This window comes from Mixophyes fleayi, chromosome 1, assembly GCF_038048845.1.
Source record: "Mixophyes fleayi isolate aMixFle1 chromosome 1, aMixFle1.hap1, whole genome shotgun sequence".
NCBI classification, from domain to species: domain Eukaryota; kingdom Metazoa; phylum Chordata; class Amphibia; order Anura; family Limnodynastidae; genus Mixophyes; species Mixophyes fleayi.
The window spans coordinates 318,130,152-318,274,330 of NC_134402.1; the positions used below are offsets into that span (position 1 = coordinate 318,130,152).

General features: G+C 42.0%; 1 protein-coding gene across 1 annotated transcript; it reads left to right on the forward strand.

The window, feature by feature from the left end:
- Positions 1 to 15,244: 15,244 nt before the first annotated feature.
- Positions 15,245 to 59,598, forward strand: LOC142153286 (olfactory receptor 10A7-like). The gene is made up of 2 exons (XM_075210776.1): positions 15,245 to 15,331; positions 58,630 to 59,598. Exons 1-2 carry the CDS (start codon positions 15,245 to 15,247, stop codon positions 59,596 to 59,598), a joined length of 1,056 nt encoding a protein of 351 aa, XP_075066877.1.
- Positions 59,599 to 144,179: the final 84,581 nt, after the last annotated feature.

Below are 144,179 nucleotides of genomic sequence, written 5' to 3' on the forward strand. Positions count from 1 at the left end.
CCCACTTTTATGTTTAAGCCCTGCCTCTTTTGCAGGTAGTGCTCTGGATGTCCTGCCTAAATAGGGAGAGTTGTGAGGTATGCTGCTCCACTTCTGCTAGACCTCCTCTTGAACCCATATTTGGCAGGTTCATTTTAATAGCACATCATCACATCACTGCTGTTATAAAATTTGTTAATAATTTAAATATACGTTTAATATAACATTTAGAAGTATATTGAAATTAGAGATGTGCAGTTGCGGTAGTATTTCACGTGAATAGAGTTTTGCAGCGGAACATACCGTTTCACCGAGGTGTGACACGCCATCGATATACTCTTTCAGTTTCACTTTTGCTTTGCCATTCAGCACCATATTTGTAAATTCTGTATTTCGAAGAATTTATAGTATACTATAGTATACTGAAGCTAGAACAACCACAGTGTCAACTTATTTTGTTTTTCATGTGGTTTGAATTCCAAGCAGCACAAACATGATAGCGACACTTATGACGGAATTCCACCTAATAGATGTGCAAAATTCCTTAGCCAAATGAGGAAAGAAACAAAAATTTCACAGAACGGATTTAACATTTTCCTTCTCTGTAGTTGATAGCTATTATGTGTGAATAAAATTTTGTACAAGAAACAAATGTGTTTTTTTTCTGTTTAATTGGGGCATATTTAAGAAATAGTGATAGTGCACTGTCGGGCACTTACCGTGAAATCCAGGTCCCAGAGTGTGTCCCGCATATTTAAGAAGGGTGCATCGCAGCAGATATAGTGGATATCTGCTGCTTTGCATTCCTTTTCATTTTTGGGTACAGTCACCATTCTACAGTATGGTGACTGCTCCAAACTGCAATCTAACAGGTTTCGAAAAAAAGTTTTTTTCAGTAACTTGTCTTGATAATGGCTGGCGTACATTATCATAATTGATGGATTTCAGTGCTGTCAGCTCTGCCTCGAAGAGCAGAGCTGGACAGCGCATGTGTGGAGGGATCACATGATCCCTCCCTGTCACTCACCGCTCTCCACCGCAACTATAGTTGCAGAAACAGCGGGGATATTTGTGCGCATGTGCAGTTCGAAGAACTGTAAAGAAAAATTAAGAGGACCTGGAGGAGATCCGTGGACATCGAATTCCGAAGAGGCGGGGTAAGTGTGATTTTTTTTCATCACAGAAACAGCAGTTTATCGGAACTGCTGTTTCTGTGCTGGGTTGTACATAAATTTGAGAAATGGTTCAATCCTTATCATTGCGATAAGGATTGAAAACTATTTTTCACTTTATGTGAATATTGATAAATGTGCCCCATTGTATGAGCAGTTGCTCTTTTATTTATTCATTTTACTATTGTGTTGACTACTTGGGGGTATATTTACTAAACTGTGGGTTTGAAAAGTGATTCTAGTTATCATTTATTTAGTACAGTCTACAAAATGACAGCTAGAATCTGATTGGTTGCTATAGGCAATCTCTCCACTTTCTCAAACCCGCAGTTTAGTAAATATACCCCTTAGTCTCATAGGCTTGTGATGTTTCACTATACTGCAAATAATCTTTACTTGTGCCAAATGTGGCAGCAATGGCATTAAATATTTGTGATGTTGTACAATGAATATTGTTTTAGCCCATAAAATGGGTGCTTCCACAATGTGTGTTTATATGCCTACTGACAAACACAGAGATGTAGATATAGAGAGGGAGCATTAAAGTAATTAAAAAGGCCATATTGGTGATTTTCCGTTTTTCTTATATATCATTTTTTTCTCAAAGTGAGAAAAATAGCTCCATCGCCAGTATATCTTCTAAGTAGCACTATTGCCATCTACTGTCCGCAGGCTGCAATTACAAGTTGTTGACAACAGGTGGAAACAGTTTTTAAGCCAAAACATATACGTGTCTTCCAGTGGAAGGTGATCTCCCTTATTAACTAAGTAAGAGGTGGTGAAGTGAGCTTGCAAACTAGGTGTTAACTGGGTAAGTTTACTAGATAGCACCTTAAAAAGCTGTGTGTACAATGAAAGAGTTATTAGCTGTGCATATATCATTCCCTGAATGTTTTAGAAAAAAACATTTTAAAGGTCAAGTCTGTCTCCTAGAGCTGAACCTATTTTTTGTGCTTTTCAAATCCTCCACCTTTGGGTCCCAGGCCATTAATTAGCAGTTAATAGGCATTCGCTTGCTAGCTATTTGGCAAGAAAAACAAAAGCCCAAAGAGTCAAAATGGTGGGGGCGTTGTGGGATCCTGAGCGTTCCCCAGCTCAGAAATTAGAGCTCTCTTGGCGAGGATAACTCTGTAAACAGTTTAATCTAAAAATGTGACATGGAGTGAAGGGGGGGCAGGAGCCAGAAGGCTAAACATAATTAATTGTAGCCTCTGTTTCTATTACAATATAGAACAGGGCAGTGGTTTGGTGTGTGAACACTTTTAAGATCTTATGTAAAATTTTTAAACTTTGTGTTAGATCTTTTAACTCTTCACTTTCTGTCTGTGAACATTTAACCACTCACCAATCAGCTGCAGTAGATTTACTGTGGACCTGTGGCTCTATATCTCAGAGGCTACCACCTTTCTCGGACCTGGGCTGTTATTGATAGCTGAACGGTCTGGTGGAAGGGCAGGAGCCGACCTCCAGAGCAAACACGGTGTATTCAATGCTAAATTGGCGGTACAATGGTGGGTAAGTTGGGTTCCCTGTGTGGTGGGGGCCCACATGGCTGTAGAGGGGAGGACCATACATCCCTACCACTAAATCTACTAGTTCCGGTGTTACCTGTAAGCAGTTATTAGGTTCCAATAGTACCAGATCTAATGATGGTAATGTACATGACAGAAATGTCAGGTGTTTGCATGGGCTCAAACAAAAGTAAGCCCAAAAAAACCTTTACAAGTAAGTTTTTAAAAAAATATGCACAAATAGTAACGTTTTCAGGAAAAATAAGACTTTTATAGAATCATGTCCAGCCTTGGTCCTGGTCTCTATAACTACATCAGACCTTGCGTAAAGTACTGTTATTTGGTGTTAGTACAGTACGGGATACTAGGCGATTACATTTTGGTACAAGTATTTGGCTATGCACTAATTGGGTGAAAATAAGTATAGGAAGAATCATGAAAAACATTATTTCCCACATATTATTTGCCATTATAAAGCCTATAAAATAAAGAAATATTTATTCTACTTGTGTAGACTGAGAAGTGCAAACGTTTTTCCCAATGAAACTGGCAGATCACCAATACGTAAAAATGAGTTTGGTCATGAAGAGCTAAAAGCCCTACAATTATGAAAGGGTTAGAGAACTTCTCGTTGTATTGGATGTATACATTACACTTTTTTTTACATTCAAGTGTGCAGTTACAGTACAGATCACCAAGCCCTTTCTTGGTTCTTTATGTTTATTATAATCAAAGTAAATCACAGAAATTGAAATAAATCTTTATAGCCTTGTGGTTTAATAAAATTACTTGTAAGTATTTTTAACTAACTCATGTGTGGCTAAGTTTGCCTTTCCATTTGGCTGTGTAGAAGAAACTAGAGCTGTGTGAAGAACCCATTGCACATACTTTTGGGCTACATATGGAAATTATAAAAGTTGTGACGGCACATTCATTTTAATAAGTTTGCCACTTTTAAAACACAAAACCTGGGCATGACTAATTGTTGTAAGTCTCCATTTAATGAGGTTGATGTTCTCAAACCCTGTAAATTCTAACATGACATTGGGCAAGGTTGTGCGTGGGTATGTGCCCTGTCATATCCTGTTCCTGATAATCAGTTGAGGAAGTAATCTATTCACTCTAATCCACTCCGAAATTGTACCCGTCATTACTCTGCCCTCTATTACATTGTCCCTCTCATTATTGTGCCCCTCATTACATTGTCCCCTTCATTACTGTGCCCCTCATGACATTGTCCTTTTGATTGCTGTGCCCCTCATGACACTGTCCCCCCCATTATATTGTCTCGCTCATTACTGTGCCCATTACATTGTTCCCCTCATTACTGTGTCCCTCATTACATTGTCCCCTTCATTCTGTGCCCCTCATGACATAGTCCCCCTCATTGCTCTGTCCTCATGACATTGTTCCCCTCATTACATTGTCCCCCTACCTACTGTGCCCCTCATTACATTGTCCCCCTCATTACTGTGCCCCACATTACATTGTCCCTTCATTACTGTGCCTCTCATTACTTTGATCCCATTATTACTGTGTCCCTCATTACATTGTCTGTATAGGCTGCCTGCATCGCATTTTCACTGTACCACCAGGTGGCCCAAAATGAGCAGGCCGAGCCCGTCCCTGACCTGGATGAGGTCATACCAAGACTGACCAAAATGGTACAAGATGTCTTCTAAAATCTCTTTTTAGTCTTTAATTTTTAAGTTCACATTGTCTAATCTCCCTCCAACCAAAATTATTTTTTTATCAGTCTTTTTTTTAATTAAACATTTCATTTCATTACATTTTACAGCGCTTAGTTTCATTAATGATTTATAAAGTAATAGTGATCAATTAGATGCAGAACAGCCACTAGAATATCTTCTCATCAAAAGACAAAATATTATGTATCCTATATTATTATTTTATTATTTTTATTGTTTACTTAAAAGGTGCTGCAAAAGGTCCACAATGCTGTACATAGAGAATACAGTAAAACCGTACAAGGCAAAACAGGACACTACAATAAAAGCAAAAACATTGCACTACAAAATAGGCAAAACAATAGAATACACAGCATATTAATAGTTAAACCAGAAAATAAAGTGCTTGACAAGGAAAAGTCCCTTACTGTGACTAGAGGTGGGAGAGCAAGTTAACTTAAATTGAACCTGTACCCAGGAGTGTGGGATCAGCAATGAGGAGCAGCAATCAGAATCAGAGCCTCTAGTAGAGGATAGAAGGGGAGACACAGGTGAGCTGGTGGCTATAATCTTAATGCAGTATGTGTCACGAGCCACGGCGGCCGCGGGCACCGCCGCGACTCAGTTCCTGCTTTCTCTGACGTCCAGGCTGTCGCTATGGCAACCAGGACGTCACTTCCGGAAATCCGGCCCGACAGTTGCCAGGGCAACGGCTGGACGCCGGGAGCTTTACCCAGGCGCTCTGGGCGCAATAAAACAGCTGGGCACATGCGCAGGCTAGCGCAACCTATTGGAAATTAATCAGGCAGGGGCTGTGACTTGTTTCAGAGCTAGGCTCTGATTGGCTAGCAGGGGTATTTAGGGCAGTGAGGACTGAGCCTCACTACCGGTTATAGCGTTCTGTCCTCAGTTCTGCTACCTGCTTGTGCTTCCTGTTTGGTTACCATTACCGTTGATTGACTACCCGTTTTGACCTCTGCTTGTTCCTGGACCTTTGAACCCTCGCTTCTGACCCTGACCATTTGCCTGAACTTTGGATTTTGCTCCTTTCGCTTGTGCACCTGACCTTTCGCCTGTCCCTGGATTTCGTACCTTTGCTAGTGTCCCTTTGACCTTGGATCTCCTCCTCACTTCGGCCTGCCTACCACTCACTCCTGGGTTCTCCTTTAAGTCAGTACACGTTGCTCGACCCTCGGTCGGTCCGCAGCCAAATCTGTCCCCACCACTAGGGGCTCCAGCGAATACCGGGCCTTCAGAGTAGTTCCCGAGTTTCACTGTACTGGCTTGGGAGTTCCTAACATTATAACCGGCCAAAAACAGAAATTCCGGAGACCAACTTTAATGGAGGAAAGCGGAATCAAATCGTCTCCATTTCAAGTGCTGGCTGGCCATGTTGACACCGTGTATAAAATGATCCAGGGATTGGCCCAGCGTTTGTCAGCGCAAGAAGAGACTTCCAGAGACCTGCAAGCTGCCTCTGGCGTACCTCCAGAGCCGAAGTTGAATTTGCCTGATCGATTCTCAGGAAGCAGATCTGTTTTCCGCAACTTCAAGGAGAGTTGCAAGTTATACTTTCGCCTGAGGCCACGCTCCTCTGGTTCCGAACAGCAACAAGTAGGGATTGTTATCTCTCTACTCCAGGGCGATCCTCAGTCTTGGGCCTTCTCCCTTACACCAACTAGTCCAGCCTAACAAACCGTGGATGCCTTCTTCCAGGCCTTGGGGTTGCTATACGATGACCCAGACAGAGTGGCCTCAGCTGAGTCTCCCCTCCGGGCATTAAGGCAAGGACGTCGTTCCGCTGAGTAATATTGTGTGGAATTTCGGCGTTGGTCTACTGATTGTGCCTGGAATGATCCGGCACTGCGGAGTCAATTGCGTTTGGGCCTTACCGAGCAAATTAAGGAATCTCTTGTTCAGTATCCTGTACCCGCCTCACTTGAGGATTTGATGCAGCTTGTCATTAAAATTGACCGTCGAATTAGAGAACGGAAAACTGAACGTGAGTCATCAATACCTTCTGGTTCATCACCCAGTTCCGATTTTTCTTTGCTGGATACCCCTGAACCCATGCGACTGTGTATTTATCGCCTGCCTCCAGAGGAATGCTCCAGAAGATGCTCACTAGGCCTTTGCTTGTATTGTGGCCAATCAGGCCACCAAGTACGTTCCTGTCCCAGCAAGGCGGGAAAACGCCTAGACTCAAGTGCTGGAGAAGTGGTGCATTTAGGTCTCCAAATAACCTCTTCGGAAAACTCTCTGTTAGTCCCTGCACGCTTAGCCTTCAGACATAGTTCCACTGACTTGTCGGCCTTCCTTGATAGCGGTGCAGCAGGTAACTTTCTGGACATTCTCTTGGCTCAAACCCTTGTAATTCCTGAAGTCAAACTGGATTCGAGCATTACCGCCTGTGGCTTGGATGGTAATCCCCTGGTTGGGGGCCGAATACTCGCCAAGACCCCATTGGTTCGATTATCCGTAGGCGCTCTTCATACTGAAGAACTCACATTCTTCCTGATCACCTGTCCCTCCGCTCCATTGATTCTGGGGTATCCATGGCTGCAAAGTCATAATCCCCTTATTGATTGGAAAAGAGGAGAGATCATCCGTTGGAGTCCAGAGTGCTCTACTTCATGTTTGACCCTGCCTCTCAGAACCCTGCAGCCTAGTCCAGAATTGTTTTCTACACCTTACCAGGACTTCAGTGACGTCTTCTGTAAACAGAGGGCTGATTCTCTCCCGCCTCATCGGGACTACGACTGTGCTATCAATCTTGTGCCGGGATCTAAATTGCCCAAAGGGCGTCTGTATTCCTTGTCTGCCCCGGAAACTCAAGCTATGGAACAGTACGTAGAGGAGAATCTAAGCAAAGGATTTATCCGTGCCTCTAAATCCCCGGTAGGTGCCGGCTGTTTCTTCGTGGCTAAAAAAGATGGCAGTCTGAGACCCTGCATCGACTACCATGGTCTGAACGAAATCACAGTCAAAAACACTTACCCGCTGCCTTTGATTTCCGTCTTGTTTGATCAGCTCAAGTCTGCCACCATTTTCTCTAAGATTGACTTACGGGGTGCTTATAATCTCATCCGCATCAGACAGGGAGATGAATGGAAGACCGCCTTTAATACCCTCTCTGGGCATTATGAATATCTGGTGATGCCATTTGGATTGTGTAACGCTCCGGCAGTCTTCCAGGATTTAATCAATGACATCTTGCGAGAATTCCTGGGTAAGACCGTGGTGGTTTATTTAGATGATATTTTAATTTATTCGCAGTCCCTGCCTCAGCACCACCAACAGGTTCGGGAAGTTCTGGAGAAGTTACGTCAACACCACCTCTACGCAAAATTGGAGAAGTGCGAGTTCGAAGTCTCCAGGGTGGCCTTCTTAGGCTATATCATTTCTTCATCTGGCTTCTCCATGGACCCCAGTAAAGTCCAAGCAATCCAAGACTGGGTTCTTCCTACTAACCTCAAGGCAATCCAAAGGTTCCTTGGCTTCGCCAACTATTACCGGAGGTTTATACGCTCCTTTTCCTCTTTGGTGGCTCCTATTACCGCCCTCACCCGGAAGGGCGCCGACCCAACTAATTGGTCTTCGGAGGCGTTGGCGAGCTTTTCTGCCCTTAAAGTCGCTTTCACATCTGCACCCATTCTTAGGCATCCAGATCCTGAACTTCCATTCATTGTGGAAGTAGATGCCTCAGATGTAGGAGGAGGCGCCATTCTCTCTCAAAGAGATCCTCAAAGCAAAAAATTGCACCCATGTGCATATCTGTCTAAGAAATTCTCATCTGCTGAAATTAACTATGATGTGGGGAATCGAGAGTTATTGGCCATCAAGTGGGCCCTCGAAGAATGGCGGCATTGGTTAGAAGGAGCATCTCACATTATTACCATCTTCACTGACCATAAAAACCTTCAGTATATTCAGACCGCCAAAACTCTAAATCCTCGACAGGCCCGCTGGGCTTTGTTTTTCACCCGATTCAACTTCCTTATCACTTACCGTCCAGGATCAAAAAATACTAAGGCTGATTCTCTGTCTCTGAGTTTTATGGCATCCCATCCTCAGGCCCCTGACCCGCAACCAATAATTCCCTTGACCTCCATTCATGTCGGTCTAACTCAGGATCTTGGGGCCACACTCCGCCACTTTCAGAAAATTGGTCCAGCTCAGACACCTGCTGATAAATTGTTTGTCCCGGTTCATCTGAGGAAGTCGGCCCTCATTGAATGCCACGACAACCGCTCAGCAGGTCATCCCGGTATCCAGAGGACCATAGAAATACTTTCCCGCTGGCTTTGGTGGCCCACCTTGTCTTTTGATGAGGAAAACTATGTTCGGGCCTGCCCAGAATGTGCCAGGAACAAATCTTCCAGAATCCGTCCTCCAGGTCAACTTCTGCCCTTGCCAAATCCAAACAGGCCATGGACCCATATTTCCATGGACTCTGTTGTCGACCTCCCTTTGTCCTCGGGTCATAACACCATTTGGGTAGTTGTTAATCGATTCAGCAAGATGGCACATTTTATACCCTTGCTCAAATTGCCGGATGCCAGAAGTTTGGCCACTTTATTTATTACTCATATCTTCCGTCTCCATGGCCTTCCAGAAGACATAGTCTCGGACCGAGGGTCCCAGTTCATTGCACAATTTTGGAGGTCTTTCTGCAATTGACTCGAAATCAAAGTTAGTTTGTCCTCAGCCTACCACCCTCAGTCAAATGGTCAGACGGAAAGAACCAATCAATCTTTAGAGCAATTTCTGCGCATATACATTTCCAAGTTTCACGATAATTGGTCCTCCCTCTTATCCTGGGCAGAGTTTGCTTATAACAATGCTTGCCACTCTGCAACACATACCTCCCCGTTCTTCTGCAACTTTGGGTTCCACCCGAAAGCGAATTCTCTCTCCTCTGCTGTTACCATTGGTGATCCTGGAACACTTCCTTTCACTGCCAGATTGAAGTCAATTTGGAAGAAGGTACATTCCGCTCTGTGTCAAGCCTCTCTTAGGTCTAAAACCTTCGCTGATCGCCATCGTTGTCCATGTGTATTAAAAGCAGGAGATCGTGTATGGTTGTCCACACGGAACATCAAATTAAGACAACCCTGCAAGAAACTTGGTCCTCGATTCATCGGGCCATTTTTGATTGAGAAGAAAGTAAACCCAGTGGCATTCCGACTTAAACTACCACCATCTTTAAAAATTCCCTGTACTTTCCATTGTTCTCTTCTGAAAAAAGCCGTTCCTCCCAGCAAACACAGTCAATCTTCCTCTAAAAGTCCTCGGCCTCTGCTTATTAATGGAGACCGCGAGTTCATCACTGAAAAAATTCTGGACTCAAGGAAGGTTCAAGGGCAGGTCCAGTTTCTAGTCCATTGGAAGGGTTACGGCCCAGAAGAGCAAACTTGGATACCCCAGAAGCGTCTCCACGCTGAGAAACTACTTAAAGAATTTTTTAGGAGGTTTCCCACTAAGCCTGGATGTCGGGGTTCCTTGACCCCTCCTCAAGGGGGGGGTACTGTCACGAGCCGCGGCGGCCGCGGGCACCTCAGTTCCTGCTTCCTCTGACGTCCCGGCTGTCGATATGGCAACCGGGACGTCACTTCCGGAAATCCGGCCCGACCGTTGCCAGGGCAACGGCTGGATGCCGGGAGCTTTACCCAGGCGCTCTGGGCGCAATAAAACAGCTGGGCACATGCGCAGTCTAGCGCAACCTATTGGAAATTAATCAGGCAGGGGCTGTGACTTGTTTCAGAGCTAGGCTCTGATTGGCTAGCAGGGGTATTTAGGGCAGTGAGGACTGAGCCTCACTGCCGGTTATAGCGTTCTGTCCTCAGTTCTGCTACCTGCTTGTGCTCCCTGTTTGGTTACCATTACCGTTGATTGACTACCCGTTTTGACCTTTGCTTGTTCCTGGACCTTTGAACCCTCGCTTCTGACCCTGACCATTTGCCTGAACTTCAGATTTTGCTCCTTTCGCTTGTGCACCTGACCTTTCGCCTGTCCCTGGATTTCGTACCTTTGCTAGTGTCCCTTTGACCTTGGATCTCCTCCTCACTTCGGCCTGCCTACCACTCACTCCTGGGTTCTCCTTTAAGTCAGTACACGTTGCTCGACCCTCGGTCGGTCCGCAGCCAAATCTGTCCCCACCACTAGGGGCTCCAGCGAATACCGGGCCTTCAGAGTAGTTCCCGAGTTTCACTGTACTGGCTTGGGAGTTCCTAACAGTATGGTGTTCACCATGAAAAAGCCTTTTTGTGCACATATACATTATGCCTATCCAAAAGGTTTCTAGAAATATGCTATTCACTATTCACTTGATGAGTCATTCTCCAGATCATGAGATAGTGACAATTTATGGTTAATTGCCAAGGTATTTCATCATGGTGAATGTATAGTGCATATACTGCTGGAAGAGAGCTATTGAGCTAAATAAAAATGCAGTCCCACCATGGTTTCCTTTATGTATAGGAAATTATGTGCTTTGAAATATGAAATGAGTCACTCATACAACTCAATAATGGGGTCTCTTCCCTTGGACACAACAGAGCATCATGTTGGCCCCAACCCAACGACATGGCATGTTGGTCCTTTTTCATAGATGTTGGATCTCATAAATCCATTAATCAGGGGTCTACTAGCACAGAAGAATGGAGTTCTACGGTTGCATCCCTTGCCTCTAAAGTATGGTAAAGGCAGGGGAGTGGAGGGTGGATGTTGGAAATTTATTTTTTAAAGCACTTTATATAAAATTAAATTGTATTTTAATGCTACTTTAATACCATCCTATAATGACTTTAGTATAATTATTTGATTGACAGTCAGTCCCCTGCTATAATAAATCTGTTGAGCAATAATTTATCACCTTTGTTTAATGTCAGCAACAGGAATTTATGTGGTGTCTGGCATGGAGAGAGAGATCACCAACTTTTCAACACTTATTAGATATCTCCCACTGTTTCTTAAAGAGGATTATACATATTAATGAGTTAAGTCCATCAGTTATATTAACTAGCTTAAACATGCAACCACTCTATTCATAACATCGGAAGAAGAAAATAATTATCAAGGGTGTGTTATAGTGAAATCTGTCTTTGTTATTTGACCAGCTGGAAACATTCAGTGAGTGGAAAGGATTGCATATTAAAGGTTATTTGTGCTTTTTTTTTACCTTGATTATAACATAAATATAAAACATTTTTTTCTATTATTATTTACTAAATGGTTTACAAGTCATAATAATAGGGATATCCTGAGTGGAAAGACAATCCTTCTTCTGTACCCACTTACAGCACTTGACATTCCATGTTTCCCATACCTCTGGATTATTTTCTAGATTCCATAAAACATAATTCTATGCAGAACTCATAAGTTTTATGGGATTTAAAGTCCCCTGAGAAACAGGCAATAGCTGGTAGAGAGACCAATCTAATTTCTCTTTTCCTTTGAGAATAAAGTGTGCTAGCCACACATTTCTCATCACGTCTTATTGCCATAGGAATAAAATGCCTTTGCAATCTGTCTTCCTATTATTTTCATTAGACTGATAAACCACACGTGAATTTCATGACCATTTTCTAGCATTTGTGGGCACAGGGCTGTAGAAAAACCAAAACAAAAGCACTCTAAAGTCCATTACCTAAATTACATAGAGACAAAGTTGGCTCCATTGTTAAGAGCTTGGTAACACAGTAGTGTCAACTTCCTATGAATAAATAATTATATTGGTGTTTTAACAGCAAAAGAGATAATGTATGTTCAGTGCAATACCTACAAATTATCTAGCTCTTTAACTAACATTTTAAAGGGCCACATACTTTCACGCCACTTTATTGCTCTTCATAACTCATCTACCCACTGAAGTTTGTTGTATGCCTAATCAGACTTATAACACACATATACATACATTTTAAAATAGATATGTAGTATGTAGTATAGGTATACATAGTCATCATTAAATCTATCCGTTGCTTATCTATTACTGTATTGATATGCCCTTTTAGTTAGTTGTTGACTAAAACTAACCAGAAATTCTTCACTAGAAGCAAGATCATAATTTCAAGATAATATTTCTAATTTTGGCTTCCACTGGTTGGGATTGCTTGTTGTAGGATAACCTGCAGATCGCTATTACTCTCACGTCTTTAACGATTAAAGATAGATAACTAATTTCATTAATATCTCGTTTTAGAATTTCTGCAGTTAAAACATATAAATCACATTTTTCTATGTTGAATCTCATCTCAGAGAGGTATAAAACAGGTAGGGGGTAAATAAGAGCATGCTGACTGAGTCTTTGGAACTTCACAAGGTGTGAAAAGAAAAATTGCTGGCACTGGGAGTTGGTTTTAGCAAATGACTTTCAGTGTAGTCAATGAATCACTGCAATATGGATGGAATAATGCAGAATTCAAACACTTGCAGATTAGTTAAAGACTTTAGAGACAGGGTACAGGATTTAGAGCAGGAACACTTCCAGGTTAGTTCAGACTTGAGAGACAGATAAGCAACAGAGGATTCAGGAATCAAAGTAGAGTAATAGAGCCAGCCAGCAAGACCAGAATAACAGGAATTGCTCAATAACTGTGGCAAGTCAGCAGTGATTAGATATCAGATATAGATCTTGTTGGAGAAGACCAGAATTTTTAACTCATTCCTATGAAGCAACCACTGGGTGCGCTTGCCCATATGTAACAGGGTTCCACCAGTGGAAATCTTGAATGCTATGAATGGCAACAATAGAGAGCAAAGTAATATTGAGAGTCTGCTACAGTTCAATTAATCTCCTAAATTTAAAAGGAAAAACCTTATTGTTCATTCATTAAAATTCCTTATACAAATAAGGAGACAGCAAAATATTAAAATAACTTATAGTGCTCAGTGTAAAGTGATATTACAATTAGTGAAATTAAAATCCGCTGGGTGCCGATTTAGAATGATTGTTATAATAATGGTCCTAATCAAAATATGTTTATGAGGTAAAGAGAGTATGCCTGCCTTATTGTTTCCTGTTTGATTAATGAGTTTCCCTTATTCTTAGAGAAATTATAGGTATATTTTAGTAAGACTTCTTTATATATTTTTTTATTTATGTAAGTCAAGTGATTATGTATATTCTTTTGTTCACTTGTATTACTTTGTATTTAGAAGGATAAGATCTCTTGTTTGCGCAAATATATTGTATTGCAAACAGTTACAATTGTGAAAGTGTTGTCAGTTCTGTTGCAACGAACAGTGAGGTAGTGATCCTGTATAATATTCACACAGCTTCACTATGTTTTTGTAGATAATATTGTTTGAAAAAGCACCACTACAACTATTCTCATGTGGGTTTCAAATATATGTAATTGCTTAAAGAAAATCTCCTATCTGATCTGTTTGTTGCAAAGCTGTCAGGGCTATTAAAGTATGGATATTTATTCTATCCCTGTATTCTATCTAATGCCTTGCACCACTGGACCGCATTCTAAGGCTGCTATCCTCTCATTTATTAACTTCATATTATAAATATTTTATAAAGGACATCACCGCTCTGTGAAAGTGCCAGGTTGGTTCAGACTTCAGAGGTAGATACCTAACAGGTGATCCAGGAATCATAGTAGAGAGAGGGAGCCAGCAATAAGACCAGAATAAAAGGAATTGCTCAATAACTGTGACAAAATAGCAGAGATTAGCTATAGATCCTGTTGGAGAAGACCTGAATTTTTAGCTCTTTCCTATCATCACCCCTATGAGCAACCCATATGTAGAAGGGTTCTGCCAATGGAAATATTGAATGCTATGAAGGGCATAAACTTGATGAATTGCTCCCTCCTCTAGAGCATTGCACAAACTAAAAGGCTTGACTTTATATTTGAAGTGTCAATACTGTAATTGTTACTAAAACCATTCATCTCCTTCATGTGGACTAACGTGTACACTCCTTGTAAATTTAGTATATCAAGCTGCTACACCAAGTTAATTTAGTAATTCAGGAATAAGAGACAGTGGAGAGGGATCAGGTTAAGTTCATGAAATCCAAACAAGGCCATAAAAAAGACATCCTACTACAAAAATGATACATGCCCCAGCATGTCATGAAGAGTGAATGAACCCTTTTTCTCAATATACTCCTTAATGACTTCTAACTCCAGTGCTGATAAGAAATAATCTGCAAAATAAATTAGAGAGCCCACCAAAAGGTAAATTGAACAATCATAAAGCCATTGTGGTGTCAATGAGTCAGCCAACTTTTTGTCAAGGCTGATATAGAGCTGGCAACAATGAACATGTCTTGTTGAGGCTCACTTTGCTAAAGGAAAACAAACCAATAATTGATTTAGGATAAAACTGATGAAATGAGCAGGAAATTCGAAAAGGAATCAGACCTATTGGTTAAGAGGTATCTGGGTTATGGAAGGTCAGTTATGGAAATCCCAAGACAACTGGGAAATGAAGAGTTGAAATGTTATCAAATGTGATTTGATCAGTGCTTTTATTAATAATAATGGAAATAGTTGACTGCATTATCACCAGAGATAAACCATGATTTTGACCTGAACTGGTTGCATCTTTGGTTCTACTGGAATATGATGCATGCTGTATGTCGCGAATCACCCTACGAGTTAATATGATGAATGCTGTTGTTGATGAGAGCTTCACCTTCAGGTACTCGGTCGTCCCCAGGACTTAATCTCACGTAGTGATAATTTAACTCAGGTTGGTGGGCACCACAGAGGACTTGGCATGATGTAAGATGTAAGAGACTTTGGGAGGCTGAGCAGAGATCTCTATGGCAACAGGGGTGCAGGATGTACCTGGACCAGATAAAGACAGATATAGCAAGTTGAATACTATGTAGTATAAATCTCCACCAGTATAACAGTTTGGCAGTGTAGAGTAGAGGATGGAGCTGGAGAGCAACACAGTTCAAGGAAAGGAGCAGGAGCAAGAACAAGCTGTAAATCTGGAAGGTGAAACACAGCTGACACAGGTAAGTCCGATAAGGCGGATAGCAGGCACCATGATTCTGCGGTGGTCACACCGAAGAAAGGCAGAGTCAAACAACAGGCAAAGGCCCGGTCCAGGCAGCAATATACGTTTTCAGGGTCACAAGCGAAAGGGCTTTCCAGGCAGCAATCAGGGGTGATCAGGTCACAGTTGGAGGTCAAAACCAAGTATTAGAAGCAGAATTTTCTAACGAACAGGAGCACGGAGAAACAAGCGTGTGAACATTATAACCGACAAAGGTTCAGTGAACATGACAGGTATTTAGCCAATCAGGGCAGATGTCAGATTAAGCTGCAGGTGAGTGAAGTTCATGTGATCATGCCCAGACTAACACTGCAGCACCCGAACAAAAACAGCAATAACCTTCTGACAAGAGGTTAAGGAACCCCTTAACCTAGACTTATCTGGAAAATTTCTGATGAGACTTTCCTTAAGTTATTGGCATGCAAGTCCATGGCAGGTATCCAAGATCTTTCTTTAGAGTCATACCCTTCCAGTGGACCAAGTAGTGGAGTTGGCATTCTACCCATCTGGAACCAAGAATTTTCGCGACCACATACTCTGTGTGACCATCTGTGCTGAAACGGGGTGCTACTGGACTGAGAACTTTGTATTCATCAACCATTTCTCACAGTTTAATGTACTTTTTAATCCTTGGCCCAGTCTAAGTATATACACCAGAGCATCGGTGTATTATGTGTATTATTATTTCATGTTATTAGGTACATTTTGCCTTGCTATTACCTGCAATATTGTATGTAGTATAAATATAAAGAATATTGCCATACTGTGTGGTAATAAACAAAATCAGTAAGTTAGCTTGTGTTAGCTAATGTTATTACCATTTGTCTCAAATGTCTATTGTATGAGGTGCAGCTGAGATTTGGTTTGTAATCAGAACAATGTCTGAGTTAACTAGCTGGCAGCCCATGTTAATTAGCTAGGTCAACAAGTAATCTGAGAGGTAATGAGGTTAGAACTTCTAAATGATATGCAATGTGCCTCCACAGCAATATATTGGGTGAAATAGCATTGGGAAATGTATCAATATGTATCAATATAAATGTTATTGTATCAAAATGTATCACAGATTCAGCTGGCGTAATACAATGCTGATACAATGTGTCAAAGGTCCTGTTGTTTCATGTAAGCGTGCAGTGTCATTCCCTGGTGTAATATTGTAACCCCATGTGTAGTGTATCCAGCCAAAACAGCTAATTGAGTCAAGCTATTCTATTGTCTAATCAAGATAACAGGGACAGTATGTCTAGCAGCTAAAGTGTTGACTGGGAGACCCCTTCTGTAAAGGGGAGGTTTGAGACATTTGACCCTACATCCTGTGTATACAGAAAATAATATAGGGCGAGGAGAATGCCAGGGGAGCTATTCTAGTTTTGAGCATCCTGGTGTAGGAGACATCAGTGAAAAGGTCTTTGGGCCAGGCATTGTGGTGCCGCTGGAGGAAACCCTACCAGGACAGGGGAGGTGTGTGCCAGTATCGCAGGCTGGGGGACACCCTGTTTTGCTAATCGGTAGTGGTGATATTGCGGGAGGATAAGACCCTGAAAGAGACAGAGATTATTACTTTGGAGTGCTGACTGCAGGAGGCTGCTGGAGGATACATGCTACCATTTACCCTGTAACTTGTGAGCGTATTGTGGTGTGCTGTCGTAATAAAGTCTTATTTTGGATATATCCTGGTCTACTCGAGTGAGTTGAATCCCACAGAGGGTAACTTCCATCCCAGCTAAGGGTGGTATCCTCACACCATCCACTACCACTGGAGCAGGTTTACCTGGTTGTTTCCTGGGAAATCTCCGGGATGTATGAGGTTCAATAGGGATGCATGGTATGTACGGGGTATCCTCAATGAGTTGGGCAGCTCCAATTGAAAAACCACTGGATTAATTTTTTTGATGATTTTAAAAGAGCCAATGTATCTGGGTTCGAACTTAAAAGAAGGCTAACAGAGTTTGATGGTCTTAATGGAGAGCCATTCCTCTGTCTCTTTCCTTGAACTTATAAGGATGTCTAAAGTAATCCTTAAATTACTTGGTTTGAGACGCAGCTTGCTTCAATGAGTTTATTTTTTTCCATATTCTTTTCAGAGAACGAGCAATGTGTCCAATCTCTGGGTGGGTGGGTGTTATGATGTCAGAAAATGAAACATACTTGGGATATCTTCCATAAATGCAGAACAATGGAGCATAACCAGAGGAAGAGTGTGGTGAATTATTGTAGGCTAATTCTGCACATGGCAGGTATTCTACCCACTTGTCATGTAATTCCGATATGTAGCATCTTAAATACTGTTCCAAAGACGGGTTTACCTCTTCTGTCTGTCCGTTTGAGGGTGATAAGCTGATGAAAAGCTCAGTTGAATATCAAGCAGGGCACAAAATGTTCTCCAAAACTGGGCCACAAAACTGGGTTCATCTGTCTGAGACAATATTAAAAGGTATGCCATGTAATCTGAAGACGTGCTGAATCAACAGTGGAGCCAAAGACATAGCAGAGAGTAGCTTGTAGTAATGGAATAAAGTGAGCCATCTTAGTAAAGTGATTGACTATCACCCAAATACAATTACACCCTTTTAGACAAAGGCAAATCAGGGATAAAATCCATTGAAATGTGGGACACTGGGCATTAGTGACTGGGCACTGTCCCATGGGGGAATCTCTGGGTATTTTCATACTGGAACAAATTTTACAGGATTCTAGGAACCCAAAAAGGGATGACCTGCCCTGGAAATATATATGTGTTTATGTACGTATATAACAAAGTACTGAGTAATTGCTTGATGAGCAGCTATATGGGATCTCTGGTTAACCTGCAGATATTGGGTCATGTGACCGACAGTTGTTTCCTTAATACTGGGGCAAAAAAAGGGAACAGCAATGTAAATAAATATTTTCCAAGTACCAGCATGATGACTCGGAGATGAAGTGGAGTAAGAGATTAAATACAGGTAGCAAGACACAGACAGCCTGCTGACTAAGGTGTTTAAGACAGAGAAACTGCTGCACTGGGAACCTGTTAAAGCTAGTGGCTGCCAGTGGAGTCAAAGAAAAACATAGATGGTATAATACAAAAGGTAAACACTTGCAGATTAGTCAAAGACTTCAGATACGGGGATCAATAGATGTCATTACCAGACCAGGATTCAGAAGTCAGAGCAGGAACATCTCCTCAAGCCAATGTTTCTTTATTTACAATTTGGGGGTAAATGTGTGTATGAAAGTGGAGATGTTACCTATAGCAACTAATCAGATTCTTTGTAGAATGTGCTTAAAAATGCTAGCTAGAATCTGAATTTTTCAAACCTGCTGAAAAACTCAGCTTGATACATTTACCCCTTGGTGTCTTACAGTATTTGAAACCCTATCAAAACATTTAGCAAAATCCAAACTAATTTATTAATTTCCTCATAGATATTCCATTATCTATCTGGCATTTGTTATCAAAAGTAGTGTTACACAGATTATCACAGTGATCTAGTGATCACCTTTTGACAAGCAAGGTACAGAATAATACACCACAGTTAGATATCAAACATCTGTTTTCCAAAGTAAAAAATATGCCTTGCCAGTATTTTAGCCCTTCTGTTTCTACAATTTATATATAGCCTATATGTAAAATATGATTTATTGAATAACCTATACACATATACTGTATATGCATGTCAGGTTTTTACATGCCTTTACAGCTGCTGACTGGTACTAAGTGTTAGTTTATTACTCATCCTGTTGGACCTCTCTGCTGCCTTTTACACTGTTGATCACCTTTTTCTCCTTCACTACATTCGCCTTCACAACATTCACTTCCTATCTACTGCACAGCTCCTTTAGTGTTTCTACCTCTGGAACATCCTCCCTTCTACTCGCACTACGTGTTGGGGTCCAACAAGGCTCTGTTCTTGGCCTTTTACTTTTCTCACTGTACACCTCTTCTCTTGGAGCACCAATTCACTCATTCGGCCTCCAGTACCACCTTTACGCTGAAGACACCCGAATCTATATATCTTTCCCTGACCTCTCCCCTTCTGTACTATCTGGTGTAACCAACTTTATCCACATGGATGTTCCAACACTACGTAGATCAAAACATGTCTAGAACTTTTCATCTTCCCTCCTCCCAGAATCACCATCACCCCTTAAATCTCCTTCACCATTAACAAACACACCATTTTCTCAGTCTTCCAAGCCCGCTGCCTTGGTGTCACATCTTGCTGTATTCCTCACATCCAGACTCCCTCTCAGTCCTGTCGACTCCACCTTAGAAACATTGATAAAATATGCTATCAAAACTCTTATGCATTCGCTCATCTCCCACCTTGACTACTCTAACCTCCTGCTATCTGGCATTCCTGACACTTATGTATCCCCACTTCAATCCATCCTAAATTGTGCTTCAAGACTGATCTTCCTCTCTCAATTCCACATCTGCTGCACCACTTTGCAAATCCCTATACGGGTTCCTTGTGTCCTTCAGAATCCAATTTAACCGATTTACCCTTACTTACAAAGCCCTCAATAACACCACCTATTCATACATATCAAATTGCCTAGTTTGTTCCCCGTAATGCCAGCACTGATTCTTGGCTACCATAACTACATATATGGGCTTCGTCAACACTGTTCACTATGAGTACACATAGGGTTTAAAGGGGTGGGGTATAGGTCACCGATGACGATAACACCGTCATCGGCGTGTTGTCGGTGTTATCGTCATCGGCTAAGCGATTACCACCGGTTTAAAGATGTACCATTTGTTAATTTAGCAGTTGAGAAGGATGTAGCTCATTGTTTTTTTGTGTATGTATATTGCACTTTTACAATAAAAAAGTAATCCAATGAACACCTACTCAACAGACAGAAATGTTTCTTTCACAACTTGAATAGTGTATTAACAGTATATGCCAATTATTTGAACCAGACCTGCTGTAAGTAAAAAACATTTTTTTAATGAAATTATTGGTGATATGACAACATTATAAGACACATTATGATAACGGGATCTGACTTCTAATGATTTTACAGGTTTTTATATTGTGTGTATGTACATTATATGTTAATTAATAATGTGACTTATTTTGAACAATTTATTTTAATGAAACTGTAAATAAAGTGAACCACAGCCATCCTTCTAATTTCTTTAGCGGTCCAGGAGTAACAATTGCTTGAAATATCAATGAATTCCAGAAATTAAACACAAACATTCTGTCCATTGTTATTTTACAATATGGAATCGCGCTCTCCACCCAAGGTTTGTGAGAGCTGCACCTGCTAAGGGTATCCCTCCCTTTAATAATATATTGATAGATTACAATGCTGGGCGCTCATCAGATATTTAACCTAGTAATCTGGATACCTAATATTCAACTAAATATACTTCAATTGGTTGTATAAAAGATAGACATTTATTATAATACAATAAAAGGTATGAAACATCAATGGAAAATAGTTCCACTTCAATATGATGAGGTGTAGACAGCAAGATACATATACCAAACTTAATACATGAAAAGATGGCAAGTGAATGGCAGTTTATGTCCCAAGAATTGTATGAAAAATCCTCAATAGATAAATAAATGGTGTAATCTAGACAAATAAACACATGTTACCAAAATAATTACATGAAAAAAATGACAGATACATCGCAATTAATGTCTTCAAGGGTTACATGGGAAATTCAATCTCATCAGTAAATGATCTCTAGTAGTGATCAACATATAAACGCAGGTCTAGTCACACAAAATGATGGCGCATGCTGTTTTAAATGTGTTCCATATACATAAAATATATATAAAAACAGTGTGTAAATAACAGTCCTCAGAAGGTTGTAAGCTAGTGAGTTCAGTATCCGTCGCACTTGGCATCAACAGTAACAATAAAATAAAATAAATAATGAAATGAATCAGCCCACTAGTTGTAAAGTTCTGTACACTTGTTCCAGTAAAACGGAGTATAACTCCGTGTCCTTTTTTCATGTAATTATTTTGGTAACGTGTTTATTTGTGGCTCGGGGTGTCACAGGCACTAGGAGTTTTACCCAGAATTCACCAGGTGTAGCTTTACTCACCAGAGGTGCGGAGTCTAACACAGTGGCTGGTCTTCTCCAGGAACTCCCGCAAGGAAGTATGGTTTTAGCGGCTGCCACTGTGCAGGTTGCGGCCCTCTGGGGAGTGTGGTGAATATGCGGAACTATACAAACTGGATGGAAGAAAGAATGTCAATGATATATATGCATAGTCTCTGAGCAGTGGAAACAATGGTAGCATGGCAGAATAATGAGTAGTGATAAAAGAAGAAGAGAGTTCCAAAGTGCTTAGCACGCAGGTAGCATACAGCAGGCAAATACTTGACAACTGGAAAAAGTCTATGCAAACAGTCAATCAACAATGTAATAGGAGAGTCAGCGACTCGCAGCTATACTCCCGAGAAACTATAGACTTTAGTCCCAAAAATAGGTAACATGCAAAGTAGTAGAGTAAGCTGCTCCTGACAGATGTTACCGCTTGCATGAAGTAAAGACTTGTCCAGAGATAAGTAGAGTACAAGGTAGCCTGAATCGGTCTGCGGCTGGCAGGTATTACCACTGATGTGGAGAGAAGAACTTGTCCAGGTGCAGATAAGATACAATGTAGCATGGAGCGGTCTGCAGCTGGCAGGTATTACCACTGATGTGGAGAGAAGACTTGTCCAGGTGCAGGTAAAATACAATGTAACATGGAGCGGTCTGTGGCTGGCAGGTATTACCACTGATGTGGAGAGAAGACTTGTCCAGGTGCAGATACGATACAAGGTAGTATGGAGCAGTCTGCGGCTGGCAGGTATTACCACTGATGTGTAGAGAAGACTTGTCCAAGCTCAGGTACGATACAAGTTAGCATGGAGCGGTCTGCGGCTGGCAGGTATTACCACTGATGTGGAGAGAAGAACTTGTCCAGGTGCAGGTAGCGTCCACAGCAAACAGATAGCACAAGCAGGAACAGGAAACTCCTCGGTGTCTCAATGGAATGAGGACCAAGAACAGGCAAAGGTAATAGGGCAACAGGTGCCTTAAATAGTGACAGGTGATTAATTATCCAATGAGACTAGGAACAAGGTTTTAACCGTCCGTGTGTCTTGCACATGCGCAATCCTTTGGTCAAGATGGCGGACGGCTGCGGCTAAAGACAGGTGCCGGCAAGAGAGAGAGAGGCCCATGTCCAAAACTAGAGGCACTCATAGTCCGGTGAGTGATAGTACCCCCCCTTTTAAAGGTGGGCACAGAACACTTGGAACCGGGTTTGCCCGGATATTTGGTATAAAACTTTTTCAGAAGTGCTGGAGTATTGAGATCATCCTCACGGATCCAAGAGCGCTCCTCTGGACCAAAGCCTTTCCAATGCACCAAAAAACGAAGAACTCCTCTAGAAATTTTAGAATCAAGTATATGAGTAATCTCAAACTCCTCCTCTTGTTGAATTTGGACTGGACGAGGTGCTGAAGAAGGAACAGAAAATCGGTTGATGATGAGAGGCTTGAGTAATGAAGCGTGGAAAGAGTTGGAGATATGAAGGTTCTTAGGCAATAACAGTTTGAAACAAACAGGATTTATCACCTGAGTGATTTTATATGGACCAATAAAATGTGGAGCAAACTTCATAGGGCTCCTTGGAACAATTTCAAGAGGCAGTGGACAAATGATAACTGTCATCGTAGAGGGTGTCTCCTAAATGTTGGTGACAAGGTGTGGCTATCCACCCAAAATATTAGACTCAAACAGCCATGTAAGAAGCTTGGACCCAGGTTCATCGGACCATTCACAATCATTAAAAAATTAACCCTGTGGCATTTAGACTTCAATTGCCTCCATCTCTTAAAATTCCCATTACCTTCCACTGCTCTCTTTTAAAACCTGCTGTCACCTCTAGTAAGTTTAAACGGCACAGGTCACACAAACCAAGGCCAGTCTTTGTTAATGGAGACCGTGAATTTATTGTGGAAAAAATGCTCGACTCCCGGAGAATTCAAGGACAAATTCAGTTTCTTGTACATTGGAAGGGCTATGGCCCGGAAGAACGATCTTAGGTTCTGGATTCTTTAGAAAATTTCCTGTAAACCTGGATGTCGGGGTTCCTCGACCCCTCCTCAAGGGGGGGTACTGTCACGAGCCGCGGCTCCACTGCCGCCGCGGCTCGCTCCTGTCAGCCTTTGGCGTCCCGGCCACCACTATGACGACCGGGGCATCACTTCTGCCCACTCATCCCGGCTGTCACCAGGGCAACTGTGGGGAGCTTCTTTCTTTCACCGCCGCGGCCGGATAAATCTGACAGCTGGGCGCGTGCGCAATCAGGGCCATTCATTAACAGACTCCTGTTTTGCAGGAGTCTGTTTTGCAGGAGTCTGTTTTAAAGGCCTGATTTGCACACGTGTGAGGGCTCTGTTTGGCTTGGCTGATCTGCATATAAAAAGCAGGGAGGGCTTAGCCTCCCTGTTGGTTATAGTTTGCAGCTTCTGTTACCTGACCAGCTCCTGTTCTCTGTATATTGATTATCGGACTCCCGTATTTGACCCTTGGCTTCGTTCTGGACTTTTATTTTCTGTCTGTTCCCCCTGACCTCTGCTACGCTTCCGGACTCTCCTTGTTTGCTGCCAGCCCTGACATCTTACCTGTCCCTAACCACGGTATCTGCCTCGGACCTAAAACCTCAGCCTGTTTCCTGACTATGCACCTTTCATCTCCCGCTACTCGGCACTATGGTACATTTCATAAACTAGTACTACTCTTAGTATAAGATCTGGGGACATCCGAGCACCTGTGCGCGCGTCTAGCTGTACAGGAAAGGCGGCTGTTATAGGTGTTAGACCTCTCCACCTTGTTCTACATGTTTATGATCATACTGATAGCCATAACAGGGATCAAAACATCAACATTTTTGGTCCATGGCCAGGAAATTCCGCAGACCTTAATCCCATTGAGAACTTGTGGTCAATGCTCAAGAGGTGGGTGGACAAACAAAAACCCACAAATTTTGATAAATTCCAAGCTTGATTAGGCAAGAATGGGTGACCATCAGTCAGTATGTGGCCCAGAAGTTGATTGACAGCATACCAGTGAGAATTGCAGATGTCTTCAAAAAGAAGGGTCAACACTGCAAATATTGACTCTTTGCATAAACTTAATGTAATTATCAAAAATAAAAGCCTTTGACACTTATGAAATGCTTGTAATTTTATTTCAGTATACCATCGCAACATCTGACAAAAAGGTCTAAAAACTTTGAAGCAGCAAACTTTGTGAAAACCAATACTTTAGTCATTCTCAAAACTTTTGGCCATGGCTGTAGATAGCTACGTATAGATAGGTAGATTGGTGGATTAAAGGTAACGGTGACAGATTAGCAAGACCCCTATCAATAGTTTCTAATGTCCTTCCAAGAAACTATATAGGTTGAATATATCACTTATTTGGCTATAGTCTATGGGGTATATTTACTAAATTGCGGGTTTAAAAAAGTGGAGATGTTGCCTATAGCAACTAATCAGATTCTAGCTGTCATTTTGTAGAATGTACTAAATAAATGATAACTAAAATCTGATTAGCTGCTATAGGCAACATCTCCACTTTTTCAAACCCGCAGTTTAGTAAATATACCCCTATGAGTGAACGATATTAGATATGAGGGTTAGGTGTCTGTGTAACTCAGTCTTTTATGTGTGACATCTGACTCTATATCATGCAAATGCACACTTATTTGCTAACTGATACTGAAAAATTTTATTTACTACAGAGACTAGTCTGCTGACTTGATTGATGTCTTCTGTTCTCACATGCTATTCACTAAGGTCAAGAGACTGCCTCTCTTACCATGGACTCACTTGAAAGGCCCACCTCAACAGGTACTCACAAGGTTCTCCTGGAACCTCTCAGTGTTCTGGCTGGACCCTTTTCGGATCTCCAGCTGCTGTCTGGCTCCATGTAGAACACTTCCGGTGTTCAGAACAGGGTTGGCTCCACTGTGTAATGAGCCGCAGTGGTGCCCCAAGCCTAGTTCTAGTTCTGCCGGAAAAGCGGCTGCTAAATGTGAAGACCTCTTTAGCTCGGTTTTAAAAGTCTATTAGTCATGTTCCCAACACCCTGCTTTTGGTCTATCCTGTGTCCCCAATCTAGCCTCCCTTCCTGCTCCCAGAAGTCCCTGTCTTTCTGGCTGCCTCTAGACTGGGACAGGTACACTTTTCTCTCTGATGCCTGTCTGTCCTCATGGCTCTAATGTTGACCGGGCTAGTGAGAACATTTTCATTGATCTCTCTGAGCTCTCTGCTCACCCTTCTGCATACTTCCTCTCCCTGGTCGCAGGTGCTGCCAGGTGGTGTAGTCTGGTATGCCTTCATTGTGGCACCAAAACCTGCAGTCCCCACAGAGGCAGGGGTTACATATAGATAAAATTGTCCTGCTCCTCCAGGTAAGTTGTCACTTTCTACATTAATACAGTGCATAGGTGACACAGGTTGAAGATGAAACCAGCCATATTGGAGGGTAATGTATAAGCATCGTCTGTAGCTTCCCATGTACCCCCTTCTTGCTCTGAGTGTAGGTGATAAGTAGTTTAGTTTTTTTTTTCCTTTTGTTTTATGGTACTTTTTAGACAACAAAACAGTATCTTTACATATGTATGTCTGAGACTTCAGATTCTGACACTGTAATTATAGGGCAGCCTTCTTCCAAAATTTCAAAATTTCTCAATTTGGAAATGTGAGGTTGGTTGGCACATATTTTGGCTTTGCGCACTCCTGAATTCATGAAGGTTTTAAAATAAGTTGTTAGAGGATTTTGGTTGCAACAATTTCGGATGTCCGGTTTCCGCACCACCATTTCCTCCATCATGTCCTCACGATTTCTCAAACTTAATATAGCCAAAACTGAACTTATTGTCTTCCCTCCATCTAGATTCTCCTCCCCATGACCTCTGTTAACAATACCACTCAGCTGTTCCCCAACTCTGCTGCCTAGGTGTCATTTTCGACTCCTCCCTCTCTTTCGCCCCCCACATTCAATCTCTTTCCCAATGCTTTTGCTGCCAGCTATGTAACATCGCTTGCATCTAGCCCTTCCTCTCCTAGGATGCCTCCAAATCTCTTATCCACTCACTGATCATTTCTCATCTTGATTATTTCAATGTTCTGCTTACTGGCCTCTTGCACTCCTATCTTGCTCCTCTTCGATCTATTCTCTGTATAACTGTAAGGATTTATCTCAATATTGTGTATCCCATATGATAATGGCATAATGGCATTGAGCCCATAATAGCGTGTGTGGAAAGAAAATGCAAACATGAGGATTGCCACGTTCGCCCGTGCTGAGCTGTGGGTACTAAATGCTGCTATGGACAACTAATATTGACCCACAGCTCAGTACATTACCAATGAGGACAAGTTGAGGGAATACATGGATGTCCTGTGGCCTGTGGACATCCCATCCCTCCTTTCTCTCTCCATGGTTTTGTGAGTTCTACTAGCTACTGTTAGTAGGAGATGAAATTTTTGGATTGTGAACTCATAGCTTTTTATTTGAAACCAGGCTTTATGTAAGCCACTTTAGAGGGCATTCAAGTACTGTTACCAATGACTGTTTTTTACTCCTCTTTAGACCTTTAAAATCATGTCTGATGAGGAACAGCCAGGCCCAAGTCAGGTCTCTGTCTCCTTCACTTCAGTCTTGACGCAAACAAAGTTAAATTTCAACAGAGGTGGAGGTGTTGGTTCAGCTGGTGGTGGAGAAGCTGCACTCTAACACACGGCAGCTCTTTGCCCCAGCCGAAGGCCAGCTATTGGAGAAAATAAACCCACAGGTCAATATTGTGGCTCCAATTCGTTGCACTATGACTGAGGTAAAAAAACGGTAATGTATTCAGTGTGGATAACTTATTTATATATGGTGCTCTGCATCCCTAAACACGGTTATGTTAGTTTTCAAATTACTGAACATCATTACAAATTCTAAAAATAAGCTCTGTCTTTCTTAACTTAAAAAAACTGCATATTCTTATTATCCACCTTGGGAAAAACTTGTAAAAATAAGCTTTAGCGCTAGCTAGCTAGCTGTGAATTTTCTTTCACCCCTAGGGCAAAGCCATTGATATTATTTATATATACACATCTACTGTATATCTCCACAAGTATTCTCAAATTGTTGTGGATTGTAGACATTGTAGCATTCTTATCTTTGAACATATTACACAGGTGGCAAGATTTTAAACAACGCCTAAAAGAAAAGTTGAGGGACCACCGCCTGTTGCCTGTCTTGTCTTTTAGCCGTTGCTTAAAATCTTGCCACCTGTGTAATATGTTCAAAGATACATACATATTTTTGAGATTTTAACAATTCAAGTCTGTTTTTTTTTTATCATGGTACACATTATTATTATATAAATGTATGGATACACATTTAAAAAAAATCATTCAAGTAGTATTTTTTTCCATAATTACCATTAATTAGGATATTGTTAATGTTTGCTGAACAAAAAATATATTTTTACAGTTGCTTCTAACTGCAGACACATGTTAGAGCATGCATACAAGACTGTCATCACTGCTGATCAGGACTAGTCCTATATCTGGTGCAAGAGATGTGGCAGAAAAACAAGTAAATTTGAGATGCCCAGAGATGGTTAAATCCAGTACATGCAAGCAATCTAGAGAGATATGGGAGAAGGAACAGTGTAGTGATGATTAGGTATAATGAGACCCAATAAGGTCTTTATTTATATGCATACCAGATATAGATAAAAGTCAAGCACATCTGTATAATTAATCCCAAATCCTGGTGGAATCAGGTCTAAAACATTGCAACTCCAGGGAATACCGAAAATAGAAACACAAGTAACCAGAAAATAGTGTAGTACTTCTTGTACACATAGTGAAAAACACTCAAATAAAGTACATGTGCGTACCAGATATATTTCAATAAGGTACGAGGCTTAGCTGTATCAATCCATAGCGCTGTATCACTCTAGGGTCACACTGTATATCTCATACTTGCCAACTCTCCCTGAATGTCAGGGAGACTCCCTGAAATAGGGGTGATCTCCCTCACTCAGCATCGGACTGGCCTGCCGGGGAACTGGGCGATCCACCGGTAGGCCCCGATGCTGGTTAGCCACGCCCCCGCACGGGTCCGTTGTTCAGGTGACAGCCAGGTCAGGTGACACTGACAGCACTACACTGTCATTGAAGTGCAGAGAGCCCAGACGCGACTGCGGCTCACTGCACATGCGCCGTACAGACAATCATTGATCACATGACTCATCTTGGAAGAAGACCCGCCCACGTTGGAGACGTACTGCCGCCCAGAGGAGCTACACGAAGGGGGGAGCAAAAGCAGCACGGTGGCCCAGTTTGATCATAAGGCACAGCATGGTGATTAAGGGGCACAGTAGTGTGTGTGACGGCACAGCGGGCTTGTGGCAATGTGATGTGTGTGTGGTAGGTGGTGGCTAAGTATCAATTGTGAGTCCTATTGATTTAACGCGGGGGCTGGTTGAAATTTTCTAAATGTGCCCATTATTTTTTCCAAATAGTGCACCCAACATTCCAGGATCCAGACAAGCCTCAACTAAAGAAACCAGAAGCCAGAGGTGGTGAAAATGACAAGAACAGGTAGGACAGTCTGTCAAATGTTCTGAGTGTAGTGCAGGCTTGGCTAACCTGTGGCACTCCAGGTATTGTGAAACTACAAGTCCCAGCATACCCTTCCAGCAATAAGCTGTATATATTGGCTAGGGCTTGTAGTTTCACAACACCTGGAGTACCACAGGTTAGCCAAGCCTGGTCTAGTGGACAATCCCGATTTTTGGTGACTGTTCTGCCCAATCTAAGGGGCAGGTCAAGACTGTGTATTCTTTATACACACACTGCATTCTTTATATACTACACTATGGTGCTAGCTGTCCTTCGTGGGCTGACCACTCCCCCTCTAATGTCTGGTCTCACCTCTATGATGGCTGGCCACACCCCCTCTGGTAGGCCCCTAGCGTTGCAGTCCCCCGGTGGGCCCTTTATGCCCCAGTCCGACACTGAGAGAGAGTGTATGCATGTAAGAGAGAGACTGTGTGTGCACTTGAGAGAGAGACTGCATGCATGTGACAGAGAGAGAGGGTGAGTGCACATGACAGTGTGCATGCATGTGAGAGAGAGAGTGTGCACAATATGGAGGACAGAGTGAACAAGATGGAGAACAGACCACATGGAGGAGGACAAACACAACATAAAACAAGATAAAAGAGGACTGCATGGAGGACAAAAACAACATTAAACAAGATAGAGGACAGACTGAATTAAGGACAAATACAACATAAAACAAGATGGAGGGCAGAGTGCATGAAGGACAAACCACCTGCTTGAAGGACAAAAACAGCATAAAACAAGATGGAGGACAGACCGCATGGAGGAAGACAAAGACAACACAAAACAAGATGGAGGACAGACTGCATAGAGGACAAAGACAGCATAAAACAAGATGGAGGACAGAGTCAAAGATGGAAGAAAAGAAAGTAGGTTAGAAGACATGATAGCTAAGTTATAGGTTTTAGCAGGGTTTGGTTCAGAGTATATTGTAGGAGGAAGTATATTGCATTATTATAGTAAAGTTATTGCATAGTATATTGTACATTATAGTAACATTAATGCACAATGTAATATAATTAGAAAGTATAAAGCATCTGTGACTGGATCACTTATAAATAACTTATGGTATAAATTTATTTAAAGGAAATAGCGCAGGGTGCTTATTTATATAATTGCAAATGTACTTATTTTTGATATTGTGGGTATGTTGGTAAAAGAGATATCTTTATTTCTGAGACCAGGGTAAGAAATTAGTTTGTTTTATCTTTGCTAGAGGACATACATGATTTCTGAAGTATATATCTGATACAATAAACCTTTGTGGAGGAAGTATTTTGTGTATTGTGATGTGAGGAAATGACTTGGGAATGTGTATTTTGCGACTGTCTGAAGAAAGGATCTATGTTAATCTCATGTTAATTAGACCTTTTGATGTGTGAGGGTCTAGCACCTGAAGGCACAGAAAGGTTTAATTAGACTGCTGTTAAATTCCCTGTGTCCCAAATAAGATGCAGGAAATCACGGCAAGTTTTAGGATATCAGAAATAAGTGTAAATATTGTTAGCTTTGCATTGCATGTAAATCCATGTTTGGGTAAACAAATTGCATCCTGATTCTAAAAATAGCTCAGACCTCAGTGGGCTGGCTTACCCTTAGAGGTTGTGTTCAAATCTGTATAAAAAGCACTGTTTTTTAATGAAAATTGTTCTTTATGTTCCATCTGACTTGCTCCCCTGTACCTTCAACCAGGGTGAGCAAATAAGCATCACTTGCTTCAAAGACCTGCTTGGAAACTTCCCTATCCCTGTGACCTACATATTAGACCCAAAATCGAATGTGTTCCCGGCTGTTTCTGAGGTTTGGACCCAGCATCCAGTACCACCGCTCTTCCCGCTACCCAGCAGCTCTGGCCAGTGCGATAGGCCAGGGGGATCCATACACAGCAACCATGATCCATAGGAAGGAGTACCAGACCAGGTACACCAGTAACGGGGCACACTTGCAGCATCAGTTACCCAGAAGAAACCCGGTTCTGAATGACAGTAAAGGAATCCAGTAGTGGCAGCATTTGTAAGCCCCTCCTGAGAGGGTGCATTTGGGATAACGAAAGGGAACGGTGGCAAGTAAGCCCAACCGCTTCCCAGCAACAGCAGACAGGGTGGCATAGGTTATCCATCCTGTCACAGTATACTTTATAAAGTATCCTTTATAAAGACAAAGTATCCTTCCCCTCTTCAATTGCACCACATAATTTGGATCAATTGTTCTTTTCTACTCTCTCATTACCTACACTAACTAATACACATTCATTCACATCTCTCAATCAGGCACCTACACAATTTACTGTCTCACCTATTTATTGTCACCATACTTCTCTCCAAACTCCACTTCTTTCTCCATCATCCTATTCCTCTAGTCCCCTAGTGTTGCAGTGCCCCGGTGGGCCCTTCATGCCCCAGTCCAACACTGCCCTCACTCCCTGAAGAGTCTGCCATTCTCCCTGATGCTGAGCCAGTAAAAGACGTGGTTGACTTCGCCATCTATGGCAGGATGACACCATTCAGAAATTTTTGCCCCCCGCAATGGATAAGTGGCAGGGTGTGGAGCTTAATGACGCAAATATTGTATCATCTTAGCCAAAATGATGCAATTCATCAAGCCCCGGCCCTGCATGCCCATCTCCCCCGGGATCTCCCTGAAGCCAACGAGGAAAAGTTGGCACGTATGGTATATCTCCAAAGGAAAAAATAAGCAACCTTATGGTGTTGTGTTTTATACACAAATTTAATATAACAAAGATTAAAAATCAACACACTCAGAAACATAATTTTTAGAAGGGCTTATATGTAATCCTGGCAATCCTGAGTGGATGCCTTAGTCATTATGGCTGGCCAGAAAGCAGGGTTCTTTCTTTTCCTTAATTCTGGAAGCACAGAGCTGGTAATTCCAGAGTTGATCTCACATGTAAATAAATTTAATTCCTTCAGCTCAATGTCCTCAAAGCGTTTTGTCTTCTATAGAAGACTTCTTCAGGAGAATATGTCTGCTGACACTAGGTAGGAAGTGTCTCAGCTGTCTTAAAAGAAGTGGGGACTTAATATTTTACTTTTTAACAAAGCTGCAGTGGAAAGTCAGGTTAACTGTAAACAACATAATTTGCCTCCATGATTTAGATGTAAACAATTTAATTGTGGGGTTTAGCAGTGCTTTAAGTAATATCTGGGATGTATGTACAATGCACCAGGCCCTTTAACTAAAATGCCATCAACTGGTCCTTACTATTCTTCAATTAATAATACCATTGCCTCTTTTGCCATAATTTAAGTAAAATTATGAAGAAGAGAGGCATTATATCCTCTAATAGCCATAAAGCATTGGTAGGTCCTTTTCACTACATTTTTTGTAGCCCCCAGATCAGTACAGAGTGTGACAGGCCTCATTCCAGACCACAGTCCTACATCTTTTACTATATGGTTTTGTTCATTTTCTTGCCCATTAGCTCATTTAATTATGCTGTTGGCTGCATGATATCTACATTTGATGGAGTGTGGGCGCAAAACATGCCAGGAATGTCTTTAAGCTGTCTCATGGGGTGATAATTTTCAATCACCTTACCACAATGACTTTAAGAATATAATCTCCTGGACTGAGTGCACTCCAAGAACATGTTCACATACATGCAGATGGGTTTTTAAAGCTAACATGCTTTTTAATTAGTTTTGGAAAATATTTATGATGCACTTTTAATGCAATCACGATACAGGAGTTTTTACCTTTTTAATATATCTTTATCCAATAATTAACTACAGGACACTACATTTCCTGTGCACTTAGCCAGTGTTGCTGCCGAGTACCAGTGCAACAAATGACATATATGGCAAAGCAAAAGATACTTTAATTTATTTTCAGAAGTCTGCAGTGTTAGACTATGCACATTTTTTAAGTCATGTTTAAACGATAGTAGAAATGCATGTAACTGAATTGCATTTATGCATGTGATTAATATGCGTTCAGAAGTACGTACAAGCTGCATTTTTTTAAACATGCATATGACAAAACAGGACGTTGTTATTTTGTTCAAGCCAAATGCAGCTTCTTAAAAGCATCTAATTGCACTTACAGTGTGCTGTCATTGAGATGAATGTAAGTTTTCAACTGTTTAGACATGTGTCTGATGTGAAATGGGCTGAAATGGAACAAGAGGCATTAAAAAAACTGATGTGCAACACAGGTTAAATGCATGTAAAAATGCTAATATGTATGGTATAATTTAGTGCGACATGCGGCCCAGCACGCCTGTAAATGTGGCCCAGAAGGAGTTTTGGTTGTGGCAAGGGGGCAGCGCTCTTAATGGAAAAAAAAAATTCTGCAAAAGAAAAAGAAAAGAATCTACTTACCTTGCGGTCACGTCAGCTCGTACTCCAGCTCCCTCCCTTGTTTCCTCATCCATGTGGCGCTCGCAGTGAATGTTGGGCGTGATGTCATCACGCCCAACATCCATTGCGGAGCGTAGCACAGAGGAGACACCCGCGCAAGAAGAACAATCAGCAGCACAGAATTGGAGAAAAGAAGAGAAGAGGACAGGAGAACAAGCCGATTAAAAGTTAAGTTAAGGGGGATTTTTTTTATTATTTCAAGGGATGCTGACAAGTGAATAAAAGTCACCTGGTCCTGGAGCATCATGGACCTTATCTCCCTGCTACATACTTCTACTTGTATTACTAATGGGGCATTATATATTATTCTCTTTGGCCCATTATAAGTTGTTATCCCTTAACTAACATAGTGGTGTAATTATCAAAACAGGTCACAATTTGGGGTCACAGTGGTGTATATGTCAGGTACCGCAGCCTGGTCAGGGCACCCTGATATACAATGCCTGGCTTAAATGATATTGCATCGAAACAATACAAAAAGTGATTATAGTATAATAACTAGAGGTTGGTTTTTTGGAGGATCAGCTATCGTTATTGTTAGTGTATCTTATGTGCGGCCCAAACCAACTCGTCGTTTGCCAATGTGGCCCAGGGAAGCTAAAAAGTTGGACACCCCTGATTTAGTGCAATGATCTTAATTTTCTCAGCCATTTGCATGCACTTAACTTACAAATCATCATCATCATCAACATTTATTTATATAGTGGCAGCAAATTTTGTAGCACTATACAATTGGGGACAAACACAGTAATAAACAAAACAAGAGGCAAGAGACAAAGGGGTTAGAGGGACCTGCTCGCAAGCTTACAATCTATAGGTCAATGGGAGTCAGATACATGAGATTAAATCTACATATTGCATATTGGTCCAGCCAGATTGCAAAGGTAAAACGTGATTTGTATGCTATGTGATCCCAGTCACATAGCAATTTTGGTCTAGGATCAGAGGGTTGTTGTCTTGTTTGAATTGTGTAAAGGGTGGTAATAGTGTAACCTAGTGAGGTTTAGAGGGTGGTTAAGGAATATTATAAATTTGCCTGCAGAGGTGGGTTTTCAGAGAACGCTTGAAGGTTTATACACCGGAGGAAAGTCTTATTGTGCGAGGGAGTGAATTCCAAAGAGTGGGTGCAGCTCCAAAAAAGTCCTGTAACCATGAATGGGAGGATGTAATCAGAGTGGATGAGAGATACAAATCTTTTGCAGAACGGAGTTATCAAGTTGGGAGACATTTTGAGACAAGTCAGGAGATGTATGTTGGTACAGTTTTCTTGATGGCCTTGTATGTTAGTAGAAGAATTTTATATTGGACTCTGTAAAAAACAGGCAATCAATGTAGAGACTGTAGAGAGTGGCTCAGCAGAGGAAGAACAATTTGCAGAAAAATAGATTGTGCAAAATAGATCATAGGAGTTGGAGTATATTTAGGGGAAAACCAGTAAGGAGGGAATTGTAATAATTAATGTGGGAGATGATGAGTGCATGAATTAAGGTTTTTGCAGTATCTTGTGTAAGATATATTTCCTATTCTGGAGATGTGTTTAGGTGTATGTAACATGAATCAGATATAGAGAGATTGAGTTTGAGTTGGCGACAGGTTATCCAAGATGAAATGGCAGTAGGACAGTCAGTAACGCTGGACAACACAGATGGCGAGAGATCAGGAGAGGATAGATAAATTTGGGTATCTTCCGCATAGAGATGATACTGAAATCCAAAGGAGCTTATTAGTTGTCCAAGATAAATGATATAGATAGAGAACAGCAGAGGACCTAGTACTGAGCCTTGTGGGACTCCTACTGATAAAGGAAGTGGAACAGAGGTTGAGCCATAAAAATGAACACTGAGAGAGCAATTAGTAAGGTAGGATAAGAACCAGCATAGGACAGTGTCTTGTAAACCTAGGGATTGTAGCGTTTTTGTGAAAAGAAAGTGGTCAACAGTGTCGAATGCAGCAGAGAGATCCAGGAGAATTAGAAGAGAAAAAGGGCCTTATGTTTTAGGAGTAATCAAACCATTGACAACCTTAGTCAACACAGTCTCTGTGAACTGTTGAGAGCAAAAGTCTGACTGAAGGTCCAATAGGTTGTTTACGGAAAAGAAGCGTGTGAGGCAATTGTGGGAAAGTCTCTTTAGAAGCTTGGAGAAGTATGGGAGCTAAGAGATGGGATGGTAATTTTAGAGAGAGTTTGGGTGAGAATTTAGTTTTTCAGTAAGAAAAGGAGTAATCACTGCGTGCTTGTATAATGATGTGAAGATACCAGTAGAGAGAGAGAGAGACATTACAGATTTTAGTTTGAGGTGGAATGAGCAAAGGAGACAGAGATCCACCAATTTCTGAGGGTAGATCATCAAGAGGACAGGAGGTAGCGTAGGAAGATAAGAAGAGAGTAATTACTTCATCTTCATTTGTGAGATCAAATGAAGAGAGGGTGTCAGAGGATGCTGGGAAGGAATTAAGCTGATTGCTTATTGAGGAAGATGATACCATTTCTAGTCTGATCTTATCAATCTTGTCCTTGAAGTAGGAAGCAAGATCCCGGGCACTGACAGTAGTCGGAGGGTTTGGGATGGGAGGGTTGACAAGAGATTTAAAAGTGTTAAACAGGCATTTGGGGTTTGAAGCCTGAGCATATATGAGAGATTGGTAATATGTTTGTTTTGCAGTGTCCTGAGCTTTTTTTGATAGGAGTGGTAGATAGCAGTATATGTGAAGAAATGATTAGAGGCGTGAGATTTACGCCAGTGATGTTCTGCTTTACGGGATACTTTTTGAAGATTTAATGTTACTTTAGTGTTCCACGGTTGACGTGAAGTATGAATATTCGCTGGAGCCACTTGATCAAGGGCTATTGCTAGGGTATGTGAAAATGAGGTACTGCCATATCACAGGAGAAGAATGTAGAGAAGGTGTTGGAGTTAAGATTTCTGCGGGTATGAGGAGGCTTTGTAGAGTTTGACAGCAGAGAGGTTAAAGTACTGAGAGTGAGCATGTAGCTAATAAGGTGATGATCCGAGAAGGGGAACAGCATGTTAAGGAAATCAGAAACTGAGCATAGTTTAGAGAAAATATGATCAAGGCAAATGCATCCTAAATGCATAGTTCTGACACTAGTTTACACAGTGTCAAATGTTTCAGGGAAATGAAGATCCAAACACGAAATTGCAGTCTCTAATCCCTCCCCTGCCAAACTACATGTTTGTAGTATGCATATATGAGATTTAATAGTTGGATGAATGGATGTGTATACATTATGTAAGTGCGAAGGTCTTGGTAGCCATCTCACCTTTTCTTTTGTGATATACTTTTCAGAACACTGTTTCCTTTTCCTGTCTTCAGCACTACACAAAACATGTAAAATCAGTGACCAGTGCTGGATAGCGGGATATATATTTATGATGACAAACCCTACCCTATGATCTCAATCTCAAAATGACTTATCTGTTTATTGAAGGATGTATGATAATGTTTGCCACTGCCATTTTTTTTATAATACTTTTTATTGAGGTAGAAGGTGCAATACAACTTAGTAAAGACAAACGGTAAAATTCAAAATTACATCATAATACCATGATCATCAGTGCCTTTAAAGATAATAAACAATAGAAAACTGTAGAGTGGCTCTCAATCAAACAAACCAAATAGAGTAACAACTGTGCAAGGAGACATGTGGGGGTCCCATCCTAAGGACTGATCTCACTCACTCATCGACAATAACACATTTGGGGGATTACATTTATATACCTAAAGCTCATACCATGTCGAATGGTTGAAGCTCTTCCAGTGTTGTGTTGTAAGAGATTCAGGAATGACTTCAATGAAACTCTCCCAGGTAGCAAAGAACTATTTATCCTAGATTCCCTCTGTAATGCAGTTTCAATTGAGTCCATACCAAATACTTGGTAAAGCTTCTCTCTAAATAGTGAGAAGGGAGGAAGCATGTTCTGGGCCCAGACCTGGACAATGCTCTATCTAGCGGCAGCCAAAATTGCAAACAATATTTTTTTACATTCCTGCCGCACCTTGCAATCTTTAGGGAGAATCCCAAAGATTACTCACTCTGGAGATAGCGGCACAAAATTCCCCAGATGTACATTAGGGAATTTCCAGACCTGGGTCCAAAATGTTTTAATGAGGGGACAATCCCATAGACAATGTGTTAAGTTCGCTTGGGGGGAACCACATGTCAGATAAAGATGAGTAGTAGTAAGACCAATCTGAAATCTTCAAGAGGGAGATAGATAAGTCCTATGACAGATATCTAAAAACATCTCTGCAATAGTAATTTGATCATGTCTGCCAATGCCTGTAAGAGGGTATCATTTATTAAGTTTGAAAAATGTTCCGTCCATTGGGGACAAACTGGTCTTGGATTTTTTATAACCAAATTGGGGGCACAAAAGGGAGTAATGATACAAAATTACTTTTTGCTTTGATATCGATAACATAGCGTCAATTAGGTGAGCCCAATCATGCTGGGAAAATTTTCACAACACTGTACTAATGTAATGTTGGCACTATAAGAAAGCCAGGTAAAAGGTCTAAGCACTGTGTGGGTGTCTGATACTTGAGCATGAGTCATAGGTCACCTAGCAGATCTTTCTGTGTTCTGATCGTAGTAATACCCTCCGGCTCCCATGCTGTGAAGGGATGGGAAGCCATGCAGTCCTGAAAGTTTGGGTTCCCAAGCAAGGGGAGGTAGACAGAGACATAGGGGTTAAGATGAAATGTATGGCAAAATTTGCATATAGGCAGAAGAATAGAGTTATGGTGGACATGATCAGAAATTTCTTGATCATAGAGGTGCAAAAACGCAATCAGATTGTGATCAGGGAGAAAGCATTTATCATGCTCAGGTTTAGTTATTGTCTTAGTTACATTATGGTCATATAATAATAGATGAATATTTTTTGGGAAATGTATGCCCACATACGGGATTGTCTATTTAGCTCATGTGATGTCACATCCTGCGCCCTTGATGGCTGTGCGGAACATTCTCATAGATATTGTGATGTTGATTTTTAAAAATTAACCAAAAAAACGGAAACAGAGCCAAAGTCAGCAATTTTACTCATGAGGGGCTGGAGAGAAATTTCCAGATTGGAAATATATATCAAAACATTATCAGCAAAGCCGTCACATTGATCTCCCTATTTCCAACCTTTATGCCCTGGAGTAAACTCTACTGCTGCAGAACTCTGAGCATAGGGTCTAAGACCTGATTGAAGAGTAAAGGAGAATGAGGACAACCTTGTTGCGTTCCTCTAGTCATTTACAACCTTGCCCTCCTTATACCATTGACCAAGGAAGGGGGTGAAGTGTAAAAATATGTGATTAAAGCATAAAAATCATTGCCAAATGGGCTATGTAGGATGACCACATGAATGTATGGCAATGCAACTGAGTCAAAGACTTTCTGAGCATCCAAACTGAGAAGAATGTTGAATGTGGATTGTGAGGTAGATGCCACAAATTCTGAGATTGCAGATCTTATAGCTTTGACTGAATGGTGGCCCAGAAACAAACCCTAATTAATGTTCTATGAGTAGAGAAGGAAGAATAGTCTGTAATCTGCTGGCCAATATCTTTGCCATTAGCTTAAAGTCCAAGTTAAGAAGAGTGATGGGGTGATAGGAACTCTCCAGCTGAGGATCCTTACCCGGTTTGTAAATAATAACTGTATGTGTATTATTGAAAGAAGAGTAAGTCAGACACTACCTGTGTAACTTGTGGAACAATTTTAATAATGTGGGGACTAAATCCACATGCAAGCCCTTGCCCGGGGCTTTATAGAATGTCAGATTTGCTATTGCCAAATGTATTTCTTGGGTAATGAAACCCCCCACCAACATCTCCCCCTGATCCAGTGTCAACAGAAGCAAATCTGATCTGCGTTTCTCAAAAGCCTAGACATTAGTGGGGCGTCAGGTGGGGGGCCCCTGTATAGTGTTGAATAATAAGTCTGAAAGACAACAACAATTTTCTCCTAATCAGTAATAGGCATAGGAGACTGCTGATTTAAGGGCCACTATGTGACCTCTTCATTTCAGCGCTTTGGCCATATTGGGCAGGAGTTTGTCAGCTCTATTTCCCCGTCGGAAGAATTTGTTCTTAGCAAATTCGAAGTGTCAGTTGATATTTTGAGAAGGGCCTTATATTTTTATCTTGTGCATTTATTGTGACTAGCCAGATATGCAATTATGTGGCCCCTCATGACTGCTTTCAAAGCTTCCAAGAACAATATGATGTCATCCCAGTGATATTATCATCAAGGTATTCTGCCCACTTGTGTTTGATATAAATTGACAAAACTGGTCAAAGTTATACAGATGCAAAAACCGCCAATGACAGGTTTTCCGGCCTGCTTGAGGTAGATGAACTGAGATCGATATCATGGCATGCCCCAAATTAATATATCTGCTATGGCCGCATCCTGGAACAATGGCATTAATGAATATAATCTATCCTCAAGAAGGACTCATGAACGTTAGAATAAAATGAGTACAATTTATCTAGAGTTTATTAAGCGCCATGGGTCGACCATCATGAATTGTGCATTGAGTTTGAATATATGCCCAAATTCGACAGGACACGTCTTAGATTGGTCCTGGGACCTGTCCATTATTAGGTCTGCAACAGTTAAAATCACCCCCAATTATTAAATTGGGGATTTCATTTTGCAATAGTGTCTGGGAAATAGATTAAAAAAATTCCTGTTGTGCAGAATTAGAAGCATAAATGTTATCATAATTTGGTATCATTAATCTGTATATAAACTAATAAATATCGACCATCAGTGTCAAAAATCTTGTTCAAAACTGTGTGTTGAAGCTGCTCAGCAACCACTATAGTGACCCCCCTGGACTTAGCACCAAAAGGAACCGAGACACAGTCCCCTATCGAACTAGCATGTAATTTAAGGTTGTCCGTGTTTCTGCAGTGAATTTCATGCAAAAACGCTATATCTACGTTGGTCATTTAAGATGCGTGATAACTTTCTTTCTCATTTGATGGGAGAATTGAGATCCTCAACATTCCAAGAAGCAAGTGTGTAACATGGTGTGTGAGCAGGAGTGAGGGGAATAGAGCATGATAACTGCATGGGTAACCTACTCCCTCAGACAGACGAGTGAATCGCCGGAAGAGGAGAGAGACGTTACTTCCACTAATGACCAGCGGTTCCAAAGAAGGGTTCAAGGTAAGACTCACATGCCTCCTTAGTTGCTGCACAAGAACATAAGTAAATAACAACAAATAACAAATATACACAGTAAACGTATTGAAACATTCCTACCTCAAAATATTTTCTAAAATTTTCCATCCTAATCTAATAACAAGTGGTCCCTAGAGTAAATAACAGAGATCACTAAACAGATAAACATAAACATAGTTTCTATATCCTGAAGAAATGAGATATAGCTTCTGGTAAACAATTCAATTGTTGCATTGTGAAGCAAAGCACAAGACCACAGCATCCCACAGATCAAGTACCACCCAAAAAGATGATGTTATCTTATGTACAGAGGTGATGAGCTGAAAGAGAGCTGGCTGATGGGAAAACGAATGGTGGAGTGAGTGTTTGGAGGTGATGTTTGGCTTCAACTGGGTTATCAAAAATATACCGTCCTACCATTCTCAATTAGCCTAAGTTTTGCTGGAAACAAGTGTCTGTTGTTGCCCGCCAAATATTTACAAACCTGCCTGAACTCTTAAAGCTTCTGTGTGAGCTTGGCCAAGTAATCCTGAAATATCAGAATCCCGTTGTCATCTATCACCAATTGCTAAAGGCGTCTATAGGCTATTAAGATTTATACCTTGACTCTGAAATCCATAATTCAAGCTATTACAGGGTGTAGTCTTGTAATGCTCAGCCGGTGCTGTACCCCTATGGGGCAGAAACTCACTCAAACCTCTGAACTCTTGTATCAGGTGAGTAGACAACTCACCCCACCTAGGTAGCTAACAAAACAATATAGTATAGATCCACAGCAGTGTCTAGTAGGAGCAGTAGTAAGGGTGAAAACGTGGATAGACAGCGGTGCTACACAAAGTATCTCACAGGGCAATAGGAAGAAAGACAGAGGGGATGGAGCAATTCAGATGAAGTGAGATCTCTCAGGGCCAATATCACTACAGAGATGAGGCAGCTCTTCAAGGCAGCCGATGATGAATTGAACACCACCAGGAAGTCTTACTGTCACGCACCAGGCTCACAGGTCCTGTTACTTACCCCTTCGTAACTTTCTAAGCTGTCCCTGTGCTGGCCTGTGATCTCTTTGCAGGATGTTGCCCAATCTGTCTCCACTCTAGAGATCCCATTGCCATCTTGGATCTAGTCATCTGATCCATCTCAAACAGAGTGCGGCTTCATCCCATCTGACAACAGTCTCCAATCAACTAACAATAGTTAGTATAAAAGGACTTCCTCGAGTCCTTACCTGTTGCCAGTGCAACAATGATTCTCCAGACGCCAACCTGGATCCCCCGCAGTCTGCAGTCTTCTCTCTTATTCCTGCTCAGACAGTGCAGTCTGCATACCGGTCCCAGTCCGGTCCAGCAATCCAGTTCCAGTCAAGTCCAGCAATCTAGTTCCAGTTCGGCCCAGCAATCCAGTTCATTATTACGGTTTCAGACCGATCCAGAATTTCAGCTCCAGTCTGGTCCAGCATTCTGGTTCCTGCCTGTTCTCCTCTGCTAGTCTTCACCATCTATACCAGTCCTTTCACTTACTGGCATAGGAACATAATCAGGCCACCCAGCTTTGTGTATGTAGTCAAGCTTAGCTCCAGAGACACAACCCAATCTGGGTACAGAGAGAACCTCAGGCGTGACAGTTTGCACTGGTCTAATGGATCCCGCTGGTGATCTGCCCCAAGGAGTGGGCTCAATGCAAAGCCTGGTGGATCAGTTCATGAGCAAGGATTCCGAACAGAGACAAATCATGCAGTTCCTTCAAGAATTGTCCTCTCATCTGGATAGCATTCAAACTGCTTCCAGTGTTTCAGGTGACTCTTCTGAACCTGCATAAGCTCTACCTGTTCAAGTTCCAGCCACGGCTCCTCATCTTCATCTGCCTCCTCCTGCCAAGTTTAATGGAGATCCATAACTGTGCAGAGGGTTTCTGAATCAGTGTGAGAACCATTTTGAGCAACAGTCCAGTAATTTCCTTACAGAGAAAGCAAAAGTTGCTTACATTATCTCCCTCCTATCAGGACATGCATGAGCTTTGGCATCTCCTTTATGGGAAAGAGCAGATCCCCTGCTTTCCTTATGTTCTGGATTCATAGCAGCCTTCCGTCGGATCTTCTATGAGCCAGGCAGAACTACATTAGTATCCTTAGATATTTTATGCCTTCATCGAGGTTCTCGTCCCGTGAGCCAATACCTGGTACAGTTCCAAATATTAGCTTTTTCATTTGAAGTGGAATGATGCGGCCTTGATCGCAACCTTCTGGAGTGGCTTGTCCAATAAAATTAAGGACAAATTATCCATTTGTGATCTGCCTTGTACATTTGATGAATTAATTTTCCTGCGTACCAAAGCTGAGTTATGCTTTCGCAAACGTACCCTGGAGAGATAAAGAGGTGAAAGGGTTAAGCCGCATTACCGCTTGTGGCCTTGGCAGCCCTCACCGCTGAGCGATGAGCCTATGCAGGTGAATCGTTCTCACTTAACCCAGGAGGAACGTTAAAGACGCCGACTGGCAAATTTATGCCTTCACTGTGCAGCTCCAGGACACATACAATTCACATCAATATGTGGGAGGGAGTAAAGCTAAGAGTAAGGTGTTCACGGCCAAGTAAAAATATTCCTACATCGGAGTTACCGTTACTCTTGATGGCTCACCTACTTGATATTCCTCTGAGGCAGAATCAGCACAAGATGAAGGAACCATGTGTTCACCCAAAGATGTCAGGGTGGCAATGCATGTCATGTTGGGCCCGAAGGTAGGGCTAGACTCTGGGGAATAAGAGAAACCTTCAAAAAAGCTGAACAATACACAGTTGTGTTCCCGATCCATATCTCAGTTCAGGCGTGAGCTCTAGTATTCAAAGCACAGTTAAAACTCATAATTATTCAATCTATCAATACGTTAAGAACTAGTGACCTCATTAAGGCATGATGCACCGCACAACAATGCAGCCTATCAAGGAACCAGTGAGATCACTAAGCAGTGGCACAACAGTACATTACTGGACCCCAAGCAAAATTTGGGTAAGGGGCCAGTAATACCTTTCTCACCTTCCAGTCCGCCATCTCTGCTCTCAGTAGAGCAGAGAGGGTCCTCTTCTGAACAAACGCAATCTGATGCATGCGCCCAAAGCTAGATTATCCATTAGGCAAACTAGTGTTAGGATAATTAACACTGGGCTTCAGACAATACCACTTTCCTGAGATGGATACCTGCTTTTGGAAAAGTTGAAGACTTTCCCCAAGGTTTTGGGTTAATCCGGCATAAATTGAAGTAGAAGGAATGATAGGAAGAGGTTCAGAAGGAGAGGAGACAAAACTCCAGGAAAGCGCATCGGCCTTAACATTTTTAGAGCCTGGTCTATAGGAAATGACAACCTGAAGCTAGTAAAAAATAAAGCCCAACGAGCCTGTCTGGAATTCAGACGTATAGCAGACTCACTGAACAATACATTTTTGTGATCTGTAATGACAGAAACAGTGTGCTCTGCCCCTTCTAGCCAGTGTCACCATTCTTCAAATGCCTATTTTTCACGGTTGTTCACGTTATAGTTAGCCTCGGCAGAAGAGACTTTCTGCAAGAAATAGGCATATGGATGCAGTTTATGGTAACACGGGTCTTTCTGAGACAATATGGGACCCGTACCTACATCAGAGGCATCTACCTCCACCACAAAAGTTAGATCCGAATTAGGGTGTCTCAGGATAGGAGCGGAAATTAATGCAGCTTTCAGAGTCTGGAAGGAGTTGATAGCATCGAAACTCCAATTAATGGTATCGGCTCACTTGTGGGTTAAAGCAGTTATTGGTGCTACCAAGTCTGTAAAATTATGAATACATAATAATTTGTAAAGCCCAGGAATCTTTGTATGGCCTTAAGATTGGTTGGCCGTACCCAATCCAATATTGCCTGAACCTTACTAGGATCGATGGAGAACCCAGAGGAGGAAATCACATATCCTAGTTAAAGACACCTTTTGGACTTGGTGTTCTCTGAGTTTTAAGAGTACTTGCTTGACATGGAGATGATGCTGCTCGATGGACTTGTAATAGATTAGGATACCATCCAGGTATACCACAACAAAATGACCCAGAAATTCACGGAGGACATCATTTATAAGGTTTTGGAAAACCACAGGAGCAATACATAGGCCAAATGGCATTACTAAATACTCATAATGGCCTGAGTGGGTGTTAAATGCGGTCTTCCATTCGTCAACTTCTCGGATGCATACAAGGTTATATGCCTTGCGCAGATCAATCTTAGTAAATACAGTGGCAACCCGGTGCTGATCAAAGAGCACAGATATGAGTGGAAGCGGATAGGTGTTCTTTTTGGTGATATTATTTAAGCTGCGAAAGTCTATGCAGGGCCGTAGTGTTCCGTTCTTCTTGGACACAGAAAAGAATCCGGCTCCTAGGGGGGACTTAGAGGTTCTGATAAAACACTTCTGGAGATTCTAATTTACATAATCTTCCATGTCCTGGGTTTCAAGTATTGAGAGCGAATATAACCTTCCTTTGGGTAGTTTGGAGCCAGGCACAATCGTAGTCGCGATGAGAAGGCAATGTATCAGCAGCTTTTTTGGAAAAAACATCCCAGAACTCATGATATGGCAGAGGTTGGATCAGCTGGATGGGTAGAGACAAACAAGATGAGGAACAAGCAGAAGCCCACTGAACAATCTCTCCTTTGCTCCAATCAATGACTGGATTATGAAGTTGGAGCCAGGGGTGCCCCAGTATTAAAGGAACAGAAGGACACTTGATTAAGTAGAAAGACAAATTCTCAGAATGCAGGGCCCCGACAGTGAGTTGCAAAGGAGGCATTTGAGAGCAAATCTTGCCACCAGGTAATGGACCACCATCAACCAAGTCCACATACACTAATGACTGGATCAATCTTCATGTGAGTAATTCCCAAAGAGCTGACCAAATCGAGTTTCAAAAAGTTCCCAGCGGCCCCAATGTCCAAGAAGGCAGAGACCTAGTTTGAATTTGTACCTAGGGAAAAAGATGCTGGAACCAAAAGATCTTTTTTGGAAGATATGATCTGCAGACCTAGATGAACATCTTCCACATCCTTTAGGTCTGCCCTTTTCCCGGCTTTTTAGGTCAGGAACGGAGAAGATGGCCCTTTTACCGCAATATAAACAGACCCAAGGTAAGTCTCCTTGTACTTTCCTCTGGAGAAAGATGGTAAGCCCCTAACTGGGCTGGGATCGGATTAGTCTCACTGTCGACCATCAGGCCAGTTCCTCCAATATATTGGCCTGTTATAATGTTTGGATCACAGCTATTGATAAGCCTTTAGAACCAGACTAGTAGAGGTATTCACTTTTAGCAGCCACCTTTCCCTTAGAACTATACACGCTCACGGGTATTTGGATGCCCCCAGGACTTATCTCTATGGTAGTAGAGGCTTATCAGAATAACCGTGGATCCAAGTGGAGAAACCGGAAGGCTGGAGGTGGGAAAACCCGGGATAGGCCAAGGTCACGGGTCCGTAGCAAGCAGGAACATCAGAGTAAAGGCCAAAGATCGGGCAGGAAGCAGATCCAATACACAAGCAAAGGTCTGGGTCACAAGCAAAATGGCCAATATTCAGGCAGAAGGTCAGGGCTACAGGCAAAAAGGTAAGGTCCAAAAGTTCAGCCAGGGTCACAACAGAAGATAAATTAGAAAGTGTCAGTAGACAGAGCAGGTGAGCAGGCAGGCACAGGTAGAAAAAGCTATAACTGACAGGGAGGCTAAGCCCTTCCTGCCTTAAATACATGAAAGGGCCAATCACAGAGAAGGGAACCCAGCAGGAGGAAATCAACCCCAGCAGAGATATAATTGATTTAATGAACTTTCGCAAGCAACCGGCTGCCCCTCCTGCTGGGACCTGGCGATTCAGGAGCTGAGCGTCCCAACCGTTGCCCTGGTAATGGCCGGGCGGTCCCGGAAGTCACGTCCCGGTCATCATGGAAATGGCCGGGACGCAAATAGATGGGCACAGTGAGTCGCGGCGGCTAGAGGCACCGCTGTGGCTCGTAACACCCAGTAGGCACTGAGGGGCACAAATTACCCTAACCCAGTGGTTCCCAAACTTTTGCAGTTCGCGGCACCCTTAGAGTCTCCAAATTTTTTCAAGACACCCCTCCAAAATAATTAATGAGCAGTCCTGCTTTAGAAGTAGTTGGGTCAAAAAATTGTAATAAGTATTTAGGTCACGACAGAAATACTTATTTAGTTGTATGCAAAAATGCCCCTCTGCATCCAGACACACTGCCCCCTCTGCAACCAGGCACACTGCCCCCTCTGCAACCAGGCACACTGCCCCCTCTGAACCAGGCACACTGCCCCCTCTCACGTTTCCACCTCTGCCCTCTGTCACGCTGTCCCCTCCTCTGCCCTCTGTCCCCCTCCTCTGCCCTCTGACCCCCTCCTCTGCTCTCTGTCCCCCTCCTCTGCTCTCTGTCCCCCTCCTCTGCTCTCTGCCCTCCTCCTCTGCCCTCTGTCCCCCTCCTGTGCCCTCTGTCCCCCTCCTGTGCCCTCAGTCCCTCTCCTGTGCCCTCCTCCTCTGCCATCTGTCCCCTCCTCTGTCCCCCTCCTCTGCCACCTGTCCCCCTCTTCTGCTCACTGTCCCCCTCCTCTGCCCTCTGTCCCCCTCCTCTGCTCACTGTCCTCCTCCTCTGTCATCTGTCCCCCTCCTCTGCTCACTGTCCTCCTCCTCTGCCATCTGTCCCCCTCCTCTGCTCACTGTCCTCCTCCTCTGCTCACTGTCCCCCTCCTCTGCCATCTGTCCCCCTCCTCTGCCATCTGTCCCCCTCCTCTGCTCACTGTCCTCCTCCTCTGTTCACTGTCCTCCTCCTCTGCCCTCTGTCCCCCTCCTCTGCCCTCTGTCCACCTCCTCTGCCATCTGTCCCCCTCCTCTGCTCTCTGTCCCCCTCCTCTGCTCACTGTCCTCCTCCTCTGCTCTCTGTCCCCCTCCTCTGCCACGATTTCTCTCACTCTGCCCCGCGCCAGCCATTAAAAAAAAAGAAGGAACACAGAAACTTACCAATCCGTCGGGCGCCGGGACCCAGCAGCCTCCTCTCTCCCGCAGCAGCTGTCACTGACGTCGATATTCAGTGACAATAAATGGATCTCACACATCTCTCTCCATTTATACCCCAGGGACCCTTATACCGGCTCTACCATTTTCCAAGTGCTTCTGTCACAATAGGTTAGGGCGGCTGAATATCGACGTCAGTGACAGCTGCTGTGGGAGAGAGGAGGCTGCTGGGTCCCGGCGCCCAACGGATTGGTAAGTTTCTGTGTTCCTTCTTTTTTTTATGTCTGGCCCGCGGCACCCCAGTGACAGCGCCGCGGCACCCCTGGGAGCCGCGGCGCACACTTTGGGAACCGCCGCCCTAACCTATTATGACAGAAGCACTTGGAAAATGACAAATGGCAGGTATATCTGTCCCAGTCTGTCTTATAGGCTTTTAAGTCCCAGGGAGATTGTCTGTGTGTGGGGAAAAGCTTCCCTAAGTGTGTGTTCAGCTGTAGGTAGAGCCGGTATAAGGGTCCCTGGGGTATAAATGGAGAGAGATGTGTGAGATCCATTTATAAGGCCCAATTCAGGTTTTCCAACCAGCTAGTAAGTGCTAGTAATCAAGAATTGCACCTGCAAGGTGCTGATAAAAAGCTGCTAGGCACTTTTCTCTCTCAAACCTGTGGAGGAAGTTGAATGCTTCCTGGGAGACACTGCAAATGGTAACCAATTAGCTCTATAGTTTGTATGTGTGTGGGACACAAGGTCTTTCACAGGTGAGAGATTGTTCCTGTGTGTTTAGTTAGTACAGGACAGACAAGGTGTTTATTTTGACGTTTTCTTTATTTTTCTGCTTAATAAAACTGGCTGAGTCCAGTTCTACCAAAACCTTGCACTTGTGATTTCTCTGCTGCAGTACATTGCCATCTACTCCTGTTTCCCTAACCCAGTTACACTATTTTTATGTTGTTTTATTGACAAATGGAGGGGTTGGTGAGGGCTTTGAGGACTGGCTCATTCTGATCAGATAGTCCATCAGCATTTCTGTGTTGGCTGCCCTTTTTGTGAAAGATGGGAAAATTATACATTGCGGAGATAAACTCCATCACAAAAGCCGTCCATTGTGTCCGGTGGTCTGTTTGTGCCTGTTGAGGGGATTATAGTCAGTTACAACTAAGAACTCTTAGCCATACAAATAGGACTGCAACTTTTTGAGTGCTCAAAATAAGGCTAAGCACTCTTACTTGATGGTGAAGTAGGAAATTTCTCTAGCCATCAGTTTCTGGGACAAATACACTACTGAATCTTCTTACCCATTTTTCCCGACCTGAGTCAACACAGCTCCCAATCCGCAGCCCAATGCGTCAGTTTGCACAATGAATCACCATCGGAAGTCAGGGGCAGCTATGGTGTTATGTTTTCTCTGCTCGCATGATTTCTACCCAGCAGCTGAATGGCCAGGACCTATATAATTACACTAATTGCCATTATTGCTTTGCTGGTGTTAGGGTTACCTAGGCTACTTCCTGTATCTTTAATTTTATATAGATTAGTATATCTTGTGCTGCTGGATTTCCTGTGCTTGACCTTGACTTTGTTTACTGGACCTTGCTGTTGGATCTCTGTCTGCCCTTGAACTTTCTGCCTGTTTATTCACTTTGTGTACCTCTCCTGATCTCTGATCTGGCTTGCAAATTAACCATCCTTTTTTGCGTCCTGTTTGTCTTGTTTTGTCTGCGTTTTGCTTCATATCTGTAATTATTCCTGACTCACTCAGGACTGTTAACAACTATACACTAGTGAGATCGAGTTCAGGGGACATCCGAGTGCCATTTAACAGTGTGGTTCCTGAAAAGATAGCTGCTATTGGTGAAAAACATCTGGCGCCATACATTATGTATAGGGGTTATCAGTCGCTAATTGTGCGGTTCATAACATAGGGGATAATACATCCTTGAGCTGGCAAAATGCCTACTCACACTTATCTGTCCACATTATCGCATGTATTTTGTTTGTGGTCAAATCTGCCAATGGTTTGCAATGGTACCATAATGGGGCACAAACTTGTGATAGTACGCGCAGTGCTAAGAATAGCTTGCACCTGTTTTCTGGTTGGAGCATTGCGCCATGACAAAATGGCATCTACCTTGGCCGGTTCTGGCTGCACCTTGCCTCCACCCATCCTATGCACCCAGGTACTATACCTCTGCCATCCTCACTTGGCATTTATCAGGTATTATGGTCAGTCTTGTGTCTTTGATGTGACAAAGCACCTGTGCAAGATGCACTAAATGTTGCACTGAACATAGTGATGTCATCTAAACATGCTTGTGCAAATTTCTGACACCCAGCTAACAGGTAAGGGGCATTCTTCACTCTGAAGGGCTTTACTTCGAATTCAAATTGCCCAAATGGTGTAATGAACGCAGATCGCTACTGTGCCTCTTTGGTAAGGGAAATTTGCCTGTTTCCTTTGTAAAGATCCAAAGCGGTCATATAGTGAGCAGCTCCCAGACTATCTCATTCAATCACCTATAGTCTACGCAAAAGCACGTGGTACCATCCTTTTTCGATGCGTTTCTAACACTACCCTCATCTGTGTCATCTGTCACTTCTGCACTGTTCCCCTAGAAGTACAGTCTCCATCATTACATTTTTCTGGGCCGTTGCCCTCAAGTCAAGGATATTATCAGTTTAGGGGGCATCTACAGGAGGACAGCATATGGCCAAAGCCCCTAGCTTGTGAGTGACATAGGCATTTAACCAGTTGACATGGTAGTTCCTAGTGCGGTTACTTGCAGCATCTAAAGCCACAATATAATCCACCTCCCCCTGTTTCTGTATTATTCTGATTGGGCCAGCCCACGTGGCTTGTAATTTATTCTTCCAGGCAGCTAACATCACCATTGCCTGTTGCCCTATAATTAATTCTTGGAGTCTTGCAAGCTGTTGCTGGCACGTATGCACTACCTCCAAGTTAGTTTTGGTGAGGATCATGAGTCTCTTGAGCCTATCCCTAAACTTGGCTACATACTCAAGTATCGGCTATTGGGGCTCCTGAAATGTTCCTTCTCAGCTATCCCAGATTAAATCTAGGGATCCCCATACCCTGCAACCATTTAGCAACTTGAATGGGGAACAAGAAATTAAAGCAGGAACTAGGAGTGCATTTTTGGAAGATATTATCTGCAAGCCTATATGAACCTCTTCCTCATTCTCTAGGCCTGCTCTTTTCCCGGCTTGTTAGCACAAGAGTGGACAATATGGTACTTGTTGCCACAGTAGAGACAAAGGCCCGAGGTACATTTCCTTGATCTTTCTTCCAGAGAGAGACGGTATGCTCCTAGCTTCATGGGTTCCACAGGTTCCATAGGAGGAGGAAAAGAAACCGAAGGTGTAAAAATTAAGGTGCTTCCTTCTCAGCTTTCCTCTCTTTGATACGTCTATCAATTTTGATAGCGTGTTGAATAAGCCCTTCCAGAGAAGAGGGAGAAGCGTATTGAACTAGAGCACCCTTGATTTTGTCAGATAACCTTATGTAATGTTGAGTCATTCCACTCGCTCTCAGTGGACTAGCGCCAGAACTTGACAAAATCTTCCTCAGCGGAGAGTTGGTTGTGCTTCAGCGATCTCAGGTGTGACTCGACAAAAGCCACCCGATCCGGGTCGTAGTACAAAAGACCCAACACATTAAAGAACGTATCCACTGAACTTATAGTGGGGCTGTCAGGAGGCAAACCGAAGACCCAGGTCTAAGGGTCTCCCTGGAGCAGTGAAATTACTATTCCAACTCTCTGTTGCTTGGAACCAGAAGAGCGGGTCCGCAGGTGAAAGTACAGTTTGCAGCTTTCCTTAAAATTCCGCAATACATTTAGATTCCCAGAGAAGCAGTCTGGGTGGATTAATTTGGGCTCCACAGACAGCGCCAGAGCGGTCTATGAGGACTTAGCTTCCTCCTCTTTAAGAGACAGCCGGTGGGACAGTTCCTGAACTAATTGAGACAAGGTCTGGATCTGGCCTGCCAAGACCTGGGCAGGATCGGGAGTAATCTGGCTGGGGTCCATGTAAAAGGAGTCTTCCAGTATATCCTCTTTAATGTTTGGTTATGATGTTAGGACCACGGCTATTTGATAAGCTTTTAGAGCCATGCTAATAGAGGTCTTCAACCTTAACAGCTGCCTTTTCTGTAGAACTGGACTTGTTTGGAGGTACTCGGATGACCTCAGGACAGGCCAAGGTCGTGGGTCAGCAGGAAGCTGGGTAACCAGAAAATAGGCCAAAGGTCAGGGCAGGTTGCAGACAGGGGTAATCCAATAAACAGGCAGAAGTCAGGGGCAATCAGCATACAAGCAGGGTCAAAGTCAAGCCAAAGGTCTCAACAGGAATCACATCGGAAGCAGAGTATCTACAAGATAATGTAGCAGGTCAGAACTAGTGCAGTACACAGACACTGTAACTGGCAGGGAGGCTAAGTCCTCCCTGCCTTACATACAATATCAGGGGTTAGGTCCTTGATGCAGAATTATTGGCCCCCTAGGAGGTGATTAATTAATTAAACCTATTTGCACACATGCCAAACTGACACAGATCCTGGGAAGTGACGCTGATTGTAAAAGTATCCCAGCCATTGCCAGGGTGACGTTCGGGACGGAGTTCTCTAAAGTAATGTCCCGGTTGTTGCCATAACAAACAGAACACAGGAGAAAGCGACCCAATATGAGCCCTGGCTCATAACAGCGGGATTGAACTGGTCCACTTAGCCGCTGGCTTGTGACACCTGGGGTCGATTCTCCCATCTCCGCATGCCATTTTCCCTTTGTCCATAGAATGCCTCTCTTTTTGGTCACCATCAATGCTGATTAACAATATACTTATAAGCACAATCCGTGGTTAGCTCAGGGGTTAAGGGTTTCGAATCCATCACCCATTCCCTTTTTACGAAGCCAATTTTAAGAGTAGTTGCTCTTATATAAATAAGTCCTACAGTTTTTCCATGGAGGAAATCTGTTTCCCTCCAGCCATCGGGTAAATGCTAACTGCAACTGGCTATTAATTTCCATATGAGAGCTGTTTCCCTTAATGCTCAGAGCCCGGAACTTCAACATATAGTTCTGGTGTTCCACATTATCATCATCTGCTTGTTGCAAGCCACAGCTCCCTTTCATGGCAACAGCCGGGGTATCACTTCTGGTTTGTCCGTTCTGGCCATCACCAGGGTGACAGCCGGGACACTTTCTTAGTCAGTGGCGCGCCCCGGCATCTATGGTAACGGGGCGCCTATGCAATTTAACATGCATTAATTAAGAAGACTCCTGGGGCTAATTATTACACATGGAATGCCTAATGGTCAGGTTCAGAATTTAAGGCAGGAAGGGCTTAGCCTCCCTGCCAGTTATAGCGTCCTGTGCTCTGTATGTGTTGCTGACCTGCTCTGTGACTATCCTGGTTATTCCTGTGGATACTCTGCTAACCTGCTGATGTGGTTCTCTGCCTGTTTCCAGACTTTGCTTGTGTTGCTGATTGCCCTGACCTTTGGCTTGTACCTTGGACCTCCCTGCTCTATGCCAGCCCTGACCTTTTGGACCCCTCACCCCAGTCTGCCTCTGACTATCTGCTTCTATCTTGGCTACCGCATCCTATTCCCTAACTGCGGTATTGCATAAAAGCTTCCACCTATGCATCCAAGTACCTATGACCAGGGCCATCTTAACAAAATCATGGCCCACCGGGCAAAGCAGTGCACCGGGGCCCCTATATATATATATATATATATATATATATATATATATATATACATATATATAATACAAAATACCCTTAACTTACCTTTCAGTTGCCTTCTTTTCTTCGTCGTTGTCGCTGTGGCTGTCCTGCGCTGCTCCGTGCTGTGCTCACAGTGAATGTCAGGTCATCATGCCCGACACTCACTGAGAGCACAGCACGGAAGAGGGGACCAGGGAGGGAGCCGGATCACCAACTGACCTGAACGGTCAGGTGACCGCAAAAGGTAAGTGTTTTTATTTTAGGTTTTTTTTCTTTACAGGAGTCCCTGCCTCGGGCTCCCTTGTCCGAATGGGCCCCCGGGCACCTGCCCATCGTGCCCAGTCAGAAAGACGGCCCTGCCTATGACCACATAAAGTTCTATGGGAAAGGCAGCTGCTATAGGCAAAGACCTCTGTCTCTTTTTCTGCAAGCTTATATCAATAGCCGCGAGCCATAACAGCGCTACTTAAACTGCAACTGAAGACCTGCAAATAAAACCGCTTTTTCAGCCGTATCTGCAACTATGTCCTAGTCTGAACCTTCTTGCAATTGCTCAAATAAACCCTTACTGTACAGTGCCCATATTATAACACCTCTTCCTTTCCTTATCACGCCTTTTCAGGTGTAATGAGTCCCAAGCACCAAAAAGTGGCAGCTCTAAATGTGCACAGTTGTGTACGTTCACTTTCTGAGGATGCGCAGTGCAAAAAACCGCAAATATGCTCCGCGCAAACGGGAGTATGTCTCACTCTGAAAAGGCTCTTAATGGTTAATCCAGATAAAGTCAGAAAGTTTCAGCAAGCAGATGAGTGTTACAAAATGTTTAATGAGATATCATGGGAAATCAGTCATCCCAGAGGAACAGAGGAGTACATGGAGGGGGAATTTTACTCTTTTTAAACTGCAATCCCTTTGTTCACACACTTTGGGTGGCATATCACCACCCACCAAGACCTGTGTCTGAGATGAATAATTTCTGTAGTTTACACTGAAACAAGAAAGGAACAACCACGTAAGGAGCATGAAGATTTTTTTACTTTAAATGACAGTTCTTTCACTTTACTTTAAATTCACATGTGTTATATTTTTATATTTTAGAGGCGATAAAGTTGACATTTTAAAAACCAGTCAAGAAAGTGAAAATTGAAAAAAATATTATGATCACTTTTTTTTAGAATAGGTGTGATCATGTTTATTATTAAATAATGTATTATAATTATTCAGCATACTTTTCAGTGTTAACAAAGTTCCCACATTTTTAATGAAAGTTGCCAGATATTATTTGTATAAAGGAATGTGTTTATTTTAATTTACCAGTACAAGAAAAAAGCAATGTCGAATGAGTCCCAACCTCTCTTTTCCTCCAGAATGTTGTAATAACTTAATCTCAGGCTTGTGATCTCTATCTCTGGATTATTCTTGCATTTACACATCATTCGCTGATTTATTCAGAATTAATTTCACATTGTTTATTTTTAATAATTATTATTTTTTCTTTTATTATTGTTTTTCACAATAAAAAGCACACAATAAAGTGCATGTTAACATTTTTTCAGACTTCATTACCTAGACAGAAGAGCCTTTGTCTTCCCATCCATATAAACAGCAGACAGGACATTAAAGGGTAAGGAAGGTGAGTATAGAGGACGCCATAGAATTAATGTACAATAATAATAGCAATAATAGTAATGAAACAACCGTATGTCAACCTTTGATTTTTTTGTGTCATTTATTTTCTCTTTCTAAACTATACTTATTCAGACTCTTGTAATTTGTTTTACAGTTTAAGAATCATTTTATTATTATTCAGAGATCATTTACTACAGAACTTTAAGACCACACAGCTTTATTTAAGAATGGAAAGTTTTCAAAATCTGGAGAGAAAATGCCATAAAAAATAAAAGATAAAAATAGGAACTCAAGCTTTGCACCTTTAATATAAATGAAAGCACATACTCCAGCAGTTTTCCAGCAGAATTGTATTATTAGTATTTGATTATATAGCATATTCCATAGCGCTTTACAATTGGATCTGTACAATGATTGATTTATTGAATAGTCTGCTTGTATCAATACCCCTGTCTTTGTTTTGTTAAGTACAATTTAGACTGTCATTCTCATATAAAACCACAGCAGTGGGCCTAATTCATTAAGGAAAGGAAAGCAAAAAAAATTTAGTAACTTTGAACCTTGGCAAAACCATGTTGCATTGGAGGAAGTGCTAAATTTAAAATGTGGTGACAGATTTATAGTTGGGGAAGGGCATGTCCTAGATCAACCTTAAATTTCAGTGTAAAAATAAAGCTATCAAGTATTGTGTGCTACATGAAAAACCAGCCAGTATTTAACTTATGTGCAAAATAATAAACTAATATGCACCCACTCCGCCACTTGCATTGTAACATTGTTTTGTCCCGGAGAAAACGCACTCCGTCTTTAAGAAAAAAAGTATTTATCTAATCATCTAATCAATAATTGAAAATAAATTTTGTAGTCTCAACTGCAATGACAGGTGCAATCATTTTATTTCAATTGCTAAAATGCTTGTTGAATTTATCTCATACAATACAAAGGTGCATATAGACAAAACAAATACATTAACAAACAAAATAAGCACTTATGGAACAAAGGGGTGGTATATAGGCAGTTTATTGTGTATGACTATCTTCAAACATTTAAAGTTTGTGGTGACAGTTCCCCTGTTTCACACCTGTGTGTATTGCTGGATGAATTAGGTAAGATTTAAATGCAAACTAAAGACATTATGTACATTGCTCCTATGTCATAGACAACACAATAATAGTGACACTCATTGCTAAAAGTCAACAGGTGCCCGTTACCGGAGGATACCTTTAGCACATTCCAAATAGTATAAAAGGTCTTTGATCACAGACTGGATTGCATAAAAAAATCAATATTTCCTATGGCCTTAGAATAAAGTACCAGTTCTGGTCTAAAGAAAATAGCAGTTCTGGTCTAAAACTTTTTTAATACTGACATTTTATTATATTATTTACATCATTGACACCAAAATCCAGTTCTTACTGTACGTGTTATTAACAGGACAAGCTTAACAGTTATTAAACAACTGTAATTAGTGAAACAGTTTTCATGTACCTGTTACATTTGTTGTATAAAATGTTTCTGTTTTGGGTATCAGTGGCTATCAAGCCTGTATTCTTTCTATCTAACAGGTAAGAAATATTCTGGCAATTTTCACAGTTACATAATTGTTCCACGCTTTCTCTCCTAGTGAGTGGTTATCTACTAGCAGAGCAAAACTAACATTTTCTAAATAATATGTAGACTATCAAAGCATTTGATGCAAATTTTCAGGTTATTTTGGATTTGGAATTTGGTAATCTTGAGAATCTAAACGATACCATTTCTCTTATATTATGGGGTTTTTTATCAAAGGGTGTGAAGCCCTAAGGTAATACGAAAATGGGTGTTTCCCCAGCAAATGGGCTTCACTCAATACATCAAGGGGTTACTGCTGCAAAACTTGTTCAATACCTCAGAATGACAATAGGAGAAGAATATGCATGCAAAAATGCATTATTATTTAAATAAAGCATTGTTTTCAATGATCAATACTTTGTAACTAGTTTTAATTTTTTTTTTTAAAATATAATATATTGGCAACTATATATTTTTAAGTGGAACTGAAAGCCCAGACCTGAGAATGCACAGGTCTGCTATCCAGCTCACACATGTGTATATATCCCCAGAGACTTGCCTGGCAAAGCACTCAGTTAACCCTTACTGTTGTTCACCAGTAACACTCAGCGAGATTTTATCACTGAAAATTAACGCAAGGTATCGCTGGCGATTATTTTCACCACTGTCCTCCTATTGCTATTGCCATCTCAGAACAAGAAAAAACTTCTCTATTATATAAATACTTTTTCTTTTTTTTAATTAATTTTATGGAAAAAAAAATAATATATATTTTTTTTATTATAACTCGGCTACCCTGGCGAAAATGTATTGATAAATAGCGACAAAGAAGATTTTCTATCGCTGTGAAATGCGATGATAGATAATCTTCTATATCGCTATCTTATAATACATAGACCCCTATGTCTTGGATGTAATTCCTAGTATAGTAAATTTTCTATGAAACGATCAATTCTTTAAATTTACTTTAAACGTATAAATACAGATTCAGTGGTACCTAGCAAATGACTGAACTCCTTTCCCTCCATGTGTTTGTACAATAACAGATCGGTAAGTGGAGAAGTCAGCCTGATGCACGGACAGAATTTCATTGTACACAGTGTCCCTAGGCCTGCTCATGTGTTATGTAACCATATTTTCCTGCTGTTATAATTAGAATATGATCTGTTAAAATATGATTTGTACATCCTGTTTCCTCTCTTTATTTATAGTACATTGGGAGAGATAGAAAATTCAGTGCATAATTAATTAACTTTTGTTGTGTATTGAAAGGGTTAATGGAACCATAAACAGTTTTATAGGCAGAGGTGAAATTAGTGCAGTTAAAGTATAAGGATATAAAAAAATAAAAAAATAAAGTGTTATAATTGCAAGTATTTTATTTATCTAGTACTGAGTTAAGGTGACACAGGGGTGGTAGTTCTAAAATGAAGAATGTATCCAAGTCTTATTATAATCATGCATAATGAAACCATTACATAATGATTATCTGTATGCCTTGTATGAAAAATATGTTTTTATTTTCTGGAGCCCCATTGCAGATAAGTGAATTTGTGCATCATAACTTGGCATTTTGTGTTAAGTGTGTTGCAATTCGCATGCACAGAACTTGAGACAAATATTTTTACTTGCACTTGGCGAAGAAGGTCAAAGATGTTATGTGCAAGTTCAGCACATTAACAATGTGTAGATGCATGTTAACCACTCCCCTTTGGCTCAAATGTATCTTTAGATACGCCTTTTAGAAAGTTTATATTTTGCACAGCCATAAGCTGGGTGCACGTCTATGAGTTGATGATTGCCATATCTTTGCTCCAGTTACATCTATGCACTCTACATTAGGTTGCACTTATCTTTAGATACTCAAAATACAGATATAAAAATAACTGCAAGTGTGCAGGTGTTTTTCTGCTCACACACAAAAGGCGTGTGCAACTCTAAAGGAGGCCCTTGTCAGAATGATGATCACATAATTTATTTTATTTAATGGTATTACTTTCTTGATACATGGTTTTTATAGTAGCCAAATATAATAACTAAAGTCACAAATAATACTTTATTTATCTCTATTGTGTGTCTAGATGGTATTCCCAAATGACAAGACCTCAGCAAATCAGTCAAATATCCAAGAGTTCATCCTATTAGGGTTCACCAACTTCAATGTGAAGATTCAGCTATTTCTCTTCCCCCTTTTTCTGTTTATCTACATCTTCACTTTACTGGGCAACCTCACAATCATCACTGTGGCCACACTGGATTCTCTTCTTCAAAACCCAATGTATTATTTTCTCCGTAACCTCTCCTTTCTTGAAATGTGCTACATTACGGTCACCATCCCCAAACTTCTGCAAACCTTTGTGTCCAAGAGGAAGACAATCTCCTTCTATGGTTGTTGTGTGCAGATGTATTGCTTCTTCACCCTTGGTGTAACTGAGTGTTTCCTTCTGTCTGTCATGGCATATGACCGTTTTGTGGCCATATGCAATCCTTTGAGATACTTTTCAGTTATGAGTAAAACTACATGCCTAAAAATGGCCATACTCTCATGGGTCTTTGGCAACCTCATATCCCTTGGCCAGACTGTTTCTATATTTTCCCTTCCTTATTGTGGTCCCAACCTCATCAACCATTTTTTCTGTGACATACCCCCATTGTTGAAGCTGGCTTGCACTGATGTTTCTGCTAATGAGATTGCTGTGTCAGTCACTGGCTTCCTAGTTTTACCATTACCTTTTGCTTTAGTGCTCTATTCTTACGGACGTATTATTGCTGCTATACTGCACATTAGGACCAATGCAGGCCGTAAAAAGGTCTTCTCCACCTGTGCCTCGCACTTTGTCTCTGTTACCTTGTTCTTTGGGACAGGAGCTTTCACTTATGTACGAGTTAAGACCAGTGATACTCCAGATAATGACAAACTGTTGTCTCTTCTCTATAGTGTGGTTACCCCTCTACTGAATCCTCTTATATACAGTTTAAGGAATAAGGAAGTGAAAGGAGGGCTCAAAAAACTCATGCATCAGAAGGTTGAGATCAAGGAAGCAAAATAATCTACAGAAGCTCATACATGAGATTTGGACCAGTGAGATAGTATTTATTAAAATAATTTATGCCTAGTATTTCAATTGGCTTATAGGTCATTTCAGGAATGCATTAAATCAACATAAAATTTAAATATTCTATCTACTCCTCACAATTTTGCAATGAATTTGAATCAGTTCAGACAAAGTAAACCTCAGTGACTTCTCAGTGCATGGGAATAAATGATGGATTGGTTGATACAGTCCAAAAAATGGTCATACAATAGCCCAAGTTTATTTATGCCAATGGCTAAAAAAAGATTAAGGAAAAATTGTTACAATTGTCTTTTTCTTTGGTTCACTATCAGGTGTTGGAAATATATAAGAACATGCTTCGTTATGCTGTGAAATATACGTACATTAAACATTGCTTTTATTAAATTATGTGTTGGCATGGTTTGAAATTACCCTTTTTTTCCAAAAATTGTGATGCTTGTGAATTTTGGTCTGTGACTAGTATTTAGATGCAAAAGATAGGTCTCCACCAGGTAATTCAGAATTTGCAACATAACTTAGCTTTAATTATCAGCAACTGTACAGCAAAATAACATAAAAAGCAAACTAGCACCACATAGCTTGCCACCATCACACTTTATATATACATTTTCAATGTGAGCTGTGCTTTGCGCTCTGTGCTTTAAGTAGTTAAGATGGAGGAATAAATAAAGAAGAAGGGAATCATTATTTATTGTGTATGAACAACTATGAAATACATTGTCACCTAGTCCCTGTAAAAATGATCACACACACACTGTGATACTACATCTGTTATTGGGAAATTGGCCAGATATCATAGCCTGTGTGCCCCCAAAAGATTGGAATGTCAAATATAATCCTATAAAAATTGCCAGAAAATGTGGTCGCTGTGGTCAGCCTGTGTGTATTGTTAGATTCCAACCTTAATAATCCCCTGTAGAGAAGCCAAAAATAATCCAGCTGCTCAACCTGATAGACTAATGCCCGTATTTTATGTGATTTGGCCACCTATTAGTGTGGCCAAAATGAATGATGAACCTGTTGCTTGACTCTTGGATTGATGAACTGTATCAGACTGGGTGTGTCCACCTTAAGGTGTATCCTAATGTGGACTCTTGTCAGTCTCTAACGTCAAAGAACACCAAACATAAGGATATATTTTCAAGTTGTTTACACATGTAGTCACACCATTTACATATTATATGGTAATTCTACAGTCAGCTCAGCCTATCACCAAAGGAGACAAAAGAAACGTGTGCAGTCAGCTAATAAGCATGCATGAAAAAGTAATAACTTAATCGGCTCTCTGCTACCACTTTTACAATTACTACTTGTGAGTTTCTATCCCCATTACAGCCACAAAGAGCATATAGCACTGTTCAAACATTTTCAACATCTGAATTACTGGCCATGGAACATGTTCTTAAAATAGCGACATGCAAGCTTACCCGACTACTTCACTAATTTTATATACATGAATCTGCCTGAAAAATTCTGAAATGGATGGACTCTGCCTCTGTTGTTGTATGTTCCTGAGTGGCCTGGCCAATTGGTATGGTTTGTCCAAAGGGTCAACTGCAAAGGTATAGTTTATCCATATATTTCCAAAGCATCAATGTTTGGTGAACCCAATTTTTTTAATGTTATCTTTTTTTTGGGAGGGGGAAGTGGAGTCTTGAGAACATTTAGAGATAAAAATGCACACTTTCTTATGTAGAGTTGGACACATCTTGTGATGTGAACAGTTCAAAAAGTAGTACTTACTCAAGGCATACAAGGGTGCAGGGCAGACCATCTAGGCAAACTGGTGCAAAACCAACATGTTTTGTGGTGCACACCCAGTGCACTTCACAAATGAGGTGAAAGCTAACACATATGTAAAAACACCAAAACCTTTATCACAAAATATTACAACACTCAAATCACTCAGCTGTTTTTCCAATGCTTGCACAATGTTTGTTTGTCCACTACCATTCAGTCTTCTTAATTATATATTTGCATATACACACACACACACACACACACACATTACAGGGGTTGTATACTCCACTTGCATTGTGTGTCATTTGTTGGCTTCTTTGACTCTCACACAATCAGGTGTCACCCTACACATCAGTGAATCACCCCCCTACCACCCACCCACACAAACACACACACAGACTTTAAAATGTTCCTAATAGGCTGCTGAGCTGAGTCTCACCCCCCTGGCTAACAATTGCCAGCCAGCCCCTGGTATAAAACATCTTTGTCGCAGAGTTCAGTATTTTTGGTATTAGCACTTGTCAAGAGCACAGTAGATACTATAAAATCCTTCATGCTCATCTTTGAACAAATAACAGTTCTTTAACAGTAAGGAATGATTTTTAACTTTAACCTATGTTGCTTGTACATGTTTCAGCAATGTTATATTGCTTTAATAAAGCTATTTATGTGGCTGAAATTAACCCATTATATTTTAAAAATGTAATAATTAGGCACAAATTATGCTATAGTTTTTCTAGGAGAACAAAAATAATAGAAAAAAAAGTCTGTGTGTACCAAGCATCAGCATTTTAAGTCAAACTTCCTTGTGTTTCCTTACAAGCCACAGTTGTGTGGGTGCACAAGTCCAGGTAGGGCACAGATGTGTGGGTCCACAAAATAGGGGCATTCACCGGGGTGTGGGTCCACACAGTGTCGGACTGGGGCATGAAGGGCCCACCGGGGGACTGCAACACTAGGGGCCCACCAGAGGGGGTGTGGTCAGCCATCATAGAGGCGGGACCAGACACTAGATGGGGAGTGGTCAGCCCAGGAAGGACAGCTAGCACCTTAGTGTAGTATATAAAGCATACAGTGTGTGTATAAAGAATACACAGTCTTGACCTGCCCCTTAGATTGGGCAGAACAGTCACCAAAAATCAGGATTGCCCCACTAGACCAGGCTTGGCTAACCTGTGGCACTCCAGGTGTTGTGAAACTACAAGTCCCAGCATGCTTTGCCAATATATAGCATCTTATTACTGGAAGGGTATGCTGGGACTTGTATTTTCACAACACCTGGAGTACCACAGGTTAGCCAAGCCTGCACTAGACTCAGAACATTTGAAAGACTTTCCTACCTGTTGTTGTCACTTTTACCACCTGTGGCTGCTGGTTACTTTAGTTGCGGCTTGTCTGGATCCTGGAATGTTGAGGGCCCTATTTGGAAAAAATAATGGGTACATTTAGAAACGCCAACCATCCCTGCCATTAAATCAACAGCACCCACATTTAATAATTAGGCCTCTCTCCAGCCTCAACCTTAAAGTAATAGTGCTCACATTTGATAAATAAATCTATTTCCCTCCAACCAACCCCAACATTAAATTAATAGTATTCCCATTTAATAAATAAACCTATTACCCTCCTACAAACAGCCTCAGCAATAAATTAATAGCATTTACGTTTAATACATCCATTTCCCACGACCATTCCTAGCATTAAATAATTAATATTCACATTTAATAGATAGCCCTCCTCCCCACATTCAGCCCCACATTCAATTATAGACCCAAACCACCTCAGCATTAAAGGTCCCATCAACCCCTCCCTATAGTGTTCTCTGTGCAGCCCCTCTCACTATAGTTTAGCATAGGCAGCTCCCCCTCACTATAGTTTAGCATAGATAGGCAGCCCCCTATGCCACATAGTAGTGCCCCCAAAACAATGTTATGCCACACAGTAGTGCCCCAAATGTTATGCCACGCAAGTGTCCCCAATTCACACACACACACACACACACACACACACGCTATATATATATATATATAGTCAGACATACAAGAGTATACTGCATACAATTGTTACTGCCTGAATGTATAACCAATAAAAAGACTTGTGGAAACCAAGGGTGTTTACCTGCGTAAGTGGAGTCAGACACTTCTTGCATTACAGCCAACTCAGAATAGTAGCAATTACACCAGACATACATCAGGTGTATATGTATGTTAGGCATACCTACCCCATTTATTTACTGTAGCTGCCCCATTATCCATTAACACTTGTAAACATATTTTCTCCCTTTTGTACTGTATTAATACATTGCTCAGTATGATTTGTATACTGCAATTACACCAATACACTCTTTACCCCATTGTATAGTAATAAACAAGTGGTTAAAGGGTATACTTACTGATATGTTGATTGGTGCAGGGCAGGCTCTCTGCTCCTTCTCCCTTCTTCAGCAGCGGCGGGAACATCAGCTGACAGGGGGAGGGGGCGGGTCACATGATCGCAGCTGCGATCGCAATTGAAAGATGACTGGCTGTCAGTGACAGCCAGTCATCTTTCAATTGCAATCGCAGCGGGGACGCCGGAGAGGACCCTCGTAAGGACAACGGGCCTCCAGGTAAGCTCCACCCATGGGTAAAAGGGGGTGTGGCTGTAAGGTAGCCGGGCCTACCGGTGATTTCACCGGTAGCCCGCTGGGCCAGTCCAACGCTGGGTCCACATATCAGGGAAGTTCATAGATGTGTGGGTCCACAAGTCACCGATGGGCTTAGGTGTGTAGGAGTACACATCAGGGGCATGGCCGTATTTACCCGAGGTCTAACTGGGCTTTTGTCCCAGGTATTATTATTGACCTTAATTATATAGCGCCACCATATTACACAGCACTTTGTAGAGAATGTTTTTTCTTTATCATATACATCAGCCTCTGCTCTACAATGCAAACATACTAACCCTGCCAGTATGTTTTTGGACTGTGGCAGGAAACTAGAGCACCTGCAGGAAATCCACACAAATTTGAACGTACAAACTTCACACAGATAGTGACATGGTCGGAAGAGAACCCATGAACTCAGACCTGTGAGGATGCAAAGCTACCCACTGTGCCATCCAGGTATTGATCAAAACTAGTACCGTTCCCCCATGTTTAACCCAGCCCTCAAAAGACTTTTTTCATTTACTGCTGAATCATATATTCAAGTAGGTGCCTCGTTTAGTTACATGAAATAGTTTCCACTAATGCTATTAATGTCTGTCTACTGACTCCCTTGTTAGTCCTGTCATGTCTTTTGCTGCACTCTGTGTGTCCCCATAGCATTACTTACACTTATATGTGCTACTTATATGTATAACCTCATCTATTTGTTACTTGCGTTACGGCGCTACAGAATCTGTGGTGCCTTATATATAAATAAATAAAAAATAATAATATAGTTGCAATAGGAGTCTGAATTCTAGGAAAGTAAGTATTTACTTTACTATTCATTCATTTTTTTGTCAACATTTTTAATGTACAACTGAATCAGCATTTGACATTAGGTTCTTTGCTTTCGTCTGAGGTTGGTATCAGATGCTCCATTTAGTCTTGTTTACTGTAAGTAAATGCAAGAAATGCAAGTGGGTATTGAGTGCAAGTGAGTACTCTTCATTGATACCCTCTTCCAATATACAGGCACTGCGCTGAGACGAGAGACAGTATAAGGGGTATAGGCTGACCCACCGTTGTCCCACTCATAGCACTCAAAGAAAACTCGGAGACAATTGTTTTGGCAAAAAATATTCCGGTCACAGCTTTATTAAACATTCCTGTATCCGGCAGACAAGCGGCGTGCAAGGCTATTAAAATTTTACCAAATATTCTAGTTCCATCTAGAATAAATAGGGCGTGTTCTGCCTACCCTGTAGGCACTGCAACAACGTCCTCCGGAGACCAGCCCTCCAATATTGGAATATTGGAAAACCTGGCACGCCACCCGTATTGGCCCAACCGTTGAAGCTGGAGCCAGACGTGCGGCCGTCTACCCTGGGTGATACTACCCGGCCCTGCTGGTTCCCACCTTTTTAAGCCTTGCTCACCGCTTCTCCGCCCCTCCAACTGTGACAAAATGGCTTGAAAGATAGTTCTCTCTACTATGCATAACATAAAAAACAGCAACTGTCAACACTTATCAAAATGATTATGCTTATAGACCACAACATAGATAAACTTCCTATTTTCATTTTCTATTTTTCTTATTTTATTATTATTATTATTTTTCTTCCTTTTTGTTTTTTTTTCTTTTTCCTTTTTTTTCTTTTTTTTTTATCCATTATCTATTTCCTTTTTTGACCATATACAAACTGTATGGGTTGGGTGGGTGGGAGACTGAAAAACGATTGTACCCACTTCCTCCCCCTTCCCCTCTTAATACCCTCGCTCTGTCCCACCTGCCACCACCTTTCCCTGAGTGGCTACCTGCACCACTCAGGTGTGAAATGCAGGACGGACTTTCCTGTCCGCCCCCCTTCCCCCTTACCATCATGCTCCTCACGTGGGCCACCTGGCATCCATCCCCTCTTATCCCTCTTCGGCGCCATTGCTGTGATTCCCTTTTCAGCAACACCTGATTCTAGAGTGACACAAAGGGGTATTACATATGCTGTCACATAGGTTGTCTTATGCTGGGAAGTTAGGACATCATGTTGTCATGGAATAGCGGGGTGAAGCAAAGGTCAGCTCCTGCAGTGAATCAGACCTGGGAGGAGAGACAGGAAGAAAGGAGCAAAAAGGCAGTCAGATGTGCAGCAGCAACAGGGGAAGGAGAGAGGTTTGAGAGGAGAGTTTGCTGGAAAGACAGATGTGCAAGCAAACATAAAGACATCATAGCTATCAGAAGAGATGCTGGGTCTAGCGTTGCAGAGGAAAGTATTGTAAACAGAGCCCTACAGTATATGTAGTATATGTATATGTAGTATATGTAGTATACTGATGAAGGCTGTCATTAATTGGGTTCCGGTGATTCTGTTAGCTGTATATATACCCCCACCGTAAAATGGTGAGGTGTTAAGGAAATGTGGAGAATTCATGGCATTGTTCCCAGATGTTCCAGCCATTTGTATAGGGGATTTTAATAATGTGATAAATGGAGAGGTGGACAGATGGCGAGAGAAAAATGCTGTAGTTGGCAACTCTAAGTCGGCTTTTTCTGCTCTGGTTGAGGAAATGGGGTTAGTAGATGTATGGCGTTTGAGGCACTCAGAAGATGTCCAATTCTCCTGCTTTTCTACATCACATAATGCATTTTCAAGAATTGATCTGGCTCTGCTGTCACACTCTCTGGTACCGCTGGTGAGGAGCGTGGAATATAGGGCTAGGGGAATCTCTGACCACTCGCCCCTCTGCCTATCTATTGATTTTGCAATTGATAGAGGCCAGTCCTTTTGGAAATTAAATCCCTTCTGGCTCTCCTTGATGGGTACAGGAGCAACCTTGGTGACACAGTGGGAAGGCTTCTTTGAAGATAATCTGGTAACAGCAAGGCCACCTATAGTTTGGGACGCTTTTAAGGCTTTCCTAAGGGGGACATTAATTGCTGGCATAGCTGAAATTAAAAAGTCGTCCAGACAAAAAGAACAGATATTAGAGAAAAAGTGTAAATCCTTAGAAGCACAATACATTGCGGACAAAACTGAGGTTGCAAGGGATACATGGCAGTTGGCCCAGAGAGAGTGGGTAGAGTATGTATTTGAGAAATCCAAACGTAAATTTCTGTTTTCTAAGCATGTACGATATGCAGAGGACGATAGAAATGGTAGCTTCCTGGCTTATCTGACAAGGGCAGAGAGGGCAGATGCAGCAGTACCGGTTATCTGTGATGACAGTGGGGTTAAGAAGTATCTGATGCCTGATATTGTTGAGGTATTTCATAAATATTACACAAATACATATAAGTCACAGGTCAGATATGACATGGATACGTTACAGCAGTATTTGAATGGTATCTCCCTTCCTGTCCTCTCCGACGATAGCAGGGAGTTTTTGGACTCACCCTTTACTCTTGAAGAGATTGATATAGCTATTATGTCATTCCCTAATGGTAAAGCCCCTGGAGTAGATGGAATCCCAATTGAATAATATAAAAAACACCGGCCCTTTTTTGCGTCTAGGTTGTTGGATACATTTAGCTAGCTGGGTGAGATTGGCGCTCTTTCCCCTTCAATGGCAGAGGCAATAGTGGTGGTGCTGCCTAAGTCAGGGAAAGATTTGTTGTACCCTGAGTCCTACCGCCCGATTTCACTTTTGTCAAATGATGTTAAGATTCTAGCAAAATTATTGGCTTTGAGGTTAAGTAGAGTGGTGCTGGAATTAATTCATCCGGATCAGACGGGATTTATGCCGGGCAAGTCCACGTCTATCAATCTTAGAAGGCTGTATACTCTCCTGCAGGTGCGGTCACCCTCTTCTGAGAGCGAAGTTGTGGTGTCCTTGGACGCGGCCAAGGCGTTCGACTCGGTGGAGTGGCCATACCTGTGGGAGGTATTGTCCCGATTTGGAGTGGGCCCGGAATTTATAAAATGGGTTGAACTTTTGTATTCACATCCAGTGGCGCGGGTCTGTGTCAATGGGCATCTTTCTCAACAATTTCAATTAGAGCGGGGTACTAGACAGGGATGCCCGTTGTCTCCGGCCCTGTTTGCATTAGCAATAGAGCCGCTGGCCTGTAAGATCCGGCATGATAGAGAAATTGTGGGACTTAGATCGGAGCACAGAGAGGATAAGGTGGCATTATATGCAGATGATATGCTGTTGTTCCTTTCAGATCACGACACTTCCCTAAAACATTTGCTGCGGGTGGTTGATGGATTCGGGTTTTTTTCCGGCCTAAAAATTAATTGGGATAAATCTAGCGTGTTCCCTCTGGGATGGGAGTGTCCCGTGACAATGCCAGAAGGCTTACAGTTAAAATGGGCATCGAAATTCAAATACTTGGGAATATGGATCTCTAATACCCCCACTGAATATGTAGAACTTAATTTGCAGCCCCAGATCAAATACATTAAAGAAAAAACTCATGTATGGAAGAAGCTCTCACTTTCTGTCTCCGGTAGGATAAATTTAATTAAGATGATGGTGCAGCCAAAGTTTTTATATATACTCCAGCAGTCACCTGTATATATTTCACCCTCCATTTTCCGATGCATTGATAGCTATTTGATTTCATTGGTTTGGGGAGGGGGAAGGGCTAAGATCAAGCTCAGCTCGCTGTATAGATCCAGATCTTCTGGTGGATTTGCACTTCCTAACTTGAAATTATATTATTTTGCCTCTCAATTGGTCCACCTTAAGGCATTCGGACCCCGATTACCATGAGCTACATTGGGTGTTGGTACACCAATTTAATTCTAATCACACTCCCTTACAGTCACTGCTGGCGGGGCGGCTTGGTATGCGGGCTCCTCTGCTCCTGATTCAGGCAGTTAAGATTTGGACAATCTGTAATAAAATAATGAAACAAACTGACATTGATCCATATACTCCTATCTGGGGGGCAAAGAAATTTAAGAAGTTGAATACAGTGAAGAGGGCCAGGGAGTGGTCTCGGTTGGGTGTGGTGTCGGTAGGTCAGCTTTATGATACAAATGTATTTAAATCCTTCGAACAGTTGGTTGGGGAATTCTCTGTACCCAGAACAATGTTTTATTCTTACCTTCAGTTACGACACGCCCTAAACACACAATTTAAAGGGGAGACTTTGGTGTTTGTGGTGGATCCACTGAGGAAACAATTACAGGCCTTGGGTTATAGAGGTCTGATCTCTCGAATGTATTCATGTCTTCTGTATGAATCCACTGCAGATGATTTGGATGGTTTGAGGAATCAGTGGGAAATAGATATTGGCCCTTTATCAGACAAGGAGTGGGAAATGGTTACAGACAGTACTAAAGGTTATACTTCATCATTAAAATTTCAATAAATACAGGTGTTTATCTTACACAGAGCCTACTTTACCGCTATTAGATTGGCAAAATTTCGCCCGGATGCTACCCCTAACTGTCCGAAATGCAATTCGATCAATGCTAACTTTTGGCACCTTCTATGGGAGTGTTCATGTATACAAATCTTCTGGCGAAGGATCAGGAGATGTATTCAGGTTACTGGAATTGAAGTGTCTCTTAGTTCACCGGCCACTTGTCTCTTTGGGCTCCAATTGAAGGGGAAAGTTAATAAATTGACAAAAATGTACATTTCACAGTTATTGATGTTGGCTAAGGTCTGTATAGCGAGGCTGTGGTTGGCCCCGACGAGTCCCACGGTTAAAAATTGGAAGGCACTGGTCAATACCACCATAAGGCACGAGAGATTTGTTTATACTAGCAGACAGGCTCTGAAGGAATTTGAGAATATATGGTACAGATGGTTAGAGTCTCCATTCTATCCTATGTCATCTAGTACAGATGCTCTATCTACTTAAATGTATGGCTACCGCAGTTCTTATAATAAGTATCTGAGTCCATGTAATAAACCCTGCATGTGTAACATACTTATGTATAAGCATTTACGATGTATGATCCTGAATGAATATAGCACATTTATTATTATTATGCTTTAATGTAATCTTGTAAATTCCGTCATTTAATTCTGATATGTATGTGATTGTTTTTCTTTTCTTTTTGTTGTTTAGTATGTTTATATCTTAAAAAATTTGAATAAAAATACTGGATTTAAAAAAAAAACCAGAGCCCTACAGAAAATCAGCTGTGAAGCAGCTTGAGGGAGAATACACAGCAAAGTAAGCCTATATGCGGATAGGGAAACTCCCGCTATTAGTGAACCATGTGATAGCAGAGAGGGACAGCCAGCAAGATCAGGCTTGCAGGTAGTCCATGATCCAAAAGTTTATGAGTTTTTCATGTTCATCCAGAGGGAGAGTGATAAGTAATAATACACCAAACACTGTGACACCATTATTGCCGCATCAAGAAAAGAACACTATTGGCCTGTATCATGAAGGCATGTATACTTAGCGCAGCATGCGTTTGTTTTAAACTGCACGTAACTCGGCTCTGCATACTCCTGAAATCAACAAGGAACAGATCTAAAAATACGTGTGGTGATCACTACAGGTGTAGGTTTACTTTGCTCTATTAGTCCAGACACTGCAGTATATGTAAAATACCTATGTGGAATACAGAATCTCAAAAGAACGCATAAAAAATATATATTCAATTAATGTCAATATTATAGTGAGTTATGATTAAACATGGAAAACAAATTTTAAATGTATTTTTTTCTTGAAAAACATTTATTAGGGTGTAATTAATGTCTACTGTACAGAACAGACATTTTTACAGTTGCTCCTGATTGCAAACACATGTTATAGCATGCATACAATACTGACATCAATAGGACTCAGCACCTAGACTAGCACTATGGCTGGTACAAGAGGTACGCAGAAAACCAGCGTACTTCTGTGCATCTGCCCATTTCTCACCCCGTTCCCTCCCCAAAATCATAGGCTGTAGTAAGTGTCATTTGTGCTTGAAGATTACTTGGACACGGCTGCTTTCTGTTGCATATTGTCCAGTTCTAAGCATGCGTAGAGCGATTTTATGGATGATACATTCCCTAATAACTCGGGTTGTATACATCTAATTTCACATGTTAGAACTTCTAACATTAATCTGTACATATATCAGTGTTACCTGTCAGAGATATAGCGCCATTCCAAGTATGAGACATCTATTACAAGTTACACCTAAAGATACATTAAGTAGCCCGGGTTACCAACGATTCTACAAGTGCACCAACGTTAACTAGTTAATCTTTCAAATTATTTAATATTGTCAGGACTGTGATTACTGCGTTAAATCTATCACATTCCAAGGCTGACTTTTGGATCCTTTGCGGTCTTTGACTCTATCCACCATGGAGGCGTGGAGGTCAAGGTGTTCACCACCAAGGTGATGACCCGTAGGTTTCAGTTCTCTGTGTGGACACCAAGCGAGACCAGTTTGAGAATATAGAAATTAGAGTACCGGGATACCAGGCACGATCAGAGAACTGCAGGTACATGATAACAGGATTTCCTGGCTAGCTGAGAAGCAGGAGTTACTGGATACAAGGCACATATATATAGACCTGCACTATAATATTAGAATACCCGAATACCCAGGTTGAGCTGGGAAGCTGCAGACGCTGGATACCAGACACAATAGGATAACAGCAGGTTCAGGATACCCTGATAACCAGGTTTAGCTGGGAAGCAGGGAACTTTCAAACGGATGTTCTTAGAGAGCCATACTTTATCTCCCACCTTTAGTGTTGGTGCTGCTGCTTCTTGTTAGCGAATTTGTATCAATTGGAGGATTTCTCTAGGTACTTGAGTACTTTGGTCCAACTAGAGGAAAAGTCTTGACGTAAAGCAGGAACCTCAGTACGGTACAAGACTGAAAACTTAGAAAGGATGAGATGGAGACCGTGGATAATAGTAGGGATGAGCGCACTCGGATTTATGAAATCCGAGCCCACCCGAACGTTGCGGATCCGAGTCGGATCCGAGACAGATCCGGGTATTGGCGCCAAATTCAAATGTGAAACTGAGGCTCTGACTCATAATCCCGTTGTCGGATCTCGCGATACTCGGATCCTATAAATTCCCCGCTAGTCGCCGCCATCTTCACTCGGGCATTGATCAGGGTAGAGGGAGGGTGTGTTAGGTGGTCCTCTGTGCTGTTTAGTTCTGTGCTGTGCTGTGCTGTGCTGTGCTGTGCTGTGTTCTGCAGTATCAGTCCAGTGGTGCTGTGTGCTGTGCTCTGTCCTTCTGAGGTCAGTGGTGCTGCTGGGTCCTGTGCTGTGTCCAGTTCAGTCCAGTGGTGCTGTGTCCTGTGCTCTGTGCTTCTAAGGGCATAGTTATTTCCCCAATATTCCCCTGTGTTTAAAAAAATAAAAAAAAGTTTTTTTAAAAAATACCAAAAACTACTTTAATTTTTTTTAATTACCACAAAATTTGCACAACCAATCCTGCAGTATAAGCCCATTGGTACTGCAATATTACCAAGTTCACACATTCAGCAGTAAAAGTCCAGTGGTACTGCAATATTACAAAGTTTACACATTCTGCAGTATCAGTCCAGTGGTGCTGTGTCCTGTGCTCTGTCCTGCTGGGTCCTGTGCCGTGTCCTGTTCAGTCCAGTGGTGCTGTGTCCTGTGCTCTGTGCTTCTAAGGGCATAGTTATTTCCCCATTATTCCCAAGTTTTTAAAAAATAAAAAAAAAGTAAAAAAAAAAAAAAAATTTAAAAAAAAAAAAAAATATATAATAATTATAACCAAATTTGCAAAACCAATCCAGCAGTATAAGTCCATTGGTACTGCAATATTACCAAGTTCACACATTCTGCAATATCAGTCCAGTGGTGCTGTGTCCTGTGCTCTGTCCTGCTGAGTTCCGTAGTGCTGCTGGGTCCTGTGCCGTGTCCTGTTCAGTCCAGTGGTGCTGTGTCCTGTGCTCTGTGCTTCTAAGGGCATAGTTATTTCCCCACTATTCCCAAGTTTTTTAAAAATAAAAAAAAAGTAAAAAAAAATAAAAAATTTAAAAAAAAATAAATATATAATAATTATAACCAAATTTGCAAAACCAATCCAGCAGTATAAGTCCATTGGTACTGCAATATTACCAAGTTCACACATTCTGCAGTATCTTGTGCTACATATAATGGAGACCAAAAATTTGGAGGATAAAGGGAAAGATCAAGACCCACTTCCTCCTAATGCTGAAGCTGCTGCCACTAGTCATGACATAGACGATGAAATGCCATCAACGTCGTCTTCCAAGCCCGATGCCCAATCTCGTAGTACCGGGCATGTAAAATCCAAAAAGCCCAAGTTAAGAAAAAGTAGCAAAAAGAGAAACTTAAAATCATCTGAGGAGAAACGTAAAGTTGCCAATATGCCATTTACGACACGGAGTGGCAAGGAACGGCTTAGGCCCTGGCCCGTGTTCATGACTAGTGGTTCAGCTTCACCCACGGATCTTAGCCCTCCTCCTCCTCCCCCCCCCCTACAAAAAATTGAAGAGAGTTATGCTGTCAGCAACAAAACAGCAAACAACTCTGCCTTCTAAAGAGAAATTATCACAAATCCCCAAGGCGAGTCCAAGGGTGTTGGTGGTTGTCAAGCCTGACCTTCCCATCACTGTACGGGAAGAGGTGGCTCGGGAGGAGGCTATTGATGATGTAGCTGGCGCTGTGGAGGAACTTGATGATGAGGATGGTGATGTGGTTATTGTAAATGAGGCACCAGGGGGGGAAACAGCTGATGTCCATGGGATGAAAAAGCCCATCGTCATGCCTGGTCAGAAGACCAAAAAATGCACCTCTTCGGTCTGGAGTTATTTTTATCCAAATCCAGACAACCAATGTATGGCCATATGTAGCTTATGTAAAGCTCAAATAAGCAGGGGTAAGGATCTTGCCCACCTAGGAACATCCTCCCTTATACGTCACCTGAATAACCTTCATAGTTCAGTAGTTAGTTCAGGAACTGGGGCTAGGACCCTCATCGGTACAGGGACACCTAAATCCCGTGGTCCAGTTGGATACACACCAGCAACACCCTCCTCGTCAACTTCCTCCACAATCTCCATCAGATTCAGTCCTGCAGCCCAAGTCAGCAGCCAGACTGAGTCCTCCTCAATACGGGATTCATCCGAGGAATCCTGCAGCGGTACGCCTACTACTGCCACTGCTGCTGTTGCTGCTGTTAGTCGGTCATCTTCCCAGAGGGGAAGTCGTAAGACCGCTAAGTCTTTCACAAAACAATTGACCGTCCAACAGTCGTTTGCCATGACCACAAAATACGATAGTAGTCACCCTATTGCAAAGCGTATAACTGCGGCTGTAACTGCAATGTTGGTGTTAGACGTGCGCCCGGTGTCCGCCATCAGTGGAGTGGGATTTAGAGGGTTGATGGAGGCATTGTGTCCCCGGTACCAAATCCCCTCGAGATTCCACTTCACTAGGCAGGCGATACCAAAAATGTACAGAGAAGTACGATCAAGTGTCCTCAGTGCTCTTAAAAATGCGGTTGTACCCACTGTCCACTTAACCACGGACATGTGGACAAGTGGTTCTGGGCAAACGAAGGACTATATGACTGTGACAGCCCACTGGGTAGATGCATCCCCTTCCGCAGCAACAGCAACAGCTGCATCAGTAGCAGCATCTACAAAATGGCTGCTCATGCAAAGGCAGGCAACATTGTGTATTACAGGCTTTAATAAGAGGCACAACGCTGACAACATATTAGAGAAAATGAGGGAAATTATCTCCCAGTGGCTTACCCCACTTAGACTCTCATGGGGATTTGTGGTGTCAGACAATGCCAGTAACATTGTGCGGGCATTAAATATGGGCAATTTCCAGCACGTCCCATGTTTAGCCCACACCATTAATTTGGTGGTGCAGCATTACCTCAAGAGTGACAGGGGTGTGCAGGAGATGCTTGCGGTGGCGCGCAAAATTGCTGGACACTTTCGGCATTCAGCCAGTGCCTACCGCAGACTAGAGGCACATCAAAAAAGCATGAACCTGCCCTGCCATCACCTCAAACAAGAGGTTGTGACGCGCTGGAACTCCACCCTCTATATGCTGCAGAGGATGGAGGAGCAGCAAAAGGCCATTCAGGCCTACACAGCCACCTACGACATAGGCAAAGGAGTGGGGATGCGCCTCAGTCAAGCGCAGTGGAGACTGTTTTCCGTGTTGTGCAAGGTTCTGCAGCCATTTGAACTTGCCACACGAGAAGTCAGTTCCGACACTGCCAGCTTGAGTCAGGTCATTCCCCTGATCAGGCTGTTGCAGAAGCAGCTGGAGAAAGTGAGGGAGGAGCTGGTAAGCCATTGCGATTACACCAAGCATGTAGCTCTTGTGGATGTAGCCCTTCGTACGCTTTGCCAGGATCCGAGGGTGGTCACTCTTTTAAAGTCAGAGGAATACATTCTGGCCACCGTGCTCGATCCTCGGTTTAAAGCGTATGTTGTGTCTCTGTTTCCGGCGGACACAAGTCTACAGCGGTGCAAAGACCTGCTGGTCAGGAGATTGTCCTCTGAAGAGGACCGTGACATGCCAACAGCTCCACCCTCATTTTCTTCCACATCTATGGCTGCGAGGAAAAAGCTCAGTTTTCCCAAAAGAGGCACTGGCGGGGATGCTGATAACATCTGGTCCGGACTGAAGGACCTGCCAACCATTGCAGACATGTCTACTCTCGCTGCATTGGATGCTGTCACAATAGAAAAAATTGTGGATGATTACTTTGCTGACACCATCCAAGTAGACATGTCAGACAGTCCATATTGTTACTGGCAGGAAAAAAAGGCAGTTTGGAAGCCCCTGTACAAACTGGCTCTATTTTACCTGAGTTGTCCCCCCTCCAGTGTGTACTCGGAAAGAGTTTTTAGTGCAGCGGGGAACCTGGTCAGTGAGCGGCGAAGGAGGTTGCTTCCTCACAACGTTGAAAAAATGATGTTTATAAAAATGAATAATCAATTCCTCAATGAAGTACAGCACTGCCCTCCAGATACTACAGAGGGACCTGTGGTTGTGGAGTCCAGCGGGGACGAATTGATAATGTGTGATGAGGAGGAAGTACACACTGTAGGGGGAGAGGAATCAGAGGTTGAGGATGAGGACGACATCTTGACTTAGTAGAGCCTGTTTAGTCTGTACAGGGAGAGATGAATAGCTTTTTTGGTGTGGGGGCCCAAACAAACCAATCATTTCAGCCAAAGTTGTTTGGTAGGCCCTGTCGCTGAAATGCTTGGTTTGTTAAAGTGTGCATGTCCTATTTAAACAACATAAGGGTGGGTGTGAGGGCCCAAGGACAATTCCATCTTGGACCTTTTTTTTTTGCATTATATGACCAATCAACAGTCGTTTGCCATGTTCAAAAAGTAAAACCAAATTTAAAAAAATACAAGAAATTAAACCAAAAGTAAAATGCCGTGTCATAATTTAAAACAAGAGGTATTGACGTGCTCTAAAACTACTGTATTGTTGTTTATATTTTATAAACACTACACTTGAAAGCTTGAGTCTTTCAATAAAAAAGTAACTGTCCATTGCACGAATATTTGCAACAGGGACAATTTTAGGGTTAAGAAAGTCAACTAATAACACTTCGACGCTGTCTGTCTTTATAAACACTACACTTGGAAGTTGGAGGAGGTATTGTGGCCCCGGCACCAAATTTACTACCGGGGCCACTCCACTGTGCAGTCCATATTTAGGTGTATCAGATATTAAACAACGGTGACAGTTGATGCCCAATTTTTTAATTATATTGTGGCCTCGGTACCAAATTGTGTACCGGGGCCACCACACTACGCAGTCCAGATACTTGTTTGGTGGAATTCAGACCAGTTGAGGGTTTTATTATTATATTGTGTGGACCACTCTATCTATACCACACTACAACTCTATACCACTCTATTTCATACTTTAATTCTATTTCATACTTTAATTCTATTTCATACTTTAATTCTATTTCATACTTTAATTCTATTTCATACTTTAATTCTATGACTAATTACCATAAAGAGGAACAAAATAAACCAATTTTACCAAAAGTATAATATGACTTAGACTTACAAACACTACACTTGAAAGATCGTGCCTTTAAATGAAAAAGTCAGTCTTCATTGCACGACTATGTGCAACAGGGACAGTTTTTTGGGTTTACAAAGTCAACGAATAACACTTCGACCCTGTCTGTCTTTAACATACTTGATGGGATCTCAATGACGAATTGTCTGTACCATGTTTGGAGGAGGTATTGTGGCCCCGGTATCAAATTGGGTACCGGGGCCACCCCACTATGCAGTCCAGATACTTGTTTGGTGGAATTCTGACACGTGGAGGGTTTTTTAATTATATTGTGGCCTCGGTACCAAATTGTGTACCGGGGCCACCACACTACGCAGTCCAGATACTTGTTTGGTGGAATTCAGACCAGTTGAGGGTTTTATTATTATATTGTGTGGACCACTCTATCTATACCACACTACAACTCTATACCACTCTATTTCATACTTTAATTCTATTTCATACTTTAATTCTATTTCATACTTTAATTCTATTTCATACTTTAATTCTATTTCATACTTTAATTCTATTTCATACTTTAATTCTATGACTAATTACCATAAAGAGGAACAAAATAAACCAATTTTACCAAAAGTATAATATGACTTAGACTTACAAACACTACACTTGAAAGATCGTGCCTTTAAATAAAAAAGACAGTCTTCATTGCACGACTATGTGCAACAGGGACAGTTTTTTGGGTTTACAAAGTCAACGAATAACACTTCGACCCTGTCTGTCTTTAACATACTTGATGGGATCTCAATGACGAATTGTCTGTACCATGTTTGGAGGAGGTATTGTGGCCCCGGTACCAAATTGGGTACCGGGGCCACTCCACTATGCAGTCCAGATAGAGGTGTATCAGATATTAAACAACGTTGACTGTTGATGCCCAATTTTTTAATTAAATTGTGGCCTCGGTACCAAATTGTGTACCGGGGCCACCACACTACGCAGTCCATACCCTTTTTTGGTGGAATTCTGACACGTGGAGGGTTTTTTAATTATATTGTGGCCTCGGTACCAAATTGTGTACCGGGGCCACCACACTACGCAGTCAAGATAGATAGATGCGTATCATAGATAAAGTTCATTCAGTGGTGTGGGGCAAATTGAAAAATATTCAAAATGCACTGAAATTATCAAAAACAAGAGGTTGTCACACGCTAAAACTCCAACATGTATATGATGGAGAGGATGGAGGAGCAGCCGTATGTGTAGTGTAATGCAGACCTGTTGAAGGTTTTTTATATATTTTATTGTGGTGCCCAGTGCCCACTCCTCTAGGCAGTCCAGGTACATTTATTGGTGCGAATCATAAAAGTTCAGGGTTTTTAATATATCTTGTGGTGACCCACTCCTATACGCAGTCCAGGTACATTTATTGGTGCGATTCATAAAAGTTCAGGGTTTTTAATAGATATTGTGGTGACCCACTCCTCTACGCAGTCCAGGTACATTTATTGGTGCGAATCATAAAAGTTCAGGGTTTTTAATATATCTTGTGGTGACCCACTCCTCTACGCAGTCCAGGTACATTTATTGGTGCGAATCATAAAAGTTCAGGGTTTTTAATATATATTGTGGTGACCCACTCCTCTACGCAGTCCAGGTACATTTATTGGTGCGAATCATAAAAGTTCAGGGTTTTTAATATATCTTGTGGTGACCCACTCCTCTACGCAGTCCAGGTACATTTATTGGTGCGAATCATAAAAGTTCAGGGTTTTTAATATATATTGTGGTGACCCACTCCTCTACGCAGTCCAGGTACATTTATTGGTGCGAATCATAAAAGTTCAGGGTTTTTAATATATCTTGTGGTGACCCACTCCTATACGCAGTCCAGGTACATTTATTGGTGCGTTTCAGAAAAGTTCAGGGTTTTTAATAGATATTGTGGTGACCCACTCCTCTACGCAGTCCAGGTACATTTATTGGTGCGAATCATAAAAGTTCAGGGTTTTTAATATATCTTGTGGTGACCCACTCCTATACGCAGTCCAGGTACATTTATTGGTGCGATTCATAAAAGTTCAGGGTTTTTAATAGATATTGTGGTGACCCACTCCTCTACGCAGTCCAGGTACATTTATTGGTGCGAATCATAAAAGTTCAGGGTTTTTAATATATCTTGTGGTGACCCACTCCTATACGCAGTCCAGGTACATTTATTGGTGCGTTTCAGAAAAGTTCAGGGTTTTTAATAGATATTGTGGTGACCCACTCCTCTACGCAGTCCAGGTACATTTATTGGTGCGAATCATAAAAGTTCAGGGTTTTTAATATATCTTGTGGTGACCCACTCCTATACGCAGTCCAGGTACATTTATTGGTGCGATTCATAAAAGTTCAGGGTTTTTAATAGATATTGTGGTGACCCACTCCTCTACGCAGTCCAGGTACATTTATTGGTGCGAATCATAAAAGTTCAGGGTTTTTAATATATCTTGTGGTGACCCACTCCTCTACGCAGTCCAGGTACATTTATTGGTGCGAATCATAAAAGTTCAGGGTTTTTAATATATATTGTGGTGACCCACTCCTCTACGCAGTCCAGGTACATTTATTGGTGCGAATCATAAAAGTTCAGGGTTTTTAATATATCTTGTGGTGACCCACTCCTATACGCAGTCCAGGTACATTTATTGGTGCGATTCATAAAAGTTCAGGGTTTTTAATAGATATTGTGGTGACCCACTCCTCTACGCAGTCCAGGTACATTTATTGGTGCGAATCATAAAAGTTCAGGGTTTTTAATATATCTTGTGGTGACCCACTCCTATACGCAGTCCAGGTACATTTATTGGTGCGATTCATAAAAGTTCAGGGTTTTTAATAGATATTGTGGTGACCCACTCCTCTACGCAGTCCAGGTACATTTATTGGTGCGAATCATACAAGTTCAGGGTTTTTAATATATCTTGTGGTGACCCACTCCTCTACGCAGTCCAGGTACATTTATTGGTGCGAATCATAAAAGTTCAGGGTTTTTAATATATATTGTGGTGACCCACTCCTCTACGCAGTCCAGAAAGATACCTTGTTGCAACGTTTTGGACTAATAACTATATTGTGAGGTGTTCAGAATACACTGTAAATTAGTGGAAATGCTTGTTATTGAATGTTATTGAGGTTAATAATAGCCTAGGAGTGAAAATAAGCCCAAAAACTTGATTTTTAAACTTTTTATGTTTTTTTCCAAAAAAATCCGAATCCAAAACCTTAAATCCGAACCGAGACCTTTCGTCAAGTGTTTTGCGAGACAAATCCGAACCCCAAAAATAACGAAAATCCGGATCCAAAACACAAAACACGAGACCTCAAAAGTCGCCGGTGCACATCCCTAGATAATAGATAAAGGTGTAGCAGAGGTGGACTCGTGCAAGAGAACTCAGCCCAGGGAAGATCAGTTATCTTGAGTGGAGGAGGTATAAATTCTGATAAAGCTCTCAAAGTCTTGATTAACCCTCTCAGTTTGACCGTTAGATTGAGGGTAGTAGGCAGAGGAGAAATTAAGCCAGATGATAAGAAACTTGCAGAGGGACCGCCAGAATTTAGAGACAAACTGGACTTCTTGGTCTGAGACAATGTCCAAAGGACACCCATGAAGCAGAAAAATTTCCTTAATAAAGACTTGGATAAGAAGAGAAGCTGAGGGAAGGCCAATGAGTAGAATGAAATGAGCCATTTTTGAAAAACTACCACCGAGATAGTATTGAATCTCTTGCTTGGAGGTAAGTCGGTAACAAAGTCCATGGCTATATGGGTCCAGGGTTTCAGAGGAAGAGTCTGAGGTAGAAGAGGACTGTAGGGTGTTTCACGTGGAATCTTGTGCTGAGCACATACAGTATATCACAGGCTGCAACTAATTCTTTAATATCAGAGAGTAAGGAAGGTAGGCAATGCATAGCTTCTGGAGATGAGTTCTGTGGTTTTGTGTATTCCGGCATGACCTTAGCAAAGAAGTTTCATCCAGAATTTAGGTGTAACATAAGTTTTCACAGGAGGTGGAGTTGAAGGAGGTACCACAGAGGAGGAGAGCAAAAATTTGGATTCTAAGATGAGATGATTCTCAGACTCTTGCATCTCTTGCTGTTTGTCAAAGGCCCAAGAGAGGGCGTCAACTTTCTTGTTTTTGTGCCCGGGTTTGAAGGTACTGTGGAAGTAAAGAACAGGAACCAACAAAACTGGCAAGGGTTTAGACATTGGGCTATGTGCAGGTACAACAAATTCTTATGATCAGTGAAGATGGTTATGGGCAACCAGGAACCCACTAGAAGTTATCTCCACTTGGCAAGGGCTAGTTTCATGGCAAGGAGTTCCTTGTCGTTGATAGTGTAGTTTTTTCGGCAGGGAGAAGCTTACATTAAAAGAACCCACACTGATGGAGTCTAGCAGAGGATGGCTTTTGAGAGAGTATTGCTCCCATTCTTTCGGAAGAGATATTGATCTCAAGAGAGAAGGGCAAGGTGGTGTCCAGCCACTTAAAATAAGAACGGATTAAAAAGCCTTTTTGAGAAACTCAAAGGCTTTTGAGGCTGACGAGGACCAGTTCGTTACGTCTGTCCCCTTGCCAGTAAGTTCCATTATGGAAGCAACAAGTGTGGAATAGGTTTGAATGAACTGCCTGTAATAGTTGGCGAAACGAAGGAATCATTGGAACGGTTTGAGACAAACGGGTTGCGACTAATCCAAAATGGAACGGACCTTCTCTAGATCCATTTGAAGGCTGGAGACAGAGACCAGGTAACCGAGGAACGGCATCAGGGATGACTCGAAGGAACACTTTTCCAGTTTGCAGAAAAGCTTAGAAAGGACTTCAGAGACTTGAAGGCGATGAGAGGCAAGTTCGTTCCCTCAAGAAAATTAAGCTATCGTTTAGATAGATTACCACATAGCAGTAGAGGAGGTTCCTGAAGATCTTGTTTACAAAGCTTTGGAAGACTGCCGGTGCATTACACAGCCCGAAAGGCATAACTAGATACTCGTTGTGACTATCCCGGGTGTTAAATGCCATCTTCACCTAGCACCCCTGTAATCTGTATCAAATTATATTCCCCACAAAGATCTAACTTCGAGAAGACTCAGGCACCCTTGATGTGGTCGAAGAGTTTGGTCACTAAAGGAAAAGGGTATCATTTTTTAATAGTGATGACATTTAAGCCTCGGTAATCGATACAAGTTTGTAAGGATCCATCCTTTTTCTTTACAAAGAAGAATACCTGGATAACCAGGTTTAGCGGAGCAGCTGGAAACGCTGAATACATAGGAAATATAGGATAACTGCAGATACAGGATAAATACAGGATATCAGGATAAGCAGGGAGACAAATTATCCACAACTGAGAAGGCTGTAGGACAAGAAGTTCTGGCACCATTGGGAAGGAACAGGAGACTTAAATACTTGGGAGAGATAGGTAGGAAGGTAATTGGTCAGCCACAGATAAAACGGGTCTGTGCATGCGCATACTTGAATCCAAGATGGCACCTGTCATCGATCGAGATGCGGGGTGTCAGTTGATATTGCTAGGCAACCGGCTGGAAATGAGTCAGTATTAGGTAACTGGATAAGTGAGAATCTAGCATTGGACTAGCAAATACTGCAGGAATACATAAAGAAGACTTCTCATTTTCTACTATTTTGAGCTCCCTTCCTTGAGACGATTTCTTCCCAGACTTCCAAACACAACTCCCAGTGATATGGAATCTCAGTGGGTGCAGGCACAGCGGGCCACCTTCAGTTAGGATTTCCATTTTCAAAGGAGAGCAGCAACACTTTCTTTCTTTCCTTCTGATGATGTTTACAGCACTCCTATTACTGTGAGGCTAATACTCAATCATATGTACTGTGGGGCTAAGACTCACTACTACTTTTCCATGGTTCTAGGACAAACTAACAATTACTGTGGGGGTAAAACCCACTAACACTCACTGGGGCCACCTCACTGTGGCCCCCCATTCTTGGGACATAGTCCAATATTCCTCACTAAGACGACATCCCCTCACTCTCACGGGGCTAGGACATGCTCGAATAACTGTGCGGCTGTGACTCCCATCTCTCTGTCCACTTTCAGGTCTTCCGGGCCCTGAGCACTAATTGTGGTGGGGCTTTGACTCTCTCATTGGCTTCCCAAGTGTACCAATCCTGGTCAAACTCACATATAGATGTACCATAATACTAACCTAATGCTGGGGTCCTCTCTTTGTGATCCCCCTACCCATGGAACACATGCCAACATGTCATGCTGCTGTTAAACTCACTCACAGTTGAACATGCTGTTAAACTCACTCACATCGAGTCAGTTACCTCATCACCCTCGTAACCTCCAATGGCTCTCAACAGCCGGTTCCGTCAGTAGCTTATATCACACAAAGAATTACGTCAAAAAATGAATTATAAATCTTCATTGTCTTGGATATTTGCAGAGCCTTGTATCACACGCCATGTATGTTTCTCTGCAAGTCTACATGGTTTTAATGTACCTTTAAATAAAGGAATCTTGTGGTCATGCTAACACAATCCGCATGCCAGTCCTCAAACTAAATGCTTAATTAACATAGGATTTCCTGTCTCAGAGTGTTACACAATGTGCTGTTGGCATACTATCACTCTTTTGCAGACCTGGGACTAGTGCAAACATGAATTACAGTTAACACAATATATACAGCGGTAACATAAACCATGGTTGAAACACATGCATAAGAAATGCATAGGTTTAATACATAATTGGGATTATGGAAAAATAAAAGTATTATTAAGTACCCCCAACTAGTCCATGCCTTGTGAGAAACGAGGCACAGCAATGTTTCGTCACACAGGAGCAGCAGACAGCCCCATATTACATCATCTTACCACATATGCATAACAGGTTGGGTATGAAATATCAACAATGAACATGTTGACATTCCGAATGTTGACACAGTTTAAAGGTCAACATTCAGAATATCATTATGTTCATTAGGTTGACAGGGTTAAAATGTTGACATTGTGAATGTTGTAATGTTGTAAAGTTGGCAGTCACAATGTCGACATAAAGCATTAAATTTAAACAAGACAAAAAGTGTGGGGTCCAACAATTTTACTATTACCAGCAAAGCCAGGGCTGGTGGTACTATAGCTGTGTATAGCTCAGTGCTTTATATATAACTCTGGGCTCTGTATTACACAAGTGTACAGTTATCTGTCACTGTCAATACTGATGAACATCTGTCACAGAAATGGTCCTCTCTGACCAAACTTCCTCTTGCTTGCAATACTTTCAGCAATTCACCAAGGTCAGGAGTCTCCCTCTCTGACCATGGATTCATTTTAAAGGAGTAACAAGATACAAGACCCCCCCCCCCCAAGCTCTCTGGATCTGGTCACTGGTTAGACATCTCCTACATTCAGTGCAGTGATACAATTTCCCTCTCTGACACCTTCACTATCTTCACTATGGTACCAATCACCATGTCCACTCACTACACTGGCAAGAACTGTATAAGTGTATAGTGGACCTGGGGTGTGAACGAGCCTTACAGAGGGTGCAGTTGGAGGGGGTTGTCCCATCTGTGACTGTCATCTGCTCACGTATCCTCAAGTGCCACCACAAGGATGATTCATTGCCTTCAGTCTTTACCATGGGAAAACGTCATGATTAAAACCTTACTACAGTTTACTTTCATTTAATTTTTTTTTCTTTGCTTTGGAGAGAAGCTAGTCTCTTCTATTTTAAAATTAATTTCAGTTTATACCTCTCCTTGTCTGTCATAATTTTTCACCCCAAAAAAGCCTTGCACTGTACGCTGTAGCCTAGTTAGCCTATTGTATAATCAGGACCTGACTGTACCTCACTGGCAATCTCCTACAACTGTCCTGGTGGGCCACAATTTGTGTCACTCTCTGCTCCTCCTTCTCTTATCTGATATACTCCTTCACCCATGGTGGTGGGAGTTACATTTATATACATTCATGCCCATTGTGGCCACCCACCAAACAAGAATTTTCACCCAAAAAATCAGGCACATCTGTTCATAGTGGAGTAAAGTTTGTCACAATGGATATAAATGTGATCATGTGAAATACACGTTGGTTTGTGGTTTATCACCTATCAAATTATACTTTAACCATTACCAGATCCACTAAAAAAGGTTGAAACCTTAAATCTAGATTTTTGCAGCAACAAAATGTTTACAATGAATTGCCTAAATTGTACTTCCGTTTTCCCTCCTTCACATACATTTTATCCTGCTGGGTCAGTTGGCCTCATTATAGGTACTTCTCAGAGGTGCATATGATTTTTCAGATAAAGTTTGCTGACTTCCATTGTCTACCTAGAAAATCTGTGGCTAATTCTTTGTGTTTTAGTGATTGAAGTGCCTTGTGACCATCACATGGTACCTAGTATGAGGAAATGTGTATAATAGCGTCCTGTCTAAAACAGAACAATGTGTTTTTCAAGCAAACAGTGAAGGGATAGCATGCCAGCAAAGATTATAGACATTAGAACGGAGATTAATGGATTTCAACTTGGTTACAGGTACATACAGGATACACTCGTCTAATCCCAGGTGTTACAGAACTTTAGTTCTTGAAACCTAACATATTTTTATCTGATAATTTGACATACATATATATCCATGCCCCTTTACAAGATTATATTATTTGATTCATAGATTGTGATTTAATAGATGTACTAAATCAGTAATAACAAACAAAAGAGCAGTGGCTTAGCAACCTGGCTATGACATACCTGTCAGCTGTCCCAATGTCAGTAGTTATACACTAACAGCAACAATAATGTTAAATTGTGCCAATACTATTACACATTACATCAGGGGTAGGGAACCTTTTTTCTGCCAAGGGTCATTTGGATACTTATAACATCATTCAGGGGGGCCGTACAAAATTATCAACTTAAAAATTAGCCTGCTATGTTTGGTCAAACATTTAATTAACTCACTCCTAATGTGCTGACTGGAACTGTTTTTCTTTGCTGAGGAGTGATGTTAACTGGTATTGGTAAACTTTTCTTTTCTCTGTAGTCGCCATTTGTAGGATGTCACACCACGTACGTTTTAATAACTATCCAGTGAGGATTGTTGATCGTGGACGTGTGGATAAAGGTTGGATTGGTGTTATCGTCTGTGTTGACAAAAACACTGAATAAATGTGGGTTCTGGAATCTGCTGTGCCCTTTATGTTCTTTTTTTGTCCCCTTTCTCTCCCCCTCATTCAAGCTGTGCCTTTATTTTATTTTTTGTCCACTTTCACCCCCCCTCTTTCATTTCACCCCCCCTCTTTCATGTTGTAGCTTTATTTTATTTCCTGTCCCCTCTGACTCCCCCTCGTTTATGCTGTGCCCTCATTATATTTTCTGTCCCCTCTATCTCCTCCTCGTTCATGCAGTGCCTTTATTTTCTGTCCCCTTTGTCTCCCCCCATTCATGCTGTGCCTTTTTTTATTTTCTGTCCCCTTTTTCTCCCCCTCTTTCATGCTGTGCCTTCATTTTATTTTCTGTCCCCTCTGTCTTCCCCTCATTTATGCAGATCCTTTATTATTTGTCCCCTCTGTCTCCCCCTCATTCATGCTGTGCCTTTATGTTCTGTCCCCTGTCTCTCCCTCATTCATGCTTTGCCTTTATATTCTGTCCCCTGTATCCCCCTCATTCATGCTGTGCCTTTATGTTCTGTCCCCTGTCTCCCCCTCATTCATGCTGTGCCTTTATGTTCTGTCCCCTGTCTCTCCCTCATTCATGCTGTGCCTTTATGTTCTGTCCCTTTTGTCTCCTCCTCATTCATGCTGTGCCTTTATGTTCTGTCCCTTTTGTCTCCTCCTCATTCATGCTGTGCCTTTATGTTTTGTCCCCTGTCTCCCCCTCATTCATTCTTACCTTTCGATTGCCTTTATACTCTTCTTTTTTCTTTCCTTCAGAGTGTCTTCTTCTCTGGGCTGCAGCTCCTCACTGCAACTGTCTCCCCTCCCTGCGCACAGAATGTCAGGCGTGATCTGTGAGATCGGGTTTTGTTTTCTTTTCCTCTTTTGTGGCGTCGAAGGCAGAGGGCCACATGAATGCATTTTGCGGGCCCTATACGGCCTGGCGGCCGGACGTTCCCCACCCCTGCATTACATGATCAAAAGTATGCATGTAGCCCTTCTAATTGGTGTGTTTCTACTGACTACCAAGGTGCACAAACGTTTTTTGCTTATACTCGGACCTATGCATTTTAACTAGAGATGTTCACTGACCCCCGTGTTTTGGTTTTGGTCTTGGTTTTGGATCTGGATTAACTTCAGGGTTTGGTTTTTTGCAAACCCACACTCGTGGGTTTTGGATCCCTATTTTTTTTCTAAAATCACATAATTTGGCTCTTTTTTTGTTCCTACATTATTATTAACCTCAATAACATTAATTTCCAGTCATTTCCAGTCAATTTTTGTCAAGTGACAAGAACACTGCTACCCCTCATGTTTCTGTATGAGCAATGGCACTGAGCAATGTCACTGGAGAATGGAGAGTGACAAGAACACTGTTATCCCTCATGTTTCTGTATGAGCAATGGCACTGAGCAATGTCACTGGAGACTGGAGAGTGACAAGAACACTGTTATCCCTGTTTCTGAGTGAGCAATGGCGCTGCATCTCTTGGGGAGGGAGGTACTTATGGAATCCAAAATCTGCGAGATCCGACAACACAACAATAACGTTTTGCTTCGATTCAGATCCAACGACGCGTGAAAGTACCAAGCCGGCTCGTGAGCCAACTCGGATCCCCTAAGTTTGGGTGGGCTCGGTTTTCAGAAAACCGAGCCCGAGCATCTCTAGTTTTAACTATCTGTTTGCTTCCTTTCTTATTCCCTGTTCCAGATTAATACATGATAGTCCGTGGCAGGGCTGGATTACCCGTGCAGGAGGTCACCCAGGGCAGGATGGGTTAGTCACCTGCCACTTGAAAGATAATTATTTTTAACAAAACATGCCTCCCAATCACAGGGTGGTCCTTCCTGTTGAGCTCTCTCCTATTCATTCAGTGGTCTTGTTCTTAGTATGAATTGAATTTAGTGATGAGCAGTGGCTGCTGCTGACAACAAGATTATGCTGATATCGCAATTGCTACTTATGCAAGATTAGTATTGGTGGCATAATGTATGTGAAACTGCTAGTGGTATAATCAATGCTGATGGCACAATGTGTGTAAGCACTGCTTGTGACATCTATTTGTCGATAACTACTGCTGGTTTAAGTGGTGGGGGGCACAACTTCTGGTATAAATGACATCTGGGGGAACAGCCATTATAGGCAGGGAGCACAGGGTCCTATGTTGGTGGTGGCTCCAAAACTGGTAGCTTGCTCATTTGTATCCTTATCAGGCTCTAGTCAGAGAGAACTGGCAGCAGCAAGCACAAGTTAATGGCTCTTGGTATAGCACCCTCAAATGTTTACATTAACATGCTTTTATAAGAGTAAATGAAAAGGTAGCAAATGGAAATCTGTGGCAGTCATGTTCTCCTGCATTTAGGTCTTGGAATGAGGATTAATGAGAGGCCAGCATCTGTCACCACACATTGCACATGCATTAGTCATGTATGCTATTGTTGCCTGTAGAGATTAGCTCATTGATCATCGGTCATGCTACTATATAACAACATGCATGTCTGACTTAAGTAGAAACCTCACAGAATCTTAAAACAGGACATATAAGATTCACCTTCCTGTAGTTTTTAGACATAGCAAACTTCACTACAGGGATATGAAAAAATAGTTTTCTGAGCTAATTTAGTTAAAGAATAACTCCACCCAAAAATGAAAATTTATTAATCAGTATAATAGATCCCTGGTGATACATCTGATGCTATCCCCGCCAGGCCATTGCATCCAACTCCTATTCAAATCCTGTTGTCAACAGACATAAGCTGGTGGTTGATGGTCCTCCCCTGTTTCTGTGTCACTAGTAAAGGGTGGCTTGGCTGCTACAGTTTCTCCATTCACATATTTCCCAACATTTCTGGAAATAAAACTCAACATGGCCCTGGTTCACCAATATCGCTGCCCATTCTACCTGTGGCAGGGTGAAAATCTGCCACAAGAATCTAATAGCTCTACCCCTTCATCACATAACTGAGCTGGCTTATGCAGTTTATAAAGTCTTATAGTACAGAAATACATAGTTGAGTAAGAGGAAAGAGTACCTGTATTCAAGCTCTGTAAAACTATACTGTTAATTAGGCCTGGACATCCTGACTAGAGATGCTCCAAATTGTCGAAAACTGTTTCTTAAATCTGTTCTTAAGTTCAAAAATTATACATACATTTTCGAAGTTTTAAAAAATTGAGATAAATTTGAGCAAGATGAACAGGTTCGCCAGTGTTAAAGCTAGGGATGTGCACCGGCGACTTTTGGTGTCTCGTGTTTTGTGTTTTGGATTCGGATTTTCGTGATGTTTTGGGTTCGGATTTGTTTCGCAAAACACCTGCGAAAGGTTTTGGTTCGGATTTAAGGTTTTGGATTCGGATTTTTTTTTAAAAAAGCATAAAAAGTTCAAAAAAGTTTTTGGGCTTATTTTCACTCCTACGCTATTATTAACCTCAATAACACTCAATAACAAGCATTTCCACTAATTTACAGTGTATTCTGAACACCTCACAATATAGTTATTAGTCCAAAATGTTGCAACGAGGTATCTTTCTGGACTGCATAGTGGAGTGGTCCCCACAATATAATAAGAAAACCATCAACTGGTCTGAATCGGACCGAATAATGTACCTGGACTGCGTAGAGTAGTGGTCACCACAATATAAATTAAAAACCCTGAACTTGTATGATTCGCACCAATAAATGTATCTGGACTGCGTAGAGGAGTGGTCACCACAATATATATAATAAGAAAACCATCAACTGGTATGAATCGCACCAAAAAATGTACCTGGACTGCGTAGAGGAGTGGTCACTCACCACAATATAAATTAAAAATCCTGAACTTGTATGAATCGCACCAATAAATGTATCTGGACTACGTAGAGGAGTGGGTCACCACAATATATATAATAAGAAAACCATCAACTGGTATGAATCGCACCAAAAAATGTACCTGGACTGCGTAGAGGAGTGGTCACTCACCACAATATAAATTAAAAACCCTGAACTTGTATGAATCGCACCAATAAATGTATCTGGACTGCGTAGAGGAGTGGTCACCACAATATAATAAGAAAACCATCAACTGGTATGAATCGCACCAAAAAATGTACCTGGACTGCGTGTTTTAAATAATGACAGGGCATTTAACTTTTGATTAAATTTTTTGAATTTGTTGACATTTTCTTTTACTTTTTGAACATGGCAAACGACTGTTGAATGGTCACATAATGCCAAAAAAATAGTTGCAAGATGGAATTGTCCTTGAGCCCTCCCACCCACCCTTATGTTTTTGAAATAGGACATGCACACTTTAACAAACCAATCATTTCAGCGATAGGGCCTACCAAACAACGGTGGCTGAAATGATTGGTTTGTTTGGGCCCCCACACCAAAATAACAATTCATCTCTCCCTGTACAAACTAAACAGGCTCTACTGAGGAAAGATGTCGTCCTCATCCTCAACCTCTGATTCCTCTCCCCCTACAGTGTGTACTTCCTCCTCCTCACACATTATCAATTCGTCCCCGCTGGACTCCACAACCACAGGTCCCTCTGTACTATCTGGAGGGCAGTGCTGTACTTCATTGAGGAATTGATTATTCATTTTTATAAACATCATTTTTTCAACGTTGTGAGGAAGCAACCTCCTTCGCCGCTCACTGACCAGGTTCCCCGCTGCACTAAAAACTCTTTCCGAGTACACAATGGAGGGGGGACAACTCAGGTAAAATAGAGCCAGTTTGTACAGGGGCTTCCAAACTGCCTTTTGGAGTTCTAGCACGTCACTACCTCTAGTTAATTTAGATTGCAAGGCTTGTAAATATTTTGAAGATAAAAAAAGCAGGCTGCACAGACTGTGGAGCTAGAAAGTGAAATTAAATGGACCACGTTACTTTGGTGGCTATCTATGCCCCCCCCGCCCTACAATTGTAGTTGAATATAAAAAAAGCAGCCTGCATAGACTGTAGAACTAGAAATTCAAATATACAAAGAAATGGACAAAGGCAGTTTGGTATCTGTCTGCATCAGATCCCCTCTCCACTAGGAGTAAAATAGAAAACTATTTAGCCATTATATAATCTAGAATATAAATAGAAATTGAGAAAGGCAATTTGGTATCTGTCTGCATCATAATCATCAACATCCTCCTCAGCGCCAGCTACATCAATATCCTCCTCCCGGTGTACAACATTCACACCTTCATTAGCCAAATCTGTAACTGGACTGTGGGTGATCCTTCCAGCATATGCAGAGGGCGTGCTGCAAATGCTGGATGGAGTCACCTCTTCCCGTACAGTGATGGGAAGGTCAGGGTTCACAACCAACAACACCCTTGGACTCGCCTTGGGGATTTGTGATGTCATCTGTTTAGAAGGCAGAGTTCTTTGCTGTTTTGTTGTTGTTGCTGACAGCATAACTCTCTTAAATTTTTTGTAGGGGGGGGAGGAGGGCTTAGATCCTTGGGTGAAGCTGGACCACTAGTCATGAACACGGGCCAGGGCCTAAGCCGTTCCTTGCCACTACGTGTCGTAAATGGCATATTGCCAACTTTACGTTTCTCCTCAGATGATTTTAAGTTTCTCTTTTTGCTATTTTTTGAGAACTTTTTGGATTTTACATGCCCTGTACTAGGAGATTGGGCATCGGGCTTGCCAGACGACGTTGATGGCATTTCATCGCCTATGTCATGACTAGTGGCAGCAGCTTCAGCATTAGGAGGAAGTGGGTCTTGATCTTTCCCTACTTTATACTCCAAATTTTGGTTTTCCATTATATGTAGCACAAGAGAGCGTACCCCTAAGCCACACACACTCGGCAAAGCCTTTAAAAATTATATGCGGCACAGGAGAGTACCACTGGACTTATACTGCTGAATCAGTGAACTTTGTAATAGCAGTACCACTGGACTTATACTGCTGAATCAGTGAACTTTGTAATATATCAGTACCACTGGACTAATACTGCTGAATCAGTGAACTTTGTAATATATCAGTACCACTGGACTTATACTGCTGAATCAGTGAACTTTGTAATAGCAGTACCACTGGACTTATACTGCTGAATCAGTGAACTTTGTAATATATCAGTACCACTGGACTTATACTGCTGAATTAGTGAACTTTGTAATATATCAGTACCACTGGACTTATACTGCTGAATCAGTGAACTTTGTAATAGCAGTACCGCTGGACTTATACTGCTGAATCAGTGAACTTTGTAATAGCAGTACCACTGGACTTATACTGCTGAATCAGTGAACTTTCTAATAGCAGTACCACTGGACTTATACTGCTGAATCAGTGAACTTTGTAATATATCAGTACCACTGGACTTATACTGCTGAATCTGTGAACTTTGTAATAGCAGTACCACTGGACTTATACTGCTGAATCAGTGAACTTTGTAATATATCAGTACCACTGGACTTATACTGCTGAATCAGTGAACTTTGTAATATATCAGTACCACTGGACTTATACTGCTGAATCAGTGAACTTTGTAATAGCAGTACCACTGGACTTATACTGCTGAATCAGTGAACTTTGTAATAGCAGTACCACTGGACTTATACTGCTGAATCAGTGAACTTTGTAATATATCAGTACCACTGGACTTATACTGCTGAATCAGTGAACTTTGTAATATATCAGTACCACTGGACTTATACTGCTGAATCAGTGAACTTTGTAATAGCAGTACCACTGGACTTATACTGCTGAATCAGTGAACTTTGTAATAGCAGTACCACTGGACTTATACTGCTGAATCAGTGAACTTTGTAATGTATCAGTACCACTGGACTTATACTTCTGAATCTGTGAACTTTGTAATAGCAGTACCACTGGACTTATACTGCTGAATCAGTGAACTTTGTAATAGCAGTACCACTGGACTTATACTGCTGAATCAGTGAACTTTGTAATATATCAGTACCACTGGACTTATACTGCTGAATCAGTGAACTTTGTAATATATCAGTACCACTGGACTTATACTGCTGAATCAGTGAACTTTGTAATAGCAGTACCACTGGACTTATACTGCTGAATCAGTGAACTTTGTAATAGCAGTACCACTGGACTTATACTGCTGAATCAGTGAACTTTGTAATATATCAGTACCACTGGACTTATACTGCTGAATCAGTGAACTTTGTAATATATCAGTACCACTGGACTTATACTGCTGAATCAGTGAACTTTGTAATAGCAGTACCACTGGACTTATACTGCTGAATCAGTGAACTTTGTAATAGCAGTACCACTGGACTTATACTGCTGAATCAGTGAACTTTGTAATAGCAGTACCACTGGACTTATACTGCTGAATCAGTGAACTTTGTAATATATCAGTACCACTGGACTTATACTGCTGAATCAATGAACTTTGTAATATATCAGTACCACTGGACTTATACTGCTGAATCAGTGAACTTTGTAATAGCAGTACCACTGGACTTATACTGCTGAATCAGTGAACTTGGTAATATTGCAGTACCAATGGGCTTATACTGCTGAATCAGTGAACTTTGTAATAGCAGTACCGCTGGACTTATACTGCTGAATCAGTGAACTTTGTAATAGCAGTACCACTGGACTTATACTGCTGAATCAGTGAACATTGTAATAGCAGTACCACTGGACTTATACTGCTGAATCAGTGAACTTTGTAATATATCAGTACCACTGGACTTATACTGCTGAATCAGTGAACTTTGTAATATATCAGTACCACTGGACTTATACTGCTGAATCAGTGAACTTTGTAATAGCAGTACCACTGGACTTATACTGCTGAATCAGTGAACTTTGTAATAGCAGTACCACTGGACTTATACTGCTGAATCAGTGAACTTTGTAATAGCAGTACCACTGGACTTATACTGCTGAATCAGTGAACTTTGTAATATATCAGTACCACTGGACTTATACTGCTGAATCAGTGAACTTTGTAATAGCAGTACCACTGGACTTATACTGCTGAATCAGTGAACTTTGTAATAGCAGTACCACTGGACTTATACTGCTGAATCAGTGAACTTTGTAATAGCAGTACCGCTGGACTTATACTGCTGAATCAGTGAACTTTGTAATAGCAGTAGCACTGGACTTATACTGCTGAATCAGTGAACTTTGTAATATATCAGTACCACTGGACTTATACTGCTGAATCAGTGAACTTTGTAATAGCAGTAGCACTGGACTTATACTGCTGAATCAGTGAACTTTGTAATATATCAGTACCACTGGACTTATACTGCTGAATCAGTGAACTTTGTAATATATCAGTACCACTGGACTTATACTGCTGAATCAGTGAACTTTGTAATAGCAGTACCACTGGACTTATACTGCTGAATCAGTGAACTTTGTAATAGCAGTACCACTGGACTTATACTGCTGAATCAGTGAACTTTGTAATAGCAGTACCACTGGACTTATACTGCTGAATCAGTGAACTTTGTAATGTATCAGTACCACTGGACTTATACTTCTGAATCTGTGAACTTTGTAATAGCAGTACCACTGGACTTATACTGCTGAATCAGTGAACTTTGTAATAGCAGTACCACTGGACTTATACTGCTGAATCAGTGAACTTTGTAATAGCAGTACCACTGGACTTATACTGCTGAATCAGTGAACTTTGTAATAGCAGTACCGCTGGACTTATACTGCTGAATCAGTGAACTTTGTAATAGCAGTAGCACTGGACTTATACTGCTGAATCAGTGAACTTTGTAATATATCAGTACCACTGGACTTATACTGCTGAATCAGTGAACTTTGTAATAGCAGTAGCACTGGACTTATACTGCTGAATCAGTGAACTTTGTAATATATCAGTACCACTGGACTTATACTGCTGAATCAGTGAACTTTGTAATATATCAGTACCACTGGACTTATACTGCTGAATCAGTGAACTTTGTAATAGCAGTACCACTGGACTTATACTGCTGAATCAGTGAACTTTGTAATAGCAGTACCACTGGACTTATACTGCTGAATCAGTGAACTTTGTAATAGCAGTACCACTGGACTTATACTGCTGAATCAGTGAACTTTGTAATATATCAGTACCACTGGACTTATACTGCTGAATCAGTGAACTTTGTAATAGCAGTACCACTGGACTTATACTGCTGAATCAGTGAACTTTGTAATAGCAGTACCACTGGACTTATACTGCTGAATCAGTGAACTTTGTAATAGCAGTACCACTGGACTTATACTGCTGAATCAGTGAACTTTGTAATAGCAGTACCACTGGACTTATACTGCTGAATCAGTGAACTTTGTAATAGCAGTACCGCTGGACTTATACTGCTGAATCAGTGAACTTTGTAATATATCAGTACCACTGGACTTATACTGCTGATTCTGTGAACTTTGTAATAGCAGTACCACTGGACTTATACTGCTGAATCAGTGAACTTTGTAATAGCAGTACCACTGGACTTATACTGCTGAATCAGTGAACTTTGTAATAGCAGTACCACTGGACTTATACTGCTGAATCAGTGAACTTTGTAATAGCAGTACCACTGGACTTATACTGCTGAATCAGTGAACTTTGTAATAGCAGTACCACTGGACTTATACTGCTGAATCAGTGAACTTTGTAATAGCAGTACCACCAGACTTATACTGCTGAATCAGTGAACTTTGTAATAGCAGTACCACTGGACTTATACTGCTGAATCAGTGAACTTTGTAATATATCAGTACCACTGGACTTATACTGCTGATTCTGTGAACTTTGTAATAGCAGTACCACTGGACTTATACTGCTGAATCAGTGAACTTGGTAATAGCAGTACCACTGGACTTATACTGCTGAATCAGTGAACTTTGTAATATATCAGTACCACTGGACTTATACTGCTGAATCAGTGAACTTTGTAATATATCAGTACCACTGGACGTATATTGCTGAATCAGTGAACTTTGTAATATATCAGTACCACTGGACTTATACTGCTGAATCAGTGAACTTTGTAATAGCAGTACCACTGGACTTATACTGCTGAATCAGTGAACTTTGTAATAGCAGTAGCACTGGACTTATACTGCTGAATCAGTGAACTTTGTAAAATATCAGTACCACTGGACTTATACTGCTGAATCAGTGAACTTTGTAATAGCAGTACCACTGGACTTATACTGCTGAATCAGTGAACTTTGTAATATATCAGTACCACTGGACTTATACTGCTGAATCAGTGAACTTTGTAATATATCAGTACCACTGGACTTATACTGCTGAATCAGTGAACTTTGTAATAGCAGTACCACTGGACTTATACTGCTGAATCAGTGAACTTGGTAATATTGCAGTACCAATGGGCTTATACTGCAGGATTGGTTTTGCAAATTTTGTTGTAATAAAAAAAATGTTTTAATTATTTTTTTGTATTTTTTTTTATAACTTTTTTAAAATTTTTTAAACACTTGGGAATATTAGGGAAATAAGAACTATGCCCTTAGAAGCACAGAGCACAGGACACAGGACCACTGGACTGAACAGGACACAGCTGCACCACTGAACTCAAAATTGACAGAGCACAGCACACAGCACCACTGGACTGATACTGCAGAACACAGCACAGCACAGCACAGAACTAAACAGCACAGTTTGAACTAAACAGCACAGCACGAGATCTACCAGGACAGAGGACCACCTAATACACCCTCCCTCTACCCTGATCAATGCCCGAGTGAAGATGGCGGCGACTAGCGGGGAATTTATTGGTTCCGAGTATCGCGAGATCCGACAGCGGGATTATGACTCCGAGCCTCGGTTTCAAGTTTTCATTTGGCGCCAATATCCGGATCTGTCTCGGATCCGACTCGGATCGGCAACGTTCGGGTGGGTTCGGATTCAGGAAATCCGAGTGCGCTCATCTCTAGTTAAAGCTGGTTTGAACAAGTGTAGGCAGTTTCACATGATCAAGCAGGTTTGCAGATTGTTGTACCATCTTGAACATGATGGAGCTTAAACTGCTACATTTTTTAATGCAAACAGCGAGGTCTGATCTTCAAACACAGAAATGGCAAACTTCTAACACAATATCAAGCTGGAAATTTTAACTGCAGAATCAAGTCAGCATAGATTGAAGAATGTACCATGAAATTATATGTGACCCTCGAACTGGTGAAATTCGATCAAATTTCAAACCAGTTTAAAATTTTCAAGCATCTATTATCCTGACTTTTGCTATCATTTCAAGTATTTGCTTACTGTGTTCCTGGTTACTTTGCACCTGCTACTTTGCTTTACTGTTTGATTCCTGCCCCTATGACATTGAAAGTCATATGCTTAGAACTTCCTTGTCTCCTCAGTACTAACTTGACAGTACATGCTTTAAGACAAAACACATAATGAAAAGAAAGGTCAAGGTCATCACACCAAATATGTAAGCCCCACCCCTTTTGAGCCCTTAAAAATTGGAGCAGCATTGTGAAATTCAGGGCAAGTGACAAGTACCAGCATTCATTGCTGAGAAGCCTCTCAGGTTTGGGGTCAGGTATTTAGTTGGCTAGCAGGCATATATGTTACCTGCTGTCAATTCCAATTAAAAAGATGCCAGAAAATATAGTTTGGGCAGTCTGCTATGATATCAGCGTGTTGTAATGTCTCAAGTGCAGTGACATCCCTTCTACCATTAAAAGGCATTTAAATCTGCGCAGGAGCCGCAGGGGAGGAGCTCATATATCTAAGAAAGGGTATTTAAACCTTTCAAATTAAAGAACAAACATTTAAAATGTTTTGAGAATATCTCTGCTAATATAACTGTAGATTTTAGCTTGCAGAATCAAAGGCTTGTAATGTGTTAAAGTCTAATTATGGTAATATATGTTAAATTAATTGCCTGATTTTAAATAATTTTGAAGAAAAGACACAGATGCAGGGGAAGAAGATAGATAAATGCAGGAGAGACACAATTGTTCCTCCGTATAATTTTTTTCCTTCAATGAGAGCTGTGCTTGGCCATTTAATACACAATAAAGAAAACCACATACGAATAGCAATAAAAGAAGATAAATGTAGTTTAATTGCATTGGTGTGTTTTAATTCCCCAGCTATAGTACACGCTCCTTTACTTGTTACACCGATGAATATGACATGAAATATCCAATCACACTGTGGCATTTAATCATTCAAATTTACTAAATTAACCACAATCCTAACAAATTAACTAAATTACTACATATATTATAGTGTGGTACAGTGAAAAAAAAGGTAAATACAGCGGATGTAGGGCAACAGGATTAATTTAATGATTACCACGTTTAATTGTTGCCAGAACTTTAGAAAACATTCCTTCCTACTGCTTAGATGTTGTGACACAAGTGCAAAAACAAGTTTTAGAGCCAGTTGAACCGGGAAGAATCCCCATTGCAGAGAAGTGGATGTGAGACCACCGCCTGTTCCCTCCACCCCTCCCAGCATTTTGGCATTTTATACAATGGACCAGTTGATGAGATGTTCAAGCTTCTCCGATCCCTCAGGATGAGGTTAGCAATGGGGAAGACTCAGCAATAAAGCTGTATTGTTCTCTTGCAGATTGTTGACTATGCAAAGTAAATATCACTAGAACAATAGATTCTGTGCTGAAGAGCTTGCAGTCTGATTAACTTGTTTCACTGGTTTTAAGTGAAGTAAACATTAACTTAACAAAAGACTTGAATATCAAATTATGAACTACTTTTCGGACATTAAAATATGCAAATATAGTGGCACTGAAAAAATAAAATACATTTAGTTGTAAAAGTGGACACTAACTAACTGACATAACTTGTTAAGTATATACGAAATGAACATTTCATATAACATACAACACACCACAGGGGTGAGTTGATATGTACACAGTACTCAGACTCTAACCTCTCTTCAAAAAAGCAAATTCACTTCAACGACTGCTGGACACTGTACAAAGCCCCTTAGACCCATAAGGGACAAACACGGGATTTCTAGAAGGGGTTTCCAAATGCTTGATTTCGGAACAAAGTGTTGGGAGCTTCTTGGCAATGAGAACCCACCCCCCACAAAGATTGTACTTGTATATCAGTGTGACTTATATTGTGAAGGTACAGCCTGAAAGGACGGATGTGATGGTCATATAGTCAGCACTCACTATACACCTCACGGACAAAGTTTTCATTTTTACCTTTAGCACTTGCCGTGCAAACTTCTACAGGACTCAGCAAAGTCACCAGCGCTAAGAATAAGGAAACTATTGTTTGCAACATCATTTAATTTGTTCTCTAGTACAAGTAAACAAATTATTGCAATCATCAGTGGCACTGGTTACAGACAAACAACGGTTTGTCATATTATAAACTCCTACCTACAGCTACTAACTTAAAAAGTTTAAAGAATGTAAAATTGTTAATGTAAATATGTTGATAACTTCATGTTATGGACCCTTTCTCCACAAAGTACACCATTATTTCTGTAAATGTTTACAAAGATTCCCATGTGTAATGTACACAGTATGTTCACCTCATATAATGTCTCATATTATGTCACATACAATTGGTGTGTTTTTTAATGTATTTAGAACCAAAACTTTGACCAAAAATGTAGGGATGAGACCCAATGTATAGTAACTCAGAGGTGGCAGAGAATTCAAGTCCATTTGCTGGGAAAAAAAAGCTTACATGCCCCTACAAAGCAGGGAATGTCCCTGTACCTGGTCTTTCAGTTCCACCTATTTAAGAAAAAATAGAAAACATTTTTAAAAAAATATTGGGCAGTAAAAAAATGCATTATTCAAAGGATAAAGGATTTTTTCACTGATTTTCTTCTATTATCGTCATCTTGCCATAGCAGTTGTGGTAATACATGTCCCGCCGTGATGCTTGTTAGATATCCCCATCTAATGTATGCTGAGATTTGCCATTATTTTTGAACGAGATAGGGCTTTTCGCCATTTATTAGACCCTTTAATTAGGGATGAGCGGGCTCGGATTCTCGCAATCCGAACACCCCCGAACAGTGCGGATCCGAGCCCGATCCGAGCACTGTCCGGGTATTCCCGCCAATCGCAAAACTGAAAACGAGGCTTAACGTCATAATCCCGCCGTCGGATCTCGCGAGATCCGGATTCTTTATATTTCCCGCTTGCCGCTGCCATCTTCACTCGGGCATTGATCAGGGAAGAGGGAGGGTGTGTTAGGTGTCCTCTGTCCTGCTCTTTCTCGTGGTGCTGTCCTGTGCTGTGTCCTGCTCAGTCCAGTGGTGCTGTGTCCTGTGCTCTGTCCTGCTGAGTTCAGTGGTGCTGTGTTCTGTGCTCTGTCCTGCTCAGTCCAGTGGTGCTGTGTCCTATGCTCTGTCCTGCTGAGTCCAGTGGTGCTGTGTCCTGTGCTCTGTCCTGCTCAGTCCATTGGTGCTGTGTCCTGTGCTTTGTCCTGCTAAGTCCAGTGGTACTGCAGTATAACTACGTTCACTGTTCCTGCAGTATATAAGTCCATTGGTACTGCAATATAACTACGTTCACTGTTCCTGCAGTATATAAGTCCATTGGTACTGCTGTATAACTCCAGTCCAGTGGTACTGCAATATAACTACGTTCACTGTTCCTGCAGTATATAAGTCCATTGGAACTGCAATATAACTACGTTCACTGTTCCTGCAGTATATAAGTCCATTGGTACTGCTGTATAACTCCAGTCCAGTGGTACTGCAATATAACTACGTTCACTGTTCCTGCAGTATATAAGTCCATTGGTACTGCAATATAACTACGTTCACTGTTCCTGCAGTTTATAAGTCCATTGGTACTGCTGTATAACTCCAGTCCAGTGGTACTGCAATATAACTACGTTCACTGTTCCTGCAGTATATAAGTCCATTGGTACTGCAATATAACTACGTTCACTGTTCCTGCAGTATATAAGTCCATTGGTACTGCTGTATAACTCCAGTCCAGTGGTACTGCAATATAACTACGTTCACTGTTCCTGCAGTATATAAGTCCATTGGTACTGCTGTATAACTCCAGTCCAGTGGTACTGCAATATAACTACGTTCACTGTTCCTGCAGTATATAAGTCCATTGGTACTGCAATATAACTACGTTCACTGTTCCTGCAGTATATAAGTCCATTGGTACTGCTGTATAACTCCAGTCCAGTGGTACTGCAATATAACTACGTTCACTGTTCCTGCAGTATATAAGTCCATTGGAACTGCAATATAACTACGTTCACTGTTCCTGCAGTATATGAGTCCATTGGTACTGCTGTATAACTCCAGTCCAGTGGTACTGTCCTGTGCCGCATATAATTTTTAAAGCCTTTGCCGGGTGTGTGTGGTTTAGGGGTACGCTCTCTTGTGCTGCATATAATGGAGTACAAAAATTTGGAGGATAAAGTAGGGAAAGATCAGGAACCACTTCCTCCTGGTGCTGAAGCTGCTGCCACTAGTCATGACATAGACGATGAAATGCCATCAACGTCGTCTGCCAAGGCCGATGCCCAATGTCATATTAGAGAGCATGTAAAATCCAAAAAGCCAAAGGTCACTAAAATGATCAAAAAAAGAAATTAAAATCATCTGAGGAGAAACGTAAACTTGCCAATATGCCATTTACGACACGGAGTGGCAAGGAACGGCTTAGGCCCTGGCCCGTGTTCATGACTAGTGGTTCAGCTTCACACAGCGATCTAAGCCCTCCTCCCCCCCCCCTCTAAAAAATTTAAGAGAGTCAAGCTGTCATCAACAACACAGCAAACACCTCTGCCTTCTAAAGAGATGGCATCACAAATCCCCAAGGCGAATCCAAGGGTGTTGGTGGTTGCGAAGCCTGACCTTCCCATTACAATACGGGAAGATGTGGCTCCTTCCACCATTTGCAGCACGCCCTCTGCATATGCTGGAAGGATCACCCACAGTGCAGTTACAGATTTGGATAATGAAGGTGTCAATGTTGTACACCGGGAGGAGGATATTGATGTAGCTGGCGCTGAGGATGAACTTGACGAGGAGGATGCTGATGTGGTTATCTTAAATGAGGCAACAGGGGGGTAACAGTTGTTGTCCATTGGACGAAAAAGCCCATCGTCATGCCTGGGCAGAAGACCAAAAAATCCACCTCTTCGGTCTGGAATTATTTCTATCCCGATCCGGACAACAATTGTATTGCCATATGTAGCTTATGTAAAGCTGCAATAAGCAGGGGTAAGGATCTTGGCCACCTAGGGAGATCCTCCCTTCTACGTCACCTGAAGAACCTTCATAATTCAGTGTTTAGTTCAGGAACTGTGGCTAGGACCGTCAGCAGTCCAGGGACACCTAAATCCCTCGGTCCTGTTGTATCCACACCAGCAACACCCTCCTCGTCAATTTCTTCCTCACTCTGGATCGGAGATAGTCCTGCAGGCCATATCACCGCCATGACTGAGTCCGCTTCAATCCGGCATTCTTCCGGAGGATCCTGTAGCGCTACGCCTACTACTGCCACTGCTGCTGTTGCTGCTCGGAGTCGGTCATCTTCCCAGAGGGGAAGTCGTAAGACCGCTACGTCTTTCACAAAGCAATTGACCGTACAACAGTCGTTTGCCATGACCACGAAGTACGACAGCAGTCATCCTATGGCAAAGCGGATAACTGCGGCCTTGACAGCTATGTTGATGTTAGACGTGCGTCCGCTGTCCGCCATCAGTGGAGTGGGATTTAGACGGTTGATGGAGGTATTGTGTCCCCTATATCAAATCCCGTCTAAATTCCACTTCACTAGGCAGGCGATACCCGGGATGTACAGAGAAGTACGAAAAAGTGTCCTCAGTGCTCTGAAAAATGCTGTTGTACCCACTGTCCACTTAACCACGGACATGTGGACAAGTGGTTCAGGGCAAACTAAGGACTATATGACTGTGACAGCCCACTGGGTAGATGCATCACCTTCCGCAGCAACAGCAGCAGCAGCATCTCCGAAACGCCTGCTCGTTCCAAGGCAGGCAACGTTGTGCATCACCGGTTTCAGTAAGAGGCACAACGCTGACAACCTTTTAGAGAAACTGAGGGAAATAATCTTGCAGTGGCTTACCCCACTTACACTCTCCTGGGGATTTGAAAGAGTTTTTAGTGCAGCGGGGAACCTGGTCAGTGAGCGGCGAAGAAAGTTGCTTCCGCAAAATGTTGAGAAGATGATGTTCATAAAAATGAATTATCAAGTCTTCAATCAAGACCAGCAATGGCCTCCAGAGATTACAGAGGGACCGGTGATTGTGGAGTCCAGCGGGGACGAATTGATAATGTGTGAGGATGAGGAAGTACACACTGAAGGGGGCGAAGAATCAGAGGATGAGGATGAGGACAACATCTTGCCTCAGTAGAGCCAGTTTACTTTGTACAGGGAGAGATGAATAGCTTTTTTTGTGTGGGGGCCCAAACAAACCAATCATTTCAGCCACAGTAGTTTGGTAGGCCCTGTCGCTGAAATTATTGGTTTGTTAAAGTGTGCATGTCCTTTTCACGCAACATAATGGTGGGTGGGAGGGCCCAAGGACAATTCCATCTTGCACCTCTTTTTTTTCTTTGCCAGCTCGTTTTGTGGGGGTCCAAACAAACCAATCATTTCAGCCACAGTAGTTTGGTAGGCCCTGTCGCTGAAATGATTGGTTTGTTAAAGTGTGCATGTCCTATTTCACCAACATAAGGGTGGGTGGGAGGGCCCAAGGACAATTCCATCTTGCACCTCTTTTTTTGGCATTATGTGCTCTTTGGGGCCTAGTTTTTCAAACTGCCATCCTGTCTGCCACTGCAGTGCCACTCCTAGATGGGCCACGTGTTTGTGCCGCCCACTTGTGTCGCTTAGCTTAGTCATCCAGCTACCTCGGTGCAACCTTTTGGCCTAAAAACAATATTGTGAGGTGTGAGGAGTTCAGAATAGACTGGAAATGAGTGAAAATGAATGTTATTGAGGTTAATAATAGCGTAGGAGTGAAAACAAATCAAAAAACAGGATTTTAGTAGTTTTTATGCTTTTTAAAAAAAAAATCAGAACCCAAAACCTAAAACCTTGAGGGGGATGTTTTCGCAAAACCCATTAGAACCCAAAACCTTAAGGTAATCAGAACCCAAAACACCAAAAGTGGCCGGTGCACATCCCTACCTTTAATGCGTTGATCACCTTTGGTAGTAACTAAAGTAAGCACCAGTTTCTGCTACACCATAAGAGACATTAGTAGTAGATTTACTTTACTTTTTCTTAGTTTGAATTTCCCTCTCATTAAATTGAGATTTTCTTGTTTCTTCCAATATGCTGCTCATTTTACACTCATTTAGTAACTTTAGAAATTAAAGGGCATTTGAACTGGTTTCGTGCTGTACTGTGCATCCGAACTCCCCTTTGCATTATCTCTGAACTCACATTTAAATCAGCGTCTTACATGTTGCAAAAACCATGAGTGACTCCACATTGTACAGTACTGATTTCCAGCTCCTTCAAGGTGACGCAAGTTTCAAATCCATTTGTGTGAAAACACTATTGCATCGACTAATATTAAATGGACGCCATTTTGCCATGCAGATGCATGTGCAGTTCTGTAAAAATAGGTCAGCAGTTCGAAGACATTGTTTCTATATACTTGTTTATAAATTACCTAATAAGTGCAATGCAAGAAAAATATCCTAAATATTTGCATTGTTTTGCTCTCAACTGTTTATTGTCACACATCGGGGTCTTAGCAGCACTTACCATGTCCGCCGATGTCATATCATGGCTAGCCGGGTCACTCCTAGTCGCCTGCAGCATTCCTGTCCATCACTTTTTCGTTTGTAAACAAACACATGGGGCTAAATTTACTAAGCTGCGGGTTTGAAAAAGTGGGGATGTTGCCTATAGCAACCAATCAGATTCTAGCTGTCATTTTGTAGAAAGCACTAAATAAATGAAAGCTAGAATCTGATTGGTTGCTATAGGCAACATCCCCACTTTTTCAAACCCGCAGCTTAGTAAATCTAGCCCATACTGTTTGTTCTGCTGCATGGCCGCGGCTTTCTTGGATGTAGTCAGATGATCATTCTAAACCAACCAGATTCAGCAGCTGTGATCACATGAACTGTGCAGCCAATAGCAATTTGGAACACCATATTTAAACTTGTGGATGAGATCTGTTCATTGCCAGAACAACACACTTTCTCTCCTGAGGATAGTGCGTGGCTCCAGGTTCCAGTTGTTCCTGCACTGTTCCTGATTACCCTGAATTTCCAAAGTGATCTGTGAACATCCTCCATTACCAATTAATCATCACTTTGCAGGTATCCTGCATTTTCATACTTTCTACAAGTATCCTGCATTACCTGGAGTTCATCACTTTGCACGTACTCTGGACTCACGAGCTGCTCATGTTCCTGCAAATATTCTGCATTCATCAATAGTGCTTATCTCAGTAAGAACTTTGCACTGTCTAGTGTTTATTTTACAGTACTTGGGGTTTTACAGGTATCACCAGTTCTGTTGCTGGGGCTGGTTCTGAGTCTCTATGGCTTGATACCAGTTCTGTGTATCTTTGGGTGGGTTCCAGGCCAGGTCTCTCAGTGCTGAGTTTGCCATTCCATGTCACAGTTCTGAATTCCTGTCTCCAGTTCTGGCTCATTCTGGCTTGCAGTTGGCATTCCAATTCTCCTCAAAGGTGTTCTTTGATATTAAGGTCAGGGCTCTGCACAGGTCACGAACAGTTCCAGATTTCTAGTTCTGTACTCTGGCGCAGACTCCGGTTCTAGACTCCCATACTGCTTGTGCTACTCAGAGTACTCTAGATGAGCAAAGAGTTCATCAAGGCCTCCAGGTTCTGTTTCAGATCAAGAAATACAGATGACCATGACATTATATTTTGTGATTTATGGAAATATGCCACACTCTTATGATGATGGGGGATTCAAAAAGATGACTGCATTTGTTTATAAAAGTCTTCATTGTTCAGACTTTTATACATTTACCCATTAAATCTGTACATTCCTCTTCCACATACCTTAACTTGTTTCAGGGTCTTCTTTAGAAGAAAATGCCAGCAAGGGATATTTATTAGCCTTTGCACAAAGCGATAGCAGCCAATTAGATACTTGCTTTTATTGTCAAACTTGCACTAGGCCAACAAAAGCCATTTGCTGATTGGCTACCATGAGTTACTTCAAATTTGCTGTAACCCATTTGCAGTGTTTACAAAGAACCCCAAATTTAATCTTCTTCCATATCTTCCAGCGTTTCAACTAGCCAGAAAGAGACCCTTACACATTTTTTATTAAACTCCACTGAACACAATGGCTCATTTCTCCAAGCAGGAATAGTTTGAAGATATGTGATAATATTGTTTTCTGCTTGCCAGTTAGTGAGTGTGCCCTTGTTGATGGGGATTTTCTTTTATGTCTTATTTCCGCTTGCACTAAGCATAAAAAAGAAATCATGCCGAAAGCCTTTCTCTAGATGGAAGCATTGATGTGCCTTGAGACATATTCATCACGTGTTCCAGTATAATTACAGCGTCACTTCCCTTTTCTGCCCCTCGCTCTGAATCCTCCACAAATTGCTCTCTGGTGACACAGTTCTGGTTTATTTGCCCAGCAACCTTGTGAAATGTTATTTTAAGATTAGTTATTACTGTTGATACTCTTCTCACATTCATTGGTGAACTACAACTCAAAACATACTTTGTCATGAATTATTGCATGAAGAGAAAACGGTGTTGCTTCATGCCAAAAATAGATATTTGGTCTTATTATCATAATCTTATTATAGCAAGAAGATCATGTTCTTGACAATGTGCCAGGAGGTTTAATGGAAATCTGTACAAACAGTTTAGACTTATTATAGGGTGTGCTTATATGACATAGGTGCAATGGCTTGAAGTTTGTTTATATAATTCAAAACATTTATCTCTATAATTAATATAGAATAAATATGATAAATCATATTGCATATTAAATGATGTACTGAAAAAAAAGATCTGCATGGCAGTCAATGGTCTATATTGCACATGTCATAACAATATTTGGTCTTGCTCTTAAGACTGTTTATCTGTTATTCCCTAGCAACATCTACATGCAGCAACAAGTTCTAATCCACCTCCTAAAGGTCAAGTATAGATATTGCTGAAATTCGGTGAGTGCTGTCCCTCCTGTAATACATGCAGGCATTTGGAGTGGCACCCCTGTGATATGTTTCAAATTTGTATATATATAAATAGATATATAATACATTTGCACAGGGTGCCAGAAACCTCCAATGATGTTGGCAGGACATCTGGCTGAATGAGGTGGAAGTGTATTTACTGCTTGCCTCTAGGAAGAAGTGTACTCATACTTTTTGACAGATGTAGGCCAGGGGTCAGGGCCGGTGCTAGGGTCCACGGCGCCCTAGGCATTTTTAAAAAAGCGGCGCCCCCCCCGCAAAAATCGCCGCCCCCCCCTGCAAAAATTGCCTCCCTCCGCCCTCCTCTCCTTACCTTGTCTCACCACCGCCGCCTCTCTGCTCCGTCTCCTCCCCTCCACTCACTGACACTAGTAACACTATGACGCTATGACATTGGCTTGTTATCATATCTACTTATCCATATTGGAGGAACTAATGTAACTACATAGGTGCACATATTGAATGAGATTCCTCCGTTTAAAGATAGGAATGTATCTATACGCATATTGAGTATGTATATTAATTTTTAAATTGTCTTATTAAAGTTTTAAAATCCACATTGCATCCACTGGTTTTTTGGAGGACTAAAAATACTACTGCATTTTTGCTTGCTGTGTATTATTTTTATTACGGGGACAGACCCCGTGCAGTAGGTATTTCATCCTTCTTCCATTATTTGCCCCAAGAGATTTGCTTTTCTGTTTTTGATGTCCTACTTCACACTGTTATGCTTATGATGGCAGAGCTGCATGCATCTAACAGTAGTGCACACAGCATTGCCTGTTTATTTGTCTAAAATGAAAACCATTGCATTTTTCAAGAAAATTAGTTTTAAAAATTGGTTCCAGGTGCTAGCTTGTAAATTTGAAAAGCCAACCCTAGGTACGATATAGATAGTGCTAAAATAATAATATTGTATGGCAGAGGTGCACAGCTTTTGTACTCATTAAAAGAGTCCACAAATCAATTTCCATTGCTTAGAAATATAAAATAAACTGCATGGCCAAAGGTATGTGGACACCCAGACACAGTGTCGGACTGGGGCATGAAGGGCCCACCGGGGGACTGCAACGCTAGGGGCCCACCAGAGGGGGTGTGGCCAGCCATCTTAGAGGCGAGACCAGACACTAAAGGGAGAGTGGTCAGCCCACGAAGGACAGCTAGCACCATAGTGTAGTATATAAAGAATGCAGTGTGCTCATCCTTCTCTTTTAAAATGACAGGCTGACTGCGCACTTAGTTACTAACCTGCTCATGGTCCTCTGGGCGGATGGATATCCGGAACTCCTACTCTCATCTGCCCTGCTCAAAGTGAAAAACACACTACCGCGCAGGTTCAGAGAGCCCAGACGCGGCTCTCTGCACCTGTGTGGTAGTGTGTTTAACGGGAGTGTTTGTCAAAAACAGGGGGGGGAGGGGAGTTGAGCTCTACCCCTACTGTTGCAAGAGCAGCATTAACACAGGTTATCCCTCTCTACGAACTAATAATATACTGAAAGTTAAGCGCTCATTGACTTATGTATTATTCCAAGTGTAATACTAATAATAAAATTTGTATTCTTTTATCTTGAATACAATTCGTATTTTTCTATATCTTGTATTAGGCTGTGAGCAAGAGGCTCGGTTCAATTAGTGGGATAACATTTAATGTTAGTTTTATTACAATTTATTGAATCCTGGTTAAAATACATAAAAATACATTAATATAGACAAATAAAATACTCCAACTAAACCACAGTATTTATATTATGAGGCATTGATTTCTATATACATACATATAGTATGGCATCAATTGAACATACATAAAAAATCAGACACCCCTAGGTATATAGACCTAGTCTAGCTACTGGGAGGCAAATGGCAGTGGGTATAAATGCTGCATTGATCCAGATATAACACAGTCACTGATATCTCAATAAAATAATGTTCATAGCATACAAGTCCAGTAGATGGGAATTGGTATTTCTTTAAGTCTCTGCTAGTGAAATAAAAATATTCAGATCACTGTCCACATATATCACATGGTTATTGCTGCGATGCTTTCAAATTTAACTTTGTTTACTTACAGTTTCAATGTATATAGAGATGGTGGCCGGGTACCCAGTGTACTGAAATCAGAGGATGTTTCTCGTGGCCCGTGCTTGTTACTGTTGGAGAGGAAGTCGCCTGTGTTCCACTGCGGAACGCATCTGTCCCTTCCTGTTCTCGCATATGTCCAATAAATGAATTGTATGCAAGTTGGGATTCAGCTGTTTTCTTAGATCCTCCCTAACAACGGAGGGGGCGTGGCTATAACGTGGCGGGGCCTACCGGTGGATAGTCCTGCTGCCCTGCAGGCCAGTCCGAGCCTGCCCAGACATAACATCCATTTGTTTTTGTCAAACATCTCATACCAAAACCATGGGCATATGTGGTTGTTCACCCCTTTCTTGCTATAACAGCCTCCACTCTCTCGGGAAGGCTTTCCACTAGATTCTATGGATGTGGGGATTCACATCCATTCAGCCATGAGCATTAGTGAGGTCGGGAACTGATGTTGGGTGACAAGGACTGGCTTGCAGTTGGCATTCCAATTCTTCTCAAAGGTGTTCTTTGATGTTAAGGTCAGGGCTCTGCACAGGCCAGGCTTTGTGCACAGGAGCATTATCATGCTGAAACAAGAAAAGGTTTTCCCCAAACTGTTGCCACAAAGTTGGAAACACACAATTCTGTAGAAAGTCATAGTGTGCTCTAGAATTAAAATGTCCTTTCATTGGAACTAAGAGGCATAGGCCAACCTATGAAAAACAGGCCTAGATCATTATTCCTTCTAAACCTAACCATTTGACAGTAAGCATTCTCCTGGCATCTGCTAAACCCAGATTCATCCATTAGTCAGTCAGATGGTAAAGCGTGATTCGTCCCTCCAGACAATTCATTTTCACTGCTTCAGAGCCCAATGGTAGTGTGCTTTCACCACTCCTTTCAATGTTTGACATTGGGCATGGTAATTAGGGGCTTGTGTGTGGCTGCTAAGCATTGGAAGCCCAATCCATGAAGCTCCAGATGAACAGTTCTTGTGTTGACCTTGCTTTGAGCGGCAGTTGGTAACTCAGTAGTACTGCTAATATTTGACTATGGAGATTGCATGACTATATGCTTGATTTTATGCAACTGTTAGCAATGGGTGTGGCTGATATGGGCAAACACACTAATTAGAAGGGGCGATCACAAACTTTTGGCCATGTACAATTTACTACAGGAAAAGATCAACCTCTTAGCAGTTTACCTCTCAAGATTATCTCCATGGAGACAGAAGTAGGCATGACACTGCAAAAATCAGCTCCTACTCTACTAGTGGAAGCTGACAATGGGTTAAAAAAGAAGTTCCATTAGCTCTACAGAGACTGGCCTTTGGTAAGCCCCATACAGACACTACCCATTTACCTGCACATCTGGGTTCCTTATGACCAAGGTCCGGATGAGCAGGAAAGAGTCTTGCTGTGCGGTTTTTGGAACCCAGTGCTTTCTTTCTTGTTTGATCCCGAGCATCTAGTTCCAGTTTGTTCATTATGTGAAAGCCAGAGGCTTAGTGCTTCCATTTGCCCACAGATGGACAGTTCCTTTTTGGAGGCACTCACCACCACTTCCGCTACTCCAGGTTTGCTTGATATAGGTACTGGTGCAGGTTGAGAGTAAGGTGGTTAAGGGAATAGTGGATTCTGGTTCCGTCAATACATTAATGCAGCAGGACTTACTTATGTCACATAACATAACACTATACATATTGGTTGTGTCCATGGGGAGGTTTGAGCTTAACTGACGTTTTGGTCTCTTTAACCATTAAAGGGAAGCCTGCTAAGTTGAGGGGTTGTCCTTCATTATCAGCTCCTTTTCTGCTAAGCCGGGATTGGCCGGACTTTCTTGACCTTTGTGAAGCTGTGAGAAAAACGGTGGTTTCTTCAGCCAGTGATTCCCTGGGAGAACATTTCATTTTGCTCTTGATTTACTTCTAAGCTAAGTTTAAATCCCTAAAACCCAGAGACAGAGAAGGAAAGACCACAAGGACTGGGTTTCTGTTATGACTCTGCCTATACTGTGTTTGTGGCAGCAGTACCTCCATTCCACCAGAGGTGCTAATGTTCAGCCCTTGAACTTTACACCTTGCCTGTAGGAGTTAATCTCCTTACCTGATTAGTACTGCACCCGTCTCACAGCTTCATATACCTGCCTCAATCTGTGCTCTGTACAGTTCATCGTTTATACCTGGCTGCTGCTTGTCTCTTGTTTATCCCTGTTCCAATTTTGCTTTGCTGCTGTCAGATCTCCTATTGTGACCTTCTGCCTGATTACCGGACCCTGCTTGTTTGCCTGTTGCCTTGACCTCTGCCTGATTACTGGATTCTGCTTGTTTGCTTGTTGCCCTGACCTCTGCCTGACTACTGGATTCTGCTTGAACTCTTGTTGCCCTGTCCTATGCCTGCTCACTGGACTCAGCTAGTCTGTCTGCTTCCCTGGACTGCCTCGTGCCTCTAGCAATTTGGAACACTGACCTCCTTAGAATGGAGCCTTGTGCCTCCTGGCAATTGGGTAACTCAATATACTTGTTCCTATATTTAAACTGTATTTGTCATGGCTTGGAACCTGTTGCTTCTGTGGACTATTCCTGCCATTCATCACACCTGTTCATATTTGTCTATTGGAGCATACCTGTTTATTCTGCTACCTGAAATCTGCATATTCCACAAACTCAATCCTTCTTCACATATGTTGCCTAAATAAAGACACATGGTTTTTCTACTGCTATTGCCGTGTCCTGATTTCACTAGGAATCATAACAGTTTCATGAGAAGTTCTGCTGAGAGACGCAGTTGTAAAATCTACTGTTGTGTCACAAACTTACCCGTCCTCGGTCCTGCGCTGCTGGCTCTCTGCATCAGAAGCTTACTTCCGGGTATTGGCGGTCACATGATCGCTAGTTCGGGGCGGAGAGTTTGAATTTGCTGCATTACTTAAACCTCTCTCTGACACTTGTTGAGTGTCAGAGTAACCTGTATGCTTCCTGGCTCCTGATTCCTCGTAGATCTCTGTGACTCCTCAGTTCCTGATCTGACTCCTGTGTACCAGTTTTGCTTGTGTGACCATTCCTATTCTCCTGCGCTTAGTGTAGCCACCTGTCTTACTGACTCTCCTCTATTGTTATCTGGCGCCCCTGACCTGGCTAGTTTGATGTGGCATCTGTCTCCTGTTTTGTACCTCTGCCTCCTGTCTGTGTACCAAACCTGGAAATTCCTCAAGCTGAGACTGCCTGCTGATTCTGTACTGCGAGTGGCCATTTGTATAGCAGTCCCGGATAACCAACTACGTTCCTACCTGCTCACCCTCTCCGCAAGTACTACATCATGAGGTGGACCAGAGAGCCCATCCCACTTTGCGTCGGTTCTTGGGAGTTCGTTAGACTCTGCACCTCTAGTAAGCTAGCATTAATTGTGATTAGTACTAGATCCAGCTCTTCCGTTACATGTTGATACTAATAACGATGATGATTTGATTTGTATAATATTAATGAGCAGGTGTTAACTCTTCCTCTTGCTCCCCTCTCTGACCTCAGAGCGGCCCAATGGAAATACATTGTACTTAAAGGAGCATTTGCAAATTTTTCCTGGACAAATCACGTTGCAATGCAAGGGGTGCAAATTAGTTTATTATTTTGCACATAATTTAAATACTGATTTTTTTTATGTAGTACACAAATACATAATAGCTTTATTTTTACAGTAAAATATACCGTTGTTCTAGGACATACCCTACCCCAACTTTAATTCTGCCATCGTATTTTAAGTTTGCATCCCCCTCCTATGCAACGTGATTTTGCTAAGGTGCAAAGTTACTCATTTATTTTGCTTTTCTTTCCCTAATGAATCATGCCTGTTGTGGCTTCTGTCATTTTGCAAGACAAAATATTATACCAAATGTACAAGCATAAACAAACAATGGAGGTTATACAACAATTGGTTGTTTCCACCCCCCTTTAGAAAACAGGAGTTAACTTTGGCCAACTCCGTTCCATGACTGGTTACCTGGGACATTATAAAACTGTGGAAATAAACATGGCTATATTTTCTTGTCCACGTATCTATACAGCGGTTGCTAGATTTTATGTGGCACATCCTGAATGTCAAAGAATAGCTATGAAATATCCGGCCTCTGCTCCACTGGTTCTCCTACACATTGTTGGTGTTTTCTTTTTGAAAAAAATAGGAGTGGACCTAGTATGGCTTATTAAGCCATCCTCTAAAGGTTTTAAGTTAATTTTGGTTGTTGTAAACTATACCACCTGGTATCTGGAGGCATTCCTTTAGTGGTTTTCTATGGCCAAACAGGTTGCCAATAATGGAATTATTTTCCCAGGTGGACTTTCCAAACGTGATCCAATTTTATGTCTCAGTTGATACAAGGAGTCCTGAAGCTCTTAAAAGTAACTTCGCTGAGATCATCTGTATATCTTCCGCAGATATATAATCTAGTTAAACGATTTAATCGTTCTTTAAAATCCATATTGAATGGTTCAGTGTCGGACTGGGACATAAAGGGCCCACCAGGGGATACAATGGTAGGGGACCACCAGAGGGTGTGTGGCCTGCCACTATAGAGGTGTAACCAAACTACTAGAGGGGGTGTGGCAAGCCCAAGAAGGCCAGCTTATACCAAAGTGTAGTATATAAAGAATGCAGTGTGTATATAAAGAGTACACAGTCTTGGCCTGCCCCTTAAATTGGGCAGAACAGTCACCAAAAATTGGGATTGCCCCACTAGAATCAAAACAGTCGGCAGACTGTCCTGCTCTCTCCTACCTGTCTTGTCACTTTCACCACTAGTGGCTGCTGGTTTCTTTAGTTGCGGCTTGTCTGGATCCTGGAATGTTGGGGGCCCTATTTGGGAAAAAAAAATGGGCACATTTAGAAAATGCCAACCAACCCCGGCGTTAAATCAATAGCACCCACAATTAATAATTAGACCTTCCTCTAGCCCCAACATTAAAATAATAGTATTCCCATTTAATAAATAGATCTATAACTCTCCAACCAAACTCAACATTAAAGTAATAGTATTCCCTTTTAATAAATAAACCTATTTCTCTTCATCCAAACAGTCCCAGCAATAAATTAATAGTATTTACATTTAATAAATATACCTGTTTCCCGCAACCATCGCTTGCCATTAAATAATTAATATCCACATTTAATACATAGACCTCATTCTCCCCAAACTCACCCCCACATTCAATTAATCGCCCCCAAACCACCCCATCTTAAATTAGTAGTCCCCACTATTAAATTAAATTGCCCCAATATCACCTCACAAACAAAAGATCATTCATTAATTAGCCACCACCTACCACACACATACTACATTGCCACAAGCCCGCTGTGCCATCACACACACTTCATTGCCACAAGCCCCATGTGAAATCACACACTCTACATTGCCACAAGCCACATGTGCCATCACACACATTACTCTGCCCCTTCATCATCACCACGCTGTGCCTCCTTATGATCACACTGTTCCCCCTTATGATCACCATGCTGTGCCCCCTTATGATCATACTGCGTCCTCCATGCTGCTTTTTCCCCCCTTCACCTGGCCCCCCTTCATCACACTGTGCAATACTGCTCTCCCCCCTTCGTTACTCTGTGTCATGCTACTTCCCCTCCCTTCAACACTCTGTGCCTTTCTCCCGCCCCCTTCTTCATCACTACGTGCCTTTCTGCCCTCCCTTCTTCATCACTTTGTGCCTTTCTGTCCTCCCTTCATCACTATGTGTCATGCTGCTTTCCTCCCCTGTTCATCACTATGTGCCTTTCTGCTCCCTCCCCTCTTCATCACTCTGTGCCATGCAGCTTTCCTCCCCTCTTCATCACTATGTGCCTTTCTGCTCCCCCCCTTCTTCATCACTCTGTGCCTTTCTGCTCCCCTCCTTCTTCATCACTATGTGCCTTTCTGCTATCCCCCTTCTTCATCACAATGTGCCATTTTGCCCCTCCCCCCTCTCTTCATCACTCTGTCCTTTTCTGCTTTCCTCCCCTTGCCTCCGTTCCTTTACATACCTTCCTATTGGCTTCTTTTATCTCTTTTCTTTTCTTCTCTTCTTGTCTTCTGTCTTCTTTCATCTCTGCGCCGTTCCTCACTGGATGTCGGGCATGAAGTGATGACGTCATGCCTGACATTCAATGTGAATGTAACAGAGAGGAGGAAGGAAGGGTACCGGCGTCGCAATGAGGTAAGTATTTTTTTTTCTATAAAGTACCTGCTCGGCCAGCAACAAAGGGGGCGGAGTCATCAGGCATCGGGGCCTACCGGGAAATACCCCAGCTCCCCGGCGGCCCAGTCCGACCCTGGAATGGTTTATTGAAATTGAGAACCGGTGGGACAAACTTCTCCCTTACTTGTTGTTTGCTGTACGCAAGTTGTCTAAGGTCTCGGCCGGCTTTTTGCCATTTGAGCTCCTTTATGGGAGATAAACATGAGGTATCCTTGTTATGCTTTGAAAGTCATGGGAGCAATAGCCAGTAGAAGGAGAAAACGTCTTACAATATGTTAGGCATATGCACGATTGCCTGATTTTGTTGGTCAACTAGCTAAAGAGAATTTATTAATTATGCAACAGACATAAGAGAGGCTGTATATTTGTATTGTAACTTTGTGCCAGGTTTTGCCGTTGGTATCCACACAGAGGAATAAACTGTCGGCAAACTGACAAGAACTCTTTGAAGTAATCCGTAAGTCAGGGGATGTTAATTACAAATTCTCAAACTGACACTCAGAAAGGGAAAAATATTCACCATATAAATTTGTTAAAAGCCTGGAAAGAGCAGGAAACTTTATTTGTATATCATTGTGAGGCTGACATTGGTCTTGGTCCTCAGGTTGGTGTATGAGGATCCCTGTGAAGCTGTACCTTCAGGAAACCCAGTATTCGGTGGTAGTGAATGAGTGCTTCATATCTCTTGTCAATATACTATAACCACCCAAAACTAAATATATAGTCTAGTGTGGAATTATGTGGGTTTAAATAAAATACCAAATATTCCTTATCCGTGCTCTCTTGATCTAAAAGGTCTGACTAAGAAAATAAGAAACATTTGGCATTTTATTTTTATGCCACCCAAAACTAAATGTGCAGCACATCCATGTGCGTGTCATGTGACACAGTGCAAGATCATTTTGATATACATGATGGTGGCGCTGACAAGCCAGTTGTGAATGAGCATGGGGATGTGGCCTGTGGGCCGTGTGTTGGACAAACCTAATATATAACAACACTTTCACAACAGAAAGCTTAAATCACAAGCTTCAAACAGGTAAAATTCCACAACATATTTACTTGGCGGCAGTGGTCGGAGTGGAAATGTAGAAGTGGCGGTATGGAAATGTAGAACTGGCGGTATGGAAATGTAGAAGTGTAGAAGTGGCGGTATGGAAATGTAGAAGTGGCGGTATGGAAATGTAGAAGTGGCGGTATGGAAATGTAGAAGTGGCAGTATGGAAATGTAGAAGTGGTCGGTATGGAAATGTAGAAGTGGCGGTACAGAAAATATATGTCAATGGAATTACAATTTTTAAAATGAAGGCCGTAGTTAAAGCAGTGGTATGGCATAACACTCACACTTCGACTACTGCTCAGTGGGGAATTTCTAGCCCAAAAAGTACCAGGTCACACCAGAACTACTTAACTCTCAAAACCTGATTGTGAATATTTTGTCATGGCACTTCTGTAGCCTCCCCTCATGATTTTGTAGCTAGATAACCTTTGTGACAAACAAATCAGCAATGAAGTTATTTTCGCGTTTTCTGATTACAAGATAGCAACTGTATCTTCCCTGAATAAGTATTACTTTCCCCTGTGCTGACATTTCCTTTCATGTTGCACCTGTATATCAGTTTTGTGTTCAAAACCGTCTCTTTTCAAACCAAATTACTTATAAGCTAATACAACAGCTCCATAGATGAAATAATCTTGTATAACCTTGTATAACCTGTGCAGATTTGCTGATAATAGAGAACCCAAATAACTTTTTGTACTGACCTATGAAACTTCTGTAGGTGCAGAGTTTCCAATGTAAACACCAACTATTTTTAGTGTTATCTGAAAATTGAAACCTGTTATTTATGTTGTTCATTTTCATTTCCCCTTTTCTGAACTATTTTAGTTTAATAATGTCTCAGTGAATTAGTGATTCCCAAGCAAGAGGGAAAATGGAGTTGAGGTACAAAACTTTGTTCAGGAGCCAAAGTAGTCACATGAAATAGAAATTAAACCCTCTCTCAAATCTGTGTTTCTCCATAAATAAGAATGATCTAGTCTGCACTAGGGGGGCCTATGTAACAAAGGGCAAAAAGCCCTTCCCCTGTGAAAACACATGCCTTAGGGCTTCTTCCTATCTATCAAAGGGTTACTGACGGCTATCACAGGCTGAGGAAACTTTCACCAGGTTTTCATTTTGGAATTGTATTAAAATACTTATTAATATTTTTGATGGTATTATTGTTGATTATTGGTGTGTACACACTAATGTGAAATCGGGTCGAACGGTCGTTTATTGTGTGATTGGCCCGCTAATCGAGTGAAAAAACTGTAGTGTGTACCCAGCCTAAGTCTTCAAGATCCAAAATATAGTAAATTGAATCCCACACATTAACAAATAATTGATAAAACTTTTTACTATGTCATTATATATTCAACAACAAATAAAGCATAAATCCAAGTCCAACCATACACCTGCCTGAAGCTCTAAAACTATCCTGAACCTTAACATATATCTGACCTTCCTGCTCAAATTCTAAAAATGTATTAAACCCTCAAACACTTATATATACCAGTGAAAATGTTTTTGCTCTCAATAATACTTAATACATCCTACAATTGGGATACACTCACAAGTGTCCTCTTGTTTTTTACACAGGGGATTTTGGCCCATTGATGTCATCTTTGCACTGGGCCCACTAATGTCTCCAAAAAATTGGCTTCTCGGCCTTCAAGTGCAGTTGTGGCAGAGCTGCACTTGGTCCTCTGGCCAGAGGGCTGGGTATGCCTCTTTTGAAAGCCTGGGACCCGGGGGTGCCAAAAATCACGGGCAAGAGCCTTAATACAGTGATCACGTGATTATGTTGGCACCTAAGAATTTATGACCACTTTCTTTTAGCACCACCCTTATTCTTTGCCTATTGGCTGGGTGAGAACATTTTTATAACCAGCCCAGCCATTAAGCTGGGGCCGTACCCACTTGGCACTATTTCTTTTTCTCCACGTTTGTCACTTTCACTTGTATGTTTTTCACGTTTCTTGGATTTTTTTGGGGTGCGGGTAGGCCCTTATTGGCTTTGTTCTCTAGAAGATCTAAGGGGGGCTGTGTGGCCCTGAGATTCTGGCCCCCTTGAAACCATCGTTTGTCCTCCCTTCCGGGGGTTAGACCAGTTGTCGAACTCTGGGTGAAGCTTCGGTGGATCACAGAGGCTAAAGGGGCTTCCCTAGCCTTGTGGCGAAGGGGGTCTGAAGACCCTTGCCTCTTAAGGGTCCTTTTGGATCCGGGGGTCAAGGACTAGGGCCCTTCCTCTTTAGAGGATGGCCAGGTATCGCATCCCTTGTGCACTTTTTTATGGTTTTGCACCTTTTTTGGGCACTTTGAATCACAAAAGCACATTCTCAGGCTTTCAAAAAAAAACCGAATGTTTCAAAGAGGCCCTGGTCAGTGGTTAATGGCATTCAGACTAACAGGCCTGGGAATTCTACTGACTTAGACAGGCATAAGTAGCAAAACCAGACAGGAGAGGTCATATTGACAGGACACAGGTCAGCACTCTTCAAATATGATTAAAACTTCAGGTGCCTCAGTTAATTAGGCCAATCAGAAGATGGTAGACCACACCTATGTAATGCCCCTTTTCGGACAGCTATTGCAGTGAGACTCCCTTTTAGGGGACACAATTATGACCTCAAAATAAGGAAGCACAAAAGTATACAAAGGCAAAGCCTGGATTCAATGTTGTTTGCTGAAAACTGCTAATGTGATATCCCACCCCCTGCACACATGCTCCATGTCTGTAGAGCTCCATGGCTACAACACCCTCCCCTTATATGAAATAATTATATTTTACCTGTAGTATAAATTGTCATTGAATCAGGCATAAGTTCATATATAAATAAAATCTGATACAAAATAATAAAAAATAATGGCAGTGGGGACTTATGTGGCAAACGGCTACCCCTGCACTTCTGCTGCCCTGCGACTAGACGACCTTTCCACAAACCCAGGCCAGCCACCTGCAGTCATGTGGGTTTGCAGGGAGATACAGGAAAGACATCTCAAAGCTCATAATGGTGAAGCTAGCTATTTCCAATTCACATACTAACAGGTCATGTGTCTGGAAGTAACATATTCTTAATATATAAAGAGTTATCTATGTGATTGTTCACCATTCCTGCAATTATTATTGTGTACCAGGATAATTTCTGGAAGCTTTGTAAAATATCAAGGAGTTGAATCATTTTTGAGATGCAGATAAGAATTATAAAGCCTCAGATGAGACAGCAAACAGCTTAGAACTGGACACCAAGAATGTTAATAATTTAGTAGCTTAAGGCTCTCTCTTGGAGCTAATCAGAATAACTACTTAGTGTAGCGCTGGCAAAACTGATTTAGCATTATTAGTAGCAGCATAACTGGCGCTAGCCTAGCCAGTACACAGTGACAAGGATGAATAAAACATCACTACCACCAGAGTTACCTATTTTTGATACATCATTTGAATTATCCCTAATTTCTATGGGCAGTCCAAGGTAATAAAGATTTGTCTCTGGTAACATTTGTTCCTCAAAATTAGTTATTCATGTATTAACATTTATTTACATAGTACCAGCAAACTGCACAGCACTTTACAATTGGAGATGTCGCTATTTGTTAACAATGACCAGCTGCTGCACATTAAGATTTTTCTTTTTCTGTAGGCAATTTTGACTAATTATGACTTGGATATAGCTTTTTGCCATCCATTACACAGAAAAATATAATTTGATGGTGTCGAAGTCGTATAATTGTATGAAAGAAAATATACTGATTAATATTGTTTTACCATGCGATTGCGATCAGTACGCCACATGTTACGTGTCATGGCGCAATCGCACAATAAAGCACGCACACATACACTTGCATTTTCACATTCATTTATATATATATATTTCATATTTATAATGGTTCCATTCCACAGTCGTTTATGAGCAGCTGTTATTCGGTTTATATTTATATATTATAAGGTTATATGTACACTTTAGTGATCATTTAGGTTCAGGTCACAGGAAGTATGTAAGATTCTAATCCCCTATTTATCCGCAGTTATCTGGTTCATTCGCCGAAAGGATCACACATTGCATTCCCTAGTTATCGATGATAGGGAATAAATTATTAGAATGATATTGTCTGTGTAGTGTAAATAGACTAGTTTAAACTGGATTCTGGGCTGGAAAATCGGAGTGCATCCCCTGGAGAGCTGACCCCCACCTTTGGATATTTTAGTTTGAACTGGCCTATGACCTGCATTTCACTGGACCCTCCTGAAGCCTGGTGTCACTCACCGGACTGTGAGTGCCGCTTCTCGTGTGTTTAGGAACCGTGGCCGTCCACCATCCTGAGGGTCTTCGCATGTGCAGCCCTTTCAAACCTTCAGTACCTGTTGCTTTTAGTTAATTGGCTGATCAGGCAACACTCCCTATTTAAAGCACCTGTGGTCTATACCTCGTTGCCTGATCTTGGAGTCTCATTCCCCATGAGCCTCTGAAGGTGTTCCTGTGTTTCCTCGTGTATTCAGCTCCTGCTGATTCCTGTTGTTCGTTTGTGGTTTCCAGACCACTTCAACTCTCCTGTGTTCATCGTGACTTCACCAGCTGATTCCTATCCGCTGCCTCCGTGCTTCTACAGTATCCTGCTCACTTCAACTCTCCTGTGTTCATCGTGACTGCACCAGCTGATTCCTATCCGCTGTCTCCGTGCTTCTACAGTATCCTGTTCACTTCAACTCTCCTGTGTTCATCGTGACTGCACCAGCTGATTCCTATCCGCTGCCTCCGTGCTTCTACAGTATCCTGCTCACTTCAACTCTCCTGTGTTCATCAGGACTGCACCAGCTGATTCCTATCCGCTGCCTCCGTGCTTCTACAGTATCCTGTTCACTTCAACTCTTCTGTGTTCATCGTGACTGCATCAGCTGATTCCTATCCGCTGCCTCCGTGCTTCTACAGAGTCCTGCTCACCTCAACTCTCCAGTGTTCATCGTGTCTGCAGCCAGCTGGTTCCTATCCGCTGTCTCCGTGCTTCTACAGTGTTCCTGCTCATTTCAACTCGCCTGTCTTCATCGGGTCAGCGCTCCGCTGCTTTCATCTCAGCTACTGGTTATCAGACCGCCTCAACTCTCCCGTGTTCTCCAGGTGTCCAGTTCCATATACTACTGCTTCCTGAGTATTACCTTGTTCTTGCTGGTCTACCTACCGTGCGCTGCACCAACTTGGTTATCGCTTCCATCTTCCAGTGGTCTCTCCTCCTGCCGGCCTTCAGCCGCTCAGGTATCCCTGCACGTCTCTCTGACAGCCTGCTCTCCTGAACCGCGGTATGCATACTTCTCATTGACTGTGCTTGTGTATTGCATATCTAGCTGGACTGAGTTTGTTCTCCTCCGGAGTTCCTATCCACTGAGACTATTGCTATCATTTGACTGTGTTTCCTATTTGCCTGGATAGTTATTGTGACTCTGTATATTTGTGCAGTGCTGCTCAGTTATTATATTGTGCATATCATCGTGGGATCAAGTTCTGTGTGCCCGTTTATACTCTGCATTGCATTCATCTCCTCGTGCTCCTCCTCACATATATATTGCAGTGGTACAACTTGCTAGATGCAGACCACTGTCTCCTGTTCCCTGTGACACCAGTTTCAAGTATCCTCTCACATAGCAGTGGTACAACTTGCTAACGCAGACCACTGACTCCCCTGATACCTTCACCTGGATTCCATTCCTTCACCTAGACAGCGGTACAACTTGCTATACGCAGACCGCTGACTCTCACCACCTCCTCGTTACTCCTGGACATTCCTCCTCACTATAGCAGTGGTACAACTTGCTATCCGCAGACCACTGACTACCCTCACGTTTCCTTGTCCATCTAGTTCCTCGTGTACAGTTATCTACCTATTACCAGTGCTGCTAGTCATAGACTTTTCTCGAGCATTCTCTTACCATCTGCTGTCTCCTGTTCCGTGGTCACCCCGCTACCAGAGTACCATATTACCAACTATACTGCTCTGGTAAGTCCATCATCTGGTGATACCTGGGTAAAGACTCCTAGTGCCCGTGACACCTGGACCTATAGAAGCAAGCCACATCATCTGTATTGTATTCTCTGTATCACTGAGTGTATATATACAGCTCCCTGGGACCAGCTAAACAGTCATCACTGACCACTGTCTTCTGGACTGAAGGACTGTCTAGCTGGATCCAGCAGAGAGCGCAGCATATTTATGTATGTATGTATTTGGTATCAGCTGTATTATACTTGTTTATTGAACTGCTAAACTTTTGCTAAATAAATTGCTTGTGCTTTGGAACCACACAAATCGCTTAGACAATGCTTATTGGAAAACAATGAAATTTTTTCAATAATGGCATAATAAAACCAACAGGTCCATCCATTATGCCCTTTTAGTGTTTGTTTTTTTAGGGGGTTGAATTTTTTTCTGAGTAGATTGGAAGAATATTCATATATTCTAGTTAAGTAACAGCCATATGTTCGTTCCATGTATTCTTGAATTATTGGGAGACAATTACATGTATCTATCACTCTTTCTGTAAAAAAAAGGTCTTCTTTATGTTTTCTCAGTTTTTCTCTTTCCCGTTTCAAAGTGTGCCCCCTTTTTTAAAAAATAATCTTTAAAATATTGCTTCTCTGAACTCTAGCAATACTTTTGATATATTTGAATGTTTTCTATCTTATCATCGCTAGCTGCACATGTTCAACTCTTCGGGGGGTATTCAATTGTTAGCGAGATCCCCGGAAAAACGAGCGCTCAAAATATATTAGCGTTAATACGGTAATATGCGCGTAAATAACGTTAATACAGTAGTTTACTCGCTGAATTTCGAGATCAAATTTAGCGAGTAATTACCGTATTAACGCTAATATTTTTAGAGCGCACGTTTTCCGGGGATCTTGCTAACAATTGAATACGCCCCATTAAGTCTTACCTGATAAGTTTTGTTAAGCAGCCCATGCACCATTTTAGTATCCCTTCTCTCATTTTTTTTCCCATTTTGTCAAAGTCTTTTTAGAGATAGGGCCTCCAGAACAATACATAGTACTCGAGGTGAGGTCTTCTCAGTAGTCTATAAAATGGCTATTCCGGTTCACACATGTACAGAGGCACCTTGCACTGGCCTGGTGAATGATAAAAGTCCTCTTACCACTGCCATCCAGTATAGCTTGGGAGCTGAGCATCAGTCAGCTGCACTGGCATGTTGTTACATGGGGGACTGCAGTAACCAGAGTAACATACACTATATCGACAAACGTATTTGGCCACACCTGTTAATTATTGAATTGAAGTGTTTCAATCAGACCAGTTGCCAGAGGTGTATAAAATCAAAGCGTCGGATGGAGTGGTGTAAAGCACACCGACACTGGACTGTGGAGCAGTGGAAACGTGTTCTGCTAGGCCCCTTATCGCTAGTGAAGGGCGATCTCAATGCTACAACATGCCAAGTAATTTTGGACAATGCTAAGCTTCCAACTTTGTGGCAACAATTTGAGGAACATGGGGTAATACTACATGACACAACACATAGCATTTTATTCCAACATGACTGTGCCGCAGTGCACAAAGCAAGGACTACAAAGACATGGTTTGATGAGTTTGGTGTGGAAGAAATTGACTGGCCCACACAGAGCCTGGACCTCAACCCCATCGAACACCTTTGGGATGAACTGGAACGGAGATTGCGAGCCAGGCCTTCTTGTCCAACATCAGTTTGCCTGACCTCATAAATGCTCTACAGAATGAATGGGCACAAATTCCCACAGAAACACTCCAACATCTTGTGGAAAGCCTTCCAAGAAGAGTGGAAGCTGTTATCGCTGCACAAGGGGGACCAACTCCATATTAAAGCATATGTATATGAATACAACGTAATGACAGTCCCTGTTGGTGTAATGGTCAAGTGTCCGAATACTTTTGTCCATATAGTATAGGTTATGGTGGAGAAATCTCTTGATGAATTTAAAGAAGAGCTGCAATACCCATTCACCTTATTTCTAGTGTTACAATACCAATTGCCATTTTTATTTCCATTGCATTTTGCTATGATACTATTTTTCGGAATGCTGTTTGTTACATTTCTGTGAGTTTCCACATTTCACTGAATTGTAAAGGATATAAAAGTAGTAGTAATATTAGTAAAAGTGCATATTTAGAGCAAATAAAATACATCTACAATGCCAACTGGTAAAAGAGTTGATAAATTCCTTATATACAATTCACAAACTAATCTCAACAATGAGAGGAGTCAGTGTATTCAACTGGCTATACAAATGCTAATCACAAACTCAGGGCATACACCCAAGCTTAATTACTCAGCAGGAACAGCAAACAATACAGTATGTTTTTAGCAGTCCAGAAAACAACTCTAAATCTAACAGTGAACCTCAAATAAAATCTAAGCTTAATAATTTTAACACAAGTCATACGCAAATGGTAAATACAATCTACAACAACAAAATTGAAAAGTGCACTTTACCTGAATGGTATGTTTAAAACTACTCACATCTGTTTTCATTACACTTCCATTTCAGTTGCTTCCTGTATGAGCATAGGACGCAGAAGCTGGCTGGGCTGCAGAGGGGCACCTGCCCCCAGGCTGGTCCCGTAATGGGCTACCTTGGGCTGGGTGACTGGGCTACCTGCAATTTTTTTCCTTTAAAATGTACCTAATAGGCTGAGTCTTGCCCACCCATGCTAAAATTTGCCAGCCAGCCCCTGATAGGACCACAACCGATCTCTGTCACCACAGAAGTGGTGCAAATTTCAAGTCCCTTTGCACAGGGGAAATGGTCATATACTCCTATGCACGGCAAGGAACGCCACTGGAAAAAGAACTCTCTCCACTGCTTTAGCTCATTACAATAATCTCTATCTGCGGGCCTACCCGATACTTTAGTAGTAACAATGCAAACTTCTGCTCTCTGTGGCAAACCAATAAACCCTGGTGAAAATCTAGGTGCACCTGTACAAGTCGGGGTACTAGGCGGGTCCAAAGCTACATCTTTCCATATAGTTTTGTATGTAAATTTGGAGATGCACTGTGAGGTAGTGGGCTGTGTAGCTTCCTGTAAGATTAGACACAGTGGAAAAGATGGGAATTGCTGTCAGTTGTAAGATGAATTTGTGCTATGCCCCAACCCATAGGAAAGCATTTTATAAAATGAAAAAACATGCCCTTATTACATCTCTACTTGACTAACCGTGGGTACTGCTCTTGCTAAACATTTCAATGATCAATATATACCACAGCACGGTGCTAAGTGGTTAGCACTTCTGGTTTACAGCACTGGAGTCATGAGTTCAATTCCTGACCATGGCCTTATCTGTGAGGAGTTTGTATGTTCTCCCCGTGTTTGCGTGGGTTTCCTCCGGGTGCTCCGGTTTCCTCCCACACTCCAAAAACATACTGGTAGGTTAATTGGCTGCAATCAAATTGACCCTAGTCTGTCTGTGTGTGTATATGTTAGGGAATTTAGACTGTAAGCTCCAATGGGGCAGGGACTGATGTGAGTGAGTTCTCTGTATAGCGCTGCGGAATTAGTGGCGCTATATAAATAAATGATGATGATGATATGAGAAAACACGTAGTACCCATGTATGCACTGGAGAGGGCACTCTGGTACACTTTGCAATCTAATGGCAACCTGTAACATTTTCCTTTAATTGTATGTTGCATATATCAATGTGTATAAATGTGTAAAACTTCTGTAATTTTTTCTTTCTTGATAAAAGTATCTAAGCACTGACTTATCACATGTTTCCATGGCCTCATTACTTACAATGTTGCTAACGTTTTGTTTTACCTCTTCCTTGGCACAGTCCATGTGTGAGTGAGTGGCTGAACAAATTCATGCTAATAAGAAATCAATTAACAAAACATTTTAAAAAATTCTGCCTGCAATAAATTGTAAATAAAGACAGAGTGAAGAGGCGATAAGAGAGAGAGTTTAAAAAGATATACATATAATGGGAATCATTTATTTAAATGACAAATATAGTGCTCCAAAATGCATGCATTATTAACATTTACTTATATACATATTCTGTAGCGTTTTACAATTGGAAACAAACATAATAATGAAACCAGACTGGATATTAACAGTCAGTTAATGGTAATAGGGCCCTGCTCACGATCTATAGGACAGCAGGAGCTTGATACACAAGCTTAACTGTCACATACTGCATATTTGTGCTGCCAGACTGCAAGGTTAAAAAGTGCTTTGTGGGCTAAGTGATCCAGACTATGACAGCAATGTTGATCTGGGGGTCAGAGGGTTTTATGGAGCATAGAAAGAGAACACATGTAAGTTTTGTGTGAAGCTGTGCAGAGGGATGGAAGTCATAGAGTATCTTAGGAAGGTTAGAAGGGGAGTTTGGGAATTTGATATGTTAGTTTTCAGGGAATGTTTGGATACTAGAGAAAAGTCTAGTGGTGCAAAGGAGTGCATTCTAAATACGGAGTGGGTGCTGCCTAAAAAAAGTCCTGTAACCGGGAATGGGAGCAGGTGTTGAGTGTGGATGAGATGCAGATCTGGTGCAGAGCAAAGGGGTTAAGTTGGGAGATATTTTGCAACAAGTGAAAGACCAGTAAGGAGGGAATTGCAATAGTCAATGTGGGAGATTATGAGTACATGAATAAAACATTTGCAGTGTCTTGTGTGAGATTTGTGTTTTGCCTATAGGTACATATTTAATTGAAAGTCATGCAGTAAGAATATTGGAAAATGTACATTTCTTCATAACTCCATTACAGAAAACTTATAAATAAATACACATAGTATTAGACTGCTTTTAATCAACACACTAGATGGAAATAGCACAATTATGCACAATTTTATACAAAAGCACATTTAGCCACAGAAGACAGGTGAAGACAGACTGTATACATCATACCAAATAAAGCAAATGCACTGCAATCCCAAACAGACATAATACATACATATAATACAACAGTAAACGCAAAGCATATGTATACCTAGTTTCCAAATGTCCATATTTCGCAGACATTGTGCCAGGTTTTGAAGATTTATCCCTGGAATATGTTGTCCCTACTGCTTATTACACAACCATTGTTGGATATTGAATGAGACATTTGGCAGCTCCTGATGCTAGAGATCCTGTGGCATGCTCACAGCCATACAGATTGGTTCTGTGGAGCTTGGGCATTATTGCAGCTCTCAGTTCAGATTTGTATCTTGTATAATTTGAGAGTTATTGAAGGAAAGAAATATACAATAGAATGTTATTATTGCCATGTTCGTAAAGGACAAGTGAATCACGCCAGGGCCGTAGCTAGGACTGTGCAAGGGGGGCAGGCTCTTGTTCCTGTGGTTTCCTGTGCTAACCCGTGCTGTGGGGACAAGTGTAGTTACCAGCATACACATAGTAAGGGGAGAACACACGTAGTTTTCCTGTCCCTTAGGTCCCCGGGGTCACACTGGTACCCAGAGGGGGTGGCTGAGTGAGTTGGTGGCAGTGCAGCACACCTTGAGGCAGTTCCAGGGGCGGCCGTGGTTCTGATCGAGGGTCCTCAAGGCCGGTTCCGTGCAGGTGGACCTGTGGTTTCGGACGTAGGGACACGTGTGAGATACCCGAGTACCAGCAGTCGGGCGGTTCAGTTCGATCGGCTGTTCCGTGCGGCAGTCGGCCCGCGGGTTAGTGTGCTGTTCCACTGAGCCTCAGCCGGGCTTAAAGAACCGGTCCTTAGGGTCTGTGGGTGACCCCATAGTAAGAAGGCAGCTTCTTGGTACGACCTGGGTGAGGGGGTTAGGAACCGCCCTCCGGTTTAGTCCGTGAACACCGGCTGGTGTTCCCCGTAGTGTGTAAGTGAGCAGTTCCGTTAGTGCACCACACCTAGTTAGTCATAGTGGTTTGACTTAGTTGCGTTGCCGACCATTAGAACGTTGTTAGGGTCGGGTCGCTGTTGTAGTCAGTCCAGTTTTGTGGGTGCCATCTTAGTCTCACTGAGAGCGTAGAGGGAGGCTGTGTGTTCTTGTCATCCGCAGGAGTCGGGAAGGCGCAGAGGAACCGGATCGGAAGTGGGAGTGTCCCGGTGAGTATCACGCTCGATTCCCTCTTTCGGTTAGGCCCTCACTGGCAGGTGTGTGAGGTACTTGAGGCGGGGTTAGTCCTCGGACTAGTCTTGGTCTTAAGTGCCTGTAGTCCCCCGCATCTTGGCAAGAGCAAAAGCGAGGAGGCGGCAAGTGGGCTTGGACTGAGAGTGTCCTTGTCCGTTGCCGTATTCTCGGACAGCCCTTACTTGGTAGGCTCGGTTTAACTGTGTTTTCCCTCTTAGGTGTTACCTGCGGGCGTCCGGAGAACTCCCCAATCAGGGACCGAGGTAGGATCCAGTCATCCACGCGGATCGTGGTAAATTCGGAGGTATTAGGAGTTAGTCGCCCTGTGAGGCACATCTCCGTTTAGGGACCTTACAAGTACACCAAAGCAGCTTTAATATTTAATAATATCTAGAAATATTTATATAAGTCATTGTATTTTACACAAACAGCCTCCCATAAAGTCCACATTGCTGTAAAATGAGCTTCAATAAACACACTGGGCCTGATTCATTAGGGAGAGCAAAGCATGAAAAAGGAGTAACTTTGCACCTGGGCAAAACCATGGTGCATTGGAGGGGGAGGTGATTTTCAAATGTGAGGATCAATTTATAGTTGGATTAGGGCATGTCCCAAATCAATTTTAAATTTCAGTGTAAAAATAAAGCTAGAAAGTGTTTGTGTTCTAGATATAAAACAGCCAGTATTTAACTTATGTGCAAAATAATAAACTAATTTGCACCCCTTGCATTATAACATGGTTTGTCCCAGAGGACATTTATTCCTTTTTTTGCCTTACTTTACTTAATGATTCAGGCCCGCTGTGTTGTACATGTAGTTCTTTTTTATTATGTAAAAACATAGGGGAAGAATGAATATATTAAATAGGGACTGAGAAATGTAGTCCACTTTACACTTTTGCATAACAATTTTCCATGGTGTTATTTTACAGTAAAATTGTGGGGGCTTTTCTTAACTGTTTTGCAATTATTATTAATTAATCAATTTTCAAAGTTTAGGCTTATTCACAACAGCATTGCAAAGGCATGTTTGTAATAATTTTAGAACAAAGAAAAATATATGAGACAGAGTATCAGATTTCAAGGATCATTACTTTACCTATTAAATTGCCATTGCATTACAAATGATGACTATAACTGCAGCTTGTGCCCTTTCCACACAGATGAAGGATGGATTTGTATTATGTACAGTGTGCTAGATATTTTCATAAAATTCAAAAAATGTATCACATGTAGCAGTGGAATCTCATTGTAGTTTTTCTTACAATGTACATTAAGCTTCATTTAAAGATAGGACCAAATCATGTTACGATGCAAAGGGTGCAAATACATTATTTTTCTATTCAGGGAAATTACTGGCTGATTTTTGTATATAGCACACAAATACTGGACAGCTTCACATTTACACAGCAATGTAGAGTTGATCTAGAACACGTCCAATTGCATCTCTAAATAGGTCTGCAAATCTGTTTTTGCCAAGGTGCAAATTTGCTCCCTTGTTTTGCTTTGCTCCTAACTATAAATAAGGCCCATTGATGTCAAAGGATTTACTTTTAACACAAGTAAAGTAATCTTTGCATTTTATATGTGGTTTCACTGCCATTTGAATGTTTTTAAATGCAAATCAAACACCAGTGGGAACCTGGTCTATGGCCTCCCTGATCCCTACTCCAACACTCCACCTTTCATCTTTCCATAATTGTCAATGATCTCGTCCATCTTTCCTCCGGTCACCTGTTAAAAATTGAACAGAGAAGGTAGGTAATTAATGCCTGTGCACAGAATATATCTTTCTTCTGAGGACACTTATAGCTTCTTCCACCTGAGCCATATATAGCACGCTTGGTACATATTCTTTTGAGCAGGGGAAGGCTGGCAAACTTCAGCCTGGGGGGCAAGACTCGACTCAACAACCTATTTTAAAGAAAAAAATTAAGGTGGCTCAGTGACCCAGCCCACGGTAGTCCATTATGGGCAGATGCCCCCCTGCCACCCAGCCCAGCCTGCCCCTGCTTTTGAGGTCCTGTATTTAAACTGCCATGTAACCAAAAGTAGTTGAGAAAATGTTGATAAATACTAAACATTACTTTAACATTCACAAATATATATTTGTTATGAAATCATGGCAGAACTTAAAATAACATTGTCATGAAAAATGTCAAATATAAGGTGTTACAAATTCATGTGTTTAGACATGATTTTATTTTTAAATCCATCTATTGGGTTCATAGTCAAAAAGCCTAAAACTCTAGTGAAGGGAAGCAAATAGCTACATGTTTCCTGCACTAGATGTAGGAATCCAATGATGTGCTCAAGATCTTCCGCAGTGAAGCACCTGTCAGCAAGACTCAGGAAGTTCCAAGGGAAGGGCACCACTGAAGTGGGTAGTAAGTAATACATTGCAGAAGACAATCCCAAGATGGACAACTAGTTCAACTCTATGCAATAACACCTCATTAAAAATGTCGAAATCAGCATCTCACAATCAGGAATCTAGACCCTCTTACTGTCATGTGTGTTTTTGTTGTATTCTTTTGCAAAGAAGATTTGTTGTTTCCTCTGTATCCACCTGCAAATTTATTTGGCTACATACAAATTGGCCTCACCTATACAATCTTATGAAAGCCTGCTTTTGAGCACAGGTATAACATTAATAAGACTACTATCATACAAACCAAGCGCTTCTTCTTTTGTACATTCTTGCAGAAAACTGTTTTCCATCAATATCAGTTGGCTCCTTGTGCTGCACATACCTGTTGCCTCTTCATGCTAAATAAATCATATCCTTTCAAAACCATATATTACATTGGTATATATTATATTCCCCTTAACTGGAAGCTTTATTTCAAAATGGTTTAGATTAGAAACTTTGTCAGACACACAGTAGCACACTGTCAAGTGCATGTTCACCTGCCAAGGCCAGGGTAGTGACAATCATTATACCTAAGTCATTTTCAATAATAGCAGAGGGACTACAGGGATGGGATAGAATAAATATGTGTGCACTGGCTTTGAATAGGGAGAATATACATGACATAGTTGATTTCATGTGACCCTAGCTTTATCTATACTGCAACAGAAACTACAAACGCTCTGGCACTAGTTGCAAATGTGTATCCCAGTTCTGTACATTAGTGCAATGCGTCCTTGCAGTGACCTCTACTGCGACATAATGGAGAGGAGATAAACTACAGCCTAAAGGTTTTTTCCATTCACCGGTATTAACCCTTTCGAGACAGGACAGGAGATATAACAAGAGCTATAAAAATGAATGTTATTGGAATATCTATTGTGTGTCCTTATATTTCTTTCCTAAACTGTTTTTGAGTCTTTGTGCCAAATATACACTATTATTGCTCTGTAAGTGTGCCATATATACACTATTATTGCTCTGTAAGTGTGCCATATATACACTATTATTGCTCTGTAAGTGTGCCATATATACACTATTATTGCTCTGTAAGTGTGCTATATATACACTATTATTGCTCTGTAAGTGCGCCACTAGTCATCTTTAACTGCTGACAATAATGGATTCTCAATAATAAACTAAAATATGAAGAGACCAATCTATATGCACATAGTTCCACTGACAGCACCATGTGCAGACAATGTAACAGACATTCCAGGGCTCAGTAACACAGAGTACCAGGGCAATGCACAGTAGCACACATCCAGGCACACTGATGTGCTTGAACACACTGTTCTGTGGGGGGTGAGGATGTTGTTTGTCTCTCTGCAGTGTTTCTCTCTTTTCTCCCTATCTGCCCCTCCCTTTTCACCCTTCCCTCTTGTCTCCCTCCCCTTCTCTTTTATGCCCTCACCTAACTGACCCCCTCACACCCTCCTCTTCTGTCCTAGATTTAACAGTTCTGGCTTCATTCCCTGTGTTACTTGTTGTGAAAGTCAAGGGAGAGACTGTGCAGAGAGGGAGGACTTATAAGAGACTGAAAGAGGCCCATAAACCGCAGCAAAGAACTGCAAGAGACAGACACCTGAAGTGACACAGTCAGAAGAAGTAAACTTAACACAGACCACCATAAAACAGCTGAAGCATTGACAGTCTTCCAGAAAATTCCTCGGCCTTACAATATTTGGCGTGTTAAGTGATACTTATTTTAAGTGTGTGACACTACAGGATTGTTATGTAAACATGACTTTAACTGTGTCAGGTGGTCTCCCAAAGAATATATTTCCTTCCTGCGAATTGCAGTAACTATATCTATACCCTACATGGCCAAAAGTATGTGGACAGCCCTTCTAATTAGCGTGTTTGGCCATTTCAGCCGCACAAAATGCTAACAGGTGCATAAAATAAGGCATATAGCCATACAATCTCCATAGCCAAACATTTGCAATAAAATGGGACGCACTGAAGAGTTGAGTGATTTACATTGTGGCACTGTTATAGGATGCCACCTGTCCAAAAGTCAGTTTGTTGAATTTCTGCCCTGCTAGAACTGTCCCGCTCAACTGTAAGTGCTATTCTTGTAAAATGGAAACGTTTAGGAGCAACCACAGCTCAGCTGTGAAGCGAAAGGCCACCGAGTGCTGGAATCACCATTAGACTCGGGAGAAGTGGAAACGCATTCTCTGGAGTGATGAATTTCGTTTCACCATCTGGTAGTCTGAGGGATGATTCTGGGTTTGCCAAATGCCAAGAGAACACTTCTTACACTAATGCGTACTTCCAACTGTAAAGTTTGGTAGAGGAGGAATAATGGTCTGGGGCTGTTTTTCATGGTTTGTCCTGGGCCCCTTAGTTGCAGTGAAAGGAAACATTAATGCTACAGCATACAGTGACATTCTAAATGGGTGCTTCTAACTTTTTGGCAACAGTTTGGGGAAGGCCCTTTGTTGTTTGAGCATGCCAAGACCCCGTGCACAAGCCGAGGTACATCAAAAAATCCCAGAGTTTGGTGTGGATAAACCTGACTGCTCTGCATAGAGCTCTGACCTTAACCCCATCAAACACTTTGGGATGAAGTGGAACACTGACTGTGAGCCAGGCTTAATCGCCAACATCCGTGCCTGAACTCATTAATGGTCTTGTGGTGAATGGATGCGAATCCCCTCAGCAATGTTCTAAAATCTAGTGGACAGGCTTCCCAGAGGAGTGGAGGCTGTTATAGCAGCAAAGGGGGGGACCAACACCATATTAATATCCATGGTTTTGCAATGAGATGTTCAACAAGCACATATGGATGTGATGTCCGGATGTCCACACACTTTTGCCCATGTAGTGCATTAGCATCTAAATAACAAGAATAGATCCAGCAACTGATTTTATTACAAAGATTTAAAAATTCAATTCTACTGAGTCTCACCATGAAAAGGTAAAACTTTTATTTGTGCTTTTGTGTTCCTTGGTTAATCGTGGTCACCATTACACTGCTGTCTCTCACATACAACAACTGTCTCCTTCTGCACGTCACTCTCTGTCCCTGACGCATATCAGGGTCCTATTGGAAATCAATGACTAGAATGCCTTGGGGAACAACAGCCCCATTTGCTCAGAGGACCGTCCTCTTCCCTATGTCCGCTATGTCCCTCTCCCAGTGGCCTCATAGTTCTAGAAGATGTTCATGAGAGTAATCCTAATTCTCCGACCACGCTTTTTGGTGTTCGTCTTCTGGAAAATGGACACTGGAAACATTGATATTGAATTTGCAGTAATGCTGTGAGGTAAAGAGCGATAATAGAGCACATTACATTTACAGGAGAAGTTAAACATCTAACAGCAAGAGAGTTGAAAGGAAGAACGTGAACAGAAATACAAACAGAATACGCTGTTTAATAATAAATATATTTCAAAAGAATAATATCCCGGTGGTAGAAGACAGAAATCTGGAGAACAGCTTCCAAAGGAAAACCTGAGACAGAGTATCACCAACAACAAAAAAAACAAAGACCTGTTTTACAAGGTGAGAAATTCAGTGAAATGCACATCTCTGCCTCTCTCCTAACCCTATTCTCTCTGTCTCTCTTCTGCTTCCTCTCAAACTGTCTATTTCATGTTCAAAGCCAAGATTTCACAGTTGGAAAATAACAAGATGGAAACCAGCCAGAAAAGGAGAAAGGGAGATAGATAAAGAGATAGAGAATGTGTTTGTGCAGGGGAGGGAGCAATGAAGTCTGAAGTAAGCTTTAGGGGGTTAATTATACAGAGAAAATAGGTAAACAGTGGTTCCCTTACATATATAACTCAGGATATTAAATTGGAAGTTTCAATATGTTAGACTAAACCTGTGCAGTGTAATAATATTATCACATTCCCTAGCTGTACATAACATGTTTTACAAATATATCCACCATGCTGCTACATATAATGTGATGCAAACAGTGACAGTAGATGGTTCTGTGAGAACACTCTGTGGCACTCGTTCCTTTGCCCCACCCACATACCCATAGAAGCAAACTACAGGTGCTGTCTAGTTTAAACGTGCTGTGACCACAATCATCTACCATTCCCCAGTTAATAGCCCTAGGGAAAGGAATACAAGCCAAATTAAACAAGTAGAAGAAGCAGGCGTAGCAATATAATCCAGTCTTACTGCACTGACTAGATCATCCACTAATGCACTTTCAGGGCACCCTAGACTCTATTTTTTTGAATGACAAAATTTTACTTAAGTTATATCCAGTTTTCCCTTAATATAACAGTAAATTTCTAAGCTTAATGCACATAGATATCAGTCAGTTTGAGATATATTTTCTACATGCAATGAAACACTAGTGGTGTGTACACATGGGTGCAGGAATTTTGTGTCCATAGTGTGAAGCTCTAAGTTTAATTCAATCATATGGAAGTGTGACGGTAGACAACCAGTACAAAATTTTCTGCAACTCCTGTCCAACTCTTTTTTCCGGCATTCACCTTTGGTCGCTATGGCATAAATAGATCACAGGAGTCATTGACCGGAAACCACATTGGGGCACATTTATCAATCATCGGCAAAAATGAAAAATAGTTATCAATCCTTATCGCATGGATAAGGATTGAACTATTTCTCAAATTTATTAAAAACAGATCACAGAAACAGCAGTTCCGAAAAACTGCTGTTTCTGTGATAAAAAAAAATCATACTTACCCCCCTCTTCAGGACGCGCTGTCTCAGGATTTCCTCCAGGTGTTCTTCGCTCCTCTTCATCCTTCAATTGCGCATGTGCATTTCGAAAAAACTGCACATGCGCACAAACATCCCCGCTCTGTCTCTGCAACTATAGTTGCAGAGAGAGAGCTGTGAGTGACAGGGAGCGATCATGTGATCCTTCCACACATGCGCTGTCCAGCTCTGCTCTTCGGAGCAAAGCTGACAGCATTGAATTTTTTCAATTATGATAATGTACGCCAGCTTCATCTGGCGTACATTAACATGACAAGTTTCCGAAAAAAAAAGTTTTTTCGGAACTTGTTAGATTGCGGCCAGGACCAGTCACCATACAGTTGAATGGTGACTGGTCCCAAAAACGAAGAGGAGTTCAAAGCAGCAGATATTCACAATATCTGCTGCGATGCACCTTTATTAAATATGCGGAGGACACATCGGGACCTGATTTCCACGGTAAGTGCACGATAGTGCACTATCATTACTTGTCTGTATACTCCGACATATACTTTCATAAACTGACAGGATTAAAGTACTATTAGCAACGATCAGGTCCTGCTAGCGCATGAAGCAAAATGTGGAATCCATGATCTTTTTGATAAGCTCTCACGCTGTAGACAGTGTGTGGTGACTGTAGATCAATATTATCTGAAGGCGCCACAATGGGAGCAGCAGAAAGTAGTGAAGTGGAAAAATATATTTTAATAAACATCAAAATAGTACATACATACATTATTTTTAAGTGGTCATGGTCCACTCTGCATTTGCATCGAGCTTGTGTGTACTGTGATGTAGTTCTTGATAGGATCCTATGATCCCTGATTTTGAGATTAATGGTAGCTGCATTTCTATGTAGCTGAAGGTACCTCAGCAAAACAGACCAGGGGGGCATGAATAGCACGGATGGCTGCCAAATTACTGCTAATGACTTGAAGAAAATGTTAATTTAGTATTTTTATATAAAATATGTAAAAATGTTTTTTGTATTTTTTTAAAGAAATAAATATTTACCATTTTTGATAGATATTTTATTTTATGATCATTTTATGGCAGATTACAGTCCATTTCTAGAGAAAATAGATGCAATGTGAACATGTTTTAGATGTGTGCTTTCAAGCCCTTTAAAACACATAAAAACAAAAACAGAAAACATTTTGGGTGGTGCCCAGCGGTATATACTCATAGGTGGTTGATAACCCCTCACTGCATTCCTTGGAAGGTTAATGCTGCTGAGTGATTGTTAAAACTTTTGGGATCATTTACTAACAGTGCATTTAGGTGTAAAATTGGCATCATCGCAACCAATCAGCAAACAGCTTTTATCTGCCTAGTGTATGATTGACAATGAAAACAAGTGTTAGATTGGCTGTTATGACTAAATGCATTATTATTAAATAAGCAAAAGTAATCAATAGACACTAGGCAAATTTTATTTTAGAAGTTTTAACAAATGCCAGACAGTCTGGCATTCTACAGAACTACTGCATTCTTAGTACATAAGGCACCTGTTAAAACAGCCATCAGCATTGCAGTGGCGGATCCAGGGGGAAGCAATCGGGGCGATCGCCCCTCCCCCTAGCAGGGGCTTGCTGCCGGCGGCTGCACACTATGTGCAGGTCCGTTTGCAGTGACAGGCAGGGACAGTGTGCTGCCCGGCTGCTCTGATTGTGTTTTAAACACAATCGGAGCATCCGGGGAGCACACTGTCCCTGCCTGTCACTGCTGAACGGACCTGCACATAGTGTGCAGCCGCCGGCAGCCTCAGATGTCAAAAAGGGGGCGGGGCCTAAATCGCCCCCCTACATCGCCCCGGGTACAAATATTCTCTAGATCCGCCCCTGCAGCATTGTATTAGTTTTTGTCTTAGTCAGAGCTGGATTAAGGTTATGGGGGGGTCCGGCGCACTTAAGACAGGGGGCCCCCTATTGTTTAATATGGTTGTGTTCATAATTTACCCCCTCCATGTCCATAACCACCCCCCATGTTCATATTCACTCCCTTCATGTCCATAATCACCCCCTCCTCTGGCTAAAATACACACACAGACACACACAGGCGCACACACAGACAGAAACACACACACACACACACAGAAAGACACACACATACTAATTTTTATCGCATCGTGAGGACCCACGTATAGGGAACACCCCTTTCCTAATGCCCTGTCGACAGAACAGTCATTGGGGTATGTGTAGGAGCAGTTTGTCACCAGAGTTACCACATGAGGTTTACACTATGACTTTGTATAAAGTACTGACACAGACTGTAAGATAGGGAAAGTGTCATGTATCTTGACTGTCTGAGGACATCCACATGCCCGCTTACACCAACACCTAGCCATGGAGGCTACAGTCCGCTCAACCACTTTGCATCATTTCAACAAGTTTGATCCCTCTTTAAAGCTGTTATGCAGTTCTTTATGTAGAATTTCACCTCCGACCAGTTCCGATTAGAGATGCTCAGGCTCGGTTTTCTGAAAACCGAGTCCACCCGAACTTAGGGCATCCAAGTAGGCTCACGAGCTGGCTCGGCACTTTCACGCATCCTCGGATCTGAAATGAGGCAAAATGTCATCGTTGCGTTGTTGGATCTCTTGGGTTTTGGGTCCCATAAGTACCTCCCTCCCCAGGAGATCCAGGGCCATTGCTCACACAGAAACAGGGGTTGCAGTGTTCTTGTCACTCTCCAGTGCCATTGCTAAGTGCCATTGCTCATACAGAAACATGAGGGGTAGCAGTGTTCTTGTCACTTGACAAAAATTTACTGGAAATGACTGGAAATTTATGTTATCGAGGTTAATAATAATGTAGGTACAAAAAAAAAGCCAAATTATGTGATTTTAGGGGAAAAAAATGGGGATTTTAGAAAAAAATAGGGATCCAAAACCAAAACACGAAGTTAATCCAGATCCAAAACCAAAACACGCAGGTCAGGGAACATCTCTAATTTTGATTTTTCAGTATGGATGGTTCAGCCATGAGGCACACAACACAGTTTCGCTTTCCGGGCACCCTGCATGTCTATATAAACCTCATCAGGTGTTTCTCCATAGCCTGGACCTCTTCTCTGTCCCAGTATTTCCTCCGCACTTCTTTGCAACCTGAAAGGAAGTAGAGTGGTCCATTATGGCTCCGCAAAATACAGAGAAGGCAAAGCTCTTCTGCCTAGCAAAACTGTGTGCTACACCTACCTGTGGAAGCCATGGCTGGGCACTGGTCCCATGTTGCTGGTCAATACACCACCTCTCTTCTGTGGTGTCCCTCTGTCATGGGGGATTGCTCATCATCCGACAAGTCTCTCTGTAGCTGGACCAGTTCTGAAAAGAAACAGATGTGTAAATGACTGAGGTAAAAATTCATAAGCCTACAGCAGACACCAGATTTTCCACTTACCGTCTGGATCAATGCGCATCTCGTCCTAATTCTTGACTTTGAATTCGGCCAGTCTGCCACTAACGGCGAGAGCCATTAACAGTTTGCTGATCTTGGCGAGTTGGAGGGTATCTTCTGGGAGGCGGTAATACTGCCGGTGCACCCTGATGTTGTGCCCAAAGAAATCTGCCAACTGATCCAGTTCTGTGTTGTTTAGGTTGAGGACCTGCAAGAAAGTGGCAATGTGCTTTTGAAGCTTTGTGTAAGACAGCATGTGGGGATGCTTGGCCCCAAACTCTCGGGCAAACAGTTGTATGCAATTGGAGCCTCTGAAGTGTGACAAGGCAGCTGGTCTGGCAAACACTCCACATTTGTCACACTTTTCTGCGAGAAGATCCATTGCAGCTTACGTGGCTGGTGTCATCAGGATGGGGACTTTTCTCCCTCGTTTTCCTCGGATTTCAATGCGAGTGAGGTGCCGGCAGAGCTTTCTCTCAACCTCAGAAAGCGCTATGGACACATCTTCATGGAGATCCGAAGTATCTCTTGAGGAGAAGGTAGTCAGCAACATTTTTGAAACTTCCACTTCCCTTCTTCGATTGAACAAGATCACCTGTGCCAAGGTGACTTTTGCAAGTAGTGCCCAGTGGTTAACCGTAGGCTCGGTGGACAGCGCACTTCAGTAGGCTTGCTGCTTCTCATCGAGGTACAACTGCATCTTTTTCATATCTTCCGTGAAAGGTAAGAGTTAACGCATGTTCCACTTGGACTCTTTAAGATTTTTCAAGGCAACCGATGAGATCAGCTCATTCCATCTGGCCTCATATAGCTTCCTGAAAATTTTGTGTGTTTTCAACTGCAGCAGTGCAGCCCTCAATCATGGCTCGGCACTCCACAATGCTCGCTATCTTTTGCAGGCCATGCCCGATCTTGAGTGCCAACGAGGGCGTCTAAAATGTTCCTGTCTTCTCGTCATAGCCAGCTACTAGCTTCACAGCGTCTACTACGTGCATAAAGTTCGGTGGGGCGGTAAAGTCTTCCATCCTCTCCAAAGGGGTAGCTCATCTGGCCTGTAGCAGTAGCCTGCCCATTTCTCTAAGCTTCTGACGGATGTACTCATGCCTGTGTGTGAGCTTGTTGCCCCTTCATATTAGCTTACATCTCTTCATGTGTCGCCACAGGTATTTCCTTGCAAACAAGCCCTGGCAGCAGTGCCGGTGCTAGGGTCCTTGGTGCCCTAGGCACACTGTGAAAATCGGCGCCCCCCCCCCCGCCCGCAGGCACACTTTAAATATCGGCGTCCCCCGCCACAGGTACCCTGTCAAAATCGGCGCTTCCCTCCCCTCCCCACGTCTTTCCTTATCTTACCTGCATTAAGCTGCTCCTCTCTGCTCTGTCTTCTCCCCTCCACTCACAGACACTGTCGGGCCGTGATGATGATGTCACGCCCGACAGTCAGTGAGTGGAGGGGAGGAGACAGAGCAGAGAGGAGCAGCTTAATGCAGGTAAGATTCATAGCCCCTTCCCCCCTCCCCTCCCGGTGGATTTCTCGGACGCTGTGGGGCGGCCACAGCACAGTTCGAAAGGACAATACTCAATGTTTTTTAATTTTGAGGCGCCCTGCAGAGCCCGGCAATTGCCTAACCTTGCCTAATGGGAGCGTCGGGCCTGCCTGGCAGGCTACATGGTGCATGAAAGCTTCAGCATCCATCTCTTTGTGTGGAACTTTGCATGGGACCAGAACGCCTTGGCCTGCCCTCATTGCCTCAGCATTGTGTGCAAAGATGCCCCTATTGCGAAGATGTGCCATTGGCATGCACCTTTCTTTCGAGTGCTTGGGGAATTTCAGGGCCCAGGCTACTTCAGTCTCATTGCGGTAAACATGCTCCATGTGTCGGGCAATTTTTAAGAGGGACTTCTCACAGTACAGACAGTACCGCTTTTTATTATACGCCCTGGAGCCATCACTGTTTCTGGATAGAGTTTGGACAGACACCGCGTCGTCTCTCTGACCCTGTTGAAAATACGGCTAGCAGAAGGTCGAGAATGGTCGCACATAGAACTCATCTCTGGTACCTGCGCTGGTGGGCAACGGGGAATCACCGCTGGTGTCTGAACCGCTCTCCTCTGAAGTGTCAGGGGCATACTCATCTCCACTGCTCTCCGGACTATAGTCAGAGCTCCGGTGGGCTTTGTCATGCTTCACTGTCCCTGCTTTACCTTCAGCAGCAGACGGATTCGACTGTGTCTTTACCCGCTTGGTGTACAAAGCGCCGGCAGGATGCAGTTATTTCCTTTTCCTGCTCCTGCTATACATTTGGATGGAATACTGGCTTCTAGCGGTGGGATGCACACACTTTCTCCCCTCCACATTGGACACACGTATACTTTTGTTCCTACAAATGTGACTCGCGGGGACATACCAGATTTTTATGCTGAGCATATTAGCAAGGTCCCCTGCATTGCTTAGCCTTGAGAAGCTTTGTGGGGACAATTTTTGTCCCTACTACGACTCAGGTCCCAACAGTGTTGGTGTGTAAACAGGTCAATGTCCCCACAAGCATATGAGTGCAAGTACACACACACACACACACACACACATACACAGAGCAGATCTTAACTTACATTAAGCCCGAAAGGCAGGGCAGCTCTTCTCTGCTTCTCTTCACACTGTCATCTATACGGCAGCTACGGAAGCCCAGAAGACTCAAAAAAAGCAAAAGCATACTTGCTCTTATAGTGCCGACAGAGTACTTAAACACGGAACCCTGTGCTGGCCCCTGTATACCGACATTTAGGGGCAGCAAAAAGAGCCATACCTGGTCCCCCCCTTAATCCGACCCAGGTCTTAGTCATATTAATTTGTGTTTGATAGGAAAAGCTGAGGGAGCAGGGGCTCTACTCTCCTATTTCTACGTACTATAGCAAAATAAAAAGGCCCCTATGCACTGCCCAAAACCTCACATATACAAATGGGACTTTGTCAGGGAATGCGATGCGCCCCTCAATTGTGGACCCCATAACAGCTACACTGCGCTATTTTTGGCCTATTACAGCAGGGGACTGGACCAGGATGACATGGTTAACTGTAAATCGCAGCATTAAGACCCGTCCCCACCCACTAGGGAAGTGGGTAGGATGTAAGAGAACTCCTAGAAATTCGTGAGTCTCCTGGACATTCCAGGAAAGTAGGAAATTATATTTTACCTAGGTGGTAAGAAGGGATACCGCTGGTATCTGACACAAAAACTTACACTATAGCCTTTTATTGTATTGAGGTTAAGAAGCCTAATGGTATTTTGCCCATAAAGTAAGCATAAATGCAGAGCTAAACATATTTGTAAAAATTGTACAAAATGTTTTCCAACATTATGCTTGATTCATTTTAAACAGTGTTTCATTTAGGCAAAAAAGCCTTTAAATTATATAGATAATACAGATCACAAGATGAGCTCAAAGAGCATAAATCATCAGAGTTTTTAAAAAAATGTATATTACAAAGAAGCCAAAAACCAAGTGATTGGCAAAATCAGCACTGATGTTTGATGTTTGGCATCAGTCATAATGAAATTAAAAGATACTAACATTAATTTGAGCTATTTCTAGTACCATGCTACAAGTAGCATTGTGCTTTTTTTTTTGCTCTGCATTTATTATGTGCTCAATATACTGCCCTAGGAAATGCTAAACTAGTGATTGTTATTTGGCCAGTCTGTTATATAGTATTTATGCGTAGTCCTGCATAGTTTGGCATGGTTAATTAGTATGGGCGCACCAGACCTGCCTACTCTCCAGGAATGTCCTGGAAACTGTTAAATTTCGGGGAGTTGTCCCAGACTCCTGGGAGAGTAGGCCACCTTCCCGCACCTCGCCTCTCATTCTTGTAAAGAAGGAAGGGCCTTTATGCACTATTTGCATTAACTGGCTTCGCTGGGTGAATCCTGATGACACAATATATTTATTTATTACAGTTATTGGCTTGAATGACTTTATATCCTCTGTACAGTGCTGCCGAACCTGATTGGTGCTATATAAACTATAATAATCATCATCATCATCATCACCATTTATTTGATATAGCGCCACTAATTCCGCAGCGCTGTACAGAAAACTCATTCACATCAGTCCCTGCCCCATTGGGGCTTACAGTCTAAGTTCCCTAACACACAGACAGACTAGGGTCAATTTGTTAGCAGCCTATTAACCTACCAGTATGTTTTTGGAGTGTGGGAGGAAACCGGAGCAACCGGAGGAAACCCATGCAAACACGGGGAGAACATACAAACTCCTCACAGATAACATCATAATAATAATAATAGAGATAAGAATTCCCAGGCTGAACAGGTGTCTTAAGAAGTCACACCTGTTATTGAGACATTCAAGTTTAGCAAGTAAGAGACCCCAGAAAGTCTATGAATGACTATGCAAATAGAATGCAAGAAAGGGACATGCAGATGGGTGGAGAACTCCAGGAGAAGGCTCAACACAGACATATCTTTGTCCCAGCTCACTCTGTCACTCTCACAGATTCCTTGGCAGAAAACACTCTGTGTTCTGCCAATGTATCCACTTAATTTAAACATATAGTGCTTGTCTTTCCCGCTAGTCTGCCGTTCCCTGTAACTGAATCAATGTTCTTTACTGTGATGTCAAAATGCAGAAAATCAGGTTGCGAGACCACCTCTTAAAGTAAGCTGAGAAGGAATGAGTCCTCATTTTACTCTATTCCAACAAAAATGTATTATATAATTATTTCGACACCTGTTTCTGTCTTGAGCAAGCTCTGGTCACAGCTTTTTTTTCATTATGACATTCAATTTCACCGTAGCCACCAATCATACTATATAACCGCCATGCTAGACCGCCCACAGAAACCACTAGCATACAGTGCTGCACTGTTAACTAGTAAACCAAACCCATTTGACCAGTATACAATGCTGCACCATTTGACCAATAAACTAGGCCCCCAAATATAAATTAATGCTGATTTTTCACCGCTGAAGAGGAATCTGAGCTGGCTGAGGGGTTTATTTATT

Excerpts from the sequence above, each read along its gene's own strand:
- LOC142153286 (XM_075210776.1), top strand. The coding sequence starts at position 15,245 with ATGGAGCTGGAGAGCAACACAGTTCAAGGAAAGGAGCAGGAGCAAGAA. Across the intron at positions 15,332-58,629 it reads GTGAAACACAGCTGACACAG|ATGGTATTCCCAAATGACAA; the intron begins GTAAGTCCGATA and ends TTGTGTGTCTAG.